General features: G+C 36.0%; 5 protein-coding genes, 7 long non-coding RNA genes, 1 other non-coding gene and 1 pseudogene across 18 annotated transcripts; 7 read left to right on the top strand and 7 right to left on the bottom strand.

Moving 5' to 3' along the window:
• Positions 1-9268: 9268 nt before the first annotated feature.
• LOC138122423 (uncharacterized) lies at positions 9269-10605 on the bottom strand. 2 transcript variants are annotated; one of them, XR_011156492.1, is made up of 3 exons: positions 9883-10605; positions 9714-9836; positions 9269-9664 (listed from the first exon to the last, which is right to left on the bottom strand). It is a non-coding gene; the product is annotated as an uncharacterized lncRNA (long non-coding RNA). The 2 variants fall into 2 exon arrangements; XR_011156493.1 differs by having other exon boundaries at positions 9714-9830.
• A 4874-nt stretch (positions 10606-15479) lies between these two features.
• On the bottom strand, positions 15480-16557 carry LOC138122101 (uncharacterized). Its single transcript, XR_011156349.1, has 3 exons — positions 16023-16557; positions 15854-15970; positions 15480-15804 (listed from the first exon to the last, which is right to left on the bottom strand). It is a non-coding gene; the product is annotated as an uncharacterized lncRNA (long non-coding RNA).
• Positions 16558-17856: 1299 nt separating this feature from the next.
• LOC138141628 (uncharacterized) lies at positions 17857-19939 on the bottom strand. The gene is made up of 3 exons (XM_069062353.1): positions 19594-19939; positions 19431-19541; positions 17857-19378 (listed from the first exon to the last, which is right to left on the bottom strand). Exons 1-3 carry the CDS (start codon positions 19637-19639, stop codon positions 19215-19217), a joined length of 321 nt encoding a protein of 106 aa, XP_068918454.1. The 5' UTR covers positions 19640-19939; the 3' UTR covers positions 17857-19214.
• Positions 19940-20753: 814 nt separating this feature from the next.
• Positions 20754-22715, bottom strand: LOC138141626 (uncharacterized). The gene is made up of 2 exons (XR_011163220.1): positions 22115-22715; positions 20754-22064 (listed from the first exon to the last, which is right to left on the bottom strand). It is a non-coding gene; the product is annotated as an uncharacterized lncRNA (long non-coding RNA).
• A 5643-nt stretch (positions 22716-28358) lies between these two features.
• On the bottom strand, positions 28359-33597 carry LOC138131374 (uncharacterized). Its single transcript, XR_011159796.1, has 2 exons — positions 29056-33597; positions 28359-28552 (listed from the first exon to the last, which is right to left on the bottom strand). It is a non-coding gene; the product is annotated as an uncharacterized lncRNA (long non-coding RNA).
• A 5879-nt stretch (positions 33598-39476) lies between these two features.
• On the top strand, positions 39477-40172 carry LOC138141395 (uncharacterized). The gene is made up of 3 exons (XR_011163134.1): positions 39477-39630; positions 39691-39810; positions 39863-40172. It is a non-coding gene; the product is annotated as an uncharacterized lncRNA (long non-coding RNA).
• Positions 40173-40853: 681 nt separating this feature from the next.
• Positions 40854-41536, top strand: LOC138130217 (uncharacterized). Its single transcript, XR_011159526.1, has 3 exons — positions 40854-41038; positions 41094-41219; positions 41271-41536. It is a non-coding gene; the product is annotated as an uncharacterized lncRNA (long non-coding RNA).
• Positions 41537-49554: 8018 nt separating this feature from the next.
• Positions 49555-50368, top strand: LOC138130488 (uncharacterized). Its single transcript, XM_069046993.1, has 3 exons — positions 49555-49743; positions 49793-49915; positions 49966-50368. The coding sequence occupies exons 1-3, from the start codon at positions 49668-49670 to the stop codon at positions 50145-50147; spliced, it is 381 nt and encodes a 126-aa protein (XP_068903094.1). The 5' UTR covers positions 49555-49667; the 3' UTR covers positions 50148-50368.
• LOC138130480 (AP-1 complex subunit mu-1 pseudogene) lies at positions 50162-52031 on the bottom strand (annotated as a pseudogene).
• A 1820-nt stretch (positions 52032-53851) lies between these two features.
• On the top strand, positions 53852-74043 carry LOC138130464 (phosphatidylinositol 4,5-bisphosphate 5-phosphatase A-like). Of its 2 annotated transcripts, none has more exons than XM_069046969.1 (6): positions 53852-54030; positions 54080-54428; positions 54480-54886; positions 71945-72098; positions 72320-72457; positions 72505-74043. In XM_069046969.1, the coding sequence occupies exons 1-6, from the start codon at positions 54017-54019 to the stop codon at positions 72760-72762; spliced, it is 1320 nt and encodes a 439-aa protein (XP_068903070.1). In that variant the 5' UTR covers positions 53852-54016; the 3' UTR covers positions 72763-74043. The 2 variants fall into 2 exon arrangements, with proteins under 2 accessions (XP_068903070.1, XP_068903064.1); XM_069046963.1 differs by having other exon boundaries at positions 53854-54030; positions 72272-72457.
• A 612-nt stretch (positions 74044-74655) lies between these two features.
• Positions 74656-103355, bottom strand: LOC138130451 (G-protein coupled receptor Mth-like). Of its 3 annotated transcripts, XR_011159592.1 has the most exons (12): positions 102927-103355; positions 79140-79184; positions 78737-79087; positions 78093-78688; positions 77847-78046; positions 77617-77796; positions 77492-77570; positions 76509-76678; positions 76302-76461; positions 75902-76167; positions 75674-75842; positions 75257-75481 (listed from the first exon to the last, which is right to left on the bottom strand). XR_011159592.1 is itself a non-coding variant. In XM_069046928.1 (11 exons), exons 1-11 carry the CDS (start codon positions 103026-103028, stop codon positions 75462-75464), a joined length of 2169 nt encoding a protein of 722 aa, XP_068903029.1. In that variant the 5' UTR covers positions 103029-103247; the 3' UTR covers positions 75257-75461. The 3 variants fall into 3 exon arrangements, 2 of the variants coding, with proteins under 2 accessions (XP_068903037.1, XP_068903029.1); XM_069046928.1 differs by lacking the exon at positions 75674-75842 and having other exon boundaries at positions 102927-103247; XM_069046936.1 differs by lacking the exons at positions 75674-75842; positions 75902-76167 and having other exon boundaries at positions 74656-75481; positions 102927-103248.
• An 8831-nt stretch (positions 103356-112186) lies between these two features.
• TRNAT-AGU (transfer RNA threonine (anticodon AGU)) lies at positions 112187-112260 on the top strand. Its single transcript has one exon. It is a non-coding gene; the product is annotated as a tRNA-Thr (tRNA).
• A 5626-nt stretch (positions 112261-117886) lies between these two features.
• On the top strand, positions 117887-118909 carry LOC138131190 (uncharacterized). Of its 2 annotated transcripts, XR_011159730.1 has the most exons (3): positions 117961-118108; positions 118179-118715; positions 118773-118909. It is a non-coding gene; the product is annotated as an uncharacterized lncRNA (long non-coding RNA). The 2 variants fall into 2 exon arrangements; XR_011159726.1 differs by having other exon boundaries at positions 117887-118715.
• A 3954-nt stretch (positions 118910-122863) lies between these two features.
• Positions 122864-125395, top strand: LOC138141407 (uncharacterized). Its single transcript, XM_069062116.1, has 5 exons — positions 122864-123754; positions 123825-124109; positions 124162-124369; positions 124424-124782; positions 124843-125395. The coding sequence occupies exons 1-5, from the start codon at positions 123641-123643 to the stop codon at positions 125329-125331; spliced, it is 1455 nt and encodes a 484-aa protein (XP_068918217.1). The 5' UTR covers positions 122864-123640; the 3' UTR covers positions 125332-125395.
• Positions 125396-144179: the final 18784 nt, after the last annotated feature.

The raw sequence follows: 144179 nt of genomic DNA, 5'->3' as shown, positions 1-144179 counted from the left end.
GTTTTCACAACAGTTACCCAAACACGATGGAAACAATAATTCAATTTCGTATGGGAACGTGTCGCATTATGTTTAAAATGGGCGAGGCCGTTTCTACTTCCAGTAATCCCTTGCTATTAGCGTTTTGCAATTTAACACAATGGCTCAGTGGGCACAGTCAAGGCTTTACATAACAAACTAACCCATATTCGCCGGTCGAGCTTTTCTCTCGTGAAGCAGAAAAATGGAAGAGATTTCTTCGGAACGTCACGCCATAAATATATAAAATGGTTATTTTATTCGAGCGGTTTCACAAGCGGCGGGAATTAATCTGTTAAGTAGTTTACGAGCAGAAATGTGCATTAGGTGCAAATGGGCGGCAATTAAAAGCATTGTTTCAGTCTTACGTGTACAAACCGGGTTCTTGGAGTGGCCCAGGGCGAGCGACCGCTTTCACTTGAACGGCCCACGCACGTCCAGACTGTACCAACGACCCTGCTGGGTCACATTGTATACCTGGTAATTATGCACATGATGGGCGAAAAGAAAGAAAAAGCGCCGCCGAAAACGAATGGGCCGGACGGGCAGGGCTGGACTCGCCGAATGGGATTCCTGGGAGGATCACATTTTTCCTGGAATGAAAAGCCTCGTGGCGTTCTTGAAAACTGTTCTAATGTGACACTGTCAACTAGATTTTTTAAAATTCTGTAAAGATGTAAAAGGTACTTGCTAATGGTGGACCTTTTTCTCTGTCAGAGAAATCTGTGAATTTACAATGTTGTCATGTCTTTATCGTTTTTGTAGCTGCAGCTTTAAACACAATGAAAATTTGGAAGCTATTCCGCTAAACTCGGCTCCCTCGAACTTACTCGAATGAGCCTTTCACCTCGGAGCGTGTGACGTGACGCGTGACAGTGAGACTAATTCACTGCTCGGGAATAATGTCGCGATGCGCCTAAAGAAGTTTTCACTTCAATAAACCCGGCATCCAATCAAAAAGACCCAAGCTACATCCTGGGTAATATTGTGAAGAATATGTGGTCTCATAAATTTTGCACAAAGGAATGTTATAGGCAATAAATTGAAAATATTCGATTTTATAATGATAATATTGGAAGCAATTAGTAGTTCACTAATCTCTCTAATGAAATTTCATGTGTTTACAGATTTTTATAGTAATTCTGTCGTAGCGAAACACAAAACAAGATTGTAAAATTTAGACACAGTATTTATCCTTTCTGTTTTCTTCCAATAAATTAAATAAAATGTCAAGAAGATAATAAAATAATCAATAAAACAATAAACGACACTTAAATACTTTGGAAATGATTTAACACTACATGGAACAGTGTTGACAGGTTTGTAAAAATAATTTTTTCCTGTTGTTTGAGGGGATTTTTACCAGTGCGTCCCTGCGGCGTGGGCAAAACCGTCTCCGAATTTTATTTTTGTTTGTGCAGAATTTATGGTGTTAAAACATAATAGACTTTAAACGCGCTTTTGTATTCGTTTCCTTCGCTGATTACAATAATTTAAAATGATCCTCGTCGCATGCAAATTTCGATCTTTTTCCAGCGAGTGAATTCCGACATGCACCAAAAAGCTGCACTTGATCATCGACGAAACGAACTTGGCCTTGTAATTGGGAAAACTTTCTCCTCCAGCTGCGTCCAACCGAAAAATCCTGTGGGTGTCATTAATTAAAATATTATCCATTGACAAGAGGTTCACATGCGAAGAGCGATTCTCTCACGTTCATTTATTTTATCGAGCTCTGTCCAGTTTTCCGTTTGTTGGAGGCGAAGACACGGCCGGACCGCCGCACAACTAGAAATTTAATTTATCGGCGGCAATTAAAACATATTATTTAAATGGCGGTGCGTACGTCACAGGTAAATTACGACGGAATATCTATCATAGCGGGTGTCGCTTCTCAAGGATTTAATTAACAAATTAAAACTAATTAAAGGTGGAAGAGAAGCTGAGTCAAAACAGGCGCAAGTCTGTCAATGATCTTGTTTACGGCATTCGAAATGACAGCTCTGTATGAATTCTACACGATAATTTACAACTAACGACCGTACTTCCTTATGAAAGTCCATAAAGTGACATTTATTAAGATTACGCTATTATATTATTAAAATTATTTTGTGATTGATGACGGTTTTTATTTATCTTTAATTGCCAATCCAAGGCTCCCACTTGCTGGCGATTAATTAAGCAATAAAAAATTTCTGCGGAAACCCGAAGAGACTTTCAATATTCGTACCTCTTTTGCTTTATTCTGCAAAAACAGATTCAATTTAAATTTCAGGTTCAATTTATGATTACCGCATTATGATAGGCTGCATATTGCATCAATTATGTTAAACAGTAATCATATACAGGGTGTTTGGGGTATAAGGTAACAAACTTCTCCAGTGTAAAGAAATAGACAAACTAAAACTCTTATTCCAGTAACATTTTTTCGTATGTGTTATACTTTTCTAGTAATCATTTTTTCAATTTGAAGAACCACTGTTTAGGATTCACCGGATTTCTAAATTATAAAGGCGACAGCTAAGGCATTTTCCTTTACAAACCTGTATTAGCAGTGGTTCTCAAACAGTGGAAACAGAGTTTAGTTCAGCGTAATAAAAAAAGCAAATTGAAAAAAATTTCGCTAAGAAAAGTTGTTCATTTAACCTAGCTGTGCATCTCAGAAAAGTGTGTTACCTTAAACACCAAACACCCTGTATAGTAACTGAAGACAGTAGAGGTTGGCACAACTGAAACCACCAAATTGACACAACATGTTCTTTAGAAAAATCTAAATTTAATATCGGGTGTTCATTTAAATTTCGCCTCAAAGTGGGTGTTGAAGAGTCGATTGTGAACGCACCACAGATTACGGACTACGGATCAGGTGTTTAAATCTAACTTCACTTTTTGCGTGTCCTTGGGAACTATACAGGCTGATTCACGTAGCCCCATTTTGACTTCACATTTCGATTCTACGTTAACTTTTGAGTCTAGTACGTCTTTTTGTCAATACTTATCTGTCATTGTTTTTGACCTATGTCATCTTTTTTGCAAAAAAGTGAGGTTGCAGGGCTTCATTAAAAAATTTATAATTCCTGAACCATCAGAAATAAATAATTAATTTTTACTTTACTGACTTGCCAAAACTTCATTTTTTTAAATGGCAACTACCGTTTCTGATACTTGATATAAATGTAAAATAAAATTTTAAGGCCACTTTTATTAAGATTATGTACCTATGCCTATTTGCCCGTCTAGGCGTAATTTCAATTTTTTGAATAAAATATTCTTTTTTATAAGCAATTGTTTTATTTGAATTTTTATTCAAAAATAGCATTGCATAAATATTAGATAACAACAAAACAATTAGAAATAAGCAAATTAACAAAAAAATATTTTAATGTAAATGATTTCCTTGAAAATACAGGGTGTTTATAAATGTCTGTGATCGCGGTTTGCCATGAAATTAGATTCATACAAATGGTAACCAGTACTATAATAAATTTGAGGTTAAGTGTAATCTGACAACAAATGTCAGTGCAAAATGTCAATGCCATCAATGTTTTACCCTTTTACCAATAAAGTGATAGCAGTAGTATAAGTGGTAGGTAAACGTGAAATAGACTTATCCATTTCAGGCAGATTTGATTTCAGTCAAGTCTGTCTTAAGCCAGGTTGAAAAAGAATGAAGGTTAGAGGAGGAACCATCTCAAAAAAAAAAGAAAAGAAGCAACTGGTGGCCTACGTGAAGACTTGCTTTTTACGACGCTCCCAGTTTCCTGAATGCGTTCTAAAGTTCGTCTGATTTTCTGACGTAGACAATGATCGTCACAATGGTAATCTGGAAATCTGATGCGGAATTGATCGAGACAAGGCTCGACAGAGTATGCCCAGACACCATCGTTATTGTTGTAATATTAAATTTATATTTGATATTAATTAGTGGGCAGTTATATAAAAACAAATGAATGCTATAAATAGTTTGAATAAAATAATATAAACAAAAAGTCTGTCAATAGTTTATTGTATTAAAAGGATTCTTCTAATAATACTACAAAGGGTTATGGGCCCAGGAGAATATTAAAAGAAAGAATATTTAATAGAAGAAGATGAGTGGAAATGTAATAAGAATTGAACCACTGGGAAAAGAAAATTATGATACATGGAAACTTCAGATGGAGGCAGTTCTCGTAAAGAACGAAATGTGGGGATATGTAAATGGATCTATTGAAAAACCAAATAATGAAGAAAATACGATTTGGGAAGAAAACGACAAAAAGGCAAGAGCAGATTTAATCTTAGCGATAAATCCCAATGAATTAAGGCAAATAAAACATTGTGTAACTTCAAATGGAATATGGAAAAAATTAAAGGAGCTTTATGAATCAAAAGGTCCTGCAAGAAAAGCTACGTTGTTAAAACAACTGATAATGTCCAAAATGAATGAAGGAGAAACGATGAAAAATCACTTAAATAATTTCTTTAATATCATCGATAAATTAGAAGAAATGGAACTAAAAATTGTAGATGATCTCGTAACAATATTGTTACTGTATAGCATTCCAGATTCATATGAAAATTTCCGGATCGCAATAGAATCTCGTGATGAGTTACCGAAGCCAGAAACACTGAAAATAAAGCTTACGGAAGAATATGAAGCAAGAAAAAGTAGAGAAAATCAAAATTCTCCGGGTGCTCTATTAATTAAAAAATGTTATAAGAAAGAAGATGGACCAAAATCATCAAAGGAAAATTTAAGAAAAAATAATTTCAAAGAAGCATTCAGATTTAAATGTCATTATTGCAAGAAAATAGGACACAAAGCTGAAAATTGTTGGTCAAAAGCCAAAGCAAGAAATGAAATTTCGAAAAAGGCAGAAGTTACCGAAACAGTTCTTCAAATCAATAGAACCAAATCAGAAAGCCAATGGTGGTGTGTGGACTCAGGAGCGTCTTCGCACATGTGTTCATCAAAAGATCAATTTCAAAACATCGCTCAAAATGATCAAGTTCTAAATTTGGCAAATCACAGTTTCACAAAAATAAGAGGAACGGGAAATGTGAAAATAAAAGTGTCAAATGAAAATAATTTACGATCTGTCAATTTGAATAATGTCATGTATGTTCCTGATTTACGTTCAAATTTGTTATCTGTCGGAAAAATCACAGATAAAGGTTCAACAGTGATATTTGAAAACAACAAAGTCTACATCCTTGATAAAGATGGAAAAGAAATTATGATTGGTCAAAAAAGAAATCATCTTTACTATGTTCGCGAAATTCTAGATAAAAAGGGAGAGACAGCAGCTGCAAGTATGAACATTTCAAGAACAAAAATACAAGAGTGGCATGAAAAATTTGGACATATTAATGAACAACAATTAAAAGAACTTGCAAGAAGTAACGAAGTTTATGGTTTGAATATTGGATGCAATGAACATTCAATAAATTGTTCAATTTGTTTGAAAGCAAAACAAACTAGAAAATCTTTTTCAAGAAATGAATCACATAAAAAGGAAACATTATTGGAATTAATTCACACCGATATATGTGAACCAATGAGAGTAAACTCGATTGGTGGATCAAGATATTTTATTACGTTTATTGATGATAAGTCAGGTTGGTGCGAAATTTACTTTATCAAGAAGAAAAATGAAGCTGCCAGTGCATTTTTTAAATACAAGGCAATGGTTGAAAATCAGCTAGGAAAAAGAATAAAATGTCTTCGATCGGATAATGGAACTGAGTATTTATGTAATGAACTTGAAAGTTATTTGGATAAACATGGAATAAAACATGAAATGACGGTGGCATATACACCAGAACAAAATGGCGTTGCAGAACGAAGAAATCGCACTTTAGTAGAAATGGCAAGATGTATGATGATACAATCGCAATTATCGCCCTCATTTTGGGCAGAAGCAATTTCTACAGCAAATTATTTAAGAAATAGATGTCCATCTAGAAGTATAAATGGACAAACACTGCACAAATTATGGACGGGAAAGGATTTTAGCGTGAAACACTTTCAAATTTTTGGAACGAAAGGTTACAGGTTAGATAAAACTCCCAATAAAGGAAAATTTGATCCAAGAAGTAAGAAATGTATTTTCGTGGGTTATTCAACAGAAAGAAGAGCGTATCGAGTGTGGTGCCCCGATTCTAAAAGAATTTATGCAACAAGAGATGTAAAATTTGTAAATAATTTAGAAGTAAAAGAACAACCGATGCAGGAAGAATTTACTTCTGAAGATATTATGAAGAAAGAAAAAGAAGTTGAAATATATTTGAACAATTATAGAAAACTTGAAAATGAAAATGAATCAATAGAAAATCAACCAGAAAATGAAGAAACAGAACGTGAAGCTAGTAATAATGAGAATCAATTAGAAGATCAAACAGAAATAAACAACTTACGAGAAAATTACAACGAAAGAAGAGAAGTAGAAACAAGAGAAAAGCGAAAACCTGGAAGACCAAGATTTCTTTATACAGGAAAGAAAGGAAGACTTAAGAAATTGTACGTACAAGCATGTGAAGAAGAAATAACAGAGAAAAAAGGTTCAAGAACAAATGAAATTACTGAAGAAGATCCAAAAACAATTAAAGAAGCATTTTTACGACAAGAATCCGAAGAATGGAGAGAAGCGATGAAAAATGAATTTAATTCTCTAAAGAAAAATAAAACATGGGAAATAGTTGATCGCCCAAGTGATCGAAAAGTAATAGGCTGTAAATGGGTTCTGAAAACAAAATTTAATTCCGATGGTACGATCGCTCGTCGAAAAGCAAGATTAGTTGCAAAAGGTTATGCCCAATTGCCAGGAATAGATTTCCAAGAAACTTTTGCACCTGTTTCAAGATTATGTTCTGTAAGACTAATAATGGCCATCGCAGCACAATACAATTTAATAGTTCATCAGTTGGATTTTGTAACAGCATACCTGAATGGGGATATCGATGAGGAAATTTACATGGAATTACCTGAAAGAATAAATGAAATTGGAGCAGAAGTCGTGTTCAAAAACAAAGTTTGTTTATTGAAAAAAGCATTATATGGATTGAAACAGTCAGGTCGTCAATGGTACAAAAAATTAGATGAGAACCTACAGAAGTTGAACTTAAGACCGCTCAGCACAGACAAATGCATCTATATGAGAAAAACAAGAAGAGGAAACGAAGAAAACATGGTTTTAATAGCAGTGTATGTAGATGATATAATAATAGCGTCTAACAGCATGGAAGAAATTAATAATCTGAAAGAAAATCTTGTGAAAATTTTCCAGATGAAAGATATGGGACAGATAAAATATTGTTTGGGAATTGAATTTAACGTAAAGAAAAACAAAGTTACTATGAGTCAGAAGAAATATGTTGATGATTTATTAAAGCGTTTTGGAATGGAAAATTCAAAAGAAGTTTCAACTCCCATGGACCCAAATGTTAAACTGTCAAAAGAAATGTGTCCAAAAACGGAAAAAGAAAAAGAAGAGATGACAAGGTGTCCATATCAGAATTTAATTGGTTCCCTCATGTATTTATCAGTTTCAACAAGGCCAGATATTTCATATGCCGTAAGCTGTTTAAGTCAATATAATACGTGTTTTGGAAAGGAACACTGGATTGCTGCGAAAAGAGTACTACGATATTTAAAAGGAACTAGGGACTACGGATTAGTTTACGAAAAAAATGTTGAAGATATAATTGGTTTTGCAGATGCTAACTGGGGAGCGAATCCTGACGACAGAAAATCTTACACAGGATATATTTTTATTTTTGCAAATTGTTCTGTCAGCTGGGAAGCAAGAAAGCAACAAACAGTAGCACTCTCAAGTACAGAAGCAGAATATATGGCTTTATCCGATGCAACAAAAGAAGCCATCTATTTACGACGATTTTTAAAGGAGGTGTTGGACATAGATAAACAAATTCAAATAATGAACGATAATCAAGGTGCAAGGAGCCTCGCACAAAACCCAATTCAACATTCCAGAACCAAGCACATAGATATCAGGCATCATTTTATACGAGAAATATTGCAAAGAAAAGAAATAGAAATTAAATACATACAAACGAGTGAAATGGTCGCCGATTTTTTAACGAAGCCCCTATCAAAATTCAAACATAACTATTGCTTAGAAAATTCCGGCATTAAGAATATAGAATAAAGAAAAAATAAATTTAAGGGGGGCTGTTGTAAAATTAAATTTATATTTGATATTAATTAGTGGGCAGTTATATAAAAACAAATGAATGCTATAAATAGTTTGAATAAAATAATATAAACAAAAAGTCTGTCAATAGTTTATTGTATTAAAAGGATTCTTCTAATAATACTACAGTTATCTATACCGTTCCTAAAATAAGCCTCTTAAATGAATTTATTTTGTTCAAATTCCATCTTTCACAATCTGTTTACTTGACGTATAATTATTTTGACGTGCATTGCTAGTCAAGTTCACGATTTTGTAGAGAATTAGCTTTTTTCAAAGGCAACGTGATAACAGACATTTATAAACACGCTGTATTTTTTTGTTAATTTGCTTATTTTTTTTTACTTCGTTGTTATCTACTGTTTATTGCATGTGATTTTTTAATAAAAGTTCAAATAAAACAATTGTGTGATAAAAAAAAAGAATATTTTACTCAAAAAAATTTTGAACAATTTCAGTAGACGTATGAAACATAAAAAAAATTCACTTGGTGGAAAAGATCGGCCAGGTCTTTAGGAATTCAACTAAAAAAAATCAATTATTTATTTCCGATGATTCAAGAGTTATAAGTTTGTCAATGAAGCCCTTTAACCTCGCTTATTTGCAAAAAAAATGACATAGGTCAAAAACGATGACAGATAAGTGTTGACAAAAAGACGTTCTAAACTCAAAATTTAACGTAGAATCGAAATGTGAAGTTAAAATGAGGCCCTTCCATTAAAAAAAATAAAGATGGCGGCGATTTCCGGTATTTCCGGAAGTGCCACCATTTTGAAAATATTTCATTTGAGCTTGGAGTAGTCGATTATAGTCAACTACCAATTTTCATATTAATTACTGCTTCTTAGTTTCGTTTTTAGTATAATTATAGTCATAAAGGGGTCTACGAATCGTTATTATACAGTGTTTCAAAACTGCCGCTAAAACTTTACAGAACATCTTAAGAGTGCACTAAAAACACTTAAAGTTACCTCTCTTCTTGGCTTTGGCAACATTAAATGTTAAATTTGTGTTTTGATGTTGATAATTTTTCTGTCGTGGATGAATATTATATGGAAGTCGCGGGATTGTCATGTCAAATTTTCCATTCGTGAAAAAAAAACTACTTTAACCCTCGTTGCATAAATTACTGTGGTGGCTATATCCCTTTATTAAATCACCCAAAATACAAAATCATAAACCTTAACCGATAGCAAAGATAACAACCAAACTAAAAATGTAAAATACATTAATGTAAACTAGACGATAAATTATTGGGAAAGATGACGGAAAAAATTATTCGTCGTCGTCATCGTCATATTCGTCGTCGTCACTTTCTTTCTCGTCATTTTTATTACAAAAATCGTCGTTACAAACGTAACATTTGGCGCCATTTTTCTTCGGGTACCCGCAGTGTTCATCTTCTGAATCTCTTAAGCCGACGCACATTTTCATGCTTACTATGTCTGAATCTTTAACAAGATTTTAGTAAAAAGTGAAATTAAAAAAATACATACAAACCAGGATCAGTTGAAATAATACTAAGGCACTGGGCGTCCCTCTGGCACGTCGCCTCTACGACATGATCCTCATCGCAATTTCTCCCACAAAAATAACATTTTGTTGTTCCGCGGACAACTACAACTTTCTTCAGAATTTACAATTCGTGCATCTCTAAAAGCTAACTTACCGGAAACAACAACGATCAGCAGCAGAAGGACGAAAAGAGATTTCATGTTGATGGGCTTTGGAGCACTACTGAGAATTAACAATTTTGTCCTCTCTTTTATACCCTTCGTTATCAATAGTAGTGCCGTTTTGTTCTATAATGTAAGCATGTATTCGTAAATAAAATCTCAAACTTGACTATACTATGGTAACTAACGTTTATTGATAATGTTTATTCATAGCAACCCGCTAGTTTTTGACTAAGCATTTTGCATACACTTATTTCTCTAACAACGCACGTGTAATTTTTTATGGAGCTGTTTTGCTGATGAATACATTTATTTTCTAGAAGCAGCGCCATATTTGTTTTTTATTGATCCTCCATGTGATTACAATAATTTCGATCATTAAAATATATGACGTGAGGATCCGACTAAAATGTAAAATTGTAAATTATTTAGCGACTTTACTTCACGATCTTTTTGGGATCGAGTTAGCTACGACCATCTAGTGATTTTGTTCGTAGTATCTTTGTGGTAACTAAATTCCCTAAAGGAAATTGATACTTTTTGTGTTAGGTTAGGTTGTTTTCAGCTATATTTTCTGAATAGGTACATTGTTGCCGGATCTCTTAAATCTGGTCTATATTTTTAAATTGGAAGTAGCATCGTTTGATGGAAATTTTTTGTTGAAACAAAATTATTTTGTCAATTTTGACTTTTCCTTTGACGGAAATTAATAGTTATTTATGCATCAAGGGAATTACGACGGTCATTACTACCGAGGGCAACGGGTACTATCCCGAGGCTCCCTTTAGAGCCCGAGGGAAAGTAAGTTGTCGAGGTCGTTACTAACCTTGTAATTCCCGTGATTCATAGATTATTTTACCCCATATTAATAAAAACCATTTTTCTCCAGGTTAATCAAAGCCATTTGTGAGGTTAAGATTGAAGTTCCTGTCAAAGTGACTTAATTTTGAAATAAATGACACCAAAAAGTCTACTATGGTTTTTTTTTTGTCCAATTTTTTCATAAAATTCAGTGGCTCACAAACTTTTTTTTTTAAACTTTTAGCTCATCTTTTTCGAGTTTTTTTTTTCATTTGTAGGTATAAGGCATTATTGGCTCAATCGTTACCTATTAAGGAATTGTGCCACTCGTTAAAATAACTTTCAAAGTCCCCCTGTATAGTAACTGAAGACAGTAGAGGTTGGCACAACTGAAACCACCAAATTGACACAACATGTTCTTTAGAAAAATCTAAATTTAATATCGGGTGTTCATTTAAATTTCCCCTCAAAGTGGGTGTTGAAGAGTCGATTGTGAACCCACCACAGATTACGGACTACGGATCAGGTGTTTAAATATAACCTCACTTTTTGCGTGTCCTTGGGAACTATACAGGCTGATTCACGTAGCCCGTTCATTAGAAACTTTTTGATTTCCCAAAATCATATTAATATCTATGAAAATTGGTAGTTGACTATAATCAACTACTCTAATTTCAAATGAAATATTTTCAAAATGGCGGCACTTCCGGAAATACCGGAAATCGATGCCATCTTTGTTTTTTTAAATAGAAAGGCCCCATTTTGACTTCACATTTCGATTCTACGTTAACTTTTGAGTCTAGTACGTCTTTTTGTCAATACTTATCTGTCATCGTTTTTGACCTATGTCATCTTTTTTGCAAAAAAGTGAGGTTGCAGGGCTTCATTAAAAAATTTATAATTTCTGAACCATCAGAAATAAATAATTTATTTTTACGTTACTGACTTGCCTAAACTTATTTTTTTTAAATGGGAACCACCGTTTCTGATACTTGATATAAATGTAAAATAAAATTTTAAGGCCACTTTTATTAACATTATGTATTTGCAGCCGTTTAGGCGTAATTTCAATTTTTTGAATAAAATATTCTTTTTTATACAACTGACATTAAAAGTGACGTTTTTAGTGGAAGCTAATTTGATTAAAAATTGCTCTTTATAACTTACCGTGTTAAAAGTATTTTTAACACTAGTAAAAAAAAAACACTTTTAACACTAGTTCTTTTTTATTTATTTATAAATGTTAAAGTGGCTCTATTTGCTGCTTTTTTAATATCTCCGGGAAATCTGTCGTCGATATCGGCATCGTTAACGTCGTTTTTGCATTCCATGTTTACGAATGCAATAATGTGGAATTGAAAGTGTTTTACAAAACGTAATGAAAACTTTTTTGACGTTTCTAATAAACAAATGTCAATACAAAACTAGCTACCGGATTTTTGCCGCAGAAATTAAAATAAACATCAAAAATACGTTTTTTAATGCAATGCAAACCAGTTGTATAAAAAATAGATGTACTGTGTTTTCAATTTGGTTGTAGGTCGTAAAATTTTATGGTACTTTAAGTTAAAGATCTTGCGGGGCTTATAAATCCTAGTTTACCACTAGCAGGTAATATTTTAAGCAGGGTTGTATTGTACATTTTGTATTTTTGCATTGTACGGCAAACGGCACGCGCCGCTTCCCAACCTTTTCAAACCCAACCATTGTGCCCGTTAATCGCTCATAATATGCAATAAAATTTTACGACCTACAACCAAATTGAGAATACAATATGATGGACGTGTTAAAAGTGATTTTATTTTGTTCGTGGGGTTGGTCAACTCGCTGCGCTCGTTTCCTGATCTACCCCACTTACAAAATAAAATCTCACTTTTAACACTTACATCCAAGGTTGGTAGAACTGACTAATTTGTATAATAGGTTGCCTCGTTGCCATTTAAAGCAATAGTTTGAATTTTTTCCCCCCGCAAAAGCCCAAAAGCCCAAAAAACCACCCAATAAACTCCACGGAGCTTATAAACCTTGGGTTCTATTCGAACACCTAAAATTTCTGGGTTGATTTTACGTCACGAGTTACTTTCCCCCCCGCCCCCCAATTTTCAGCGAGGCAACCTATTATACAAATTAGTCAGTTCTACCAACCTTGCTTACATCATAAATAAACTCCATCCATTTTCAATATACACAACTAAATCTAGTGATTTTAGTAACTTTTGTGGTGTAATAGGATACAACTTTTTTCTACTGTAAATGCAATGTCACAGATAATAATTCAGGTTATGTGTATTTTGAAGAGGTTATAATGTACGATTATTGTCATTTTTGACAAATCTCTAATCGAGTCCCACAATCAAGCAAAGTAAGCTAGTTTTGAATATTTTACTTAAAACATGGTATCTACAGGTTAATATTAAATATCGGAATTGAAACCAGCAAGTAGGTGTACCTTAATAAACATAAACAGATTTTAACGAAAATATTTCAGAGCAGGACATAAAGTGGAAGCATGATACATTCAAAATGAATAGTGCTCAGGAGCAAACCCTCTCAAGTAAAACCTGAAGGCCGGCGGTCTTGTAATTAAAAAAAGCGCACAACGGCGCAAATATTTCTTCACTATTCCATCGTGCGTCGTTTCCATTCTGTGCCTGTGCCCCGGATCCAGAAATTACTCCGTATTTTTCCTTCAGATATCTGTAGGAGATTGAAGGTAGCATTTTAAATAGATCATTATAGATAATAGAACTATTTTATAAGCAATTGTTTTATTTGAATTTTTATTCAAAAATAGCATTGCATAAATATGTATTAGATAACAAAATAATAAAAAATAAGCAAATTAACAAAATAGTAGTTTATTTGACGAGTTTGTGTGTAAATTGGGCCTTCTTTGGCACGGGTGCCAAAAAAGGCCCAATTTACACACGAACGATTTGAATACAACGTTTTTTTGTTCGATGAGCCCCTTAAAGGCTCCAAATCGCTTAAAACCTTTAAAATTAGCTGCTTGACGTTTCGTTTTGACAAGTTGTGACATTTATCAAAATTCGTTCACATAGGTGAAAATTCTCAAATTCTGACAGTGTCGAACAAAAAAAAATATTTTTTGATACACGCTCTCCAAAATTGCCATTTTACGGATTCATTTGAATCCGTAAAATGAGTCTTTTGCGGATTCATTCCCGAAAAATTGCCATGACAATAAAATAGTATGTATACAGGGGTATTCACGAGTAATAATGGGCCCGACAGAATAAAAAATGCAACCCACAATACATGTTCAAAAAAAGCCGGACATTTTAATTTCAGTAGCCAGCTTTTTCGGAAATGTAGTGTGGGTTGGATTTTTTATTCTGTCGGGCCCATTATTACTCGTAAATAACCCTGTATTATTACATGAGCAAGTAAAGAAGGTTTTAGTCTCAAAGTATTTAAAAATTACTTACTTTTTCATGAAGATAATATAGTGACGCATCTTCGTTTACAAGCACTACCCCGTTATTTTCTTTCCAGCGGTTAAATGTATCATATTCTTTATAATACATGGAACGCGATTTTGCTGGAAGTAAACCCAGTTCAATGTCTTGCCTTTTTAGAAATATCTTCAGGATTTTGAAGCATTTTAAAACTTTTCTGGTATTTTTTAAATGACAGAATTAATAAATCAACAAAACAAACTTATTGCTATGGCTATAAGTTTTTATTTACGGTTGCTCTTTTTTGAACAACTTTACCGTGATCGCAATAGAAATTTCGTAATGAAAAGTCTTGTGAAAGGTTTGGAGAGCTATTACCAAAAAATGTTGTTTGTCACACGTACTTAAAACGTTTTTGCGGACTCATCTGCTATTCCAGACTCGGCTGTCGCCTCGTCCGGAAACAGCAACGATTCGTCCGCAAAAACAATGTTTTAGGTACTTGTAACAAAAATAACTATTAATGTAAATGATTTTTTTGAAAATACTTTTTTTGTTAATTTGCTTATTTTTTATTACTTCGTTGTTATCTACTGTGTATTGCATGTGATTTTTGAATAAAAATTCAAATAAAACAATTGTTTGATAAAAAAAAGAATATTTTACTCAAAAAATCGAAATTTCACTAATGGTGGAAAAGATCGGCCAGGTCCTTAGGAATTCAACTAAAAAAAATCAATTATTTATTTCCCATGATTCAAGAGTTATAAATTTGTCAATGAAGCCCTTCAACCTCGCTTTTTGCAAAAAAAATGACAGGTCAAAAACGATGACAGATAAGTGTTGACAAAAAGACGTTCTAAACTCAAAATTTAAAGTAGAATCGAAATGTGAAGTTAAAATGAGGCACTTTCATTTAGAAAAATAAAGATGGCGTCGATTTCCGGTATTTCCGGAAGTGCCACCATTTTGAAAATATTTCATTTGAACTTGGAGTAGTCGATTATAGTCAACTACAAATTTTCATATTAATAAGATTTTGGGAAATCAGAAAGTTTCTAGTGAATCTTTACTGCTTCTTAGTTTCGTTTTTAGTATAATTATAGTCATAAAGGGGTCTATAAATCGCTATTATACAGGATGTTTCAAAACTGCCGCTAAAACTTTACAGAACATCTTAAGAGTGCACTAAAAACACTTAAAGTTACCTCTCTTCTTGGCTTTGGCAACATTAAATGTTAAATTTGTGTTTTGATGTTGATAATTTTTCTGTCGTGGAGGAATATTATATGTAAGTCACGGGATTGTCATGTCAAATTTTCCATTCGTGAAAAAAAACTACTTTAACCCTCGTTGCATAAATTACTGTGGTGGCTATATCCTTTTATTACATCACCCAAAATACAAAATCATAAACCTTAACCGATAGCAAACTGAAAAAGAAAACAACCAAACTAAAAATGTAAAATACATTAATGTAAACTAGACGATAAATTATTTGGAAAGATGACGGAAAAAATTATTCGTCGTCGTCATCGTCATATTCGTCGTCGTCACTTTCTTTCTTGTCATTTTTATTACAAAAATCGTCGTAACAAATGTAACATTTGTCGCCATTTCGATTCGCCTCCCCGCAGTGTCTATCTTCTGAATATGCTTTGCTGACGCACGATTTCAAGTTCATTGTGTCTGAATCTTTAACAAGATTTTAGTAAAAAGTGAAATAAAAAAAATACATACAAACCAGGATCAGTTGCAATAATACTACGGCAGTAGGAGTCCTCCTGGCACGTCGCCTCTACGAGATGATCCTCATCGCAATTTTCCCAACAAAAATAACATTTTGTTGTTCCGCGGACAACTGCAAGTTTCGTCAGAATTTACAATTCGTGCATCTCTAAAAGCTAACTTACCGGAAACAACAACGATCAGCAGCAGAAGGACGAAAAGAGATTTCATGTTGATGGGCTTTGGAGCACTACTGAGAATTTACAATTTTGTCCTCGTTTTTATACACTTCGTTATCAATAGTAATGCCGTTTTGTTCCATAATGTAATCATGTATTCGTAAATAAAATCTCAAACTTGACCATACTATGGTAACTAACGGTTATTGATAATGTTTATTCATAGCAACCCGCTAGTTTTTGACTATTTTGCATACACTCATTTCTCTAACAACGCACGTGTAGTTTTTTATGGAGCTGTTTTGCTGATGAATACATTTATTTTTTAGAAGCAGTGCCATATTTGTTTTTTATTGATCCTCCATGTGATTACAATAATTTTGATCATTAAAATAAATGACGTGAGGATTCGACTAAAATGTAAAATTGTAAATTATTTAGCGACTTTACTTCACGATCTTTTTGGGATGGAGTTAGCTACGACCATCTAGTGATTTTGTTCGTAATATCTTTGTGGTAACTAAATTCCCTAAAGGAAATTGACACTTTTTGTGTTAGGTTAGGTTGTTTCCAGCTATATTTTCTGAATAGGTACATTGTTGCCGGATCTCTTAATTCTGGTCTATATTGTTAAATTGAAAGTAGCATCGTTTGATGGAAATTATTTGTTAAAACAAAATTATTTTGTCAATTTTGACTTTTCCTTTGACGGAAATTAATAGTTATTTATGCATCAAGGGAATTACGACGGTCATTGCTACCGAGGGCAACGGGTACTATCCCGAGGCTCCCTTTAGGGCCCGAGGGAAGTAAGTTGTCGAGGTTGTTACTAACCTTGTAATTCCCATCCAACATGATGATATGTTATGTATGATATTTACGGCTGTTTTACAATGGAGCATTTTAGATTGCGTCACAGAATGACCTTGACGACCAAAATTTATTGCTCGCGACTGTACAGTTTATAATAAATAGCTAATGGAAATCATGGGATTGTTATGTCAAATTTCCATTCGTGAAAAAAAAACTCGTTGCATAAATTACTGTGATGCCTATGCCATATCCCTTTATTAAGGGTGGTAATAAAGTGCTCAGTATTTAAAGTGATTTTGCATATTAAAAAATTGTAAACGTTTAGTAAAAAATAAACAATGTCTGGTTAAAATGTATTAAGAGCTCAGTATTTTAGGAAAGTATGAATAAGAAAATTGAGTAATTGCTCAGTAAGATACTTTCGGTATTATTTTGGATTTTGCTCAGTACAAATAATAAACGTTCAGTTGGCGAGTTTCAGTTTTTACGATTTTACATTCTGAAACCGAAGCATAGCGCACGCCCGACGTAAATATAACCTCAAAGCATTGTATAGGTTTTACTTCATAGTTACTATATTAATAATTAGGAGTACCTACAATAATTTATATATGGCGGATGAAGATGTACCTGAATATCAAAGTAGTTCTGATAGTGAAAGGTGAAAGTGAAGTGAAGTGAAGTGAAGTGGTCAAACCTAAAAGACGAAAAAAAAATAGATAAATTGTGGATGAAAGAGCAGGTTTTTAAAGACAAAGTGACAGCATTAGGAGCAGTGAAAATTGAAAATGTCTGGAGTTTTCATTATAAAAATGTGGACTGAAGATTTCATATTTTTATTCAATGCTCTAAGAATTGGCGCTGAAAAAATATTTGGTGTGACAATTAGCCCATCTGTTCTTATATGCGATGCGTCTAAAAGTATTCAAAATGCTTTTAAGCATGCATTTGGTTCAGAGACGACATCAATAATGTGCTGGGCACACATGAAAAAAAAACGTCCAAAAAAGCAGAACAGCTTGTGCGACCAAAAATTTTCGAAAAAGCGTCTCGTATGTTTGTTGCAAAATGGAAAGAAGAGCAAGATGAGTTTATTAAATATTTTCAAAATGAATGGCTTGTGCTTAATAGAAACTGATTCGAAAGTATTCAAAAGATGATTCCTAGTACAAATAATGCTTTGGAGGCCTTCAATCGAGTGATAAAAGACGAGAACACTCTGAGAGAAAGACTCCCAATATTTCGCTTCTCAATTATATTAAAGGAATATATCAGATCTTGGTCACTTAAGTACACAGCCAGAACAAAAGAGGTCCATTTGCACCCTGTTATAGATTTAGAATTGTGGACCAAGTCGTATCAATGGGTAAAACTAGGAAGAAGATTATTCCAAATGGTCCTACTTACACCGTTCCTTCGGAAGATGCCTCTGAGATCGAACTCCGTGATTTAGAAAAAAATAAGAATATGGATTTTCATAATTTTGAAGAATACAAGAGTGTAATGTTCAATGTGTGGACCACAACCATTCCAGAAGACCAAAACAAATGGATGCAAGAAGAATGTAAGTGTCCAGCGTTTTTTAAAAAACAAATTTGTAAACACATTGTGGGCATTGCTATAAGGCTCAGGTATGCTATTCCCCCTCCTGAAGCCAAGACAATCCCGATTGGGGCTAAACGACATCGAGGCCGACCTTCTAAATCGAAGCGAGCAGCACTTTTGCTCCAATAGTTAACTAATACTCATACAACCACCTAGTTATGTAAGTCTTATTTTTTTATTTTCTAGGAGGCCGATTTCAAATTGACTTGCGACGGTCGGACTTGTTGTTATGGTAACGGCGCAAGAGAGAAAGATGACGCATATTGGTAATTGATGTGTAGGACAAAGATAGCTACACATTTGCGCTGCACCACCTATTTGCCACCATGACTTGAAATCAGGCCCTATGTTCTGTTTATCATGTGCAGATAGGTACGTTCCAGAAAGAATGTCTTTAAGTTTTTTTTTGTAAGTGTTTTTCTTATGTTTGCAATATGAATGTTTTGTTTTTTGTTTTTAATGTTATTCCTAATAGTTTATTATTTTACTGAAGCTTTGTTATTTTTTATATTGTATATAGTATTTTTACAGAATGTTTATTATTTTTACTGAACGTTTATTATTTTTACTGAACGTTTATTATTTTACTGAACACTTCAATAAAATAATGAGAAAACGTAATCTGCGTTTAAATATAATACTTAGCGTTTAATTTGATTAAATTACACGAAACACAAAATTATAAACCTTAACCGATAGCAAACTCAAAAAGATAACACCAAACTAAAAATCCTAAATGTAAACTGGAGGATAAATCATTTGGAAAGATCACGGAAAAAATTATTCGTCGTCGTCATCGTTATCTTCGTCGTCGTCGTCGTCGTCGTCGTCGTCTTTTTTGTTACAAAAATCCTCGTCACAAGTGTAACATTTGCCCTCGTTTTCGAGGCCCCCGCAGAAATTTTGGTTCTCGGTGCACCCTTTAACGCTCGCTGCGGTTGAATCTTGAACGACAAGATTTTATTCAAAAGTGAAATTAAAAAAATACATACATACCAGTACCACCAATAAAACTAACGCAGTAGTTCATTTCGCACTCCATCTCCACGAAATTATCCTCACTGCAATCCTTGATACAACTATAACATTTTCTTTTTCCGTGAACAACTGCAAGTTCCCTCAGAATTTACAATTCGTGCATCTCTAAAAGCTAACTTACCGGAAACAACAACGATCAGCAGCAGAAGGACGAAAAGAGATTTCATGTTGATGGGCTTTGGAGCACTACTGAGAATTTACAATTTTGTCCTCTCTTTTATACCCTTCGTTATCAGTAGTAATGCCGTTTTGTTCCATAATGTAATCATGTATTCGTAAATAAAATCTCAAACTTGACCATACTATGGTAACTAACGTTTATTGATAATGTTTATTCATAGCAACCCGCTAGTTTTTGACCATTTTGCATACACTTATTTCTCTAACAACGCACGTGTAATTTTTTATGGAGCTATTTTGCTGATGAATACATTTATTTTCTAGAAACAGCGCCATATTTGTTTTTTATTGACCTCCATGTGACATGTGACTACAATCATTTCGATTTTTAAAATATATGACGTGAGGATTCGACTAAAATGTAAAATTGTAAATAATTTAGCGACTTTACTTCACGATCTTTTTGGGATCGAGTTAGCTACGACCATCTAGTGATTTTGTTCGTAGTATCTTTGTGGTAACTAAATTCCCTAAAGGAAATTGACACTTTTTGTATTAGGTTAGGTTGTTTTCAGTTATATTTTCTGAATAGGTACATTGTTGCCGGATCTCTTAAATCTGGTTTATATTTTTAAATTGGAAGTAGCATCGTTTGATGGAAATTTTTTGTTGAAACAAAATTATTTTGTCAATTTTGACTTTTCCTTTGACGGAAATTAATATTTATTTATGCATCAAGGGAATTACGACGGTCATTACTACCGAGGGTAACGGGTACTATCCCGAGGGTCCCTTTAGAGCCCGAGGGAAAGTAAGTTGTCGAGGTCGTTACTAACCTTGTAATTCCCGTGATTCATAGATTATTTTACTCCATATTAATAAAAAACATTTTCTGCAGGTTAATGAAAGTCATTTGTGAGGTTAAGATTGAAGTTCTTGTCAAAGTGACTTAATTTTGAAATAAATGACACCAAAAAGTCTACTATAATTTTTTGGACCAATTTTCTCATAAAATTCAGTGGCGCCCAAACTTTTTTGAAAAACTTTTAGCTCATCTTTTTTGAATTTTTTTCTCATTTGTAGGTATAAGGCATTATTGGCTCAATCGTTACCTATTATGGAATTGTGCCACTCGTTAAAATAACTTTCAAAATCACCCTGTATATGTCGAATGATTTATTTATTTTACAATTAGACACCAAGTTAAAAATTAAATTAAAATTACAATGAAATTTATTGACTTGAAATTAAGCCGAGAAGATCCGAGCTTTGTGAATCGGTGTTGATAATTGGTGGGTGTTAATTTGGCAAGAAAGCCCCATTTATGGTATTTTTTAGTTTGCATCCGCGAGGCGATCGCTCTATCGGACCGAGGACCCCAAGGTGAGCTCCTTTGTTTGGTATGCGGCGATTATTGAAGATGCCTGATTGACTGTGTGCAGGCTTGTCATCAAGATCGGAAGATCTCAAATTACTCTTACCATCATTACGAGCAAATTTATCTCGCGTCGAGATCTCAAACATCCACGGAGATGCCAGATAGGAACAGTTTGGCGATCTTTTTATTTTACGAGCTGGCCGTAAAAGGCCCCAACAATAAGATTACCTAGAGTTACGCGTTTTTTCCGACAGCCTTCGATTTTACAAGCCACAAAAAAGCCAATGTAAATGCGATTACGGTACATTTTCATCAATATTTTTCTCTCCTAACATTTTACAAAAAGGTCGTGATCCCATCAAGTCAGCTTTGATGTAGCGGACGCGTCCGATCCACCGGCCGTAAGTCTGGCCATTTTTCTCTCCTGGTGTGTTATTGTAATAGTCTTCGGCGGTGATATCGAAACCGGTACTAGCCAACTGCAGTACTTAGTTACATCAGGCGATAATAATTTGTCACCAGATGCTGGCTGCTCCGCGATCGAAGACTTTCTCTGGTTTCCTATCGCAGGACGGGTGACGGATGGGCTCTCCTGAGCCCATCGGGGACCACTAAACCTCCACCGGATTTATTCACCTCGCCAATAACGACCAATTAAACCGCAACTGCGACTCGCCATTCCGACCATTTGTCCACGATCAGGACAAATCGCTCTTTAACCCGGCGGCCAGCTCATACCATGACGAAGAATAACTGAATTTCCTGGCCCTCGGTGACTCGTCGAGTCATCGACTCCGAGATCCTAGCCCCGATTGTCCTAGCTTCGTCTCAATTAATTTCAGCAGGAAAAAATGGACCGCACCGGTGAAAAAACTCCATCAACAGTTTCCTGCATTGTTATGCAGATTAACTCTTGATGATTCGATGGTGGCTGATTGACAGATGACGTCGCCTCGAAATTTCGCAAATTGCTTCTTGCTGTTCTTTATTCAAATTGCAGGAAGGCGGCGACTCCGCTGTGTTTTCGCCAATTGATACTGACGTCTGTAAGTACAGCTGTCCGAAGAAGTATGCACAGACACACCCACGAAGACCTGAAGTATATATGGGGTTATGCCCATGCATCTATCGAACTTTATCCTACCATCAATTACGTTGGTACTGGTCTGACAGTAAAATATCTGCGCCGATTCGGTATCCTTGCATTGTGCTCGACATGGGACTGTTCCATGCTGGATCTTTCACGACCATGTTTTCCCTTAAAACGACCGAGAACTCGACCTTGTGCCCCACATCCTCTTTTTGTTATTATTAGCGTCCTTTGTCCTGTCAGCTGGGCCTGCTCGGCCTTATCTCCGAAGAAAGGACCATAAATTTCAGACGACATCGCCAACGGAATTAATTATTGCATAATGCACCACCCAACAACATTTCTACCATCAGAATTCCTACAAATGAAATGACGACCTCTTAATGAATGAATGTTGACCAACAGAAGTCATCAAATGCAAATTCAAACACCGTTAAACGAATAACAAAAGCAATTTGTCTTCCGAAGATGAATTCACAATTATAGGTAATTTCTGGATTTTTTTAAAAATACCACTTGCCCATCTGCTTGTAGTTATTTTTATGGGGCTGAATAATTTTCTATTTGCAAGCAAATTTATGCATCTGTTGTTTAAAAAATGTGGACGGAGTGTAAAACCAACATAAATGGACGACGTAAAAAAACGACAAGTACAGCTTGTCATTTAATAAATAATAATTGACAGTTTGATGTAAGTAGTTTCTCTAGCCAACATTCAAGTTTTTTTGGGAATGATACATAATGCATAATGCAACACAATACATGTAGAGTTCACTTGTTCTAGATTAAACTACAACTAAAAGGAACCTGGTTATCTAAGCGTTTGAGTCCACTAGATGAATTGTGGACTTTCTTTGACAGCAGTTTGCGTTAATTAATAGATATTGTAAAACAAAATTGTTTCGTAAACTAGTGATAAGCTTGAACGTGACGTTTTAGTTTAAGAAGTATGCAAAAAAACTATTAATTTTGATTAGAAATTTTATGCAAATTATGTATTTATAAGGTGACAGCACTATAAAGAAAGTGTTCTTGCTTGCATCATTAATTTGTCTAATCAAAATAATACTAAAAAGCAATCTGTGGGCGTGACACGACACTGCAGAAAAGTTAAAGAAGATTAAATCTCCAAGATGTATTGGCACATACCTTTCGTATTATTAATTTTTTAATGTCTTGGAGCAACTTGAAAAAACTAAAAAATTGCCACTAGCAGAGTTGGAAGAATGAGGTTTGAGTCTTCGAAGATGTTTTTGCAAATTGTTTTTTTTTATTCCTCTTTACTAAGCTTCAAGCTAGCAGAAAGTTTGAAGGAGTTAGATGACGTTTCCAAGATGTTTTCATGTCATATTCTCATTATTAGAAATAAAAGAAATCTTTGAAACTTTGATAAAAAAATATATACCTAGACCTAAAAAATGATCTTTGAAACAATTCTGTAAATCTAACGCCACTATTGGAAACTGTAGAGAACTAAAGTCCATTCAAAAATTAAAAAACCACCACCTGTTGCTTTAGGTTGGTAGAATTTAAAAAACCCTAGGTAGATATTTTTTCATACTATGTTGGTGACTCTGACTATAAATTATGACATTTATTTGATTCAAAATATTTCGTTCATATTGTTTTATTAGCAGCAAGTTTCATTTATTTATTGATTCTTATTATTTTTACTTAAACATGCCCAGAAAACAAGACTCTTAATAAACATTTAACCTCAAAATTACAATTCTCACCAAATTTTACCTAGACAGGGTTGCCGATAGTAATTATCGAGCAAAATGCGACATTGGTGGTTTTTTGATTTTTGAATTGACTTTAGTGTGTTTGTTTCGGTCTTCCAAAACATGTTTGCTGTAATGATAATTTTGGAAGATTGAAAGAATGGTTTGAAGGATATACACTCTGATTTTGAAAGTTGTGCACATATTTTAACCAGAGGTAGTACGTGTTAAAAGAAGGCAAAATAACCCAACTTGTCTCATACAAATCTTAATGGTTTACAAGAGAAACAAAAGGAATCACTTTGTTTGGGAAACGCTGAGATATTTCAAATTTGGCGGGCAATTGTGAAGTACGACCAACCTAAAATGTCAAGTCATTCGAGGTTATGTTCGTTTTTATCGTTAATTTTTTTTAATTTCAATCATGAATCTCTGTTTTGACGAATTTCCTGAGCGGCGTTTTGAACTTGCAGCGAGACACCGAGTCAATTTCGTGAAGAATTTCCTCTTCTGCAACTAAAATGCGATCTTCCCGTTGGCGGCCAAGGTCGCGTTTATTCATTTCGAAACGCCCGAAATCGCGAAGATGCTGCACAACGTTTACAAAAGTTCCTGCACTGGGAAGTATCCTTTGAGGAAACTTTTCACTGTAGATTTGTCGTCTGAATGTCGACGGGCTTCGCCATAGATCAAAACCACATCGGTTTTCTTCACGTTGGTATGATTTAAATTGAGGTTAAAATTGAGGTTTTTGTCAAAGTGACTTAATTTTGAATTAAATGACAACAAAAAAAAGTCTACTCTGATTTTTTTGACAAATTTTTTTCATAAAATTCAGCGGCTCCCAAACTTTTTTTGAAAAATGTTTAGTCCCTTTTTCTTGAAAAACATCAACATTTGTATCAGGCATTATTGGCTCAATCGTTACCTATTGTGGTGTTCTACCACTGGTTAAAATATCTGCACAACTTTCAAAGTCACCCTGTATTTGCAGATCCTCGCACCGTTAAATATTTCTCTTTGAAAGTTTCACGCTCTATATTCAGACAGATATGTCAAAGATTATATTTCCCAAAATATTCTGGGAGGGAAGAGTACAGGATACTGACGGTATGCTGGAGAGAAAAGAAAAAGAACACGGAGAAGAAAGAGAGATAGAATTACCACCAGAGAAACGGGTATGCCAGTGGAGATGGATGAATGTAGAACTGAATGAAAGGGACAAAGACACAGACAAGCAAGAAAGAAGGGAGGAAATCAAAGAATCCAGATACAACAGGGAGTATGAGAGGTGTATGACAGAGGAAATTCCGGAGTACCTGGGGAGAGAGAGTGCAAGAGAGAGAAAAATGACATTTATATGTGGGAACGGGAAGATAGAAAACAGGTATTGGTCAGAAGGAGAGGAAAGAAGGTACAGAATGTGCTATGAGGAGAGAGAGAGACAATCGAGCACATGTGGAATGGATGTAGCGAAATGAGAGAGGGAGAGAAAGGAACAGGGAGAACTACTGAAAGAAGACGGAAAGGAGATGGATGAAAGAGATATGGAACAGGAGGGACAGAATGGATAAAGAAAGGGGTGGGGGATAGAAAGAAAAATGTTTTTTTGAAGTGGTGAAAACTTCTTTAGGCGCACCTCATACATTATTATTCCCGGGAAGTAAACTGGTTTTTAACCGTCACGCGACACACAGTACCGTCGTCACGCTCCGAGATGAAAGGCTCATTCGAGTAAGTTCGGGGGAGCCGAGTTTAGCCGAGCGAGCGAGAAACAATCAGCTGTGCTGTGTGTCACTTCCAAATTTTCATTGTGTTGCTAAGTTTAAGGAACGTCGATGCAGAGCTGCAGAAGTAGCCACGTAAAGATACGACAAACATTGTAAACTCACAGATGGATGAACTGAAAATACCTAACTGTACAAATTCAACACAATTCTATCCATTTCTCGCACCTTCACACCACTTGGATCGATTAAAGCTCATTTGGACGTCGAAAAACTCCATGCATATTCATTTCTCTCGTTAAAATCACTTAGCAAGCTCACCTCCGCCAGACTAATAACACCATCAGTGCACACAAAACCCACAAACTCCTCCTTCCCCCGATACGATCAGTGTGCTTTTTTGACGAAACCAAATTTGATTTACGACCACATCAACATATTAACTCGCAGGTCAACGAGCTTTCACATAAACCGCCGCCGCCGTGTAATTACAGTGGCAAAATCGTGAGTGACACACGTGCTGCCTTCCTGACGTGCATCACATACCACGTAAATACTTTCCTTCTGCCGTATTCTTGTCGAGTGTGATCCGGCAAAAAGGCCAACACGAACTAAACTTAAAACCAAATATGGCAAATTAAATTGATACACTGATTGTGCCACTCAATTAATAGAGAAAGAGGGATTTTTTCCGACACACCTCACACATCCTTGACTTTTTTCTCAGGACGATTTACTATTTCGAGCAGGTCCTTCTCTGTCTGCTCCACCTGAGTTCACCAGCCGAGACTTTTTAACAAGTCATAATCGATTTGCTTCACTTTTGTTATAAATAATTCATTACCTGGCTGAAATTAATGCATGTCGAGTTTGACATAATAATGATGCGGACCTTGTTTGGGCAATTTTGTGCAATGATTTGGATTTTTTCAACTGCGCTTTTCTAGAGGTCAGGCGTGCTAACCGGTCTGTCGAATTGAAGAAAACTGTTTCTAATCATTTTTATTAAGAAGAAATATTTTATGGTAGCAAGAGTTGCGGTCGTAAAATCAAACGTAATGCTTGTGTTTGTTCCGGTATTGCACTTCTCAAAAGCGTTCTATTGTAACAATTATCATAAATAATGGACATCAGGTAGTGATCGTAAAGGAGATATTTTTAGAAGCAATTAGTTTCAACATGTGTAAGTATGTGGATTAATACTTTTATAAACTTTTCCTCGGGTTGCGTGTGTGGCGCAAATTGTACTCGTATTTCAATTTCTAGGATTATTTACGGTGATGATTTTTCTAAATTGAACCACTCATCAAGATAGTTATCAACTGGGATATCAGGTGATATATGATACACAACTTAATAACTGAATTAAACGCTAACAATAAATTGAGAAAGAAAGAAGACACTTATGTAGCGATGTGCACAAATTTGTTAAAAAGAAAGAACTATACAGTGTGGAAACTACTTATGGAATAAATTCCGTAATTTCAAAACTAATGACACTTGTTGAAAACGCTGAAACAGGTCAATTTTTATTTCTTATAGTGCTTATTTTAAGTTGCTTCATTTGTTCATGACGTCATTAATTTTTGAGCTATGACGTGTCATCATCAATTTTTTGAAATGACAACCCCCACTTTTTTCTTCTCTTTCCGATAGCCCTTCTTACTAGCTAAACAACGAATGAAAATAACTTTTTTGAGAAAATGACAAATTTTATTTAATTTTTAACGTAAAAATTCTTTTGTACGGGTTTATTTAAAATAGAAGATTTATTTTAATAGACCAAACAATTTAGAAGATTTAAGGCAGAGAATTCGCGCTGAGATGGAGCAAATAGGCCCCGACATTATTGAGCGCTGTGTACAAAGTGTCGGTGAGTGGCAAATGGTTGGCGGGGGACAATTTCAACATTCACATTAAATTTTATTGTTAATCTTAGATGTCTGTTTGTTATTGTTTGAGCTCAAGAGCTCAATTAAAATTTTTACATTAAAAATTAAATTAAATTTTTGAAGTAAAATTTTGTCATTTTCTCAAAAAAATTGTTATGTAAAGTACCAATTTTTTTTATTCAACGTTTAGGTAGTGGGAAGATCTATCAGAGAGAGAAGAAAAAAAGTTGGGGTTGTCATTTAAAAAAATTGGTGATGACGTCATAGCTCAAAAATGAATAACGTCATGAACAAATGAAGCAACTTAAAATAAGCATTATGAGAAACAAAAATTGACCTTTTTCAGCGTTTTTGACAAATGTCATTACTTTTGAAATTACTGAATTTATTCCATAAGTAGTTTCCACACTGTATACTGCATTATATGATTAGGACTCTGATTAGGTTCGGGTAATTTTACAAATCCCTGCATTTTTTTCCTTATTTTGGAAGACCGTGGATGCGTTTAATATGACTTAAAAAAAGCAAAAACAAGAAGAAACGTGCTCCTGGTGAGCTGAGAAGAGAACACTAACAACAGCCGGAAAGGAAGAAATAAACACAGGAATTAAGAATATAAGATAATGAACGGTTGGGAAGGTACTGCAGTATTCGGCAAAAAGAGGGAAAAAGAAAATGACGAATTTAAATTGGCCAGTTATGTAATTTGTAAAAGCGAATGTGAAAAATTAAATGGAAAAACATTAGAGATTTAAAACTCTGAAAATAATTTCTCGACTGTTAAAAAGAAAATCCATTATTGTTAATATATTACTGAATAAATATTTCGGAGATAATTTTTTAAATGTTTAAGAATGAAAAATGAAAAATTTATCGGTTACGTAATTACAAAAAAATGGGCAAAATAATTCCGTTTATGTTAACTTAATGTCTAAAAATGGACAGAAACACCCGATTTTCTAATTTCACTTTATTTGCGGCCTCAGTACATCACTCTCCTTTTCCAACTATCCCCACTTTTCGCTTCTTTTCGCTATCTTTGTCTCGTCCTCTCGTTCGCACTCCGTCCGGTGGATCCCCGTGCTGACACGGCCTTTCCTGACATTTGGAGTGTCCTCACTCATGCTCCGGACCAGTACGACTTTTTTTCTGAAAGCGATCAGTTCAATTAGTACCTGATAGCTCTACGGAGGGCATAAATAAAAATTCTGGAGAGTGACTGCCGCTGCTCTGCTGGCTAAAATAACGGCTGCGGAACTACCGTACATAACAATTCACGAGGCAAATAAAAAAAACAAATTAAGCGATCGCATTATTTAAAGCTAACTTATGAACTAGGGTTAGGGGCCCCTGGCGCAACCTTGGCTAAAAGTACCAGACAATCTGCAATTGGTCAGCCTCTGCCTCGGCTTCAACTAAACCAAAAGTACCAGCTATCTGCAGTTAGCCAAGCCAGAGACTAAAAGTACCAGGACAGTCAACCATCTGCAGTTAGTTTCCTTCCCGAAACTAAAAGTACCAGATTCCGCCTGCAATTAGTCTCTCCCTCGAAACTAAAGTACCTGACAAACGTTTGCCAGCAGTAGTTCCGATCTTACCAGCAAAGTACCAGACTAACGTCTGCATTGCTCCGTATCCTATTACATAAATACCTTACTTATCCTAAAACTATGGGTTGACAGCCACAATAAGCCACCTTCCTCTAGGATCCGTCATGTCCTAAATGGATCCAAGGTCGCATATTCTCGATCCCGGCAATTCCCCTATACGCTTTCTGGGCTCGCGTTGCTCCCGGAATATCGTGAATTTCATACCTGTCGTTATCTAGAATTCCTACCACCCTGAATGGCCCTCGCCATTTTGGCAGCAACTTCCTGCTCGTGCCGGTCGCAGCCGTACTTGTTACTTTGATTAGGACCAAATCTCCTACTGCATATGTTTTTCCGGCCTTGCGTTTGCTGTCAAAATATTGCTGCTGTTGGTGCTGCGTTTTTTGTGCTAACTGAATCATTCGATTGCGGACTTCCTCGACGTTGACCGTCGCCCCGTCCTCGCCGTCCAACATGCCATTTGATACCACTCGGAAGCCCATCAACGCCTGGCTTGGTGTTACGCCTATGGCCCTATTGATGGTCCCGTTGATCCCCACTTGGATGTTGCTTACATTTTCATCCCAGCGATCATCAGTATCATTCGCTCCCATAGTGGCCAGAGATTCCAACAACACACCATTATAACGCTCGACCTGGCCGTTACCACGTGGGAGAGCCACAGCGTTCAGGTGATGCGAAGACCCAATCTCTTTTACAAAGTTTTCAAACTTTCTGGACGTAAACGCCGTCCCTTGGTCGCTAATCATTCGTTTGGGGACACCGAAAATCTGAAACATATTTTTGAGTGACCTGATCACCCATCGGGCGCTCGTATTTTTCACCGGGTAGATTAAAAGAAATTTTGTGAACGCATCGATAATAACTAGTAAATGGGTTTTACCCGATTTGGTTTTAATGAACGGCCCTAAATGGTCTAAATGAATTGTGTGGAACGGCTTCGGTATTTTCTTTATGGGGTGTAAAAAGCCTGGTTTCTTGCCATGCGGTATTTTGAAATAAATGCAATTCAAGCAATTGCTGACATACTTATTTATAAACCTTCGCATGTGCGGGAACCAGAACTTACTAGCTATTATTTCGTATGTTTTCGGGAAGGCGAAGTGTCCCGAGTCATCATGGGCCATTTTCAGAATTTGAAACCTTGCTACTTCCGGCACTACCCACCGTAACCCGTATGCCGTTACTTTATGTACCTTACCCCCTTTTAATGCGTAGTCATTGAAAATATTTTTGTTATTATCCCTATCTCCCGTTTCTAATATGGTTTTAATAGTAGCAATCTTTTTGTCACCTAACTGGGCCGCCAACATCCAATCCTCCTCACTGATTGTCGTCAAATGAACGCCATATTCAAGGTGGGGTGGATTTCGGCTTAACGCGTCAACATGGCGCATTTGTTGATTATTTCGGTGGATGATTTCATAATTGTACTGTCCCAACTCCAAAATCCACCGCCCTACGCGCGCATTCATTTCACTTTTGGCGAACGTATGTCGCACTGCCGCGCAGTCAGTAACAATTTCGAACGATCGACCCCATAGGTATTGCCGGAACCTTTTCACGGCTTCCACAATTGCTAGCGTTTCCAACTCGAATGAGTGGTATTTTTGCTCGCAATTGGTAGTACATCTGCTAAAATATGCCACCACTTTCTCTTGGTTTTGATCAACCTGTGCCAAAATACCGCCCAGCCCTATACGACTAGCATCGCTATATACCCTGATTTTTAATTCCGGGTCGAATAACGTGAGTACCGGTTTCGTGGTCAAGCTTTGTTTTAGTTTGGTAAAAGCGTAGTCTTGGTCTTTACCCCATGTCCAAGCAGCATTTTTTTGTAACAATATGCTCAATGGCTTCGCCTTTTTCGCGTAATCTTTAATGAATTTTCGGAAATAACCAGTGAGTCCTAAATACTGGCGTACCTGATGGACGTTTTTAGGCGTCGGAAAATTGCTCACTGCCTTTATTTTGTTAGTCGACGGTTGGATGTTGGATTGGCTAATTTCATAACCCAAATATTCTAATTTTGTTTTTAAGAAAAAGCATTTGGACAATTTAAGCGTCAATCCAGTTTTTTGAAAGAGAGTAAGTACTTCACGTAAGATTTCCAATGATTGTGTTGGCGAAATAGCGGGTATCAAAATATCATCCAGGTAACACAATACTTTCGTGAATCGTAATTGACCCAATACGTTGTTGATCATTCGTTGGAAAACAGCTGCCCCATTGCAGAGGCCAAAAGGCATTCGCAGAAATTCATACTGTCCGTCCTGAGTGACGAAAGCGGTGAACGAAATAGATTCTGCGGACATTGGAATTTGATGGTAACCCGCGAAGAGATCTAGACTTGTGAAATAACAGAAACCTGATAGACGACGTAATTGATCCTCTATTAGGGGAAGAGGGTACCTGTCTTTGATTGTGATTTTATTTAAGGCCCTATAGTCCACGCATAGGCGTTTCTCTCCCGTTTTCTTACCTACCAGGAGTACCGGGCTCGAATAAGCCGAGTTGGATTCCCGAATTACTCCATTACGTAACAATTGCTCAACAATGTCACGCACCTCTTGCCTTTCGGCATCAGCAAATCGGCGTGGCCTACAGGTAACCGGGCGCGTGGTTGTTAGTTCGATTTTCATTTCAGTCGTTTGTGCTTTACCCACTTCTGTAAGATTTGTGGCAATGCACGTTTTGTATTCATCTAATAATTGTAAAAGATTCGCCACGCACTCCGAATCGTCCACACCCACATTGACAGCGCATTCATTAATAAAGCCCACATGTAACTCATGATCCTGGAAGAATTGTAACTCGCTCCCAGTCTTAACCACCTTAATATCAGCTGATTCAGTAAAGTTTTGCCCAATTAAAATATCTACGTCAAGGACGCATTTCTCAACCACAAACAAATCGATATTTTTCGCAATCCCATCAATTTCAATATCGGCGTTTACGGAGGCTAGAGGTCTTACTTGACCGTCACTCAGGGTGGATAATACAATTGGAGTGCAAAGGGCTGTAAACTTTAGTTTTAATTTTTGAGCACTTGACCTTGCGATGAGTGAACATTCTGACCCAAAATCGATAAAACATTTAAGCGGAACCTGCTTAATGGTTATTGTTTTAAAATACTTATCGTTCGGACGACAATTGGCGATGAAATTAACATTTTTATATTCTAAAGCCAACGGTGACTTGGATTTCATTTGGTTAGCCGAAGTGGACCTTTCCGGACAATTCCGGCGAATATGTCCGGATTTGTGGCATATGTAACAAATTAGCGGGAATCGGCGTGAATCAGTGTGTCTATTTATAGTTGGCGCGTTTACATTACTAACTGTGGCCGTGGTAGTTATAGCCGTCTTGGGTGTCGCCGGCCGAATGTTATCAGTTAGTTTAGATATTGTTTTATTAATTTTATATCTGCTAGGGGTTTCGGTACGTTTTTCATCTAGGTTTCTGAAATGACGCGCTAAATCATGAGGATCGGTGACACCTGCCGTTTCCACTGAGAATATGATTTGTTCGTTTTGAATGCCGCCCAATATTAGATTTACTTGATCTGCGCCCGTTAGAGGGAGTTTTAATTTATATATAAGCGCCAGTTTCTTATAAACATACTCGCATAACGATGCACCCTCGTCAGCGACACAAGCCATCATTGTTTTTAACGCATGATGCAAGTTGCGCTTCGGTTTGAAATTACTACGCAGCATTTGACACCAATCCGTCCACGTAAATAATCGGGTTGGCAACCCTCTGTACCAGACGGCGGCCGGACCGCGTAATTTGGATAATGCTAAATGGGAAATAGTTTTGTCGTCCCATCCGTAAATGGTCGCAAATTCGTCTACGGCGTTGATCCACTCGTCCACGTTCTTATTCATGGGATTAAATTCCTCGATGATATTCGCGACTGTGGATACATTACTCACCCCAGGCCTTATTTGACCTACTAATGACTCAATTCCTGAAACAATTGCGGCGCTCATTTCAGCCACGGAACCACGGGTACTCGCCACCGGGGACTCGAGCAGTTGTTCTGGGGCCCTTTCTCGATGAGAAGGACGCCTTTGCCGTTCCAAACGACGCCATCGTCGTCGCGACCTGCTCCTGCTCCTGTTCGTCTGCGAAGAACCGTGACTAGGGGACCGTCCCTTTGAGTGGTGGTGACTCCTCGTTCGCTCAGATCGTCTACGCCGACGAGCTCGATCAGGAGATGACTCCGGGTGGCTACTGCGACGTCTATAGCGTTCCCGCGAACGGGACCGCTCCGGGGATGAACCGGCAGCACCCTTGGGCATTGTTTATCTGTTGCACAATATTGCACCATACGCACCCGCCCAAGTTTTGTTTTTTTTTTTTTTTTTGCTCACTACACGGCTCAAAGCAGCGTGTGCAAATCCCACTTCTGATGTTAACTTAATGTCTAAAAATGGACAGAAACACCCGATTTTCTAATTTCACTTTATTTGCGGCCTCAGTACATCACTCTCCTTTTCCAACTATCCCCACTTTTCGCTTCTTTTCGCTATCTTTGTCTCGTCCTCTCGTTCGCACTCCGTCCGGTGGATCCCCGTGCTGACATTTAAGGTGACAAGAAAGAACTATAGTTGGCGCGGCGAACCAGTGGAGTAGTCACGAGGTATTCACGTGACAGTTCGTACCGACGTCATGAAAAGCCAAATTTGAGTTTTGTGCGCCGCGCCGACTATAGCAGAACAAAATACAATGTTTTGAAGAAAAATGTGATTTTGCTAATGTAGATCAAGAAGACAACAAAGAAAAAGTAGCGCTTTTGCAACAGAAAGAAAAAATAATTTATTATAAATAAGCTGATGGAATAAATGAGAAGCACTAATAGATGTGTAGCAAAAAAGAAAACGAACAGAAATAATCCGAATCTGAAGGTAAAGATAAAGAAGAGAATTGGGGATTTCTTTTTTTAAGAGAGTAGAAGATTTTTAAAACGAAAATAATCCGGAAATAGAGAAATACCTATTACCCAGTGAAGGTTTTTTTTTGCGAACATTTTTCACTCTTCTTTTTGCTTCATTACTTTCTCTTTATTCGATCAGAAAATTTGAGTGAAATTCGTTGAATCGTTGACAAGATATTTTTGAGTATGGTTGAGTAAATTTTGAAATTTTTAAATCAAAAATAGAAAAATTCTTTTTACAAAAACTCTTCCCATGAAAAACAAAACATCAAAGAATATGAAAGGGTTACTGGAAAAAATATGGTGGAGAAAGATTTATGTCCTAAAAAACAGGGGGCTAAGGACCAAGAAATAAACAACAAGAATTCAAGGACATTATATCGCGCGTTCAAATGAAATCCTGGGCTGAGTAGGCGTTGGAAAAATTAAACCGTTTAGAACAGTGTAAAGTTTGAATTTCCCGCTGTTCGACACGAATGATATTTGTTTATGTTTAATCGAGACTTAATTGAACATGTTTGTTTTCAGCAAAGGGTGCCCTTAGATATTTGCTTCGAGAATGAGAATCGTTAAGTTATTCTAATTTTAATGTAAAAAATTACAAAGAAAGATTTTTTGGCTCTAAATTTTAGGTTAGCTGTCAACATGCTCCCATTAATCTACGCTTTACAAAAGCACAACAACTGACGGTTTCCAACGCCTCCCCAGCCCAGGATTTCATTTGAACGCGCAATATTGTAAAATATATATTTTTTTTAAATACATACATAAGTCCGTAGTACCTGCAGCAGTACCTACATTAAAAAAAAAAACAATATGAAATAATATTAAATATGTATACTGTTAGAGCATTGAAAAATGTGAAGAACAAAAAAATAAATTTAAGGTAAAACTATATAAAAAAAGTTGTAGAACATGAAGAAATAAAAACAAATGCTGAATAGTGTGGCAACTAAGTAGAATGGAGAGCAGGACTGGAATATTGAATATGTATAAGGATCTCACACTGAGTGTTATTAATAAATATGGAATAATTAAATAGAAATCTGGATATGAAAATAGAGAAAAAAGACTGCTAAAAAACGACAAAATAAAAAAATCTCGAGAGTGTACTGGTTTAATATTAAAATAAATATGTTGTTATTTTATTTTTCCAACAGTATCCGATATGAATATTTATATTATTTTAATTAATTTTATGAATTAGCAATCTGTTATCGATTAACCTTTTTATAATTTAAAACTAATTTTTTGTAAACGTTTTGAACGTGTGTCTGTACAAACCGAAACGACATTTTGTACATTCTTGTAGCTGCTACTTAAAACCACTGTACAAATATTAGAAATAGTTTCCTGTTAATTAGACCAAAGGAATCCGAAAAATATAGTTTGTTTTGCCTTGATCTATCGCCACCAACAATCTCCTGATCATCAGAATAGAGGAAAAACAAAACAAGCTTTGACCCAGTCTCGTTTAATTATTCTCTACTTGAATTCCAGTTAAATCAGTCTAAAGAGAAAACAAAATTCAATCAATAAAGCTGCCAAGTTCAAGTCTCAGACATTTTTAAAGCGCCTCAAAAATCAATGTGCTATCACCTTTTCGCCAGTTTTATAGATCGTAAAAATAATGTTTGCTGATAGAGCCCAACATCCGGAATTACAGGTGGCATTTTTGACATATCTCCAGCACTTATGTAATTTTTGGTCCAAAACAGAAAAAATCGCTTTTCCCGTGGTGTTTGGCCGCAGTAAATTATTCCAACTCCGCTTGAATTAATTGCTAAAAGAGATGAATCGCAAAACGAAGGATTTTTTGCTTCTGCCGACTTACTCTTCCCATTATTTACAAGCTAGACGGATAGAATTTATAAATCAAAAGTGTTGTCAATTTTTTGCACGCGCAAAAACAACTCCACCTGCAATATTTCAACCGAATGGTATTTTAAATCCTCATATTAGCGTCCAAGAAAAATGCACAATTCCCAGCCGCCACATGATTTTCCCTTTAACGTTTCGACCTTCGTCGGTCAACTTCTTCAGCTTTTGGTGTTTTTACAAAGCGCTCGCCGCGTTACCTTTTTCGGAGCATCTTCGCTTTGTCTCCCGCTGGAAAATTTTTCACACGACTATCCATTTAAGCAAACGGAGGAAAATTTCTCAAAGCGGCGTAAAATATATTCGGATATTACGTCCGCGTCGTAAATAAAATATTACCACAGGTTAGATACATTTCTCTCGGTTTTGGAAGGTTTCTGTCAAAACGCGCCCCAGCGGTGCTGTCCAAGCCTCGACATTTCTCGCAACAATTTTGCTCTAGAAAAATTTCGCATTCCAAGAAAACAACAAGGAAAGTACATTTTATACTGTATGTTACAATTACAATTGGGAATTACTGGATTTATTGCTTGGCGTTCTGTGTGAGCAGTTTGATTTACCGTAATTTATTAACAACCGGTCATTATTGTTGGACACGTTCGGAGATATTTACTTCTCAGGAAAATATTATAAATGTTTAAACAATGCGTTCGTGACATTGCGGTACATTATACTTCAGCAAACTCGCTCTCAATTTTCCCCGTGATCAATTCTTGTCCAATTTATCTGGTCCAATTATAAAAAAAAATGATAACAAATATCAAGGTTCTGGTGTCGGGTTTCCAAAGTGACATTAAAAATCTATCCGACAGGCTTAATGGTCAGTTTGTCACCATTAGGCAGTTTACTTGGCGGAGAAAGTGGATTATCTTGCCTTAGATAAGTGACGTAATTTAAATAAGTTGTGGCACATTCTTGGGCGCATTCTGCGGCGGATCTAAAAATATCCTTTTGGGTAAAAAACATTTCCTATTGACTTGTCTTCAAAATAGAAATGTTGAGGAAGCTGGTGAAGAAAGTTGGACATGTTGCTGGGACAAGCTCGAGTGGAACTGGTAGGAATGGTTTTCCTTTAGTTGTCTTGGATTTATGGGTGTAATTAAGAAAGTACAAAAATCGACGACAGTTTTGAAGGAGACGCGTTTCCTACATTCCTGAGCGAGTTGCTTGGAAAATGAATCTTTATCTGAAATCGTGTGGAGAGGTAAATTATGATGCAACTTAAATCATGGACAAAATTATTTTTGATAATCAAACATCACTGTTTAAAAAATTTGGTAGGGCGTTAAAAATCTCAAATTTAAAAATAGATACTGGAAAAAATAAAAAAACTAACTACTTTAATACCAAGATATCCTATGCACTGATAGTAGCGCTAGTAAACTACATATTTTCATAGTTTTTTTTAGCTAGGTGGAAATATCTAATCAACAAAACCGTGTTAAAAATAAATTTCAGCTGTTTGTGGCCTTCATTGATAAAAAAATAATTGATAAAAACGACAATAAAACAAAACGGTGACGCACACTTGTTATGTTTTTTACATTATGTGCCTGGTTTTGTTTAATAGTCTGTATGTCAATAATGTATAAAAAAATATGTATAAAATATTGAGACAAATTATGTACACGTTACAGATAAAAAGTGAATAATTTTTACAAACACTTTTTACAGCGGAAATACAAATCAATTCATTTCGAGAAAAATATTTTCCCAAAAAATACTTACTGAAGATACAAAAGAGTCATCTTAAGACACTAATTCACTTTGTTGAGGGACCCGAATCAATATCCTGATGGAAGAAAACATCTCGTTTCAATTTTGTTGAAAACTAGCCAATCAAAAGTACTCCATTACTCCATTAGAATCCCAAAAAGTTGTTGTTACAGCTTTTCGTCCTCCATCTCCACTCCCTCTTTGGAGATTCTGGCTGATAATAGTTGAAGAAAACGTCTTCCTTTTCAAATATTTTTTGTGGAAATAATTTACTAAATCCGGTAAACACGGAGGACTGGTCATCAGGGGCATTGTCTAGCAGAAGAAGACACTTTTGGGAACTGTAAAAATATTCCCATGAAGCTTAGTTACAAATGTAGTGATTCCTGTCACTTTAACTTTCTTCCATGACAGACTTCTGAACACAAAATTTCTTTAAGCGAAAGAACCAGACTGTTTCCATTTCTTTGACCATTGTTTTCTTTCTGGATCGCCATGATGGGTCCAAGTTTTGTCCACAGTTGCCACTGGATCCAAAATGACTTACTTAGATGTTGTTGATCAGCGTTCGGACATTTCAGCTTCATTCAACAGATAATTTTCTCATACCCAAAATTACGTGAAAGACACCATCGTATCAAATGATGAAAAGTAGTACTACTACTACTTTGTACTTGGCCCAATTTATCAATCCTGCAACATCCTAGCAAAGCAGGTCTTAGACACTTACGGGTCTGACGCACTTTGCTTTGCAGGATATCCGCCCGTAATGGAATCTTGCGAATCCTGTTTGGGGGTATTCCTGCTCCAGTACTCGCTGTGAAATAGTTAAAGATTGAAGAAATAGAAAAAACTCCAACCAAGAGCATCCTGCACCCCTGGGATTCGAACCCGTGCCTTCCGAACGGTAAGCAGGAACGCTTGACACCTGGCTATAGCTCTCGGTACGTAGGATATTATCTAGGATATTTTCCTTCCAACACAATATTCACTTCTTTCCTTCTTAAAATACATAACGTTTTTTTATGGTGCCGTAAGGATGTTGATCCTTCACTACATTCAACATACCTGCATTTTTATTTGTTTTCTAAATTAAAAAATTTTTTACGTCACCGCTCATTTTTATTAATCACAGTTTGCAAACATACTGTTGAATTATACAACACACAAAAAGAATGAAAATAAATAGCCTTTCAAGGTACCGAAAGAGAAAGACAGAACAGTCCGATTTAATTATAATGCAAATTTCTTGCATTTGTTGTTTACTACGCTAAAATTCTTAGAAGCGCTAAGTTATTGACTTCTTTTTTTTTAACAAATCTTAATTAAGTTATGTCAAATAACATATTTTAAAATTCAATACTGTCCAAAAAAAAACACCAATTCTTGGAATAGATCAGTTAGCAACAATAATAAACAAATATTAAAAACCAGTCAGAAGCTAACAACAAACTACCGAAGTCGTTGATTTGATAATAATATTGTTGATTTTGCTCTGCTGCAAGAGTGGTTTGCGCACCAGACAAAAATGAAAATGCTTTCTGCGAAGCAACTCTAAACCCCAAGAGTAAACAAAAACAAACAACAATTTATGCACGGTTTTTTGCTTTACGCAAATGGCAGCCAACTGTACTACTTTCGTGTAAGAAACTAACGCAACAGGTCGCCTGTGGGAGGGACAAATGCAGAAAAGTGTGATTAATCAGAGCGCATCAAGTAATTATCTGAAGAGTATGAATAAAATGGGTGGAACACTATTTCTGGTTAGTTAATAAATTAAAGTACTAGCGCGGCTTCATCACAACAAATAGACTTACTAGACTATGAAATTCATGTGTTTACGACAGTACTGTATCGAATTTAAAGTAATAAATGTAAAATATGGCGTTAATAGATATGACAACATTTCTTATCAGCAAGCAGTGACTCATCACCAATTTAAATAGTCCAGCTTACCTATAACTAGCTTGACTTTTTTTACGACGCCAAAAAGCAGTAAGCAATGAAGAACTTCGTGTTGGTCGCTGTAATTCTTGTGGCGAGTGCAGTTCTGTGTGCTCAAGCGATGCAAGCAATGCAAGGTCGGTACAGTTAAAACCTAATTGACATGTGACAATTCAAAATTTCTACTGGATTTTCAGATCGAAGATTTTGCTACGGGAAACCTTGCCCGCATGAGACTGTAGAATGTGAGAGAATCCAGAGGACTATCGATAACAGGAAGCGCATCAGGACCGAAGTTCTTTGTTTGGGTGTTAACAGTGAGTCGTGGTGTTTATTTTTTGAAAAGAATCTGAAGGAATTTGATTGTAGGGACAATTTTGAATTCGTCCGAGCAAGAAAATCGTAATCCTTTGGGACCAATGTGGAACTTTGAGGGTATTTCAATCTCTGAGGTAACTATAGTTCCAAGTGGAAACTCCACTGATAGTACCAGTGAGGACTCGTCTGATAGTAGTGGTCAGGCATAGTCTGATGGAATGTAATTTGGGTAATATAAAGACCAAGATACGAGATTATCCCTAATCCGTCTCTACTATGGTGCAGTTGCTTTTGAAATGTAACTACGTATTCGAAATCTAATGTAGTCTAGCGGTTAATAAATTTTGGAAAATGTAATAGAGCTAGTGTCTTTTATTTTTGATTTGTATTCTTCTAGTTGCATAATATTTTGGACGAAATCAATTATTTCATATTATTGCTCAGAACAGTTCTTTAAATTCTTCTCACAAGCAAAAAATTTACCCTTTTCGTAAATTGATGTTAAAAAAACAAACAATTATGGGATTTTGTTGGTATTTAATACAGTGAGAGTTTTTAAGTTCTTTGTAACGCTGGAATACTGGTCGAATCCGATCCTTTGTCGTGAACGGAGATGATATGGTCGAGTCTCGCTGAATCTGACTTATTATGCCGAGCACTCCGAAAGGTATTTCTTAAGCAGCACACAATAGAGCTAATATTAAAAAAAAATTAAATGAATCTCTGTCCTCTCTGTTAGCACTAAGAAAAAGAAAAGTACTTTTGCTTCTCTGACGCAGATATGCATCTACTCATGTTATCTAATAATTTTTGCAAATACAGCCATTAATCAAGATTTGTTTTTTTCAATGAAAACAAATTAAATATGAATGTATATGTTTGATTTGGATAATCAGTCAAATCAATCATGTAACGAATATCAACAACTTTTATATCTTATTTTATTGGGAACTATCATCGTGCAATATCATGGACCTTTGCTCATTTTTCTTATTTTAGTCCACAGTACAAACGATAAGTTTCAAAATAACTGCATCGAATACGTATTGATTTATTGAGAATAAATAAAAACATGTTTATACGTTTTTAAATTTTCCGCATAACATATTTGTCTTTGAAGTGTTCGCAAATGATGATTTAGATCATCCAAAATGTCAAGAAAAGTTCTTGTGTTGTTATTTGTTGCTGTAGTTGCTCAAGTGCTCGGTGAATTTGTACCTTCAATAAGTGAGTACATGTGACAGGTTCTATCCTGTAAGTAAACTTTTATTTACCACCCTAGGTCTCACAAAAGTGAAATGTTTTGATCGTGAATGTCCTGGGAATACTTTTATCTGCAAGAGATATGTCAGTACAAGTCGGAACAGGGAGTTTTTATTGACTAACATAACCTGTCTAGATGAACAAGGTAAATGTATATTACAAAATAATTATGCATTTTTAAAGGATAAAATTGTAGGGATGGTGTTGGAAAACTACAAACAAAACACTACGAATCCATATGCACTTTATATAAAATTTCAAAGTGTATCCTACAGTGGAAGTTATGTCCCACATGGAGGGACAGTCGACGTAAATAAGAATCAACAGAATAAATACACTTTGACAGAAACTTAGGACGGCTAAAAAGAAACTGTTTTTAATTAAGTGTAGACAAGTGAAACTTTTAAATTCGTTCTGTCAAGAGTTTTGTTAGAACCTAATACAATAAAATGTCGAAAGGTGTATTTTTTATTTTTAGTGGCAATTAAATTGATGGTCAGATTTTCAATTTCTGATCGGTTTTATTTGTGAATAAAATTATCTTCAAAGTGATAGCAGAAAAGTCGGATTAACAAGTCCTGATACGCACAATAGATAATACACATTTAAATTTCTCCTCAAAGTTGGCGTTGAAGAGTCGATTGTGAACGCACGGATCACGGATCAGGTGTTTAAATCTAACCTCACTTTTTGCGTTGTTTGTGTTTTTACTCTGTAGACTGACGAATTGATGACATTTTTATTTAAATTTCTTACAAGAAGATAACAGCGTTTTTACAAATATGACAGACCACAGAATTTTATTTTTAATACAGTCCAACTACTTTAATTTTATTTTAATTTACTCCTGTTAAAAATACAAGAGAAACTTTCTTTTACAAATAATGCCTTCGGAATTATTTGACAAAAATTATAACTAACAATTTCAAATTCAACATTCGTTGTATTTTTACAAGAGACAGCATTTTTGCGTCTATTATTTGAATTGAAGTTTTCTGGTTGGTACTAAGTGAATATGTATATCAAAGCTGCGAACACTTAAAAACACATTGTCGAAAATTCCTTCACAATTTCTTCTTATAATAAAAACGAAAAAAAAAATTACTTCCTACAATTAGGTAGGTACATGCATATTCTCAAGGTGTGACTATAATTACGCGACCCTTTATGTCTGCAGAGTCTCTGTGACTATAATTAGCCCGTACTTACGAGATAAAATTTTGTAAATTGCTATCAAATAATAGTGAATATTTCTCGCCTCGAGAATCGTGTGATAGATTCCCGAAGATACGAGTACGAAATTTATTTACTTATCTTTGGTCTTTGAAACTTTCTACGTTGCGTTACGTGGCGGCGGGTAATTTGTGGCATGTTTCAAATGACGAGTACATTTCGTACATTTCATTTACGGTAAATGGAACATGTTCCTGCGTTATTTGTCTCGAAGGAAAGAAATACTGTGGAAAATTGTGAGGAGACGAGACAACCATGCGAACTTCAACGGAATGTGGAAGACAGTGAACATTTTATGTTTATCGTAAATCAATCATTTACAGACACTTGTACTGTAATCAACACCGTTTTGCAGGAATCTTATCGATTCTACCACAAACGTGAAGAGAATTCCAAAGCAAATTACTTCTAATTTTGGCTAAAATAATTTTATAAAAAGCGTTGTGCCCTGAACAGGTATACGCTTAGTTTTGTGGCACTGAAAACCTTTACGATAAGAAAATTGTTGCCAAAACACGTAATAAAAAGCAATGATGATGCAAAATTATTCTATTTGATTCTTGAAATAAATATTTTTTTACAATAACCACAATTACCTTAATATTCTCTTTTCAATTTCTCGATGTCATGAGTGAGTGCACATGAATATAAGAATTTTGGTCGTCTCGCCGATCTGTTGCTAAATGTAACAATTTCAAAAAATACTATTTTAACTTATGCGGAATTGTAGTTTTAACACTGGTTGAGACACCGATTTTATTTTTCTCTGTGCTAAATTGAAACTGCAAGAAAAATTCCTTAAGCTCTTTGTCTTAAAATGTATCACTGTATAATTAGGTATTATAAACAGATAATTAAACACGATGTTTTAATAAAATCACTTGTTAGTAGCGCTGCAACTAAGCCATGCATACAGAATGCAGCACATAATATGTATACACATTGGGTGATTCAAAATGATTGTGGCCAAGTATGGCAACTCTGTACGAAAATTTATGTGGCAACTGTGTGGGTAGGGTAGAGTTGATATTTCTTTGACAGTTCATAGTCGCGCAATTTTGAAAACTGTCAAATCAATGTGTAATGATATCAAAAAAATCAAATCAAATCGATTTAAGTACATACATAGTTAAAAAAGGAAAGAATAAGTTGGAAATTATCAATTATGACAGCAAAATTTATAATGTTGAAAATTTATGTAATTTTTGTTTTTTAAAATTGAATTTCAATTCCTTCTGGATGCGTCGCTTTTTTGACGAGCTCGAGCAGAACATATTAAATGACGTAAATATCTTTGATTTTTAGTTGTTTATTAAACAATTTATATATTAGTATATTACTTTGTAATTATTATAAATAAACTATTAAATAATTAATTAAATTTTGAAAAAACTACATAGTTAGTAACGCACGAGTTTCATTAATTTCAATTGAAATTTAAAATATTACATTTTTTATTTAACGAGTTCGTGTGTAAATTGGGCTCTTTATGGCATGAATGGGCCAGTTTAAAGGCCCACGAGTGCCATAAAGAGCCCAATTTACACACGAACGAGTTGAATACGACGTTTTTTTGTTCGACGAGTCTCTTAAAGGCTCCAAATCGTTTAAAATCTTTAAAATTAGCTTGACGTTTCGTTTTGACAAGTTGTAACATTTATCAAAATCTGTTCACACAGGAAAAAATCTCAAATTCTGGCAGTGTCAAACAAAAAAATATTATAATATCTGTCTGATTTGGCGATAGTCTCCTTGCTAACGCTGCTACAAATATTACTTACTACTAATAATGTTCCTGCAGAGTATGCAATTAAAGTAACTACAAACATTTTTAAATTTCTTGCTAGAACATCATGAAGTGAAATAAATTATAATCATAAAATGTGAATTTTATTTCACATTTTATTGATTGCAAAGTACAAAGTACAAAGTGTTTGTATTCAGGAAATAAAGAAAAGTCCCCGAATATGTAAAATTAATTGCGCAATGGTTTACAACTCCCGAATCACGCTGTAACTAAAATTAGCCCATACGATAAGATTTTAAAAAAATGTAAACTAACATCGACTAACAGTTTAGATTTGTGTAGCTTAGGAAGCGTCTAATAAATTCGTCAAGATATGATTGGAAAATAATTAAAATGTGTTTTATATTTGTGTCTTTTGAAAGCTAAGTTGCTCAATGTCGATACATAATTTGTATTTTATTCTGTAAGTATATTTAGATGTTTTTCTTCCGAAGGGATGAAGTAGTGTAGACAAAGTGTAATACCAGTAAACAGGACAATGTAGAAAAGATTGTAGTAAGTATTCCGGTTCAGTGTCAATCGATCATAAAGACAGCAGGATTTTGTATAATAATTTTATAGCGTCCACCCAAACTCACCGAGACTAAAAGCAACAATGTTTCAAACAAATAATTATTGTCGAACTTGGTCCAGATCATTTAGTTTCGTCACCGACTCACAATAGTACTCGTAGATAGTGTTATTACTTATTTATTAGGATTAAAAGTGGCACTTTTTTGACGGGCCATTTGTTTGCATAGCGAGGCGAAGCGTAGCCTAGCCATAATAATTGCAGGTCAAAGAAAGTCACTTTTATTCAGAATGACACATACTATTTTTTCTCCAACCACGTAAAGGACCCATATCATGAAAAGCACGAAACTCAGCTACTATCGCGGGCCTAGAGAATACTGGTACACTATGTTACTACGAGTATACCTAGACACTTCCAAAACTCAAATTTTGATTGAGTTTTGGAAGTGTCTGTACATACTGCACCAGTATTCTTTGCCCGCGATTGTACATTTAAAAATTTAAAGCGTACTTTTAATCCTAGGAGGTAAAAGTGTTGCTTTAAACACGTAACTTTTTTGTACAGTTACAAAAACATCAACTTTAGTGACAGAAAACGGTATTAAAAGTAGGTAAGCACTTTTAAAACGGTTGGAGAAAAAATATTTTATCTTCCATTCAAATGTTTTTTGTGACACGAAAAGTTTTTTATGCACGATTATGTATATCATAATTTGACAAATGCACACATTTTCTTGACATAAACGTCTCTTTATGGTCCACGGACCATGTTATGCCCGTGGGCCATAAAGATATGTCAAATAAAAGTAAAAAATCTTTTTCGTGAAATTCCGAAAAAAAATGCTACTTACCTTAAACTACCTAATCCCGAATGGGAATTACTAGATAATGGACACTCATTTCTGCCGCTTTCTCAACCTCGTTCATCATTTCGTTAATGAATTTATAACCGCAAATTGCAACTGGCAAGCGTGTTTTTAGCCCTTGTTATCACTCAGGCTCAAAATCACACCTCAGGTCATAAAAGCCCTCTTACGCCCTTAATACATAAAAATATCTATTAGTGGCACATAGTTTAATTGTAAACAAATTATACACCCGAGATAACTGGTTGGCTATGGATCATTCTTTGTTTTCCGTTGCGCCTTAGACACTGACAAGTTTCACATTTCAATGTTTTTTCTCTTAATTTGGTTATGTTTCAAATGTATTGACTGACATTTGTCGTTCGTTCTTGCGCGTGTCTAAAGTAACAGAAAAAATAAGAACTCGTTCAAAGCCAACTCCAAGTGAAAATTTTAATAGTCACCCGTTATAAATTTATTGACCACACACAAGTTGTCTAAAAAGCTGATGACTTCCTAGTGTATTTTGCTTGGGAACGTCATTCTTGAGTATTAGTTGTCCAGTCAGCATATTGGAACTCCACTTGCCTTGATACCCCTTTTCCCTACTCGAAATGTCCTCGCTTTGTAGGATTTCAGTAGTTCAAGGACTAAATCTCGATCCCAAAATTCCCAAAAATACGCTTTTCAAGTGGGTTCAACTTCTACTCGAATGTTTCGTCTTTCATCAATTTTCGTATCTGATGTCCTACAAAAATCCCTGTCTTTATTTTAGCGCCATTAAATCTAGAAAAATTTTGTTTCAAATATAAAATCCATCGCTGTTTCGATGCATTGCCTTGACAAGCCCTTTTCGAGAGGATTTCCCTTGCTATTCAACATGGAAACGCTGCAAGCATTCGGGGCACTTTTCCAGATTCCGCATTATTATCGGAAATTTTTGTATTATAAACCAAAAATGTTATGTACTTAAGCGCTAGTTTAATATCTAAGAAGGCAAATAGACATATTCAGGTCTGAAGTGTTTCACACCTTTTTCTATACTAGAGTATGTGTCTTACGTTTCGGCCACTCCTTCTTTACATAAAGACTTTTTCTCTGTGTGTTATCCCACCCATACGTACACGAATCAACAAAGTTTCCTATACCCAAGCTCCAATCCAGCTAAAAGAGCAATGATTTTCAAGGCCCCATAAACTTTCCACAAATATTTCTTATTTTGAATCTTTTCCAGAAGTAGTTTCATATTTTCACAATACTCTTTCATGGACTACTGGCACGGAAGGAATTTTATTTCCGTTGCGAAAAAGAACACAACAAACTAATTTTACAAGAGTCTGGGAACAAATGCCACTCTTTTGTAACATGTCCATGATCCAGTACCATCATTACAGAGTAGACATAATTAGAATATATTCGTACTAAACTTCTTTCTTGCGAAAAAAATCGTCCTGGCGATTTTAAAAGTACCCCTCTTGTGTCACGATGGAGAAGATTCGAGTCTGGATCCTAGAAGGTCCTCTTGCTTTTTGGGCAAATTTATATCACGCATTAATGGGGTCATTCACGAAACCAGGTAATGCTCGATAAGGCACTGCAAATTCAAAACCATGACAACTGATATTGTTGAAGCATTGCATTTGCCGTTTTGTTAACGATTTGCAAATTATCTGAGTTTCGTGAATGACCCCCTGAGTCATTAAGGTATTTTTGTGCCAATAAATGAAGCTCACGCGAAGAAGTGCTCGCTTCAAATTGCGATCAGCGTTGATGCTATCCTCTTCTTCTTCTTGACTGATGGCATTAGTGTTTGAGTCATCATCGCTTGTTATAATTTTTCTTGGAGATTCTGGAACAGGCGAAGGACTGATCTCATTGCAGAAGGCAACTAAGATATTTTGCACAATATGTTTGGATTTAGATGTGCTTCTTGTTGTGTTTGTTACACTGAAACAACAAGCTGTTGAGAGATCTTTTGGTTTTCTCCAAACCATTGGATCTGCAAAAAACACACGACCGGAACCATCGTCCGTCCCATAAGAAATCTACCACCACATGTTGTATGTACGGGTTATTCTAAATGACTGTAGTCGAAGTAGGCGTGAAAACTGAATGTAAAATTTATGGTTGCCGCTCCACATAAAAAAAATCATCAAAATGATGTGTTAAATTGGGTGCAAAACAACTCAATATTTTTAAAATTGATTGTAGAACAACTCAATATTTCTGGATTCAATCGTTAATTTAACAAAAATAAATAAAATTCTCATCACCGCACTTTTCACCTAAAAAATGACAGTGATAGCGACACAACTGACAGTTCACATGAAAGCGGCAAAAACGTAATAACATGGGCATGGCCTACTTCGACTACAATCATTTAGAATAACCCTGTACAACAGATATCAGTGGCCAAACTCTTGTCCTAGTCGACCACTTTCTAACCAAAATAAAAATGATAACGCTCTTTAATGAATGGTGTAAAGTTGCACCTTTGATCTTTAATAGTTACTCCTGCCACACGCATAACAGAAAGTGAAGGAGTGGTTGAAACATTTCTTTAGCAAGTACATGACTTAGTTAAGTTACTCTAGGTACTATTGTACTATAGTCGGCACGTTATAGATGTGGATTGGGGACTTGTCGTTAGGTTGGCACTACCAGGAAAAGTAACTAGGCGCGCTCATAAGATATTTGGAATTTATGACAGATTTCTCATTAAAGTACAGTTCAATCATAAGATTTAAGCGACCTTGAGATTGGCAATCCACATCTAAAACCTAAAACTTATAGATATTATTCACGTCAAAACGACAGTATAACGCGTGTCAGATCTAAACAGTCAAAGCATGACAAGTCAAAATAATCGTTATATGCATGATGAAAAAATTTCCACTGCACTTTTATCTACATTGAGGGTAACAAAATATGTAAGAATCATAAGGCACTTTTCACGTGACAAAAACTTTGTCAACCAGTGTTGTTGGTAGCTCTGAAGACATGAACAGAAGTGGCAAAGTTGTTGCAAACACGCATAATAAAAAGCAATGATGATGCAAGATTATTCTATTTGACTCCTGAAATATATATTTTTTTACAATAACCACAATTATTTTAATATTTTTCTTTCTCGTATTTCTCGCTGTCATGAATCAGTGCACATAGATATAAGGATTTCGATCGTTTCGTCCACCTGCTCGTTCAATTCAATAAGACCGAATGAAAAACGAAATTACATCCGTCGTAATGGACTCGATGATGAACACTCAATGCAAACAGCTCCAAAAAATTAATATGAAACAAAATGCCAATTTGGAAGCGGCTCTCGACGAATTGAATCGACCACGTTTTTCGTCTCTCAAAAAATGAGATATAAATTGCAATCCCAAGGACTTGTTACATGTTCAACCAGCGCAATTCACCGAGAGAAGATTTTGAAACTTTGTCTCTGTAGAATTATGGAAATGTGAAAATAGTTTTCCGCATTAGTCGGTCGTAACAATTTGAAACTTGGTGTTTTAGTCGGTTTAGCTCTCGCGATGAATATTTTATCGGTTTTTTGGTGTTGCAATGGAACGCTTTAAAAGGCAGTTATGTTTTATTCAAAAACAGACACAAATTGCGTAGGTGAATGTAATAAATAAATATTTGATTACATTTTATGATTTAATGATAATTTACATAAAACACAGCACAATTCTTGTAAATGATGTTGCCGTCACGAAAGGTCGTCTATCGGGATTGTTTTGGTCGCTTTGCTGACCTTTAACCTCCCAAGTAAGTTTTTGTGGAAAAGAAACATCTGAACAGCGTGCAAGAAAAATTCGATTTCAAGGGAAATGAAATCTACACCAACAGTCAATCCATTAGCCTCAAAATCCACCAACAATCACTCTCTTATCGCTTATTGTCGCTCTAAATTCTTCGTCATTGAGGAGTCTCGAAACAAAAATGCTGATAACCCAATCAACAAATACGAAATTTTTGTAAACAAATTCTAGATGTTTCGATGAATTTATTTTGAAAACCTCAATGTCACGTAATATCGTGAACTCTTGTCTTTTTGTTTTGAACCGGGGTGCTAATGATAAGTGTCAGAGCACGAAGGATTTCGTCGAATAAATAAATACGTGCGAGGCGTTGGAGTAGTCAGTTGGCCACAGCTAGTCATCAAAATCGGTTTCACTTTAAGAAAATGTCAGGAAAAATTGTTTTAGTGTTATTAGTGGCTGTCATCGCTCAAGTGCTGACGCAATCTGAACTGTCTGGAGGTGAGTACGCAAGAGAGTCAAAACAGAGACGACAGTTCGCTTGTCGCAGATAAAGGAGTGAAATGCTTCGACCGGGAATGTCCTAGCTTGACTACCGCCTGCAAGAAGGTTGTCCGAACTAGTGAAGACAAGAAGAGTTTGTCTACTGTCATCTACTGTATGGACGCGCAAGGTACGAGTAGAGTACTGTCAGAAGTGACACTTGATGAAATTGCGTTTTAGACATGGTTTTGAAGGACTTCAGACAAAGCGTCGAGAATCCTTTTGGTCCTCACTCGACGTTCGAGAGCACGTCGTTTTCGGGGACTTACACGTCCAACCACGGAGGCCACGGAGGCTCCATCAACGTAAACATCAACAACAACAACATCGACGACCCAAACAGTCTGGAGGACCTGTCGTAAAAATGTGACAAATATTTCTGTAATATTAATTTATTAAACCGCTTGTAACATAAATACTCTAATACTAAAGACAGGATGTGGCTAATTGAAGGAAACGAGATACTCTCCATTTTGAGTAGTGTATCGTACCCAAGTCAGAGCCTTGTAATTACTCTTCTCTATCACTTTCATAAATTTAATCTGTAAACCAGAAACAGTAAAATATGGAATCATAAATTTAACTTGTATTGGTGTCTTGTCCGGCTTCTCTTCGCCCTTAATGGACGACAGTTTGAACTGTGCGTTCATAAAGTTCTCGGTACCACCGGGGAAGTACTTGATCCTCCACACCACCGCGGACTTCTCTGGAGCGTAAGTGGCTAACCCCAGAGACGTTTTGAAAACCGGCGAGTCCACATCTTGGCACACCGGCAAGGTCACCTCCACGCTGTTCGCGGTCGAGGTGGTCTTGAAGTGCGCCGCCACTTTGACCAAGTACTCGATCCTGCTGGAGGAGTTTTGGACCACTCTGCTTTTCACCGAGATTAACGGCTTAATGTCGGTACTCGTGCGGTACGACATCAGTTCGAAGTCGCCGTCAGGTGGGATGAAGTAAATGTTTTTGTCGGAGATCCTCGACAACTGGACGCACTGGTGGAACTTGACGTCTTCGAAGCTGGTCGGATCTTGGCCCAGCTCGTGGGAATTTATCGCCAAGAGAACCTTCTCGCTCAGGCCTAATCTTAATTGGGGCATTCCGGACAGATGTACCTTCATTTTTACGCAACCGCAGACCTCGTTCAGCAGGATGGCGCCCTTGGAGTTGATCGATAGGTTCACAGATTCGACGACGTCGAGGAACAGCTCGTTCCGGCGATACTTTATTCCTTCGGGCCGCCACGAGACCACGTTTGTCACCACGGCCGGCACAGAACTCGCTCTCTTCAGCTTGTAGCTCTCTTGGAAGATGTAGGTCTGAAGGATTTTCGAATCTGTGGTCTGCGGGTACCCGAAGTCCACGATTTCGTCCAACAGTTCGTACAGTATCACGAAATTGTCTCGGATGCTCTCTTCCTCGAGCTTGTCGAAGTATTGCGTAGCTATCTTGATAAATTTGTACATGAAGGTGAAAGTCAGAGCAATGTTGGCGTTTCTTTTGATTACACTTATTACGTACAAGCCATTACACGTGATGTATGCAAATGAAATGCCGTTTTGATGGATTACGGGAGCTGCAATCCCAGCATCTTCGTGTTTGTTCAAAAGTGGAAGAAACTCTTCGATCACTTCCATTTTCACGTCTCCGCGATAATCGCGTGATATCAGGACAGTGCCATTGCTGTCCAAGATGAAAATTGCTGAAAGTGACATTCTTACTGAAGTCAACTCTGTTGACAACAATATGACACTCGAAACAATTTTATCTGTCAGTATCTAATAGTTTCTTCAAATAAACCTTTAGTTTGCAGAATTAGACTCTAAATGGTACTAAATGAATATAATATATGCGAATTAATTACCTATGGGTGACATTTTGAAATTCTACAAACAGTTGACAGATAGGTAAAATACATTTTAAAAAATTACAATAAAATTGCAGAAATTAAAAATTATTGATGGTTTCGGTGGTTTGTAGTGAATGTAAATATTAGTTTAATGGGTTATTATTGTTGTGTTAATAACAACTTTGTCGATTGAATAGAAATTGAACATGAATGTAGAGATGTAGGCAACCAACAGTACGCGACAATTTGACATTTCGTCGATGCACAAGAAAAGTGACACATCTCAAAAATCCTCATTTTTTAGGAGAACGATTTTAAAAGATTGTTATTGTTGTACATTTTGATGCTATAAAACATACCTTTTCTGATCAAATCAGTCAAGTAAAATTGTAACATTCTAGAAAATGTACCTACGTTTTATAAGATCAAAATGCACAATATTTTAAAATCGTTCTCCTGAAAAATGAGGATTTTTGAGATGTGTCACTTTTCTTGTGCACCGACAATTTGTGAAAATGTCTTTCTGTCATTTTCCTCTATCCTAGACCGTAAATTAAAAGAAAACTTAAATACTTCATCACCTTATTATTGTAATAAAATGATTAAATACAACGTTTAAAAAAAAGATTTATTAGTAACGCTTCAGCTAAACCGTGGATGCAAAATGCAGCAAATATGTCGGAATGGTATTCAATAATTTGAATTTAAAATTGAAAATATTATTTGACAACAATTTGTTTGTACCATCGATTTTAATAAACGTGATATAAATAATGTAAAAAAATTGAGAATATTAATGAAGGTGTATGGAAGACAACAAGATACTCTAATTTAAATTTTCAATTATTTCAGTTTTTAAATGGATGCAGCAATGCGTAAACTAAAAATAGTTACTGTCGTAAAATGTGAATTACTACGAAAAAATCTTGTTGCAGTTTTGTGGGATAGGTATGTAAAGTTTTTTGAAAACTAGATGAAAGTCAATCCTGGTACAAGAGTGAGGAAATTTGGAGTTAAATTGAACTCAGATATTACAACAATGTTTCATCCTTTCATCGCTTAAAGATAAAGAACAAATAATGAATAAATGAGTTTCACGTGCATTGTTGAATGTTAATCAGAAAAATGGTTACAAAATGTGTTTTTTGTTGCTCTTGGGCATCAAAATAAATCTGAAAAAATCTGAAAAACATGGGACAAAAAGTGTGGATTTTTTTATTGCAGTCATAAATGATCGGCGCAATGGTTTGCCATTTTAAATCTACTAAATGTTTTTCAAAACTAAGAGATCATCACAAAAAAATATGGTGAAACATGATGGAATTCAACAAAAGTCATGGATCATTGTTTTAATCTTTGGAAATTATTATAGCTGACAGTTATTGTGTACAAATTAATGAAATGCATTGGAAAACTGAGTAAGTTGAAATTTGTGATGGTTAATCAGAAACAAATCTTTTACCACTTGAGCCTTGCAGTTCCATAACACGGAGTGGATGTGTCGAAGATACAGGCAACGCTGTGATTTGATACCAAAAGATCTTAACAATTCCTAATTTGTTGCTGAAAACCGATTCTTGACAACAGAGACGAAGACATTCACGGTCTGTGGAACTTCTAGAACGTTGTTATCCAAGTCCACGTTTCTCATAGTTGTTGTTACAATTTTATCCGTCAGTGTTTCAAAAATATATATACGGTGTGATCAAGAATGACTGAGTCTGTTGGTAACAATGAAATTTCGCAAATTAGAAATTTACCATCAAAGATTCATTTTTGTAATAGCATAAACATAACCGGGATAACCAAAAATGTTTTTAATGTCGTCTCAAGTTAAAAAATTCAGTCACCGCAAATTACGAGACAAAAAACACCAGCACTTTTCAACTGTTTCATTGCCAACAGACTCAGTCATTGTTGATCACCCCGTATAATTTTCCAAGTGAAATAAACATCTAATCTATTCAATTAAAGCCAAAGTACTAACTAAGTAGGCGTGACCTTTACAATTTTTATTTAAATTTAATCAAAATGTCATAAATGAGTTCTAAATAACAGAAACATCAATTTAATAAGTGATTATTGGTAAAACATGTATAATAGGATAGGTTGCTAATTAGGAGAAAACGATTTATTTGATTAAATAAAATTAATAAGTATGGATACAGGCAACCAACAATACGTGACCATATGACATTTATGAATATTGTATAGTAGGGAATTTGCGCAGCCATAAAACATGTCAGAATCGATTTAAATAATGATGTCAGTCAATCAGCTTCCATTGTTGTGTTTGCGTTCAAATTTGGAAAAATAAGTGGTTTGCGTTAGTGCCATCGTGTAAAACTACAACTTTACTCATCCCGAGAACAATTTCTAACCAAAATGGAAAATTTAAGGTTGGTTTTCATTTATTTTCCTGACAGATTGTCCCACTACCCCACATAGGTTGTACCTGGGGACTTACAACGTGGGGACGAGCACCCCCGACGACAAACTCAACAATTTCCTCGGCTTACCCTCCGACCACAAAACCGACAAACTCCAGCTACCTGACATTTACGTCCTGAGCTTTCAAGAAGTGAAAGCCCAACCTCAAAACATGCTCCTCGATGCCCTGTTCGACGACCCTTGGACCTACGCGTGCAGAGAAATTCTCCAAGAGTTCAACTACGTGAAAATCAAATCGGTGCGTTTGCAAGGTTTGTTACTCAACATTTACTGCCTGCGGAAGCACCTACTCAACATACGAGAAATCGAAAGTGAATACACCAGAACAGGCCTATCGGGGATGTGGGTGAGTGTCAGCATCCCCTCGCGAGCGCACATTTTCACTCGACTGTTGCAGGGAAACAAGGGGGCGGTCAGCGCAAGACTCAGTATTTACGGGTGTTCATTGTGCTTCGTGAACTCTCACCTCAGCGCCCACGATCATCAGCTCAAGGATCGCATCGAGGACTACAACAGTATTATTAAAGACCAGGAGTTTCACGTGGGGGAGACTACCGAGATTTTTTTCCACGATTATGTGTTTTGGATGGGCGATCTCAATTTCAGGTTGCACGAAGAGCTGGACGAAACCCCGGAGGAGATCGAGAAGGTCATCGGGAAGAATGACCTGAAGAAACTCTTCTTGTATGACCAATTGCGATATGTGATGAAGAAAGGGGAGGCTTTTAGCGAATTGACAGAGCAGGATCCGGACTTTCCCCCAACTTTCAAGTTCGAAGTGGGGACTAGCAAATATGACCACAAGTAAGTGTCTCACTTAATTATTTTCTACTTTATGTAATTAATTAGACTGCAAGGCCATGCTCGTTAGCGAGGAAAAACGCATGTTAATCGTTTTCATCAACTGTTACTCAGTAAAAATTTTTAATTACGTTTATTTAACTCTTGCAATAGCAATGTAAAAGAAAGATTTATTACGTTTTTATTTAAATTACGTAAATGCAAAACACATTTGATGTGTTTTTTATCAACATATAACGTAACACAAATTTATTTCATTTCTAATGTAGAAAATGTGATTAAGATAAGATACTGCGTAAGTGACGATTACTTAGTTGCTTTAAGCAAAGACAAGATATCAAAATTCACGGCATACTGAGTTTCCAATATTTAAACATTTTATTTATTTATTTTATCATTTATCAATAAAAGATACCAATAAAATTGGTGCTTGCGACATTTTTTAATTTTCAGCGAAAAAATGGTTCATCAAAATCTTGTTCGTGTACGTTTTGTGCTTGTTTTTTGGCCTTATCAAACTTTTTTGACTTTGCAGCATTGTTGTTTGGTGTCGCGAATGCAATAGTAAAATGGACCGATACGCAACGGTTGTACAAATTGTAACGTGTGTACTTCAGATATATTATTAGTTAAATTTGTTCATCTGTACAAGATGCCCACATTTACGTCAATTTACATTGGTGAATTTATTTTATCACATACTTTAGCGGATTACGATTACAAAAAAATATTTGCGCATGTCTGCCTGTGAGTTTTCGGTAGCAATGATTTATCGCAATTCGAACAGAGTAACTAATCTTTTTCCGACCAATAGTTGTCACGAACTGCTCAAGGATATGGACTTATCGTATCTTGAGTTTGCTTAATCTTTACGAGGAAAGTTGCTTCATATTTTCGCATTTTGGAAGGCAATGATTGCTTGGTATTACCTATTATTTACTGGGTAGTAACAAGAATCTTATCCATTACAAATTTAAGTCAATAGTGGCACCTAGTTCTAGCTCATCACACTTGTAAGTGTCGGAAGTGACTTTTTTGAGTATAAATACTGTTTGTTAGTTGAACGACTTTGTGTAATTTTTTCTTACTTTAGATAATTTATCTAGTCACAAAATACGGAAATGGATGTTACTGTAATTCCAGTAAACAATAATTAAATAAAATGGAATAATAATGAGTGATCCGATGCACGTCCGTTGTTCAAATTTGAATAGTTCGCACGCATTGGAAGAATAACGATCTCTGATAGTAATACCATATTTTTATTTGTATTAATTTGTAGCGTTACGAAACGCCACAATGGCGATTGGCCGGAGTAGGAGGCCACGAGGTCCTACTTATGCTCGCGGGGCTAATAGATCGCAGTTCGAAGACCCGGAACTAGCAGTTAACGCACGGCATTTGGCAACGCGACGCGCCCACCCTGCCTTCAAGTTTTTTTACGTCGCTCATTCCGGAAGCGGAAAGTTTCAATTTAGAGTCATTTGTGCCAGCCACCACGGGGGGGCTGGAAGAACACATGTTACCCCCGCAAATGTCAGGCTGAGGTGGCCTCACGCCTCTAGGTTGGCGAGCTGCAACCTATCTTTCAGAACCCCACTTTCACTTTCTCTTTCTCTTCACTTTCTCTTCTTCTCTTCTCAGCGATAGGTGACCGTACGGCAATGTTGGGTCCCTTTTCCTCTTTAGTAACTTGCCGGAAAGTCATCTCCTTCTTTTCAACCCCATCTTTCTTCCTGTCCTTTTTTTGACCTGCGAGTTACGGCAATTAACATCAGGATAGACGTGCACGACTTACCGACACAATACCGTCCAAAATCTGAATTCTCCCGCTCGGTATAATTTCGAGGTAAACAAACCGACGCCATGACGGTCCACCTGTCATGACACGCGCACGTGTAGTACCACCGGAAATGCACATTTTTGATTGCGCAGTACCACGCAAGCGCAGCCCGCCTTATAGCACAACTGAATAAGGTCGAGAATCGCGCGCGTGACGATTTTCGCGATTTATGGGACTGCGGTACCGAGATTAAAAATGCGGAAGTCGGACACTTCGTCGAGAGCCGTCGAAGCGACGCCAGCGAAGCGCCTTTTAGAGTTCGTGGTCGAGTGACCCCTCGCACTATAGAGGTAATTATCGTTCAATTTTGAATTCATTTCACTAAGACCATGTATTAGGGGTGGTTCGATCCAGTTTAGAGTCAATCCCGTTTGGATGAATTGATCCAGTACCGTATCGCAACTTTAGAGTACCGAAAATTTTTGAGTAAAGGAGTGCCGGAAGGACTTCGATTTAGCGCCAAGAACCCCCTTTTTCGCTGAAAGGGGTCGTTCGCAGGGCGATTCGTAGCCAGATCGTTCGCAGGGCGATTCGTAGCCAGATCGTTCGCAGAGGCGACCATTTTGGAGAACATCGTTCGCAGAGGCGATCGTTTATTTTGAGCACCGTATCGCCAAGGTCACACCGCAAGTCAAAAGGACGCTATTCGAGGAGACAACAGACCCGTCATAAAGCTAAGTCGCCATATTTTTTTACCGCGGCATTGCAAAATTTAGGAACGCCTCGAATTTCTCGCTTCTCGCTTTCATAATTTTTGTATGTTCACTAAATTTTTTTTGAAACTTTGCAAATGTTTAGAATTTTTTTGTAAGAACCTTTTCATTCAATCTCCAGTGTCAACTTAAAGAAATTTCAGTCAAATTTAACGTTTCGGAACTTCACCGATTTAAACTTTCCTATCAGGATCAATTTTAATTTTTTTGTCAAGGTGACACCCCAATCTTGACCTTGGGTTTCATTAAGTTTACATTTAATAATTAGCTCGATCAGAAGGAAGTCTAAGTTCGGGAGGTTCCTCATCAGGAATCAAAACATCTTTTATTTCGTCGAAGAATATCATGTTTAGTTTAAGATTCGGTCACATGTGAAAGAAAGGCTTTTCTGGTTACGACCAAAGTAGATATTAAGGCCACCAAAAAGTACTGGTTCCGCATCTTTCAATTTTCATCTAGTAGTTACAAGCGAACCATTATCGCATTCGTGTGAACCAGTACCGAACCACCAAATACTGTTCTGTGGATAATTTTGCAGTAACCGAATAAACCAAAATTTGTTTAACGATCAGAAAGCGTTTGCTTTTACTTACCTTCGACGAGTAAGATCTGAGCACTTGTCCCGGCAGCTGGACAAGCAACAACCAGCTCAAGGCAATAGCTGCCTGGCGCCCATTTTTTAAAAATCCGAACCCACGCCCTCTGCCCCGAAAAACCCCCTGGGAGCCCGGAGCTGTCACTGGCCAACTTTTGGTCACACAAATTTTGACGCCCAGAACGTGGGGCTCGATTTTTTGGAGTAACCACAAATTTTCGTTTATCGTTCATCTTCATTGAGGCTCAGTCACTTTTTTCAATCGGAGCAAAGGGAGTTGGTAAAGGTTTATTGAAAGTTGAATTTTTTGATTGTGTGTTAATGAGAAGCGGAAATTTAGCGGCGAATTCATTGTTTGAGTAGCGGTCTTATCTTGTACCCTCGACGACAAAAACCTTTTCTCGGAATCGACTATCGTGTTGCGCGCTGTTTTTTGGTAGTGTTTTGACCGGCGTTTTTATTGCGTTACCGACCCGTGGAATCGCGGTGAGTCTTCGTCAAAATGGACGAACAATTCAAGGTCAAGCATTTACTAGCTGACGAGCTGACGTATGAATTGCGTATACGCGGCATCACGACTAGCCGAAACCAGGACGATAAGAGGAAACTGTTAGCGAGAGCTCTGTCCAAAGAACTAGGTCGACCGGACGAATACTTTCTGTCACTTCATGACGCAGAGTATGATCACGACACCGAGGTCCAGGCCATTGAGGACACCCTTGAGAGCATACGCACGATTTTGACAGAATTTGAAGGAACGGCGGAAGACATGATCTTCAAACGGTTGAAGACCCGTCTAACGCACCTTTCATTTCGCATTCGGCGAATGAGACGCGAGCGAGATGCGGAGTATAGAAATGAGGCGTACGCGACATGTTTGTTGCTCGAAGCTGATCTTCACGACAAGGCAGCAGAAGCGAGCCCGGTTACGGTGGAAGCGCCACCAGTCGTCGCGACTACTCCCATTTACGTGCACCCTCACGCGAGATCTCCGGAACCGAAACTAGTGCCAATTCACACCTGGGGCGTATCTTTCAACGGGGAGGAAAATGGAATGACGGTGAACCAGTTCTTGGAACGGGTGGAGGAACTGTCGGTAGCGCGAAACGCAACCAACAGGGACCTTTTTAACGCGGCCATTGATCTCTTTAGCGGCAAAGCGCTGATTTGGTATCGTTCTGTTCGGAGCAGATTGAGCGATTGGGACGAAGTGGTTCAGTTGTTGAAACAGGAATTTCTTCCACCGGATTTCGATGAATTGTTGTGGGACGAAATCAAGGGCAGGCTTCAGGGCAAAAGCGAGTCGATAACCATTTACGTTGCGGTTATGGAGACGCTTTTTGCTAGACTTAGTCGACCACCGGCGGAGATAACCAAGGTAAAGACGATTCGGAGGAATTTGCTTCCATGTTACCTTAACCAGCTTAGCATCACCGAAGTTGTCACCGTACCGGAGTTGATTAAGTTGTGCAAAAAAGTGGAGGAGTTATCGGCTTTGCGGCAGAAACATCGCGCTGCACCCAAGTCATCTTGCGTGTTGGAGCCAGAGTTGGCATATGTTCGGGCGAGCGAACCCGCGAAAGCGAGTCCACGCGCCATCGTCGTGAAGGAACCCTCAGGCAATTCAGCCAGACGGAGTGAACCCGCGAGTTCGTCCTCCAGGTCGTTCAAGTGCTGGAATTGTCAACAGCCGAATCATTCGTTCATGAACTGTCGACTGAAAAGAAAGCAGTTTTGCTACCGTTGTGGGGAGCCAGACGTCACCTTGGCGACCTGCAAAAAGTGTAATCCGTCGGGAAACGCGCAGTAGGGACGCGGCAGACTTGCGGCCGTGCTACGTTCCTAAAACATCCCAAGGCCGATGTAAACGCATCGATCATCGCGAAACGTACGGACACCCAGTGGAACGCTTGGTTAGACGAAGTCAAAGAGTTTTGCAAGCCTTCTCGGGCAAATTCCGCTTCCATTTTCGTCAGCAAAACCAATGACAATAGGCCATTTATCAGACTGCGTCTAAACAATAAGGAAACTGAAGGACTCGTGGATTCCGGTTCGAATTGCACTATAGTTGGTGGAAAAGGAGCCGATTTAATTCATTTTCGCGCAGGTGGAAAAACTTTCCCATCTCGGCTAAAAACCATCAGAACTGCCGACGGAAAACAACATCCGGTAACCAAAGCTATCGAACTAGAAGCAGTGTTAGACTCGTCGAGACGGCGAATTCGTGTCTACTACGTGCCAGATCTTCAGCATAGCGTCATATTAGGGTGCGACTTTTGTAGATTATTCGGACTCAAGATAGATTTCGCGGGTCACAAAATTGAAGTAGCGTCGGATATCGTAAGAGTACCAGAATGTGACGCGGTGACGGAGTGTGGCGCGGATCGGCATGAGATCACCGAGATCATCCGGAAAAATTTAGATTTGTTGAGCAACGACGGAAAGTTAGGGAGGACACACAAAATGACAGTCACAATCGACACGGGAGAAGCATTGCCGATCAAACAACGTCCGTATTGGTGGTCTCCGTACATGCTTGCGGAAGTCAACAAAGAAATTGACCGCATGCTCGAGAACAATGTCATATCGCCTTCTGACAGTCCGTGGTCTTCTCCAATTTTGTTAGTAAAGAAATCTTCCGGTGAATACCGACTTTGCTTTGACGGTCGCAGGCTCAATGCCGTGACAAAACGTGACAGTTACCCATTACCGCGTGTCGACAGGATTCTCAGTATGTTGCGAGGAGCAAAGTACATCAGTTCGATCGATCTCAAGAACGCTTTTTGGCAAATCCCGTTAGATTCAGAGTCTAGACCGAAGACAGCTTTTGCGATTCCCGGCAGAGGTCTTTTTCATTTTAACGTATTACCGTTCGGACTGACAAACGCAGCCCAGAGGCAGCAGTGTCTCATGGACAGAATTTTCGGACCTGAACTAGAACCTCACGTCTTTGTTTACCTGGACGATCTAATCATTATCGCCCCGACATTCGAGAAACACGTACAAGTTTTGAGGGAGGTGATACGACGTCTTCGAGACGCGAAACTCACCGTGAATGCGAAAAAGTGTCAACTTTTCCGCTCAAGTTTGAAATATTTGGGTTTCATTGTCGATGAACATGGTCTAGGTACCGATCCAGACAAAGTAGCGGCCATGGTGAGCTATCCAGTCCCGAAGACTAGTACCGAAATCAAACGTTTCGTAGGCATGTGTTCTTGGTATAGGCGTTTCATCCCTCATTTTTCGACCCTCATGTCCCCGATAAACGCGTTACTTACCGGAAAGCGAAAGCGACAGAAAACGGAGTGGACTCCTGAAGCTCAGGAAGCTTTTCAGAAAATCAAGGATGCACTTGTTTCAGCACCCGTATTGTCAAGTCCTGATTTCTCGAAACCTTTCGTGATCCAAACTGACGCTTCAAACACCGGTCTAGGAGCAGTTTTAACGCAAGATTTAGACGGAGATGAGAGAGTGATCGCGTACGCCAGCCGTTCGCTAACAAAAGCCGAGCGAAATTATAGCGTTACGGAACGAGAATGTTTAGCCGTTTTGTTCGCGTTGGAAAAGTTCAGACCTTACGTTGAGGGCACCCATTTCACGATCGTGACGGACCATTATTCATTGCTCTGGTTAAACCGAATGAAGGACCCAGCAGGCAAGTTAGCGCGATGGAGTGTCAAGCTCAATCAATTTTCATTCGATTTGGTCCATCGTAAGGGCAAGCTCAATGTAGTACCGGACGCACTATCGAGACTACCTGCAGAAATTGCTGCGGTAGACATTGACAGCTTTCTCGGCGTGAACTTGAATGATTTGGACGAGTCGTACACGCGACTTCGCGACAACATAATCGCCAATCCTCAAAGAAATCCATCATGGAAAGTCGAGAACGGTTTCGTGTATCGATTCGTACCGAACAAAATTGTACTACCCGGCAACGTCCCGGAGTGGAAGCTTTTAGTACCGCGAAATCAAAGAACAAAAATTTTAGAATCATGTCATGATGCACCGACATCAGCTCATTTCGGGTACTACAAGACACTTTCAAGGTTATCCATCAATCACTTTTGGCCGAAAATGCGTCGTTCCGTCATTCGTTACGTTCGAAACTGCAAGGTTTGCAATGAGCAAAAAGCACCGAACACCGCTCGCGCAGGGCTTATGGGAAAAGAAAAAAAGGTTCAGTTTCCGTGGCAAATGATTTCCGTTGATTTGATTGGTCCATTACCGACGTCCACGAAAGGATATTCGTATCTCTTAGTGATCGTAGATTGGTTCACGAAGTACGTTGTACTATTTCCGTTACGAAAAGCTACGAGCTCAAAAGTTACAGAATGTATCGAGAACGGAATTTTTCTTGTGTATGGTGTACCGCAATTCATTTTGGTCGACAACGGCAAGCAGTTTGTCGGAAACGAATTTGTAAAGACTTGCGAGAACTACAAAGTTCAAAAGATCTGGTTCACAGCCAAGTATCACCCTCAGAGCAACCCTGTGGAGCGATACAACCGCACAGTTGGCACTGCCATACGAAGTTACGTCAAAGGCGCTCACAAAAAGTGGGATGCCGAGGTGGCAAAGATCGGGTACGCGATTCGCACAGCGGTCAACGAAGTAACCGGATTCAGTCCAGCATTTCTCAATTTTGGTAGGGTAGTACCCTGTACCGGTGAATTTTACGGCAAGGTAGCGGAAAATCCGGAAACCTTGACGACAGCTGATCGCGAAGATCACGCGAAAAATTTAGAACACCTCAAGACCATCTTGCAGGATGTAACCCAGCACCTTCACAAAGCGCACGAACGCAACGAACGCTCGTACAATCTTCGGAAGCGCGACGCTGAATTTTTTGTAGGCGACAAAGTTTGGAAACGCAACAAAGTACTTTCCAGCGCTGCGAAAGACTTTGCGCAAAAATTAGCGCCACGCTACGTGCTGTGCACGATAACGAGAAAACTATCGAAACTCGCGTACGCTCTCGAAGATGAGAACCGCGCAGATCTAGGTGTTTGGCACATGAAAGATTTGAAAGAATTCAGAGGATCTCTGGCAGAAGCCGAAGAACCGTAGCGAGCTTTGCATTTCACTTTTTCGTACCGTTCAATTTTTCGATTAATTCTTTTGTCCTCCTTTGGAATGTTGACGACAGTAAAATTTTACCGTGGAGTTTGTTCAGGAAAAGTTTATTTAAGAACCCCAAATTATGACATTTAACCGGACTTGACTTACATCATACCGCAGTACTCAAGTACTAATTGACATTGAGATTCAGTTTTCAATCGTTTGATACGCGCAGATATCGACAAGCCATTTTCGTGGCGAAACCAAAACTTTTCCAGTGATCAAATTTTGACGTTTTTTTTTGTGAAGACTTCATCTTCGTTTTTTTGTAAAAAGTAAAAGGCAACTGAGTTACCTTTTCCTTTTTCTTTTTGAGGAGGGGGGTAGTGTAGCGTTACGAAACGCCACAATGGCGATTGGCCGGAGTAGGAGGCCACGAGGTCCTACTTATGCTCGCGGGGCTAATAGATCGCAGTTCGAAGACCCGGAACTAGCAGTTAACGCACGGCATTTGGCAACGCGACGCGCCCACCCTGCCTTCAAGTTTTTTTACGTCGCTCATTCCGGAAGCGGAAAGTTTCAATTTAGAGTCATTTGTGCCAGCCACCACGGGGGGGCTGGAAGAACACATGTTACCCCCGCAAATGTCAGGCTGAGGTGGCCTCACGCCTCTAGGTTGGCGAGCTGCAACCTATCTTTCAGAACCCCACTTTCACTTTCTCTTTCTCTTCACTTTCTCTTCTTCTCTTCTCAGCGATAGGTGACCGTACGGCAATGTTGGGTCCCTTTTCCTCTTTAGTAACTTGCCGGAAAGTCATCTCCTTCTTTTCAACCCCATCTTTCTTCCTGTCCTTTTTTTGACCTGCGAGTTACGGCAATTAACATCAGGATAGACGTGCACGACTTACCGACACAATACCGTCCAAAATCTGAATTCTCCCGCTCGGTATAATTTCGAGGTAAACAAACCGACGCCATGACGGTCCACCTGTCATGACACGCGCACGTGTAGTACCACCGGAAATGCACATTTTTGATTGCGCAGTACCACGCAAGCGCAGCCCGCCTTATAGCACAACTGAATAAGGTCGAGAATCGCGCGCGTGACGATTTTCGCGATTTATGGGACTGCGGTACCGAGATTAAAAATGCGGAAGTCGGACACTTCGTCGAGAGCCGTCGAAGCGACGCCAGCGAAGCGCCTTTTAGAGTTCGTGGTCGAGTGACCCCTCGCACTATAGAGGTAATTATCGTTCAATTTTGAATTCATTTCACTAAGACCATGTATTAGGGGTGGTTCGATCCAGTTTAGAGTCAATCCCGTTTGGATGAATTGATCCAGTACCGTATCGCAACTTTAGAGTACCGAAAATTTTTGAGTAAAGGAGTGCCGGAAGGACTTCGATTTAGCGCCAAGAACCCCCTTTTTCGCTGAAAGGGGTCGTTCGCAGGGCGATTCGTAGCCAGATCGTTCGCAGGGCGATTCGTAGCCAGATCGTTCGCAGAGGCGACCATTTTGGAGAACATCGTTCGCAGAGGCGATCGTTTATTTTGAGCACCGTATCGCCAAGGTCACACCGCAAGTCAAAAGGACGCTATTCGAGGAGACAACAGACCCGTCATAAAGCTAAGTCGCCATATTTTTTTACCGCGGCATTGCAAAATTTAGGAACGCCTCGAATTTCTCGCTTCTCGCTTTCATAATTTTTGTATGTTCACTAAATTTTTTTGAAACTTTGCAAATGTTTAGAATTTTTTTGTAAGAACCTTTTCATTCAATCTCCAGTGTCAACTTAAAGAAATTTCAGTCAAATTTAACGTTTCGGAACTTCACCGATTTAAACTTTCCTATCAGGATCAATTTTAATTTTTTTGTCAAGGTGACACCCCAATCTTGACCTTGGGTTTCATTAAGTTTACATTTAATAATTAGCTCGATCAGAAGGAAGTCTAAGTTCGGGAGGTTCCTCATCAGGAATCAAAACATCTTTTATTTCGTCGAAGAATATCATGTTTAGTTTAAGATTCGGTCACATGTGAAAGAAAGGCTTTTCTGGTTACGACCAAAGTAGATATTAAGGCCACCAAAAAGTACTGGTTCCGCATCTTTCAATTTTCATCTAGTAGTTACAAGCGAACCATTATCGCATTCGTGTGAACCAGTACCGAACCACCAAATACTGTTCTGTGGATAATTTTGCAGTAACCGAATAAACCAAAATTTGTTTAACGATCAGAAAGCGTTTGCTTTTACTTACCTTCGACGAGTAAGATCTGAGCACTTGTCCCGGCAGCTGGACAAGCAACAACCAGCTCAAGGCAATAGCTGCCTGGCGCCCATTTTTTAAAAATCCGAACCCACGCCCTCTGCCCCGAAAAACCCCCTGGGAGCCCGGAGCTGTCACTGGCCAACTTTTGGTCACAAATTCCAGTAATGAATTTGTCTAAATAAACTTGTTAATGGTGTTGTTTTAGTGAGTAATTAACAGTGCATGAATTGTTTGTTCCGTATTGTTCCAAATCGTAACAATCTGTTGAGAAATAAACGCTTTATGTTTACAGAATGTTTAAAATAATTTGTTTGTTTTAAAGAGTGTTAATTTTTTTTCTTGGAAAGCGTCAACTGGCAGCTTGGGGTTACACTAATTTTTTTATTTTTTTTATACAAGTTTTTATAAAGTAATCGTGTAGAAAACTGAACTTGTTCTGTATTTATCGACAGTATTCACCCAAAACTGATAATTATGTACCGGGTATCGGCGTCAAGAGTGATTGATTACGATGGGACATTTTAAAGATATTTGACTTCGTGGGGGTGGCTGGGGGCGGTGTAGTGACGTGACAACTATACTAATTGTGTCCCCGTGAGAGCTGACTCACTTCCTCAAGATTCAAATTTGTAACGTTAAAAACACCAAAATTCGAACTTTTAGCGCGGACATTCTGTATATTATTTGTTTACTGAATTATTTTGAGTAAAAAATTGTTTGCAATGGCGAGTGTCGTTGGTCACTTTGTTATCTTCACTTATCGTAAACAAATTAACTCATTAAAAAAAATTAAACAAAAGAAAAATAATCGCCAACGAGCAAACAGCTAAAAATGTACCAAGTGCAAGAAACTAAAAACATTGTTCTTATGTTAAAAATTTTTGCATTTTTTATATTTCTTGTGCTTAGATTAATTTTTTTAACGATAAAGAACATTTCGATCACAGCCATTTACGTCATTCTTTATTTGTCAAATGTTTAGCACGGTTTGGATTGATAAACATGACTAAAACAAGTGAAAATGTAAATTTACCCAGGGAGACGTACGTACGTAATTTGCCTGGTGTAAATATCTATAATTTTTCTGGATTTCAAGGCTGTTACATGCCAACAAAAAGAATTTATTACGAAAACTGTGCGTCAATTGATAAAACCTGTACCTTGCCTTTAACTTGACCGTTGCAGCTTAGTAATTAATTTTAAAATTTGACCGGTTAGACCAGGGAAACAAAAACTGGATCAGTGAAGAGCTTTTCCAAACATTTCACTTGATGAGTTGTGTGACGAGGCTAATTATCATGGACGTGAAAGTGTCACAGCCCAATTAAATGAAGTGTCATACTTACCATAAATACTTGCTGTAGAAGAGAAGGAGATTATTTGAAATGAACAACATTAATCAATGTCTTTTGGAGTGACGTAATTTGTGGGGAGAAATAGGGATTAGATCGCAAAAAAAAAATGGATCTGATTAATTATTAAATTGCCAAGTTTTTCGTAGAAAATATAAAATCATCAAACTTATTATGTATTTACTCTCTGTGGTCGGTAAACAGAGAATCTGAAAAGTTGTTACCTCCATCATTTATGGATAAATAAATTTTGGTGGTCATTGTCATTTTAAAATGTTGTGATGTTTAGTTTAGGTCACAAACAAAAAATTTTCGCTGATCAATAATGTATAGCGTCAACATAATGTTAATATTGACTGAATTGTCAAGGGTTTTTGTGAAAACTGTTCAAAAGCATAGCTAAACAAGAATCATTTCATTAATTAAGTAATTTTGTTCCATTACACTTGAAGTTTTATTTCATCAATAATATTTGACAAAAGAGAACATGATGACAATTCATGTCACGTAACATATTATAGGTCATGTTCGTTTCACAATAGAGCGTTGTTTCAAAGAATGACACTGACGACGAAAATTTATTGTTGGCCATTGTAGATATAGTCATGTTCAAATAAATCTGGGACAACTGTTGTAACGTAACTCTCAATTTCACTTGTTCATATAAATCTGGGACAACTTTTTTAATTTTATTTTAAATATGACTTCAAGCAATTAATTAAAAAAAAATATTTTGGCTAAACTTAACAATTCAATAGTTGTTATTATATTATCATTAGGCACATTCAACTACGTCACCAACGCCTACTACGATGGGACAATCATTTATAATAACCCTGTACAGTGGATTCTGATTATTTGATACAAAAATAAAAAAACAGTCTGTGCGGCAATTTTTTTCAACTATTATGTCACAAAGATACATGTGTACTTCTATATGACATTGAGTAAAGAATTAAAAGATTTAGAGAAATGGCATTTGTGTATTGTGTATCATCCTAAACTGTGCATCAGGAAAGAGCACGTTTCTACATATTGAATCTATTGAAAAGAAATAGATTCCAAGAAATTGTTTGCCGTCTGAGAAATAATCTCGATTATCGGTTGTAATTCCACGAGAGCTCTGAAATGATCGATTTTTAACACGAAAGCTGTCCTAGATAACAACGAGTGTCACTTTGACAGTACATATTAATTTCCCGACACCGAAGGTGGAGGGAAATTATGTCAAAGTGACACGAGTGAGGAGACTTTTGAGAGCTCGAGTGTTAAAACAGATCATTTCAAGAGCTAGAGTGTAATTCGGTTGATTATTTCATGAATTAAACAGTACCATTTGACAACAGTATTTATTTTATTACTTTAGTAATAGAGTGAAAACATCTGAGAAACCTACTTGACGAATTATCGAATTATCACTATAATCCAAAAAATAAAGCCTTACGATTGATCGAAAACGATGATGAATGAAATAATCAATTATTATTTATATTATTTTTCAAACTGGTCACGAATTATCAATTGTGCTTGGGAATAAATCCACGAGTGCGTCAGCACGAGTGAGATTCCCAAGCACAATTGAATGAGTGAAACCAGTTTGAAAAATAGTCTACATAATTTGGACTACGAGTTGTATTCGGAGGACTATTCCATGAACCAACTTTAGCAATTTGGCAGCAAGTCGGAAGAAGAAATTAACGCAGAAATCGAAGAAAATGTTTCCAACAACACAAAAAAGACACGCGAGTCCATTTGGAAGCAATTCTCAAGGCTGCATTCACTTTTTAAAAATTATCGCTGGGATCACTAGTGGTATTACCGATACAATTTCCACGAGTGGGAATATTCGATCCAATTTTTTGAAATCATGGTAACAAATGTGTAAAATTGTGTTTTTATGGGTCCATTTTTAACAAATGACAGGTGAATGGAATAGTCTAGAAAGTCCAATTTTTATAAATAAATATTTTTCATCGCAAAAGGCAAATGAGAGACATGAAGTTGATTAATTATTTATTGTCTGAAGGTTCGAAAAAATTCACACAAACTTATTTTTAAACACTGTTATACGAGAATGCGTCTGGTGTGTCGATGCTGAAGTGGCCAGATATCTTCAGAAAAAAATATTTTGTTTGCTCCTCGAACCATCGTTCAAAAAATGAAAACCACAGAAGATTAGACCTGGCAGCAAGGGGAGTTTCCCTAATTTTGATGCCGTGAAAATCGGCTTTCTATAATCCGAAACGTTGTCCCAACGTTTCTGGTGATTATTCTCGTACTTTGGAAACTAGTTCGTCATAATATTATCGTATCACACTTTGACCACGAGACAAATAATCATTCAAGAACACTCCATCAGAATCCAAAAAAAAAAAAATTGTTATCAACATTTTTTCAGCTGAGATGGTCCACGTAATTTTTTAAAAGAGTTCAACCTTTGTGTCTCCACTTTATACTTTGGCGTTGTAGTTACGATTAAAGTCGTTAATCCAAATTTCATCCATCTTAACAGTTCTCACAAGAAATCCAATAAGATTCTAATTAAAATCGTCAACCGATGATGGCTAATTTGCCTAAAGGTCAATTGTGGAATGCACTTTTGGTATTAACATTTTGGAAACCCATCAGAGAAGAACGTAAAAAGTACAAAATAAAAAATTATTTGTTGCCATTTTAAGACTACCGAATCTGTGTAGGTGGATTAGTAAAAATTTCACGTCAATAGATTACGGAACGCAGATTAAATAATTCATTGCAATGCAGGATGTTACAGAAGTCCACGTAATCAATTTAATCACCAGTAGGACTCTTTAAAATAAACATTTTTTACATATTTAAAGGTTTAGCCTTTGAAACCTTACAGCCCTTTCACAATGGCGTTAACGTTATGTCGATGTTAAAACGTTAATGTTAACGTTAGATCTAATTACATGTGTTTCAGTACTTTTTATAAATTATTTCCGTTGGCTAATGTTAAAATGTAACGTTAAGAATCCATAACATTTCTAGAACTAACGTTAACGGTAACAATATCATGCAACATTAATTTTCATAATAACGTCATTGTGAACGGTCCACAATGAAATACATGTAATTTTGAATTTCTAGATCTAACGTTAACATTAACGTTTTAACATCGACGTAACGTTAACGCCATTGTGTATGGGCCTTTAGGCCCTTGGTGCAAAGAAGCCATCGATTTCATTAATGTCATTGGAAACCGACTTATTGCGGAATTAGGCGATTCAAAATCAAAGAAATTCTTTTTCGAGAGGATTTCCCTTGCCATTCAACGTGGAAACGCTGCAAGCATTCGGGGCACAACTCACAAAAATATTATGTACGGTCGGTGGACAAATAAAACTGGGACACTTAAAATTTAATCTATGTAAATCAGACCATTGAATTGTCAAAATATTTGTCAGTGTCTATATAATATGTCATACAAAAGTTAACCTATTTGTGATAAAGCCGTAATTAAACGATGCAAATTTGTAAATTTTGACTTATGTGATTGTCATTTTTGTCCCAGTTTTATTTGTCCATCGACTGTACATACGAGTATGTACTTCAATCCATTCTTAAATTAAATTGAAATTTAAAAAAAAATATTCGACACTGTCAGAATTTGAGAATTTTCTCCTGTGTGAACGGATTTTGATAAATGTCACAACTTGTCAAAACGAAATGTCAAACAAATTTTAAAGATTTTAAACGATATGGAGCTCATCGAAGAAAAAAACGTTGTATCAACTCGGCTCAACTGGGCTCTTTATAGTACGAGTGCCAGCCCAATTTGCACACGAACTTCTTAAATAAACTACTATTTACATATTGATCTTTTTTTTAATGGAATTTGTTTTTTACATTTTTCTAAGCTCTAATTTGACACTTCGCTCAAGGGATAATCATCAACTGAAACGAAAGAGTGAGTGAAAATGTTTTTGTGCGGTAAAAACTTTACAATTTTTTAAGAAAGAACGATCGCTGTTAGTTCTTAATACTAACAGTTTTTACTGTTTTTCATTCGAGTATTTTAATCGAGTAATCCTTTTTTCGTGCTTCGTTATCAATGGATGTGTAAACAACATGAGCGGTTATGAATTTTAGGGTTCAAATTATGTATATTTAATTTTAACTCTGTTTGGAAGAATTTGCGGAAATCATGATAAAAAGAAGATCATTCTAACGAGTCCTATTGGTGGTTAAATTTATTACGTGGACTTCCATAACACCTGGTATTTTACTTATCCGCCCATGGATTTTTCATTTCGTAGCCGTCGTGATTTCCGAATTTAATTATTAAAGGCATCACGATGAAATACGTACGTATAACCCCTTTCCATTCAAAATTACGAAAGTGCCTCTTGCATACCATTTTGAGGGGTCCTACCTTCGATTGTTTTTGGCAATTTCATAATTTAACTTTTTAATAAAACCTGAAATTACTATTTGATGGCTCCATTTACGCGTTTTTAACACTTTTTTTTTCGAAGAAAATCGTATACAACACTTCACTACAGTAATGGCGTTGTTTATTTGTTGAGTTGCATCTGTTTTAGTTTTGTTTCCTTAGTTACGAGCAAAGTACATTCTTGATTTTTTAAACGTCAAATATAAAATGCGATTTTCTATCTGAATTTATTTTTTGCCGGTTTTGATTTCCTCGGGACTTGATAGATCATACATGATGTTACGTTTTTTAGTGATTTTGTCAAAAACTAACCATTAATTTGTCGTATGTGACTCGTTGTCAGTAGTAGAACTATACAACTTTGAATTTCTCTTTTTAAAGTAACAGAGAAATGCGTTTTATTCTATTGTAAACGAATGAAGCGGAATCCAATTTGTTTACATAAAACGTTCAAATATGTTCAGGTTCTAAAGATAAAATTTTTGTTTTGTTAATATTAATCTATAACTGTTTGATGATTGAATCATTATAACATCTTCACGTGTTTCTTTACCATTTTTGCAAATAATGTCCCAAACATTAAATAAAAGGAGGCCGTGATTTAAAACCAACTGAATTAACCAGTATTCAGGCATACCGAGATGAGATCACTTTTAATGGTTCTGACCGTTGCCCTTGGCTATAAATAAGATAACACAGATTGTACTGCAGTTGAATATACATGCTTTCGATGCAGATTGCTCTAAATATTTTTTTGCGCACATAGTTTGTACTCAAAAGGGAAAATATATCGAAGGAAGAATTTTTTATTAGGAGACGACCAGCCTGGTGCGACCGAATCCTGTACAGGGTAAACCCAGACAACTACGAAAACGTCACGCTCAAAGTTGACCAATTGTCGTACAGACACCATCCCTCCTACCTGCTCAGCGACCACAAACCAGTCACCGCAGAATTCAACATTAAGGTGTGTACCACAATAGTCACTAACAAACGACAACATTGTCATTCTAACCATTGCTTTTGCGCAAAATCGGTGGTGGCATTCAGAGCTTAGCCTAAATCCGTCATCTCATTCCAAAAAAAAAAACAATACCATACGATACGACGAGTACTAGTGGCCATGTTGTTACTTATCAGATCCCAGCTAAACATTTGAAGCTTTCAACCGGTCTGTCCGCTGACCAGGTCTTTTCAGATTATTCTGAACGGATCGTTGAGTTCGACAAAGTTGTCAGTTGGACTCAGGACGAAGAGAACACGGCCAAGTACAAGATCACCCAGGACATCCCCTCGACCAAAGAGGACTGGATCGGACTGTTCAAAGTAATGGTCGACAGGTGTCAGACAAATGTTTCAAACCGAATTTTCAGGAGAACTTCAGCAGTCTGGATGATTACGTCACTTACGAGTACGTGAGCAAGTGCTCGACCCCCACTTCCGAAGCGAAGAGTCCCATGAAGGGGGCCTCGTCGAAGAACGAGCTCAAATACGACATTACGTTTTCGGAGCTGCCCAACAGGTGCAGGGGCAACTACTGTCTCGTCTACTTCAGCCAGTCAGACGACAAGGTCATTAGCGTGCTAGGGATCAGCAATAGCTTTCCCGTTGTCAAGAACGACAGCGACTAGAAAGTCGTCCTAGTAAAATTCCGCCCGTTTTAATTGTTTTCTACTTGTATGTTGAAGTTTTATTTTCTTACGGCTTTTTAATTCTAGTTTTTATTAAGTGACTGTGCCTTGTTGTACAACAATTTTAACCCTAGAGTCTTTGCAGCAAGCAATTTAGTCTGCAGACAGGTATCCACTAGTGTTTTTTTTTGTAGAAATCAAGTTGTCACTACTGTCGACATTTAGTTTTTTAATTGTCAAAATTTGACAGCTCGTGTCAAGTCGTAGCTAAGAAGTTGGCACCAGTGTCGCATTCTTGTAGAGCGAACACGCTGCACAATTCAAACTTTTGTTGCCGAAATACTAGTCAAAAGTACAGAGCGCTACTCAGAATTCAGTCAACTATTTACACAGTACCCTATAGTATTTATAGTGTATACCAAGCCTTTCTATTATGTGATACGTAATTAATATTTCTAAATGAAATTTTTGTTGTGGAAGTTTTTTCAATTGCATTTTGTATACTAGCGATTTTTATGAAAAGGTATGTTCCGACCGTTACTTTGTAATTTGGAAATGAGTTTGTGTTCAATTCCGCCTACCTCTAAGAAAATTATTATATTGGTAAAGATTTATATAAAATGTGATTTATTGTCTGTGGTGTTTAAGACAGTTTACAAAAATATATATTCTATATTGTAACCATTTAGGGTAGTTGAAATTCGATCTAGTTTCATAGTTTAGTAGAAACGAACGAACGTGAAATAGTGGCAACACCAACTCAGAACAAACACGAGACGGCTTAAAACGACTTAAGTAGTTGATGTCAACTTGTGTCGTTTTCTCTAAGCTAGTTCACTTAACTATAGAATAAGTACTACACTGTAAACTTGTAATCTACTTATGCTACATTCGGACTTTACTCTTTTGTAAGAACTACACTAGGATTATTTCAGTATTTCTGTTACAAATATAGTCGCTCTCTCTGATTGGCAGTACAAATGTGAGTGTTACGACGTATTCGAATTTCTCGAGTAAAGCGGATAATTCGACACGTCGTGACCGTGACGGTCAGGCTGCGACAGCTTTTCGATAGTTTTCTTCATTTGAAATCATAGTTGGCACAGTTTTTCTGTGATAAGTTTCTTCTACACTGGACCATTTGCTGGCGCACCTGATATTAAAACCTAAAGTCTGAATTAGATGCTTATTGTATGTTTGTAGATAATTGTTGCAGATTGTTGTTTACTTCAAATGTTTACAAATAAGGCTTTGAGGGAAAAATAAACTATATTCTCCTAATTTTGAAAGTGGTTTAAATGACAGCCCGTTTAAGTGTATTAGTGGTTGCCTACCTGATCTGTCAATTTCTATAATCAAAATTTTCTATTTGCGGTCCTTGCACCTTTTTCGAAGGTGAGGTCTGCAAATAAGAAGCTGTTTAATACCGAGTGACTATAAATGATTGAAGGAAAGTAGTGGATTGGCAACACTGATGCAGTTGGTAGTGCAAGTCTTCTCGTGCATCATCTGTCAATCATTTCTATTTAGGTTAGGTTAAGTCACGAAGTACATTGTCGATTTAGATTTTTTTGACGTTTGTTTCAATTTTAAAAATTACGTGTGTCATGGCAACGATGTTGCCAACTAAAGATTTCAAATGTGTTACCAACATAACAAAATAATCTTCAATCATTTATAGTCACTCGGTATATTCTCCTAATTTTGAAGGTGGTTTAAATGTCAGGCTGTTCAGGTGTATTGGTGGTTGCCCACCGGAGCTGCAATTTGCATAATCAAAATTTTGTATTTGCGGTCCTTGCACCTTTTCCGCAGATGAGATCTGGAGATAGGAAGCTGTTTAATACTTTTAAAGAAATAGTTAAGGGACATTCGTTGAATAAAAGAACCAAATAACTTATTTATGAATCGTATTAGTAGGTATAAAAAAATAATACTTAGTGTAGACATTGGAAATAGTAAAAACAGCTTAAGTAAAAAACACGAACTTAAAACTAACAGTCAACAAAACAACAGAGTCCACACAAAATACCAATCAAAGACAAAAACTGGCATAAAATATTTGAATTTCTGTTAAGTTACTTTGCATAATACTTAATGATTATCATAAATCTAGTATTCATACTACCGAGTGACTATAATTGATTGAAAATTATTTTGTTATGTTGGTAACACATTTGAAATCTCTAGTTGGCAACATCGTTGGCATGACACACGTAATTTTTAAAATTGAAACAAACGTCAAAAAAATTTAAATCGACAATGTACTTCGTGACTCAACCTAACCTAAATAGAAATGATTGACAGATGATGCACGAGAAGACTTGCATTACCAACTGCATCAGTGTTGCCAATCCACTATTTTCTTTCAGTCATTTATAGTCACTCGGTAGAATAAATAAGAAGAAATCACAGTGAACAGTAGCTATGTACAAAAGACGTTCAAGGAGAATCAACAGGGGTCATCATCAACTCGTCCTCTCGAAAAAAAATGTTTTGATTCTTTTTTTCCCTCGCCCTCCTCAACATTTTCATTCTTTTCACTATTCTCTTCCTCGTCTGCTTATTCACTACAAATAACATTAATATAAAAACTCCCAGGCTTGCCTCCACGACGTCCATCGCTATTAGCATGCTAGAACTGGCGTAGTTTAAACTAATCAGTGCTTCAGCAAGCCACATCAATGACGTCAGAAAAATTATGAAATGTTTTCTCCACCTGTAAAATTGAAAGGTACTTTAATTTCAACATAAACCAATCAGGGACGGTGATGGGCGTTAGTGTCATGCGATCTGATCTATATCGTGCAGCCATAAATTAATTTCAGTGTGGAGCTTCATCGAATTCGTTAGTTATCAGAAATCAATAGGTATAGGTAGTTTAGTAAATAAGCCGGTGCGTTTCACTCACCGCCAGTCGATTCTTACCAACCAAATGAAACTACTTTTGAAGGGAGTCAAGGAGCGACCTTGTGGAACAATGCGATTGTTTAACTAATTGGTTAAATAACGACAACGCTAAACGGTAATGGCTTTTAGTCCGAGGGGTGTATCTTGTCAATATTGACTTTGGCGGTTATCTTGCGTAAACGTCTGATTAATAACGTGTACAGTTAAGTTTCACAAAAAGTATAATTACCCCTTTCGTGTTTATTTTGGTTTAAAGGTTGTATTTCGAGTTCGAGGCTTGTAGGTAATGCAGTTTGTTCACGATTTCGTCGTCTTTCCACATAGTTAGTACCGTAATGGTTCACAGTGAAAACTGCTACAATGAAAACGCCTTGTAAAGCTTCTAAAATGATAGCAGCGTTAAGAAAACCACTAGTCTCGTCTAAGAAACTCATTAAGACATTCGAAATCCAACAAATGGTCATGATCACCCCAGTGAGAAAACACTGCCTAAACCTGCAACAGATAGGACGTGCAGGAGGCACTCTTTTCAAAGCCAAAAGCTCCGAAGCTCGGATGCGGATGTACAGCGCGTGATGTTGCCCAAGCAATATTATCAGTGCCCACATTCAGTCAAATCAGTCACTTACATGAACTTGAAGAGTTGACCTTTCTCCAGCCAGTAGTAGTTGTTCTCGCACTCGCGGTCGTTCTTCACGATCCGCAGCTTCGTCAAGATGAGACAGACCGCGCTGACGACCATCGGTATACCAATTGGGACATTAAAAAGCACCGTTCTCTGTTCTTCAGCTAAAATTCAGACGTCAGAGAGTAAAGTACCGCATTTTGGGTGGTACCGTCAAAGTAGCAGGTGTTCCTGCCGTACTGCGGCTTGAAGAAGGAGTTGGGAACGTCGGGTGTAAGATTTCGGGCTAGCGAGATGATGAGAGACAGGACAGGAACCGCGATTGCTATCCCCAAATACCAATACTTTCGCCTCCTCGTTTGCGTGTTCTCGTCGATGTACCTAAAGCGAGGATTAATGATTTTGAAGTAAAGTCCATTCAAAAAACATCTGGACTGTCAAAATCAAAGTTGCAGTTGTTAGGTTGGTTAAATCACTAGTTATTTTCATATTGCCTAGTTGTCATCTATGATTTTTTTTATTTTTCAAACTATTCATTTGTTTAAATTGACATTGTCAAATAAATTGCTAAATTATTTAAGTGTATTTTGTAAAAAGGTTAAAATATAAAGTTCAAAACGAACTAAAGTGGTTCTATTGGCGCGAGAGAAGAGGGCCATAAGAAATTATTATGAGGAACAAACAAAAAAGTGATAATAACGGAAAGAAATTACAAATTTGTTCCAAAGCCGCTCCAGTATTGTTAATTAATAATAATTGGTGTTCGTTCTTGTGATTCACAAATCAAAATTTTGCAGATAAGTGTTAATCAAATGTTAAATAATTTTCTTCCGATTCTGAATAAATGAAACAGATTAGTTTATTTTGGATGATTTTGGTTGTTGTTTAATTTGTTACCTGTTTTCAGTTTGTCGTGTGTTTTTTATTAACTTTATTAAATTGCTCTAATTCATTTAGTTGCTGCATTTCACTTCAAGTGTTCGAAGCAATAAATGATTCAAAACATTTTTAGTTCAATAATTAAAAATGAAAACATAACCTAAATATATTCTGTAACTAGATTTTGATGTTGGTACACTCTAGCGAAAAATTTGTATACCCAAGTACAGTCAAAACAACCATTTTATTTAAAATTTAATTTTGACAGTCCAGGAGTTTTTTGAATTTTACTTTACTACACTGGAATCCACTCACGTTATGATTATCAATATGTCAAAGCACAATATTCCCAACAAGGTGAACGAGGCGATCATCGAGATCTGGAAGAGAAAACCTGGGAAACAATCGATAGGAGAAGTTTTTGTTTCGAGAGAACCCACCTAAAACTTCACAGCCCTTGTCCTCCACGTTGGCCGTTTGCACGATAGTAAGCGAGAGGAAGGTCATGAACATGGCTAACACGTATCCCGTGAAGCACTTCCTGTGGACATCTTCTATCTTGAGCCAGAAGAAGTAGACGAAGAAGGTGGCAGCGAAGCACAAAGTGGAGATGATGGTGACTACAAAAAGGGAGTGAGTGCCGGACTGGGCGAAACGGTGGAGCTCTTACAAATCACGTACGTAACAAACATGGCAGTCTGGATCTGATACTCAGGGGCGCAAATCAAAATGCTCGTGGACTCTTCCGCGTCGATATACTCCAGACAGTACTGATCCTGGGACAGCAGTGCCGCGATCCCCGACCCTTTGACCAGCAACGAGCCGTTCGCCAAGATGGCGAATTCCTCGTTTGATTCGTTTAGAGGGTACCTGCAAGACAAGTTTGTATCCTGGACGATCCAGATGGTCCACTTACTTTCCAGACTGGCACACGGGACTGGACACGTACGGCTCAAACTTGATCAGTGCCAAATCCAGACTCTCGTTATTAAAGTGAGTCTCGTTGTGTTCAAAAACCTTAATGTTCGGTCTGAAGTAGGGTGAAGAGGTTTTTGTGCAACCGTCCCCCTTGAGGATTGAGTCGATGGGACAGCACTTCGGCAGTCTCAGAGTGTCGTTGACACCAGAAAGCAAAGTCCTCGCTTTGAATTTTGCATGTTCCGGTACCCCTTTTATCCCCTTGATGGGCACGGACCCCATGCTGACTTGCTCGTCAGCAGACCACACTGCAAAGTAGTCGATACTGTCCGTGCTTACGTCGTTCGGTAGCTCCAGGTAAATGCTCTCGCCTTGGTAAGCGTGGAGACTCTGCAAGGAACCAGTTTCGTCTGGTATCGCCACTCCCTCAGGTGTCGGGTCGCTCCCGTTCCCGACCCAAAAGTGGACTTCTCCCCTGTCCCCGCTGTACCGGAAGTTGGGCACGAAGAGCGTCTTCTTGTCCACTAGCACAACCGGACCGGAAGTGACTTCGTTGTTGAGACCGAAGGTTTGGGGAGGGTAGAGATCAGTTTTCTGCAAAGGGTGCTTCACAACTGGATGACCCAAATGTAGTTGACTTACCGTTCGCACGTAGCCTAGATTTTGGTGGTTGGTGATGCACCACACCGCCAACCAGTCTATATCGCTGACTGTTAGACCACCAGGAAGGACAACAGTGACGTCTTCACCGCTGTACGCTTTGAGAGGGGTGTCTGACGAGTCCAAAGGAACGAAAGTTCCATTTTGTGACACTTTGTCTCCTCTGCCCACCAGAAAATGAACATTGGGGGCTTGACCGTCGAAGTAGAAGTTCGAGATGTGAAACGTATTGTTTCCGATTACCATAATCTTTCCAGAACTAACGTTGTGAGCTAAACCTGTCAGTTCGTCGAGGACCTGGACTGGAGGGTCTTCAGATCTAGCTGGTTTCACCTAAATAACTCGCTTTAGTCAATAGATCTACAAATCATCTGTGGAATCTTACAGTGGTCGTGACAACTGCGACAGGTGTAGTACTCTGGGTACCCTCCTAGAACAAGAATTTACTTCAGGCATATTTTTTAACCTTCTTTGTAGATAGATAATACGACGACATTTGATAACCGTCTGAGTCAGCTTTGTGATTACAAACGTAGACATTCTTCACATTTTCGATAAAAATAGATCTGACTGACAAAAATTGCGTAAAGACGGACATTATTAGTAAAAAATGTAAACAGTGAGGTCTGTCTTGGACGCACATCATCGCCACAATGTAACTTGTGGATTTACGCAAGTTTTCTCAATAAATCGGAATCGCTGAATGACGAAATTCAGATCGTGCCAGCGGAAAGAATTTTATTGACGAAGATTACAATCGAAAAGATTTGATCTGATAAAGATTTCATTATTCTTTGCCATCAGGTCCATGAAGTGATCGCCGAAACCAACGTCGAGAGGTGCCTCTTTCTAATCAGTGTAGCAGCGGCAGATAACATCGACTGCTTTTAGCTTTACGATTCGCAAATAATTGCGTTACTTAAGTAAATGATGTCTCAGTTCGAGGTTACAAGAGTCCCTAAATAATGGGAGTCGCCTGTTACGCAGCCGTGTCGCTTTCAAGGACTTCGTTCTGCATTGTATTCTTGGAACAATGATGACGTAACATAATTAAATGTGTCTCCCGGGATAAAAATAACTAATTGAATTTGGGTGGGTATCGGAGTACTTAGAGCGTATTGGGCGAATTAATCGGTTTGTGCGCTTCGCAGGAGACAAAACTTCAACCGGAATTTAAATTGGAATGATCTTGACAGTCAATACAGATTGTTAAAATTTACATAAGCGTGTTTGATTGCCTTGACGCGGATTATTCCTAATTCCAAAGCGACAATTTTAGAAACAGAAGCGACGATTTCTCGGAACTTTGTTTACTAAGTTTCGTAGAAAAACCAATTCGATGCATTGCTGATTTGTACTCGTTCACATATATTTATGGAGAGCTGTCAGACAATAAGGTTTAGTTGGAAGACCCAAGTTGGCCCATCAGTCAATTGTTTTCAGGTTTGTATTTAGATCGAGTAAATTCCGATGATGTGGGGTTGTTATCATAAATAACACAATTATCTAGTGGATAATAAAAATATCTATTTTTAGAGCACTTGTATGGAAATTGGAAATTGTTGGCCCCCACACATTATGTGATAATTTATCGATTTAAATTTGTTAATCCAATTTACTTACTACAACCAATAAAAATCAAATGTACGAGTAAGTTCTTGGGTTAAAAAATTAATAACAAAGGGATTTATACTCATATCGTTTGGTTTTTTTCGGGTAATGAACTGAAACTTATACCATGTGAGCAACAATTACTGATTGAGTCAGCAATAAATTCTGGTGACTTTTGGTAACTTTTATGTCATGTTCCAACGAGAAAACCGTTTTATTAATAAAAGGTTACACAAACCAAGACGTTTAAATTTGAAATGTATGCCAGCTGTCAATAATGTCAATAAAACAAACCGAAATAGATACAATTCATAGTCTTGAAAATTTCATGTAAAATTTGTTATTGCCAATTGAAACAGTTATTTTTGCTCACCCTGTATTATTTATGTTGTTTTGATTAATCCTCAATAAATAATTTTTCAGTTGGTTTGGAATGTAATAAATTGGAATTTTAAGTAATCTAGGAACGTGGCATGTGGCAGCTTAATTATTACTTCTGCATCTAATAATTCTAGAAACAATTATTTTACAACATACTTGGTAGGTATAATGTATTCATTTTCTAAACGCCTGAGAGTTGGCCATGATTTTTTGATACAGTATAGTAAATATGACAATACAAATTGTCATATTTACTATACTGTGTCAAATTGTCAGGTATCAAGTAAAATTTTTTTTCACCACGATGCCGAAAGTTGCAGCATCTTAAAATGCTATGAAGCAATGCTATGGAGCAAGATAGGCCTGATTTGAGTTATGATGATTTGGTAACAAGGCAAAAAAATAATTAGTCCTTAACAGGCTTGAGAAATAAATTAGTAATTTCGATCTGTAGGTTGGACGTCGTCTAATTAACGATGTTATAACAGAAAAACCAGGAAGGCCACAAGAAAGGATAATGCCGAATTTTATATAATTAAGTACATGATTCTTCAAAAAATGAAAACATTTTATTTTATAATGTTCGAATCTATTTTATTGTTTGTGCTTTCACACTGACATTTGTCCCAAATGACATTTTATTGTCATAGTTTATACAGAGTGAATACTCTAACAAAGTCATGGCCAACCCTCATGCATTTAGAAAATTAATATACAGACTGGCCCAAAAGATGGAACTACAAAAAAATGAAATGGAATTGCTGACATGTTTTTTTTACGTAACTATGCTTTCAAAAAAATGGAGCTAAGAGCGACCTACCCTAGCAGGATAATACCATTTTATGATACTTATTCGCCGCTCAATATTGAAATTCTAAATTTTAAATTGACAGTGACATTAACAATTGTTAAAAATTGTGACAATTGTACGAAATATTGAATTCGATGTTGCCATTTAATTAAATATACTTTTTCGATCCTCAAATTTTTTGTAAAAACAGCGACATCTCTTGGCAATATGAAGAAAAGTAACTCCAATTTTCGTAGCCAGTCTGTATTATACGGGGTGATCAAATAGGACTGTTTAAGTTGGTAACACTGAATTGTATTTTAAATCGTATAACAGGAGTAACTTTCGGTTGTTGATGGCTTGTCGTTGTTAATGCTATACCTACATCAGATATTTGTCAAATAAACCAACAAAACATATCCGGTTGCAGTGTTATAAATAACCGAATTAAAAAATTTTCTTAATTGTACTGCCAACTTAAACAGTCCTTCTTGATCACCCGGTAGTACCGCCACTGCGTGAGCAACAATTACTAAAATTAGTATATTAAGTAGAGTTGGCTCCATCCTGGTTCCTAGGGGCGTTTGTCGATTGATAATTGGCTGCACTGTTGTCATTATCTGCGTTTAAATAAAATTGCTTATTATCAAAATGTTTCTCGGGTGAAAAATAAAATACAGCGTGTTTTCGAAGTTGAGGGGTTCCTTGTAACACGAGATACTATACATTATTCTTAAGAATTTTAGCCTAAATCTTCTTAGTAAAATGTTGGTATTGAGGGAGATCATTGATTGTATATTTTTATTGTTTTCTAAAATTTTGAGTCCGGTCCTGTCTATTTCTCCGCTGTCCTAGATTAATAACTGACGTGGCCCAGGATGGTGTCTTTCTGAAAATCGCTCTGCGTACTCTGTGGACGCCGCAGCTGCATTCTGATAACGTGATAACATTGCCCATGCATTAGCAACATATCTGTGAGCTCATTATTTTCGTAATGATAAAGCCATTCCGACTAATTAGATGACAACTCTGACAGTATTTTTTTTTTATCAATTCTAATTTCTAACAAATCAGCGCAAATTTGAGCAGGACCGGTTTCAAAAATTTCAAAAAAATCTACTTATTGTATCTTCATTGCCGTACACATTTTACTAAGGTGACTTTGGCTAAAACTCTTTAGAACAACGCATACTATCACAGGTTAAAAGGAACACCTCAACTTCGAAAACACCCTGTATAAATATTATGTTAATTATTTACATTTGCTTGCATTTACTTCACAAAGTCTGTGGCAATCAGGCTGCCAATGCAAATTTAACTCCCAAAAACTCCCCCCTAGGAACCAGAATCGAGCCTACTTTCTCTTATATACAAGGTGTCCCAAAAATGGCGTACAAACTACTTACTACCTTATCGAGGATGCTTAAATGTACTTGAAAAAAATATGGAAAAAATGTTTCCGACAAAAAAATTAATTATTTTTATTATTATTATTAACGATAATACAATATAAACAATGATATATTCATACATCATTACCTTGCAATGTTACCGTAGAGGATTTAAAATAATTTTTTCGATTTCCAAAACTTCAAAATTCTCTATTATGCAAGATTAGATATTGATAGTGAGTGACCTTGTACTTTGTGATAATATGTACGATTAGACGTAGCTGTCATGACAATTTCATACATATATTTCAAAATAATTGATCTGTTAAGTGCCACATTCAAAGCCCGCCAAATCAGAAAATAAGTCCAATAGAATTTTTTTAACATTTTTCTGGCGATTACGGTAATCTCTTCTACACCGTAGTGCACCGTTAGTACGCCATTTTTGGGACACCCTGTATACCACTCTAACAATTATTACGGTTTGAGTTAGCAATAAAATTTTTATTTGAAATTGGCAAGACTGAATTGTACGTATTTACGTTTATTTTATTGTCATTATTGACAGCTGACATAAATTTCAAATTTAAACGTCTTGGCTTTTGTAATCTTTTTTTGATAATTGGAGTCATTTGGAGCAGCACTTTTAAATTAAATGCCTCTTCCTCGCTCTAACTAGTTTCTTTTTTAAAACCTAACCTAATATTCGGCGATCTATCAAATTCACGTCACTTCCGGTTATGGGACAAATTTAGCCAATAGGGATGCAAAAAAGTCACCATAGTTTTATTGCCAACTGAAACAGTACCTAATTGTTGTTCACGCGGTATTTGATTGAAATTTTTCGAAATCAACATAAGTTAATAGGTGGTGCATCTTTGATATGTGAACAGGTGTTCGAGAATTGAAAATCAGCTTTTTGATAAATAACAGCGATGAATTTACAGTATTTTATCAGATGTTTGTGTAAATACATATTAGGTTTATTTTTACATAAATAAAAAGATTATGTGTCTGTGTGTGTTTATTAATATTTTGTTGCGTGACAATATTGTTCCCAACAAATGAATTCGATTGCCTTTAAAATCCAGATGGATCAGAAACTGTTGCATCGGTTGAGCGACGATGACTCAACTCACTCTTCCGATAAGACCTGACGAGGTCTGCTCATGCCATGCCGGTGTGAATCCTATTGCCCTTAAGGCGAATCGGGATGAGGTTTTAGTGAGATTCTCGGTCAACAGATGGCGCGGGATTTACTTAACTGTTTTTAGCTAAACCAAGCGAAAAATTTGTAATCTGAAAAGGGCAATGTCTTTAAAACATTATTGAAAATTGCGGCAACTTTTTAATTTTTTTATTTTTTCTTCCTTTAAAAAATTTTTCATTGTAATTTTTTTAAAAACAAAAAAAATCAAAAAGTGGTCAACAGCGACGATTAAGCAATATTTACTGATGCTTAATCAATTTTTATTTAATTTTTTCGTTAGAAAATAGTGTCCGAAACAGTAATATACGTTTTCTCTTTGATCGAACCGCCCGCACATGTCTGGCACTGATCAAGAGTTACAAACATGGAACTTGAGCAGCTACAAAAGTATATGTGAGACTTCTATTCACACTATTTTGGTAATGATAACTTAGATGTTGAGGTTGCCTCCGACGATCCCAGTCGAGATCCTGTTATTAACACCATAACAGACCGATTTTTAATTGATGGTCAGCATTTTCTTAGAGAGATTAGATCTCTAGAAAACCATAACAACAAATATCTTAAAAGTTCGAAGGGGTACTACAAAACTGCATGGAATTTAAAATTTGAGTGTCCATACTGCAAAACAAAAAAAAAGTGTATTCAGTGAGGCTGAACCAGAGCCAATCATAAATCTAGAGAAATTATCTCAAAGCAACTCAATTCCTAAATTAAATCAACTAGCAGTGGTCGATAGTGCTGTATGGGGAATTATCTCTATTGGTGGTGGACATTCCAACATGGAAGAACTGTTTTATTCGTGGTAACACTCCAATTTCCCGCTTATAACGCTCCGATGGAAGGTGTAAAATTACGTAAATTAAAACCAGGAAAGAAACAATACGTACCATTATCAAATGGATTTTGCGAAAATAAATTTCTAGGAATTTTCTCTCCCCAACAAAATGTTTTCATGAATATTCCACTTGTGTATAAAATGTCGTGAAAATCATTTTCAATAAAAGAAAAAAATTAATTAACAAAAGAGTTTGATCGATTTACAGTGAATCAAAAAGATTTTTTTGTTCGACACTGTCAGAATTTGAGAATTTTCTCCTGTGTGAACGGATTTCGATAAATATCACAACTTGTCAAAACGAAACGTCAAGTTAATTTTAATGATTTTAGGCGATTTGGAGCCTTTAAGAGGCTCGTCGAACAAAAAAACCTTGTATTCAACTCGTTCTTGTGTAAATTTGGCTTTTTTTGGCACTCCTGGGCCTTTTACACATGAACTCGTTAAATAATAATATACAAATTAAAAGACAAGTTTCATAAGACCGGTCTTGAAGCACGAATTCAAAATTAAAAAACGAGTGGCGTAGCCACGAGTTATTTTAAAGAAAGAGTGCTTCAAGGTCTTATGAAACGAGTTTTTTTATACTATTTTTTGGAATTTGTCCGCCATAGTACCTATGTCGCCCGCCGAAATACGTGAAATTGCCAAAAATACGGTGGCGAATTTGCTGCCTGATAAATCCTGATAAATAATTTTTGACACATTTTGTAATTTAAACTGACATGCATGACAAGATAATTCCACATCAAGCTTTACCAACTTAAAAATTTTCGTAAAATGTTCCGTGAATTAATGGCTATAAGGACATCGCAGATGATGACGTTGCTACATCCAAGAATATAAATGCATCAATTTTACGTACGATATTAAAAAAAAAGAAGTGAATTTGTTTCGGTCCATGAAGGAACCAGCCGGAAAAAAATACAATACGCGTAATATGAAGAGGTGGAAACTAAAAAATTGGTTCACCCAGGCCAGGAGCTCTAACATTCCGATAAGTGCTCCGATTTTGTAAAAAAGGGCCCGGCAAGGTTTTCCCGGTAATAGCGCTTTCCCGGCTATAGCGCTTTTTTCTTCGGTCTTTTTTTTTTAATCTAGTTACTTTGTGCAACCTGTCAGCTGGAGCAGTTGTTACGCAAGTAATTTGACAAGTTATTAGACTGTCAAAAATTGCATTTGTCATAACCTTGAGTAAAAATGAAATGACCAACATGCTACAAGCGTATTTTGAGTGTGGCAAGAATACACAGCCAGCTATTCGCCTTTATCACCAGCATTTTCTTAATAGAACAGTGCCCCACTACAAAAAATGAATTAATTTCCTTAACACTCCACCACCCGGCGGCACGGCAATTTTGCCGGAGTACATACATTATTCGGATATTACTATCAAGTAATAGTGCAGTGCTTATCAACATTACCGGCGTCTCGCCTCCGCATTTTGACTTTGTTGTGTATTTATTATGTTCTGTGTCAATGTTAAGAAATTTCCTCACGATATGACATGAGTATAATAATATACCTTTTTGAACTTCAACTACCAATGTGTTCCCTAAATCCAGAATTTTTTTTTTTTTTCTAACACTAATCTCTTATACTGTTTCTATGGTGCATATGAGCTCACACCTTATGTTTCCCATAAAATACGTTTTTCTCTATAAGACACGTCGTCAATAGCAACGTATCTTATAGAGTCATAAAATACGCTCACACATATTATTCAAGTAACATTTTATTCATCATTTTTACAGTAATTATCACATAAATTATCATATAAAAAATGATCAAAATGGTTTGAATAAGTGAAAACACACTGTTTACACACAAGAGTAAAATTTGTTGCAAAACAACCCAATCGTTAATTTAAAAAAAAATAAATAAATAAAATTCTCTTCACCACTTTTCACCTAAAAAATAACACTGAGAGTGACAAAAATTGACAGTTCACAGTGAAGCGGCAAAAATTTCATAACATATAATAGGAATGGCTTGCTTCGGCTACAATCATTTATAATGACCCTGTATTTCCACTTTTTTTTTTCCTATGCAAGAGTGCAATCTTATCTTTATTGTACACTTAATATTGTCGGTATGTGATTGTCAAAGAAAAACGTATATTTCTGTTTCGGGCGTTATTTTTTGTCAAAATTTAAAAATAAAAAAAGATTTGCCATTAAGAAGTTGGCCCCCACATGCGCCGTTGAGCAGATTTTTAATTTTTTTTTTAATAACGAAGAAAAAAAAATTTTTTTTTGAATGGAATTAAAAATAAAAAAAGTAAAACGTTGCAGCATTTTGAAGTAATATTTTTGGACACTTGCAGTTTAAAAATTGAAAATCGGTCATACCGTTTCTTTAAAAAACGCTAAATACTTTTCCGATATCTTTATCTCTCTCGCACACTTGGTCATCCCGATTAGCCTTAAGGTCATGTCAATACTGATCGTACTTCTCACACCTCTGTCTGTTTGTTTATTTCACCATATTTTCAAACGCTAGATAGTTCAAGTGATAACTCGTACGTTTACCTTACGTGTATTTTTTTACTAAATAGATTAAAATAAACTTGTCGCTATTGAGTATAAAACTGATAATTTTTGATTGTCGTCAGGGCCATGTTGGCAAACATTTTTGGTTCAGACACTAGACGTCAAAAAATTAAACGTTTTTTATGTATTTTGAAATCATACTTTATTTATCTTTATTATACTCAAGGTTATTTTTAGCAATTTCATAAAAATTAAAAAATCATTATTGGGATCACGCTTCTTAGTAAAATGTTTCAGGGTAAATTCCAGGTGGCATTTAATTTTGTTTAAACTCGGTGTTTCATTTGTGGAATACATATTATGGATTGTAGTTGTAGATTAATTGTTATCAGGCAACGATTCACGTCCTGGCGACTAATCCACCTCAAGTCAATGGAAAAAGTTAGATAGAGTAAACAGTAATGAACGTAATATTAAACAACGATAATGAACAAGATTGACTCGTTGTCCCTGGCATAGATAAAAAAGATTAGAAAAATTTTAATTGTAGAGCAACATTTATTTATCTTCAAGCGGTCGAAAATCGTGCCTTTGTGTATCTCCATAGAGACGGTTAAAGTTTCATTTTTTTCTGAGCCGAGTAGAAGTAGGTACTTCAAGTTCTAGGAGTAGAAGTGTCCCACAGGCGGCTCGACCTGGTCAAATGTAAGGTCATTTGAAGATTTGGTAATTGTTCACTTTAACTACTTCTGGAATTTTCGCGTTTTTTCTGGCTAGACAGCCTCAAGGCGTCCTCCTAGATCGTGTCCCACCATTGAAACCTTGTGCAAATGCCTTTTTTTCTCTCTTGTTGTGTTTCAAGGTCGCGCCAAGTCTTAGTATAACTAAAGGGTAAGGAAAATTTTCATTTGCACAAGGTTTGACTGGTGGGAAACGATGTAGGAGGACGTCCTGAGGCTGTCTAGCCAGAAAAAACGCGAAAATTCCAGAAGTAGTTAAAGTGAACAATTACCGAAGATTTTTGTCACGATGTATTTATCAATTACAACCATCAATTACACGAAATATTTAATTAATAAATTATTCCCATTAAGATAAAGCCTCTAAAAAAGCGAAATAACGAAATTATTATCCAATATTTAACCGATTTGACTGTGCTTTAAAAACGAGCCGCCCCAGATCCGCCCGCTGTGGGACTTGTGGGCGTGTCCGTAGATGTCATATCAGGTGTCAAACAAATGTCAAAAATAACGCAAGATTAATAGGTAAACAGTTGTAAGTTGTAATCGTTTGCTATTTACGTTTTGATAACGTTTATTGTATTTAGCCAACATCTGAAGTAAGTGTGTACTGTTAGAAAACGAAATGCATGGCGAGCGACGGCTCAAAAATTGATGCAGATCGCGGCAAACTCCATGTACGAGTAGATCTAATCCGACCACAGTCTCGGGCGAAAAGTGTATGATTTCTATATAATTGCCCCTGATGCAAAGTTTCTGGCTACATATAGTTTGTCTCAATTCTAAATTTCCACCACTTGTTGAATTACGTTGGCAAAATAAAAATATTTCTAAATTGGGAATTCTTGTAACCAAAGTTGGCATTATAATTATTTTATAAACATGATTCGAAAACATTAAAATTTGTTCATTAGTTTATTTTGCTTTTAGAATTTGATTTTCTACTTACTTACTTACTTACTGCATTTTAAAAAAGGTTTTCGTTCTTTTCCTTTATTCTAAAATTTTGAGTTCTAAAAACGGAAATTGACAGATAACCTAACAAATATAATCTGACGCATTTTTCACCAAACAGTGTTGTCGGTTGTATTTTCAACGTAGAATGCAGTATTGGTGGACTATAGGTAAATTTTTTGAGTTCGCTAGACGAAGAATTATAAATTATTATTGTAGGTTACTTGTCACTAAATGTGACCCTTTTCGATGCAATGAAATCACCAATTTGACAATGAGAGATGTCGAAGATTTGGACTCTGCTATCGTAGTAAAAGTTCAGGATACTAAAAATTACAAATAACGATCATTCTCAACTGCGTTTCGGCCTTCAATCTCTGGGCTAGGCACAAAAATACTCACTTCTACTCTTAAAGAAGAAAACCAAAAAAATTTGTTATTAGGCAGATTTACCAAATTTTAGTCGATTAAAATTCGCAATATCAATTAAAACAGAACACATGAAATGCGACGAGTATTCTGGGATAGAGGGAGTAAGATTTATGACAAATAAAACTGGGACACTTAAAATTTACTCTATGTAAATCAGACCATTGAATTGTCAATATATTTGTCAGTGCCTATATAATATGTCTTACTAAAGTTAACCTATTTGTGATAAAGCCGTAATTAAACGATGCAAATTTGTAAATTTTGACTTATGTGATTGTCATTTTTGTCCCAGTTTTATTTGTCCATCGACTGTACATATTAATCGTGCAACATTATTAAAATTGATTGTTGAGTTTATCTTAACCTGGCATATGAGTTTAACGTTTCGACTTCGAAAAATACTAGAACCAAAACCAAAATTACTTCTTCAGTAATTTTTTTGCATTTCTTTACGCTATCTATTTTTTGAATACATCATATTCCACTTCATACTCTTTCCAATCCAATTATACTGCTTTAGCCTCTTCGAGCATATCTGCGGAATAACTTACTCAGAATCGCTACCGAAAATTTTCAAAAAACAAGACACCACAGCCAAGGATAAAATAAACTGTTTATAAAACCCAACGTTGGTAACGGAAAATCTGCTTATTTTGTTCTGATTTTGAGAAAATTTCATTTGTATTTTGAGTTTTTTTTTTCTAGAAATAAAAAGAAGGTGGTGATTACATAAACTTTACTCTCGGGATGAAATACTACATTTTCTTCCCTTGTCACATAAATAACTATACCATGCTATGGCACTTTTAGAAAGAATTTCCTGTTGTGCTTCAAGCTTTACTCTCAGCATTACCATTATTAATGAAAGTATGTATGTATAAACTAAAATCATTAGGAACTAGTTGTGGCAAATAGAGAGGTTGTACCAATATTTTAAAATATGGATAGTAGACATGGAAATGCTCTCCTGAACCAAGCGTTGTCCTTATGGAACAGTTGATCTCATTTCAATTTTCCCTTTTTTTGAAACATTGAAACATAATTTAGCAATATACTCCCAGATTATATTCAATTCGTCCGTACAAATACTTTATTTGAAGCACTTCACTAGAGAATAAAACAAGCATATTGTAACTTTTCTCTGGATCTGGGTCAAGGACACGAATCCATGTTTCATTCATAATCCTTCAAGAAATCTGTCTGAAATGTAGTTACTGATTCAATTTGCTTCAAGCGTCAGTCAGATCTGGATTTAATACCGTGAAATCATTTAAATTTATAATTAGAGGCTGTGACTTTAAAATTATATTGGCAACACCGCTCACACCTTGATTTGAATTGTCAAAATGACGCTTTAAAATTCAATACAAAATGTGAAACGGCGAGTTAACAGTTGTATCCAAACCAGGTGTTTGATACAACTGTTAAATATTCTGTATTGAATTTTGAAGCGCCACTTTGACAAACCAAATCAAGATGTCAATGGTGTTGCCAATCTAATTTTAAAGTCATAGCCAACTTTAATTATAAATTTAAGTTATCTCACGGTATTTCTCGTAACCATCAAGCCTACTTTGTTGTGTGAAATTTTTATACTCCACTTATTGAAGAGATTTCTTGGAATAATTTTACGTGCGATTCGTCAATGGTGAAGAACCATATTGTAAACCAAAATCAACATTTTCTTGTTGTTTGTCGCAACAGTTCTGGAGTATCCATCGCCTGATGTTCATGACTGTAAGGATTATAGTAAGAAAAAAAATGGGGCACAGTATCGAGGCCGGATTTATTTATCATATCATAACGTTTATTATTTGTTACTATGAAATAGTGAAGTTACAACGGAACGCGGTTTACTGTGACGGTCATCCATCCAAACACTGACCGCCCTTGACATTGCTTAACTTCAATAATATTATAATCGTACTTATCTTTATTGAATTCTTTATTATTGCTGTGTTTTATTTTGTGACGTTCTGCAATAACAGTAAAAAATTTGTATTTTTGTTAAAACGAACAATCTATAAACTTATTCATTTATATTTTTGCTGACCGGCCTGACCAGGTAAAAATGCAACCCAAAATACGATTTATAAAGCTATCTCGATCCCTATTACATTATCATAATGCACGTAAAACATAGATAGCTTTTAAGGTCAGCCTAATGAATGCCAAGTTCTGATAGAAAATACCTCTCTCGACAAAGTATTATTTAATAACAATAGGTAATAATCAAAATCACAAAAGTGAGGGGTAACTAGAATTATATCAGTTCTATCATCGTTCGAAAACATTGTCAAGTACAAAATATGCAATGACAGATATACCTTTCACACTAATAGAATACCTTCTTGGATTCTTGATTTAATTTTTAAATACCAAAGCATAATGTATGCTTTGTAAAATGTAGTTTGGGTTGCATTTTTACGTGGTCAGGCTCATCATCTTACGTGAATAACCCTGCATAATTCTTCCACATATCACCCATCATTAAGAATACACTTATACCTACTAAGATGTAACTAAGGATAATTATCCTATCTGCACGCAAGTTATTTTCCATTTAAAAAAAAAAAAAAAACAGTAATTTGTCTTCATTACGTTATTTATTTGCGAATACGCCGTATTTATACACCGACAAAAACCATTATGTATATTGCCTGTGGCACCACTTGGCAATGAGAGAAAATATTACAAAGTAAAAGGTGTCAGGGGAAGTTTTAACAATTTACTCGGTATACAAGTATGAAGAAGACTCTATTAGCAACTTTACACTTCGAGGCTTAATTATTGAATGGCTTGTTGGCTAATTATTCCACTATTCTAGCAAATTCAGCAATTCTTCATATTGGGGAATCGAATACGGGATGATGTCATCCGGTGCCCGTGATTTGTGCAATCTCGGCTCCTTGACGCCTGGCGAGAGTGCGAGGCCACCGATCACGGGAACATCGCCTTACATTCGGCCATCCTGGTCTTCCGGAGTGTCCTCAGTCCGGTCACCACCCTAAACCAAAACATTACTGTCTTACTACCATGTTTGTACTGGTTGCGGCTTCGTCATAGACGTTCAGCCGTCTTCATTTGCTGTGTTTCGAATGCATTTTCAGGGTCCGAACACTGTTATCGTGCCTTCGACCGCAGCATTTTCTGATGCACAGGCATATTTCTTTTTTTTCTACGTGTGCCTCGAACCCCGTGACGTTTTGAACACTTTTGTCCTTGACCGTGTGCTTCGAACACCATGGGTTTTACACATTTGTCTTGCCTTGTGTTGTGTGTTTCGAACACCGTAGTGTTTTACACAGTCTTAAGCTCGATTTATAGATTGACGTCCGTACGTATGACGCAAACGTTGACGGTACCGCTGACGTTGACGTGTCATAGTCGACGACAGACCATTTTATAAATTGGCCTGTCGCATTCGGTACGCAAGCGCAAAAGTAAAAGTCAAGAAATCAGTGATGGCCGACCAAGACACAAATTTGTTATTTATTGTTTATTAATTATTATTACTCCTAGCAGCTACAAGTTTGCTCATACGGTGCAATCAACAATTACTTAGATAACGGGCGGTTATGACTTTGACAGTGTCAGATTTTTCGTATCTTTGCTAACTCTGCTAATAAACGTCAAATAACTGTCACTACTTCAGGACTTAAAAGATTAATTTTACTTTCGTAATGGTGTTTTCAATAACGAAGAACAGACATGCAGCGCTATTGCCTGTTTGGCCGAGATTCGGAAAAAAATTCGAAATTTAAATTGTAACGGGTATACGCAACCAGAAATACTTCCATCCCTGTTGACACACGGTCAAGATTTCAACCCCTTCTTTGATCTAATTGTCGATTGCACTGTATTAGGTGCAGCTCATTTTGCTGGAACAAACATAAGAAGGACAAGACGGTGGAAAACGCCTAGAACACGACCAACTACCAAAAAAAAACACTTCTGTCATCTGTCAACTTCTGTTTATGAGTACGCAGGTCCGGTTGTGTGCATTTTCTGGCTTGTGATTGGTCGAATTGAACTGCTGACGCAAGACGTTGACGCCAAAGTTGAAACATGACCAACTTTCTCGCGTACGCTTACGGGACGACGTTTACGGAAAACGTATACGTCGATTTATAAACGGTCCAATTCGTTTCCGCTGGTTCATGTCTCGGCGGTAGCGTAAGCGGTTGCGTCGTACGTACGGACGTCAGTCTATAAATCGAGCTTTAGCCTTTTACCGTGTGCTTCGAACCCCGTGGGTTTTACACATTAGGCTGGCCTTGCCATGTGTTGTGTGTTTCGAACACCACAGTGTTTTACACAGTCAGCCTTTTATCGTGTGCTTCGAACCCCGTGGGTTTTACACATTAGGCTTGCCTTACCACGTGCTTCGGATACCACTGTATCTTGCACGGCCTTCTTGACAAACGATGCTCCGACGTTTTTGCCATTGTGCACATGACACGAACGTTTCCATTTTATTGTCAAAATATAATGTATCATGTGCTTCGAATACCACAGTATTTTGCACAACCTCACTGCGCTACGGCAATGCTTACCAGATCTTTCATAGTGATCCAGGGTTTCAGTTTGTCGACGGAGACGACAGTGGGACATCGGCGATACTTTTCAGAAACACGCGACACCGCGTACCTGTCATTTGGCAATTTCGCTGTGATCCGGTACGGCCCCTTGAATTTCGGCAGAAGCTTCCTGCTTTCGCCCGTAGCCGGAAAATCAGTTTTTAGCACCGTGACCAGGTCGCCGGTTTGGTAGTCCCTCGCCTTTCCTCGTCTCGCGTCGAAACGTGTCTTCTGTACTGCTTGGTCTGTGGCGACCCTGGCCTCCACCTGTTTCCGCAAGGTAGTTAGATCGGTGCGGTCCAGCTCTTCCTGCAGTTCACTCAGAAGAATCGATTCGGCAACGCTTCGCGGTTTACAGCCAAACAAAACCTCCGCCGGCGTTGTTCCGAGCGTCTTGTGTATAGTACCGTTCAACCCCCTCTGTACTGCCTTAACATGGGTGTCCCATTTAGTGTCCTCGCACCCTCCATTCATGGCAGCTAAAGAGCTTAGAATCGTGCGGTTGAACCGCTCGCATTGCCCGTTTGCTCTGGGCGTCGCGACTGCATTCAATATATGTTTTACACCGTATTCCGCGCAGAACGTCGCGAAGGATCGTGAAGTGAATGCACTCCCCCGATCAGTAATTACCCGCACGGGGACTCCAAAAATGTTTATTACGTCTTCCAGGGCCCGGATTACGTATTTTACTTTTGTGCTTCGTACAGGTTCGATAATCGTGAATTTAGTGAATCCGTCGACGATCACGAGCAATTGAGTGTTCTTTTTCCTCGACCTGATAAAAGGGCCTAAATGATCCATATGGATCGTGTGGAAGGGTATGGCTACCTTTTGGATAGGATGCAGGAGGCCCGGTTTCCTTCCCGTTGGCGCCTTGTAATACAGACAGTTTAAGCACGCTTCGACATATTTTTTTACGAATTGTCGCATCCCGGCGAACCAGTAATTTTCTTTGATTTTAGCCAATGTCTTTTCGAGCCCGAAATGACCGATATCGTCGTGGCACAGCTTGCAAATTTGCCACCGGTTGGCCCTTGGGACAACCCATTTGCAACCGTTGTCTACCTTACGGTGTAGCTTCCCGTCTCGGAGGGTATAATGCTCGAAATATGGTTTTGTACTCGGATCACATTTTTTTGACTCTAACATCCCCCTGATACGGAGAAGCTCCTCGTCTTGTAGCTGCGCCGCTTGTAGCCAATCCGCCTCTGTTATATTGATGACGTTATTAATGGATTTGACCACCGGCGGATTCCGGCTAAGACAATCTACGTGTGACATCCTTGAACCTGGTCTATATTCAATGTCAAAGTTATAATCCTGTAATTCCATCCACCACCTCCCGACACGAGGAATAATATCCTTTTTGACGGCGGTACTCCGGATGGCGCTGCAGTCAGTGACGAGCTTAAACTTAATACCTACCAGGTATACTCTGAAATGTCGTAAGGACTCTAAGACCGCCAGCGTCTCTAACTCGTACGAGTGGTACCTCTGTTCGAGCGCCGAATTCTGCCTACTATAATATGCGACCGCTCGTTTCTTGTGCTCGGTATCGACTTGCAATAAGACCCCTCCTAACCCAACCTTACTAGCATCTGTGTGCACTTCGGTCGGTAACGTGGGGTCAAATATCATTAGGACGGGGCGCGTGACCAAAGCCCTTTTGATCTGATCGACAGCGTTCTGTTGCTCGTCGTCCCATTGCCAGGGACAGTTTTATTTCAACAACTTAGTCAGCGGCTGAGTTATGCTGGCAAAATTTTGTACAAATTTACGAAAATACCCGGCCAACCCTAAAAATTGTCGAACTTGTTTTATCGAGCGTGGAGGTGGCATATCCAAGATGGCTTTGGTTTTGTTCGAGCCAGGCCGGACGCCAGAACTAGATATTTCGCGCCCCAAGTACTCGATCGAGGATTGCAAAAAGGAGCACTTTGACAGTTTTAGAGTGAGGTCGTGCTCTCTCAACCTTTCTAGAATTACCTTTAACTTTTCTAATCCCTCTCTCACGGTTTTGGACGGTATTATAATGTCGTCGACATAGACGAGCGCTACTTCGTACCGCAAATCACCGAGGACCGCGTTCATAAGGCGCTGGAAAACGGCCGGGGCGTTAGCAAGACCGAAGGGCATCCTTGTGAATTCAAAATGCCCGTCCGGGGTCACAAAAGCCGTTTTCTCGATCGACTCGTCGCTCATTGGTACTTGGTAAAAACCCGACGAGAGATCCAAAGTAGTGAAAAAACTGTAGCCACCCAGGCGATCTAGGTGGTCTTCAATAAGAGGAAGAGGATACCTTTCTTTCTTTGTTATCTGGTTCAGCGCCCGGAAGTCCACACAGAGCCTTGGCGTACCGTCCTTTTTCTTTACTAACAATATGGGGCTAGCGTAGGGGGATCGAGACTCCCGTATAATCCCGTTTTGTAATAATTCAGTCGTTATTTGTTTGACGACCTTGCGCTCAGCCAATGACAAACGATAAGGGGTATAGACGACAGGTTTTTCCGTCAAGCACTTGATTACCATCGACGTAGTGGCCGTCCTGCCGAGATCACTCAGGGCAAAATTAAACCGATCGTGATAACTCCTCAATAAGTTACACAATTTCGTCTTTTGTTTGGGGGTTATTTCCCCACATTTTACGTTTTCATCTGTGATCAACCGCTTTTGAGAATTGCTCTCCGAACGGTCTACTTCAATACGATTAATGTCAAAACGAGGGCCAAGACGAGCACCAGCATCGGAAGGCAATCGTGTGATCTGTAGGTGTTTTTGCGTCTTAACTATCAGGACAGTTGGATGTTCTGTAAAACTGTGTCCAATTAGTAAATCGTACCTAACATCAGCGTCTTCGACAATATAAATTAAAGTTTCGACACTCACGCTATCGATTGTCACTGTTATTTGACATTGAGATTTCGGACGCATAAGGATGCCATCATTAAAGCCACGTAATTCGACCGCAAATTACGTTTATGAGATTTTTGAAGAAGAAAAAATTATTTATTTTTACAGCGTTACAGTGACTTGAGTACAAGAATGATTGTATTAGTTAACAATTGTTCGTTATATATATGTGGGTTTAGTATTGACTGAAGGTCTATTAAGATTATTTGTATACATATAATGATGCGATTATGCACATATTTATAATTGTATGGTATGATAATTTCTTTTGACGGATGGTCTGCACTTTGATACTATGATACTAAGATTACTTATATACATATTATTATAGTGATACGATTATACATGTTTATCCTAATTATATGATAGTGTATATGTTTTCTTAATATAACTCGCATGGTCTAATTTTTGTTGCTGAACACCGAGTTTGTCGGCAACAGACTTGCGAAGTAGGGAGGTCTCACTTCCCAAATCGACGAAACACGTGACAACGTGATTATTTATTCTCGCCAATTTATGGTATATTGTGGGTCTCGCGCCTGTCCCCACAAAGTTTACGGTTTTGCTTTCGGCAAATCGCCGATTTTTCTTCCGACAGGCGTCCTCGATGTGTCCGGACTTATGACAATAACCGCAGCTTACATGTCGTGCGAAATCTTCCCGTCCTCGAGTCGGACAATCCGACCGTTTGTGGCCCGGTTCACCACACGTGAAACATTTAATTTGCAAGCTGTCCCTAACCCGTTTTCCATCTGTGTCGCCTTTTGCGCCATAGAAATTTCGTTTTTCACCTCTGCGCTGCGAGGCAGCTCTGCTTGTATTGGTCAAGGTGTTTGAAGTTTGCGGAACCGAAGTCGGACTCGGAAAATTGGCGGCGTATTTTGTCAGTTCGACGAAAGTCGGGCAGTGAGCTGCTCTTAAGGCTAACTGAATCTGTTTATCGGGTATTCCGGCAATGATGCAATCAACAATTTGTTCTTCTGACAGATTAAGCTGCAACTTATTTAATTTGGCTAATTTACGGAAACAATATTCGTTCAACTTCTGACCGAACTCGGCCTCGTAAGTGGCCGCATCGCGAAACAATTCCGCAAAGTTCATCTTAGTGGTGACCTCATCCCAACCATAAAGGTGCGCACAATCATTAATTTTTCGCAACCACTCGTCCACGGTTTGTGTACTTTTGGACGGGTCAAAGTCGGACAACACTCGATCGTCTTTGAATAATGCCCAATTTACATTAGATTTACGTTCTACTTCCGGACCAAATGAACCGGCACGCCGTAACACCTGGATTTCGTGGGCCATGTTTTCAACCGTGCGACTCGTTAACGGAGGCGTCCCAGGTCTCCGTTCCTCAGGTGGCAGTGGCGGTGGCTCCATGGTATCGCCAAGCGTGCTGGGACAAATGGCACTTTTATCTTTTTCACAACTGCACCACTTTAGTCTTTATTAACTTAGGGGTATATCCCACTTCTGAACTAAAAGGTGTCAGGGGAAGTTTTAACAATTTACTCGGTATACAAGTATGAAGAAGACCCCATTAGCAACTTTACACTTCGAGGCTTAATTATTGAATGGCTTGTTGGCTAATTATTCCACTATTCTAGCAAATTCAGCAATTCTTCATATTGGGGAATCGAATACGGGATGATGTCATCCGGTACCCGTGATTTGTGCAATCTCGGCTCCTTGACGCCTGGCGAGAGTGCGAGGCCGATCACGGGGAGATCGCCTTACAAAAGAAAGATTACATATGTATTTCTATAGTTCTCCCAGAGCTGCAGCGGTTTTATGGCAGGGCAATAGTAATCATTACGTCTGTTGAGATGCCGATACGCGACATAAACAGACCCCTGTCAATCATCATTTTCGTTCTATACCTGTCAGTTTACAGGGTAGTACTTGGACGAATTTACGATTAGGGGTTGTACTTGCGGTTTAAACCTATTGTCGGTGTTGTTAACGTTTATACAATGGTACCCTGCCATAAAACCGCTGCAGCTCTGGGAGAACTTTAAATGGACACAACATGCATAACGTAAACTAATAACTGGTCAAAATTATTCTTGTTAACAATTATTATTCATTATTCTAGCTACTATTTAAAATTCTTAAAACATTTTTACTCCTGATTGTGACCTTCATTGTGCAATATTATGTAACTGATAATATAACATAAACTGCACGTACAAATTTATGCGAACTATTCGATAAATGTTGTTGTTTTTAGGCAAAATTAGTACAGAATTTCAAAAATTTCAGACAAAAAAACTATTTAATTGTTAATTAACTTGTTTCACTAATAGGTAAATATTGATCTGTAACTCAAGAAAAGTAATAAAGGCTAATAAAGAATGTGACCTTGAATTCTGAGAAAACAAACAAAATATACCGGTCTGAGATATTCTGAACATATTGTTATCTTTATAATTTCGTAAAGGTTTAAATGTTAGTTATAGCGTAACAAAATCAGTAATTATTTCTGGACTAGCTCTCAGTGTTGTTGTTACATTATTGTATACCTATTGTGGATGTTCTTGTATGTTCACATGACGGAAATTATATTTTATTGGGACGAAACAACATTTATCATTTACTTGAACAACCAAAGACAGTAATTAATACAAAACAAGATTGTTTACTTGCGTAAATTAGTTAACTGACGTTTGATTCCAAAAAAATATACAACAACAATATCAAATACCGAGTGACTATAAATGATTGAAGGAAAATAGTGGATTGGCAACACTGATGCAGTTGGTAGTGCAAGTCTTCTCGTGGATCATCTGTCAATCATTTCTATTTAGGTTAGGTTAAGTCACGAAGTACATTGTCGATTTAGATTTTTTTGACGTTTGTTTCAATTTTAAAAATTGCGTGTGTCATGCCAACGATGTTGCCAACTAAAGATTTCAAATGTGTGACCAATATAACAAAATAATTTTCAATCATTTATAGTCACTCGGTACATACTGCAAAAGAAACAGTTTCAACGTAACCAATTTGAAGAGAATATTTCCAGAAAATGCAGAAAACCAGGAAATAGTTATTTATGGAACCGGTGTGTAGAGTACTCCTTTTTTTGACACGCACGAGTGCAGCGACTCAGCGAGTATTCTAATTTCACGCGTAAAAAACGCTTTGACGTCAGTGAACAGCGCTTTAATTATGGATATAACATGTAAAATTTGATTGGTTCTTCTTTTTCTGTTTGAAAGTTGTTAGGTCAACAATTTAGTGAAGTCGGGGCTTATTATTGAAAGAAATTTTCGAAAATATGGGCGAAGGTAAATTGTAAAATGGTTCGGAATTAGGTCAGGAATTTTAAACTTGGCACAGATCTTGTGAACATGGACCAGACGCCAGACATCTCACAACTGTGACATGAGAAAACATTGACATGATTCATTCGTGAAATAATTTTCCTAGATAAATGAGTCGCAGTCAAATTTACAGCAGAGTTAGGACTAGAAAAAAAATTGCAAAATGTATGGGATTTAAAAAATATGGCTGCAGCATGGATACAAAATTTACACTTGACAGCTCTGATCCAAATTTATCCGGTAATAACTTGAATCTGGATTTTCTGAAAGACTTGTTACAACAGATGAAACTTCAATTCATGACATTGGTCCAAAATCAAATTGCCAAAGATGAAATTGTGAGATAAAGGATTCATCACCTCAGCAAGATAACAGTTTTTGATACTTTTGATAGACTATGAACCCCGTAGGCAAACAGCAACAGATAGTATAATGAATGACAAATTAATTTCCCGTGTGATACATTCAAGGGAGTTAGTTCTAGCTCATGGGTCTATATCAGTTTCAAAATTTTTGAACAACTCCCCAACTACTCCCCTGTATGCAATATCTATCCCCAGTGACTACTGTTTAGTGTGGAAATTAAAAGAGATACTCTGGTACTTACACAGTAGAAAATGAATTGCTTTGAAAAAAATATTTTCAAAGAGTACCGGCTTTTGCTTGGTAAATACAAATGTTGAAAAATAAATTTGTTTGAATGTTCCTAGTCTTGGTCCTAACCGTAGTAGCGTTTCTAATAAACTGGAGGTTATCAGAAAATATCATTGCAAGGAAAATTTTGATTTAGAACTGGTTTCACTATTTTCGTTTTACTGGTTTACTGCTAAGAACATATTATTCAAATGTCATAAATATGTATTTGCTTTTATTGTATGTTTTGAATATATCACCAAAAACGAGATAAGGGCGGCTATGGAGAAAAAAAATGTGCGGCGTAACTTAACAAACTGTCATTTGTCACTTTTGACGTTCATGTGAATCTCATTAAAAACATGATTTTCACTCGAGAACACAAAAAACTCGTATTTATTTTCGAAATTGTAGAAAATGGTGAGGTTTACCATAAACGACCTTATTTGTTGGAGTTTGGGCAAAACCATTCTTCATCATAGCCATCAGTAGGGTTGAAGCTACGCCCCACGTTTTCAGTTTCCTTTTCTTTTTTTTGGTGATCATATTATCGAATGAAACATGTCTTACAGTCTCGCTTCTCTTTGTTGATTTAGTTTATCTCGAATAAATTCAAAGGTTCCAGATCGTCCCGATTACTTAGTTTGCCAAAAAAAATGATGCACTTGATATTATGCCGTCGTGATAACATTTTTGTGTACTCTGATAGCATGTCAGTAGATAATTACTCTTTTCTTACATAATTTTCTATTTTTACCCCATCATAAATCAAAAACTTATTTCATTTAGAATTTTCAATATGGCCCTCAAAAAATGTCCCAACACAACTGGCACCCTGCAAAATTAATTTCTTTCTGCTAACAACCACCGTATTCAATAGGTACAACGTCCAGCATTTTTTACCAAGACCAACTATATTTATTTATTCAACGAGTTCGTGTGTAAATTGGGCTTTTTTTGGTATGAGTGGGCCAGATTAAAACGCGAGTGAAACGGGCGTTTTAAAGGCCTACAACGTTTTTTTGTTCGACGAGCCCCCTAAAGGCTCCAAATCGCTTAAAATCTTGACGTTTCGTTTTGACAAGTTGTCACATTTATCAAAATCCGTTCACATAGGAGAAAATTCTCAAATTCTGACAGTGTTGAACAAAAAGCACAATTTCCCCAATTTCGTGATAACGCTGCTATCATTGTACTGTTTATTTTGTGATACTTTTGGTATCTGCGAATACAATTTATTGGATTTTCCTCTCAGTCACAGGTGCAGGCACACTCTACAACGGATGTTACACAACGCGAATTGACACTCGTCTCCTGATAAATTAAAAAGGTTTATTAACTATATATTTTCACGCCCCGATCAACAAAGGTCATGGCCAAAATTCTTGATAGGAAAGCCCCACAAATAAAATGTCTATTGCATAAATTTGGCACGTTGAAACGTGTTGCGCCACAAACAATCATTGATCGAAAATGAGGTGCTAAGAGAGTGATTCAGCGGCGGTGGATTCCCATCAGATGACCTCCTCGTCTTGAACTCTTTTGTCGCGCGTACGAATGGTTTATGTCTGTCTAAATGATGAATCATGTGGGTTCTCCCTAAATCAAAAGCGACAAATTCACGATGAATCAACGCGTTCTGTGGTTACGTAAGTAAAATTGTTAGTGTCATCATCTTGGTTTGATACGAGAAGTAGTAAACGCAGGTACCGCTCAAACAGGTTCCCGTGCACCAACCTGAGAAAGCGACACGTCTCACGCCAGAACTAACACCAATTCTGGCGATATCTTGCTAGAAATACCATTTAGAAGAGCGGAATCGAACGTAAATGGTTTCATTCATACCTTGGTCCCACCTTGACCGCAACTGTCGCAACAACTTACCGGTGTGGTAGCCGCAGCAGTAGATGTCGTAACCTCAGCAATCTCGGTACCACCTTGAACGGCGGCCACCCACACAAACAGAACACACCAAAACATCATCATTGTCAGTCAATGTTGCACTCTTATCAAATACAATGAAATATTTATCTTGACGACGCCTCCACGATGAAATAACTACATAATTTAATCCCGGGTTGTACAAGTTGACTTGTTTACCGTACTACTCGACTAGCCGCGCGTATTTAATAGGCGCCGCCGAAAACTGATCTACGATGGCAACGTTACGGGCTTCGGGCTATATAGGTGGCGGTACGATAAGTTGATTATACTGATACGGAGTATTACTGAAAAATGGGTTGGCTTTTAAAAATCATTGGGGATATGTTGTGACTAGTGGGGAGTTTATTCCGGTTAGGCGGTACGCGAAGTACCACCAGTGATGGATTAAGATTAGGCGGGAGATCCAGAGCACTAGGATGGGATGTGGCAGATGTTGTCTTGCTGATTCAGATTTGTGTTTGGTTTTTGGTACTATTTATCTAGGTCTAGGGAGTTGGGGTTTGAAAGTGTAACTAGGAGGTTCCGAAGCTCAAGGAGAAAAGAAAAAAATTGAACACTATTATATTGAACTGGTTTCAATAAACTCCAATGATAATTTTCTGCGTTGAAAAACATTAATTTTTATTATACAGTGCGTTCGTAAAGTTCGGAATAAATTCTATAAAATTGTAAATATTAATTTCTGAGTAAAATCCTCGAAGAGGTCAACTTTGTTTTTAAAAAGTGCATGTTGTACAGTAGTTATTTAAGTTGACAGCTTGTCGTCAACTAATAATGACGTCATCAATAATTTTTTTAAATGGCAACCCTCACTTTTTTCATCTTTTTCTGGTAGACCTTCTTAGTACTTAAACGACTAATGAAAAAAATTGATACCTTACATGACAATTTTTTTGAGAAAATGACAAATTTTACTTAATTTTTAATGTAAAAATTTTAATTGACCTCAAACAAAATCAAACAAACATCTCAGGTTAACAATAAAATTTAACGCAAATGTTGAAATTGCCTCCCGCCAACTATTTGGCACTCACCGACACTTTGTACACTGCGCTCAATAATGTTAGGGCTTATTTGTTCCGTTTCAGTGCGAATTCTCTACCCCAAATCGTTCTAAATTGTTTGGTCTATTAAAATAAACCTTCCATTGTAACTAAAACTATTGAAAAAAAAATTAAGTTAAAAATTAAATTAAATTTTTTGAAGTAAAATTTGTCATTTTCTCAAAAAAATTGTTATGTAAGGTGTCAATTTTTTTCATTGATCGTTTATCTAGTACGAAGGCGTACCAGAAAAATAAGAAAAAATGGGGGTTGTCATTTAAAAAAATTATTGATGACGTCATTATTAGGAGATGACAAGCTGTCAATGTAAGCAAAGTACTGAATAATATGCACTTTTTAAAAAGAAAGTTGACCTGTTCAAGGATTTTTCTCAGAAATTAATACTTACAGTTTTATCGAATTTATTCCGAACTTTACGAACGCACTGTATGTACTTGTCATCTGTGGACCACCGCTGTTGGGTACCACTGAGAAGTAGAGTTTTGCAGCGCCAGATTACATTGTATCTTTTTTATTAAGCAAAACTGATAAAGATTTCCTTTTAGCGATAGGACATTAAACTTTAATTGGTAAAAGATTAAATAAATACTATTTCTTGATAATTTACATTAGATATCAGTTAGCACCACATCAGTATAAACACAATACTGGTTGGTTGGTTAAGTGTTATGAATCAACACATAAAAATTATTTGACTTTGTTTTGTTGACATATTGATAAACAAGTTGCAATGGACAATCGTGCAATCAACTGAAACAAATTTTATTTTTCAAAAAGTATTTTTATGTATGTCAATGCATTTGAACATTGTAGCAACAGGCATCAAAATAAAAAGTCAGGAGTGTCAGAACTGTATGACAAGTCTTCTTGTCATTTGACTGCTGAGGCCTCGCCCATGGAAAATGCTTATCTGGAGGAGCAATCATCACACTATTTGTAAAGGGCGTACAAAAAATGTGTGGTCAAAGGGCCTGGTGCTTGCTTTTAAAGCGTATCAACCTGATGTGCTTTTGTACAAGAGAGAGAAAACCACGGCTTTCTTGACCCCAATTATTATTTTCATAGCTAAATTTTTGTCGTTAGATTGACATTCAGGAACATCTGTTTACATTTCTTGACCTGTTGTAAAATTGCAGACTGTTTTAAAGGTCTCTCCCTTGAACTTTTTTAGACTCTCCTTAAATCATGGAGAAGCCAGAGACCACATAATTCTTCAGTAATAACAGAAATTAGCTTTCTTCCATTTAGTTCGTTGCGAGACCAGTTATAAACATTTTTTCAAAAGATGCTGCAGTGGCAAAGCAGACTGGTGCTTTTCGATACACTGTGTATATTTTTCATATCACGACACTTTTAAAATCATAATAAATTATAACTCACATATTTTGTGAAAAAGTGTTTGTTGTTAATTGCAGTTTATCTACATATCTCTGTGAAGCGAATTAAATTCGCAATAATTTTTTTGCTTAATTACAAAGCAAACATTACACATTGTACAAGTATGATTGCACAGAAAATTGACATGCTTTTGTGTGTGAGCGTCAATTAACTATGAGACAACTTCTGAGAAGATTGTGATGGCGGATTTTTTAAGACTATAAAATGTATAACATAAAAAGTTACATTTTTCGCGAAAATTAATTATGATTCTTATAATTACGCCAAGTAATCTTAATTTTAGATCTACTGATTATATCGGGCGTTCAAATGAAATCCTGACAGCTAACCTAAAATTTATAAACAAAAAATCTTCCTGTTTTTTTTTCTTTGCAATGTCTTACATTAAAAATAGAATGACTAGCGATTTCTATTCTCAACGCAAATATCTAAGGACACCCTTTGCTGGAAACAAACATGCTCAATTATGTGCTGAAATATCGTTAATGTCAAACGGCCTGAAATTCAAACTTTTACACTGTTCCAAATGGTTTACTTTTTTCAACGCCTACTCAGCCCAGGTTTTCATTTGAACGCATGATACTAATTGACTCTGACGGGTAAAACTATAAAAGTCAATTTATAAAGGAAAGGTTAAGGATTGCATTTTAAATGCAAAGTGAATGATAAATTCAGATAATGAAAAATATCTTAATCAATTCATTATCCGCAACGACCGCCACTAGCTGTAATACAGTAGCCCACAAAGATACAACATGCCGCTTTGTTGATTTGATTTTTATTATAGTTTCATAAATGGAACCGTCAGTCCTATGAAATCAATATATGATTTTATCTGTTCTTGCGGTAACAAAATGTAATTTATGTGAAATATTTAGGTGTATTGTGCATCTACGTGGTAATGATATCAGGTGTCTAAATCAGATTAAGAGTGGTTTGAAAACTTCTACGAACGCATGTATAAAATACGTTCCTGTCGATTTGTTCGGTAGAATAAACCATTTTGTATTGTTGGATAACAGTTAGCTTAAAAAATTGTTTTTAATGAAACAGAATTAAAAATTAGGATACTTTCACAAATTGGAGGTTAAATTTGACAACAGTGATAGCTACAAGGTTTCATAAACTACAATATACAAAATGTAACACACCACTCTTGATCAGATTTTTATTTGGACACTCCATATCGCAACATCGACTTTATTTAGTAAACATTTTCGGGAACAAGATAAGTTTTAGGAACAACTAGGAAATTTTCGTTTTCGTTAGATTGCTAATCATTTACTACTAATAGTTATTTGTATATCAAGGCCGCGAAATCATTCTTTAACGTACCGAGCGAAAAATTGTCCCCGAGGCCGCTTGCGGATGTTGAAGGATTTCGCGGCCAAGGTGTACACAACACTTTTTGTGCAACCAAAAATTTGTAATTGTTGTAAAACGAACAAGTAAAATTTACTTCACTGTCAATAAATACATATAAATTCGGCTATGGAAATGACATAAATAAAACAATTCATTCTGTAAATAAGTCGTAAAAATATCGGAAGAGATGTGTGTGTTTCAGTTTCGTGTGGGTGCACCTTCAGACTTAAAATGTACGTATTATAAATACTGCGGTTTCTAATTTTATACCCGAATAATCTAAGCGCCAGTCTTACATGGAAACTGATGTCTATCAAATATTAAAATGACGTTTACTTTAACGGCCGTCGTTAAAAACAACGGCCGCGAAATTGGATTGGCTGTTAAAAAAAATACGTATTTTGTACTTTCCTTTGCACAGTTTAAAAAATAACTTACAGTCACAAATGACCCGTTTCCCCCTTTTTTTGTAATTTCCCAGAAACTTCTCGATATCGATCGATAAACTTCTTTTATCTTGTGCTTTATTCAACTTTTCTTCTTGTTTTAAATTTTAGAACCTCCTCTCAATCTAAAATTTGTTTTTTTGTTTTTCCACAAATTTAGTTTGATCGAGAGCTAAGGTCTTGTTTTTGTATAATGCTCGACACTGAGTGCTACACTCGAGTTCCCGAAAATGAATTATGTCTCGTCGTTCAAAATCAAAACTATCTTAGACACTTGGAGAACTTGTTTCATTTTTCTGGATCTTACAAGAATTGTTTTCAGCTGGCTTGACTGATTTTTTCTTACTTCACTGTCTTGTAACATTTTGAAGCTTGTCATTTCAACGTCATTCTTCGTTGAAGTGCTCCGAGACATATCTATCACTTGCTGGACATTCGATTTTGTATTTCACCTAAAAGTAATACACACTTGAAAGGAACAATCTCGATCAAAAATAATCTCTAAACGTTATTCCCCCTACGCGTTCATTGCCTAAGGTCGTCTGGTGCGTCATGCTTTCCATAAATTAATGCAACGCCACACCAGTTCATTCCCTTCAAAAAATACCCAATCAGTATCAGAGCAATTAATGTCATTTACACATTATCTATATCTGATCGAAGTAATTCCATAAAATTTTGTAATGGCTCTATTATTCACTAGATAAGAAAATCTACATAATGCATGATGCATGGTTAATCTAATTAAAATTGCTTTCAAAAATGTGATCTTGTATTTTTTACTTGTATTATCATTAGCCAAAGTTTTATATGAAGCTTCTGATGACTTCAAATTATTTTTTAGAATTTGCGTCTCTAATAGGTCTATTATTGTATTCAATTTGGAGTCGTTTATGGCTCTCTGTTAAAGCACTCGTGGTTTAATCGATCGCTAAGAAAATTTTTATCAATATTTCAGTATATTATTGTCATTTACACCAAAAAACTTCCAATATTAATGTTCAAACTCTACTTTTTAACATCTGTTGCAGATGTAGTTGCATCCGTTACCTTGAATTACCAATTATGTAATACAAAATTCCCTAGAATTTGAAAATTAAAACAAGGGTGCAAATTCGAAAAAATTACATAAAAAACTCGTTTTATAAGGGCATTAGCGCACTCGTCCCATAGAAAACTCCCCTGCGGCTCGTTTTCTACACTTGGGACTAAAATTGACCTGTGCAAAGATTTTTTTGAAAAAAATTATGTTTAATTTTTAAGGAATTTATTCCATACTTTTGCCGCTCACTGTACTATAATATAAAAATAGAAACTTTGGTATGTTGGTTTTTGGGTTTAATCGAAGGTAAAATAACAAAACCTAATTTTTTTATCTGATAAATTTCAATTTTACGAAAACCTCTTGTTTTGACAATTTTACGAGTTGAATTTGGGCATTTTTATTCTAGTTAGAGCCGAGAGCTTTAGCCCGAGCAAAAATGTTTAAATGAAAATTGGGAAATTTATCAGATATAAAAAATTAGGTCGTGTTATTTTTGGCAAGATTAATTCCAAAATACAAAGTTTAACGTTAATTATTTATTTATAATACTTAGGGTCAGTTTACAGAAAGAGAATTAAATATTTAATTTGAATTAAATTTTAATGCGCGATTAACTCATCAATCCGAAACTTCGATTGGTTCAATCTGATCAATTTGATTAATTTCGCTTCCGTAAACTGGCCCCTACAGTTATTAAAAACACAATTATTACCAACAATTTAAAAATCTGACAGGAGTAGCATCCAATTTTAATCACTTTTAACAGATGACAGAGTAGCAAGACGATTTAACGGCGATAAACATTTTTGATTGGATGAAAGGAAGCCCTCTGATTGAACACGCACGTTTGATGTACGCGGGAATTAATCGCGGTAAAATTTTAATAGCTGAGCTTTTGGTGGTCATGCTGTCACCTTCTTCAGAGCAAATCTGAAACTGAAAACAGTTTCCACAAAAACCAACAGGCCAATTGACAAGGGCCGCAAAAGCCTTCACCAGCTCAAACATACATTTTTTCAGAAGTTGACAAATTCCAAATTATTTTTATTTCATGTTTAGCAGATTTGAAAATGTTATATCAATAAAATTCACTCGATTAAGTCAAAATTGCAAAATTTGTACTTAGGTGTCTCCATCCATATGAGTGACGCATAGTTCCAAGAATCTAGGTTAAACATCGCTTTAGATAAATAATTATCTCTATTATTTAATAATATATCTACCTATTTATTTAACAGATATATTTTATTGAGTTTGTGTATTTTTGTGTATTTTTTTTATTATCTCTGATCAAAAAAAAAAGGAAATTAGAAGACATTGAAAATTCGAAATTACTTCATGGGTCTTGATGTTTACAAAATATCTGTGGTTCAATGGTCATAAAAAAATTGGGAGAAAAAATTCAATCTGATAAGTTAACTAGGGGTAGGGGTGCTGTTTCATTCCTCTTGTAATTGTTGCCCTCGCTGCGCTTAGTAACCTTACACCCGACATGAAAAAATCCACTTCTTGAACACAAAAACTATACTTTCGATTTTTTTACGAATCCTGTGATCTTCTTATACAGCGTGTTCCAAAACTATCGCCAAAAAATGTTACACAGTAATTGTCCATATCAATGTTTTAACGCGAAATCGTAATCAAACGTTCTTTTTTATTCGTGTGTATGGTTTTACAGAGGTTTAAATTACTATCAAAGTGGCAACATTGTACAGAAGATGTTCTGAATTTGATAATAATAAGCAGCAGTAATCACAGCAACCATTTTATTATACTGTACAGTGATATGCTGTCGCGAGCAAAAAATTCTGGTCGTCAATGTCATTTCAAAATTTGGTTAGATTGTCACAAATTAAACATTTTTCTCTGCCTGATTATGCCCATATCAACAATCTGTCAAAAAATGAGAACAAAATGACAATTAATGTCATACAACATGATGTTAGGTTATGATTTTACGGTCGTTTTACAATGGAGCATTTTCCATTGCGTCAAAACATGATTTTGACGACCAGTTTTTTGTTGCTCGCGACAGTACATTGCAAATTGTAAGGTAAATAGATGTTGCCAGATGTGAATTAAAAAAAAAAAAATAAAACGAGCGTTTAGAAAGCCTGATAAAAGAAGGAAAACATTTTTTTTTCAAAGGAACATGTCAGTTATGGCCATGTGCCTATCTTAAAATAACATAAAGACATATAAAAACTATTTTTTTTAGGAATGATTTATTATTCACTAGGTGTAGCATATTTTATCGTGTTATGTCAAGTTTTGGCGACAATTTTGAAACACCCTATATAACACCAAATATTCAAATATGTATACAGTAAGGGTGATTTATTTAGCATTTTTGAAAAGTTGTAAAAACTTCATCTATTACTCGTACAAAAATATCCCGTGACACCAGTGAATCATTCAATTTGAATTCCATTCATGACGCGATTTGATGTTCAGCGATATAGGTTCAAAGTGGGGAATCACTCCTTTTTTGGTATTATATTATCACATTTTATTGTTTATAAAAGTGTAATAGATAAACAAATAGATAGCTTGGGAAACAGACAAAATGCAAGCTATGTGAAATTATATAAAAAGTTTGAATTATACACAATTTTAGTTCTAGACTTGTAGAAGAACAAGAAGAAGAAGAAGTGTTCTGTTGTTCCTTTTTTCATACTGAAACTAAGATTTGTACTTGAAAAATTTGAGTTTATCTATCGGGTTTCCGTCGGAAATAAACAATTACATACGTCCATTAATCCCATCGTTGCAACACAACAATCAAATCAAATTCTTTAAATACTTTTGAAGTTAACTGAAAACAATGCTGCAATTGATAATAATTCACCTTCAAATTTACCCGTGATTGTGAAATTTTTGTCTTGCCTTCAGTTTTCAACGAGTCACTCTTTAGCCCCTAGGATTTAGGGATATCCGTTACTAGGTTGCTATAAATTTGGTTAGGTTGGAGGCTATGTGGTTTCTCGTGACAAACAAAAGATAGGATAGGTATATTAAAAATGGCAGCAAATTTCTTGTAACAGTTGCAAATGGTTAATTTCTCGCTAACTGCTGTTTTTTCGTTTCACAATCAGTTTTGGTTTCTGGCAGCATATTATGTGGATTTTCGCAAAGAATCTCTCAACTGACAGTTGACAGAATAGTTAACCGTCAACATCAATGAGTAACCAACCTTAGGCATTCAAAACTACTTTTGAAAATTCTGCTTACATACAACATTTCCCTAAACGTTCGAAATCCTAGGGAGTAATTTCTTGTTGACATTAATTTACACTTTTAAATGTGTCATTCTTGAATGTAAATTATTGAAAATATAAAAAGCAGAAGAAAGAAGAAATGTAAAAAGAAAAACCAAAGTTTAGTAAATTCTGAACGTGGTATCAGTTCAAATCGAGTCATTTCCGTTCAAATAAAGGGACTCCACAATCGATCTGTCTAGTCATTCTATATGTCTATGATACTCAAGTAGTTATATTTTTTCGCAAAAACGATGAGCTGCGGCACGTTTCTGAGTCATCCAGTATATAAGTTTTAATATCGGGTGCATGTTTTGACCGAAGATTACGCTTATCAGTCAAACTCTCTAGTTGTTTCTAAGAAAACTTTTACAAAAGTCACAATTATTCTATACTGAAGGTTAAATTCAAAGCTAGAGTCTATTATAGGCAACCAACAATACATCGCTTTTCCTCTGCTTTTTCCGGAAAAGAAAGAAATGTATCTAAATATATTCTAATTCGTTTAAAATAAATATATAGTTGGTATTAAATTTATTTTTCTAAAAATTGTTTAAAAAAATATGTTAATATTTAATATTACAAACTGTTGCGTAACAAATTCTAATGAAATCTATACGGCACCGGCGCCGTGGCTTAGTTGGTTAAAGCGCCTGTCTAGTAAACAGGAGATCGAGGGTTCGAATCCCTCCGGGGCCTCAGGTTAACACTTTTTTTTCTGCAAAGTATTATTTTGTTTAAACAATTAAACAACACAGCTAAATACTTGTCAATAAAATAATTTTAATTTTTTTTTTATATTTTATACGTAAGCTATTGAAATACTCTTTAGTGCTTCAGTCACATACTTTAACAATTATGTACAATATAAGATTTATGACTACATATTATAAAATAACAAGAAATCAGCTAAGATGTCTTTTAATTTAACTAAACAGTTATAAGACGTTTAAATGACATTTAAGAAACGGTACAAACGTAACTGCACCGCCTACTTGTTATTTTTTACAATAAAGGTTCACTGGATGAATACAACGCGCTCCAACAAGAAAACAAGTAGGCGTTACATTTATTAAACGTCACGCTGACGTAACTGTAATTACAAATGTCACAACTTACGTTTACAAATTGTTCAAACACATTGTTTCGATTAATTTACGTGTGAAACGGAACAGGTAAGTACCTGAAGCGTTAATTTCTGAAAACCAGCGAATTTAGAGCAATTTAGTTTATGCTTTTGTAAAAGTAGCGTAAGTTGACGTTTAATTTGGATGGCTTGTGTCAAATGCAATGCCTACTCTGCACGTGAAAACAATGAAAACATGATCATTCTCGGTTATAACCTCAATCATTATTGAATCAGAAATTTCCTTCGAGGCATGAAACATTAACGAATCCATCGATCAATGTAATTGATGACTTCTAATAATAGAACTAGGTAAGCTAGGTCCGGTTATAGATGACAATTTCGAAATTGCATTTGCAGCACTCGCAGCGCTTCCATAAATCTGAAAACGCAATTGCTTTCGTCGTGCGTAACACCCTCGGAAAAACAGCAATGCAATAAGATAAAAGAGAAAGGGCTTAATCATGCGTATTTCTCCGCATGTTCCCTAATATGAAAAAAATCCATGGGGATGGAGCGCAGCATGGGAATGCAGGACGCCCCATCAAGGCCGCACCAGGTTGGGGTGGCTATCGCAAGTGCATTGCGGGCATCGCGACGCTCACATACGCTACATTCTCATGATGAATAGTAGCTCCCCCTAAAACTGGGGTGCCTACTTTAATAAGCAAATACACCAACGGCATTTAATGAACGCACTTAGCCCTACACATACGTGTGTACGTCTGTAGCGCCACTGCATATTTAGGGGTGACGAAGCCCTCTGGGCTTGTTGCCGAGATACGCTATTCAATTATTCTGTAATCGGGACTAGGAACAGGAAGAAAAATAACTACGCCATCGGTTATTGGCTCGTTTATTGCGACGATTATCGTCTCTCGTATTCCATCGACGATTAAACTAAGGGTTTCATTAATAACAGAGCTCGTAAAGTAGACGGGGTGGGGGCGGCGGCGGCGGCGAAGTGTTTGGACGGCGGCGGGTTATAGCGAATTCTTGGTCGGGATAACTGTTTTGGGATGTCTGTACGAAAGTCAACACAGTTTTTACGCCAGTTATTACGAAAATATAGATTTTCTCAACAGATATACAGAGTGATTCGTATTAAATTAAACAGTAGATTTGCAAACGAAAGTTTAGATAGGTATTCGAATATAAATTGTTTTAAAGAAAGTTTCCAATTAAAACGCTTGGCTATAAACAATTAACAATAATAATAATACGTCTTCCTTGAATATTTTTTCATTTATTTCTATGAACAACTTATAGAGAATAGGTTAAAGGTATTCTATATTTTTTTAAAAGAGTAGACATTGTTTTTTGAAAATTCAAAAAAGAATTACTAGAATGGGACCGAATTGATTTTGGTTGATTGGAAAAGGTGTCAGAACAAGATGTTGAGAAAGTCATCAAAAATCAAATAAGATTTCCCTTTCAAAACCTTCTCTGTCACATTTCTCACCGAAATCGTTCCCCCACTCAGATGTTCACTCACTATTTCTATTCGGCCTTTGTCTTTCCTTAAGAAGGGGTGAGTGTGGTTTCGCTGCCAATGTCTACTGCTGCAACCTGCTCCCCTTGCAGGAAGACTCAGCTGTTTCTGTCTACAATTTATTGACTCTTTCTTCGATGCTACGTCTACATTTTTCCATCATTTTTCTGCCTCCCCTTTATTCATTTTTTCAAGTAATTTAGTAAATTGGATTGGAAGATGTCAAGATTTTGATGTTAATTTTGCTCGTTGGAATTTGTAATTTTTCTTTATCTTTTTATTCCTCCCAATGTTGTTTAGTGTTTGGTATAACTGCTTTCTTTTCTTTCAAAATGTTCTTGGTTGTTTCTTTGTTATAACACTTTACTTTGACAACAGCTAAAAATTGCACATCGTTTAGTTATGTGTGTTATTGTTTTCTAATTTTTGTTATATAACACATTTCTCATAATTTTAGTTTCTCTTCACTCTATAAAATAAATAATAATTTGCTATCATTATTGCAGTAATTTTAGAGAGGCAGAATCAGAATTTCTAAGTTCACGTAAGTGAAGACGTTCTTCTATTCTTTTATTGTAATTATACATATTTGGTCACCCAGCCCAGCCAAATAAAAATATCAAAAATTATCCTTTTTGTTCGACACTGTCAGAATTTGAGAATTTTCTCCTGTGTGAACGGATTTTGATAAATGTGGAGCCTTTAAGGGGATCTTCTAACAAAAAAATGTTGTATACAACCCGTTCGTGTGTAAATTGGGGTGTTTATGGAATACATACATATTTAAAAGAACGATTTCAAACTTTTCTGAACACCCGTTATCATGTCATAAATTATAGTTAGTGCCAAATTTTAAATAAAGACACCACGTGTTGAATTAGAGTGTCAAAAAAACATCATTACATTATTAATGTTATTAATATATGTACTTATAAATCTCGATCAAAATCAACGATGAAATTAACGAAACTACATCGGCAAAACTTTACAACACTTTAATTTATGACTCTCATTACGGGTTCTTGTATGTGTATATCCATATATGTTGCGGAAGTAATGAGTTAATGACTAAAATAAGCAATTAATAATTCTTTCCACTTAACTCAGTGTTTTTCTTTTATCGATTTAATTTATAATTTATTATTTATCACTTACGATTTCATTAACACTTGATTGTAAAATCTTTTCGTTTCAAAAACAATCAAGTATAAAACCGAAAAGGTTGGTTCTACTTTTGGCAATGAACCACTTTCTGAAAGAATATTTTGAAATCGTACAATGAATTTAAGATCGAGAAAGTTTCATTTGAGATCCATTTGCGCAAATGAAGACCAATTTCCGTTATTACTGAAGAAAATACGGTACCTGACCTGACCTGACCCAAAAAATGTATCCAGTAAGCCATGACTATCATAATTCAGTTGGCAGCACTAGTTTAAATATTACTGTATTTGCCAAACTTCAATTTTCTCTTTTAGAGAATGTTATTTTGACAACAGCAATATTTAAACCACGGCTACCAACTGAACCACGATAGACATGTGGTCTAAGCACCTTTCACGTTGTTTTGGCATATGGGAGGCCATGTTTAATTTTTTTAACGTTGGACACACTGTTTGATTTCCGTCACTAAAGTGTCTGACATGCGGAACTGTCAAAATGAACATAACCTATTGCTGAATTGCCCGCGATGTCTGAGTATTCTTCTATTGCAAACTGGTAAAACTGACAACAATGGATTAGCCATTGACGCTATTTATAAGTTATAACCTCCATTATTTCCATGGCCTCCATTATGCCGAAACAACGTGAAGCATTTTAGGTGAAAATGAAAAGATAGGTTAACTTCTGAATACCTTTTAATTTTAAGACAATTTTTATTTTTTTATTAAATTTAAATTTCTCAAAAGGAGGTGCTTTAGTTTGGCAAAATTAAATTCTTCTTTCCAGTTGTGCCAACTGATAAAGTCTACAGTTGCTGTCTGTACAAGATAATAGGGATATTTATTGTTGAACCAACATAAGTCAACAGATGGTAGATCTTAAATACCGTGCAATCGAGAAATAAATAAATCGAGTAAGCCACGACTATCACGGTTCGGTTGGTAACCTTGGTATTGCTGTTGTCAAAGAATCATATTTCAGCTCTCTCTAACCTCCTATAGAGAAACATGACAGTTGTCAAATACAGCTATACTAGTGCTGTCAACTGAACCGTGCTAGTCATGGCTTACTCGATTTTTTTTGACGAACGAACTTTTACAACTAAATTTTTGATCTATGGGTCGAATCTTTTTAAGCGTTTGTAGAATTGGGCGTAAATGTGCAAATCTGCATTTTTTTTCTCCGTTATCTATCTCTATAGGAATCACAACTCGGCTATAAATTTTGCTGGGGTGACTCGTGGACCAAATCAATATTTTCTTGTGCCACAACTCTAAGATATCCATCCATATCCAACATCTAATATCTACATGTTCATAACTAATTTAAATATATTTTTTAAACACTGTGTACGTATTCTCGAAGCCAACAACTTCTCTTAGAAATGAATCTGGAATTAGTTTCAAGAATGGGATAATATTCTGAAAAATACCTACTCGTATTATACAAAGTCGCCTTGTAATTTGTTGCAGTGTGGCTGCATCACAATGAGGGTACATATTAGAAAATGAACTCGTACATAAAATGTCTTATTATAAGATCATAAGAGCAATAAATACAAGTATGGAATATTTTTGCTAATTAAACGGCATCATTTGGCGTTTTTATTAGGTACGAAGCATTACATTGTGTGTGCCCCAGGGGTGTAATTGACGTATCCATAACACGACAAAACCTGCAATTGACGCAACTCCAAGAGCAACCTCGAGGGGCTCCGGTCGTGTTATTATCGCAAATAAGAAAGCTAAGCGACCACAAATCTCACTACATTGTAATTTTCTTCTCTAAGAGGCTGAAATGGCGGTTAAAGCGTGACTGGCAAAGTGACAAAGGAATAAATGAAGGAAGATGCGGCATCAATCGAGAAGTGACGTCTGAGGTCTAGCATTTGCCGTGCAAATGTTAACAATAATATTCAAATGATTGACCGCAATCATAAAAACGAATTATAGCCGTGTACAGAAATCATAATGCGAGGCCATCATCGAAGATGTCTAGACGAGAAACAACGTGCAAGATGTGAAGGAAAAGAAACGAATAAAAGGGAGCCGTGAAAAAGGTTCAATGTTACGGACTCTGTTATGAAATGTACTGTTCTTTTTACTGGAGTTGTTTCCAAAAGAACTGCATATGGGGGATTTTTGTCAAAAGGAATTGCTTCTTAAACGTGATGAAAATAAAGAAACAGAACAACTGTGTATTGTTAATTAAATTTAAAAGAGAACAGGTAACAACAAATTCTTAAAATTGAAATTTATTTTTACACACCGCTTCAATTAAGTAGATAACAAAATCTTCATATTTCTTTACATTCCGGCCTGCCTTCAATAACTATCATTAAGTAGGTACAGAGTGATCAACAAGAATCCAAATCAGAGCAAGCGTTGCAAATTATCGGTCACGTCGTAGCAAAATCATATGCACATAAGCGGTCAAAACATGGGCGTAGACAATTTATGGTCTCAAACGCTACTTAATAAAAATGATACTTTATGAATTTTAGACGTTGGAATTATAATTGTGCATTTTATTATTCTTATAAGATAAGGGAAACAATTTATAAGATTAACAAGAGCAACATTTTACATTTGTAAGAGTAAGTAAATTATCATCTTTATTACCAAACGCGACGCTACTGGTACGGAGATGCTTCGTTGAAATGTCACATTTCAAAATTCAAGGTTGTTGTTGTTGACAATTTAAGTGATTTAACCTAGAAAACAAATCTTCGATTTCGGCAAAGTTTACAGACGTTTATTGAAGTTGTAAGCAATAATTATCCCAGAATAAGTTGTAAAATGGGTTTTATCATTAAAGAGAAGGCATTTTTATTAGATTATTTTCGAAAGAGGGTGAAACAAGAAAATGAAGACTGGCCTTACTTTGTACCCCCTTACACCGAAGAATTTTAAGCCAGATGTCCGAACCTGATGGTATTGGTTATCAACAAGTTTATCAATGTCTTAAAATTATAGTGCCTAATTTTAGCAAATCATAACCCATCATTAAGAAGAAGTCAGGTCAGTCCTTAGTTCAAATTTTAGAAATGGTGCAAAATGTTCAACAAATTATCAAGGAACATCCCTCAACTTCCATAAGGCGTTTAAGACAACAAGTTAAATTGTGTTATGGCACTTATCAGAAATTTTTTAAGAAGGATATTAATTTGTTTCCCTTTGTGTGTTGCAAGAAATAAAACCCACACATTACCCTAAACAAATTGACAGCTTCATAAGGGTTTTTGAAATTATGAGAGGCGAGTTTGATTCTGTCTGGACCACAATGGAGAACATTTTGAGCAGTTTTTGTGAAAACTTATTTTTTGACCTTGGAGTAATTTAAATGTTTTAAACACTGCTAGAAAAGATACGAGTAAGTTCTCAATTACCCAAAAATTAGAGAATAATAACTTTTACACTTTTCTTACAGAAAACAACAAAACAAAGAATTGTGAAAAATAATTATGTATTTTTAAAATTTTGTAACTCAAGATTGTGCCTTATGAAGGAATTTTGTGTAACTGTGTGTTTTTTCCTTAATCAATAATAAATAATAATTAATTATAACTTGCTTTTAAATCTATTATTCATGAATTACAAAAAATTTATAAAGACAATTCTGTGGCGGTCGTGAAAAAGTAGGTAAGTCAAATAATTTCAAAAATGAGTTAACGATGTTTACACCTTAATAATAAATCATGGAATTAAATAATTCAGATTTTCACAGTTTAAAATTGACTTATATTGAAAGCAAGTACAGGTAGAAAGAAGTTTCTATTTAATTACAGGATTTTAGGAATGATATGGAATTTTGAATCGTTGCCCTGAAAAATTAACATTTTCGACTTACCTACTTTTTCACGACCGCCACAGAATTAATGATAGATTTTTGAGAGGTAGACAACCAACAAAACGAGTGTCCACAGCAAGTAAATAAAAGCGGCTGATCCATGATAGAAATACGTTTCGATAAAACAAAAGATGAGGTAGCACTCTTGATTTGGTTTCTTGTTGATCACTCTGTATGTTCCTACACAATAATTTTCTCGATTGTTCGATTTTGATAAGAATTATTTTTTGGTATACAGGGTGAGGATATTTCACGAGTAATAATGAGCCCGGCGGAATTGAAAATGCAACCCACAAACATTTGCGAAATTAACGTGGATATTTGTTTTTTGATTTAAAAAGTATAAAACATAGTTGGCTTTGCAGTTTCGTAAATTTTGACATAAACGTCATTCGCTTGGTTAATTGAAATTGTGAAAAAACGTTTTTGGGAAAATGTTTATTGTCTGCATAAACGCGCAACAGCAGAAGCATTTTAATTACATTCGTCATAAATCAGGATCATGTCTGTTTTTTCACATTTTAATTTGGAAACGTATTGTGGGTTGCATTTTCAATTCGGCCGGGGTCATTATCACTCGTGAAATACCCTGTATATACGCCATACAGAAACAAAACCAAGCAAGCAGACCCACATTTCTTTTGATCCCTCTGTATATTAAAGAATAGTTTACTGTCGTCTTTTTTATTTACAAAACTCCTACTAGTACCTTTAATGGAGCATCTTTATTGCTGTATTTTCGGTCATCCACTTCTACTAACGGAAATAATGTTCTAATCTTAATTTTAATCGTGAAATCTGACACATTCTGAACAGCGCTTATTAGCGGCATGATTGTATTGTTTCATCTGACTCCTCCCTGTTATTAATTATTACGTCTCACCCGTCACACACTTATGTTACAGCATTCAGGCCAGATTAATTTACAGTCTAAATGTGATATTCGATGCCCACAATTCCATGCCAGATGCTTTCACGTTGACATAAACACGACAAATTATTAACACTGTAGCTCAAAAAAAATATAGCTATATATTTATGCAATCTTTTGAGAGACTGATTTTTAATACTACAGCGTAATATTATATTGTAATTTATTATAACGTCACAAAAAATCAAGCAAATAGGCAATAAAACATTCTGTTCATACCTTGCTTCATTTTTAATCTTTCTCTCCGTTGTACACCGCTGTTGTAAAAGTTATAAATTGACAAGCTTTGATAATAATTTATGGCACCATTCGTCGATAAGTATGTCGTAAAATTTGGTGTTTCGCTCGGATACAGATTCTAAATCCGACTGATATCTCGCCAATAAAATCTATATAAATATTAAAAACAAGTTTCTGGAATGAACGGCAACGTTTTGATATTTTTTCATGTCTCTCATAAATACTCATCGATTACAAGCTTGATTTTTACAACTGAAATTTTACACATTAAATAGCTTTATAGCTTTGCCAGCAATTTTACTTCCATATATTAAGAAATCTGGCAACGTCGATATCTTACTGAATGTTTAATTCAAAATTTCTCAAAGGTTACAAATTAAAATCTATATATATAAAACTGAATGTCTGTTTGTATATTTTGTATGCAAATCTACAGTTTTACTCCGATCTTGATGAAATTTTGTACACTTGATCTTCAAAACAAGAAGAAAATTACTGTCTACTTTAATTTTACAAAAACCAACCCCTACTATCATTTTCAACCCTGTTAAGAAAAAAAGACAGTTTTTTCGAGTTGGAAATACCCTCACCTTCGCCGCTTCACCCCTATTTCATCCTCTGTGTATATCGTCACCTTCGCCGCTTGATACCCACAAAAAGCAACCCCTATTATCATTTTTAAGCCTGTTAAGCACAAAAAAAGTTTTTTCGAGTTGGAAATCGCGTTTGCATGATATGTTCAGGTATCATAGTTACAGTTGGTTGTTTATAAAAGTAGCAATTTCGCAAAATGTGTTTGAATGATTGTGTTTTACCGGAAAATGTCTTAAATAAAGCAGAACAAGCTTCAAATATGTAGCTTAATACCGAAAAAATCATAAGGCAGATATCTGAAATCAAACGAGACAATCAAACAATAGGAGGATTTAAATAAGGTTACAACTGAAAATAAAAGTGTTATGTTGGCGTATTTTTATGTGTAAGTGATCATAGTGTTAGTTTCTTATCGTATTGATCTTTTTGTTTATATAGTCGAAGAAAAAGTAGTCTACAGTAAAGTTTTAATTATTCTTCGTAAAAAGACAAACTTCATATTGAAATTACTGCGTTTATAGTAATACATGAAAGTAGAAACATAATTTTAAAACATTCCGAAATTTGCGGGCAAAGCCGCGGGTAAAAGCTAGTTATTAAATACATTTAAAAGTAACTTCTTACGTTTGGAACTGCAATGTAAAAAAAAAACATAAGACTTAAACATAGATTAACAACAGCGAAACATCATAAAAGTGCAGACCAGACATTCTTTACAAATTATTTTCAAACATAGAATCGTTTAAAAAAATTTCTAGCGCACCTTTATTAATCGATGATTCCACCCTACCCTCTCGCTCTTACAACAGAAAATACACATAAATAATTTTGATATTTCTCATTATTAACTAAAGAGGTATCATTTTAATTTTATTAGCGCCCGCGGCAGAGTTTTTATTTATGTGCCAGTAACAAAGTGAGACATAAGAAAACCATCTATACAAGATGTTCTCGGTGTACAATTAATTTGATTTATAAGGATGAGAAGCCCCCTAAAAGGTCTTAACTCAAGTCGAACCTCGTTTTTGCAAACTTCCATAACACGGATAAAATACCTGCAAGTTACTAACCCCAACTTCTATGGTGCAAGTCCAAGCCGTTCCAACTCGTAACAGAGTTGTAGGTATAATGTGTGCGGTTTCGTAGTTGTTCATAACTTCCTTTATTAAAAATGAAACGTGTTTCGAATTTATTAACACTTAAACGTACAATGTATGCGCAGATGTTCTGCATTACAACACTGCAAAAATGACAACGATTCCGGTAAAATATGCGACAATTTGAGAGATTACAGCCGGCATTAGTGTCCAAAATGAATGCAAGGAAGGTGTGCCCTTTCAAATTATTTCGACTTTCGTCGGAAGTGGCCTCTACTTTATGTGTTGAATATCCGCTCCTGGCGTATAATTTAACATTTTTTAAGTCCATGAATTCACATTGTCTCGTTTTTCCTTCTCATTGTTCGACTCTGTATTGTGCTCCGAGATCCAATTTACTTTCATATTTATTTAAATGTTTGACACCGTCTACAGAAAGACAAAATAAGAAAACCAATCTCATTAGACCGAGTTTCATTTTAAATTGTTGTGTGTATATTGTGTTGCCTATATCTAGGCGCACAATTAATACAAGGAAAAAATTAATTTTTGTTTTGATCTCTTCTGTGTGTTATCTGGAAATTTTCGTGCTAATTGAGTTGCCCACACGGGCGGAATAATCGGAGCAAATAGATTTTTACGTAAAATATTCGAATGGTCAATAAAAATTCAAATTGGAAAATTTCCATGCCATCAAATATAAATTACAATTTCACAGTGCATGTTTACAAAACAACACAATCATTAATCACCTCTTTTGAACGTGCGTATGTGGCTCCGGCGCCAAAATGGCTTTTCACCATCGTCATCATTAGGGCCCGGATTTTAGGCAAAATGGACTATTTTTATTTTTTAAGGCACATGTATGAAACTTGTCTATAAATGATTTCTGGCTTAATTAGAGTAATTAGAGCCATATTTGATTCTGCCTATTCGGCCTAAAATGCCCTTTAAATACCTATTTTACCTTTTAACTGCCTGAACATGCCTAAAATGACCAAAAATCAATTTCATTTTTGCGGTTTTTTCCCAATTTTCGAATTCTGGGAAGTTTACGGTATTGAAAATGTAAAAGTGGTACCTCAATAAAATTTACAATGCTTTATGATTTTAAAATTTAAGGAGATGTAATTACTGAAATGTACAAAGTGCAGTACAATACAGGAATTACTTTTTCGCTTTTACGGTTGGGACCATGATGTCAGCGGTAAATACTCCGACAATACCTAAGTACCACAAACCATTAGACTGGACTGGCATAAATTACAGAGTTTATCTGTTTGCCTCTGTTCGAAGGGGTGCAGGTATACGCGGTCTAATGTTTTCTGATACTTAGGTATTGTTAGAAGCTTTAACGTTTATAAAATGGTCCTTGCCATAAAAACGAAAATTAAAATCCCGAAGTGAAACAATAAGAGAAACCTTAAGGGTGTCATTTTCTAAAAATTTAAGAAATATAAAATTAACCATCTCCTCTGAAATTTGGTGGGAGACGTAAATATAAGCATTACAAATTTGTCATTTCTCGTTTACTTTATCTCCGTGCAGTGGTCGTGTTTCTTGTGAACCTGTTTAAAGTGAACATAATGCCGAAACAAAAAATTAGTTTACGCGAAAAAATATTACAGTGGACAAGCAAGAAAGATTTATATGAAATAAAATCAACCCGAGAAATGTTTTGTAAAGCTTGTGGTAAACTGGTAAGTTAAGCATAATTAAAAATATGTCATTTTATATTTTTTACTTATTTGAAAATTTTATTTTTTGTAGTTTATATGCGAAAAAAAATGTCACTTGCAACAGCATGAGCAAACGGCCATCCATAAAGAGAACATTATGACACCGCTTCGGCAAACGTTGCTGACACAGAACTTGGAGGAATCGGCAAATAGTACATTCAATATGGAACTTTGTAACGTCTTTTTAGCTGCCAATATACCATGGCACAAACTACAAAATCCTGCGTTTCAGAATTTTCTGACAAAATATTGTGGTAGAAAAATTCCGGATGAGTCTACTTTACGGAAAAATTATTTACCAAAATGCTACAAAGATGTATGAACATACTATCTTTTAATATTTAATTTAAAATTATTTTCACTTTTAGACTATTGACCGCATTCGGAATGAGCTGGATCCTTTTAACATATGGGTTTCAGTTGACGAAACAACAGATGCACTTGGGCGATATGTGGCGAATTGTCTGGTTGGGAAACTTTCAGAAGATGAACCTGGAAAATCTTATCTTTTGGCGTCTAAACAATTAGAAAGAACAAATCATGAGACAATAGCTAGATTCGTAAATCAATCTTTAGGTAAGGGTTTTTCACTTTTTTAAATTTATTTTGATTTAAAATTTCTATGCGTAGAAATCTTGTGGAGTACCAGAGTTGTTGCTGAAAAGTTTCTTTTGTTTGTAACGGATGGAGCACCATATATGATAAAATCTGGTAGACACCTTAAGGTGTTTTATCCAAAAATTGTGCATGTCACATGCTTAGCGCATGCTTTAAATCTAGTGGCTGAAAAAATTCGCTATCAATATGAAGATGTGGATAATTTAATTTCGAACGTGAAAAAAATTTTCGTTAAGGCACCTTTGAGAGTTGAAATGTACAAAGAAAAACTAAAAGAAATGCCACTGCCTCCACAGCCAATTTTAACACGATGGGGAACATGGCTTCAGGCTGCTATGTTTTACAGCGAACACTTTGATTCCATTAAAGAAGTAAGTATATAAAAGATAAGCAAATTAATTGATTGTTAAACTGTTTTTAACTACTCACAGGTTGTCATGTCCTTTGATGGAAGTTCTGCTGTTGCTATTCAAAAAGCACAGTCTATAATGAAGAAACCCGGAATAAAAAACCAATTAATTTATGTTCGCAGTAATTTTAAAATAATCTGCGAAAGTATTACTCAATTGGAAAAAAATGGGTTACCTTTAACCGATTCAATCAAAATTGTTGAAAACGTATTTACCTCCCTAAAAAAATCTCCAGGCCCTGTAGCAGCAGTAGCATTAAAAAAACTTGAAGATGTTACTGAAAAAAATCCTGGATACAAATTTCTTCTAGAATTGGCAAGAATTTTTAGAGGTGAAGATGTGCCGGAACATGACACCAAAATGGAAGAAATTTATTACAAATTTGCGCCCATTACCTCTTGCGAGGTAGAAAGAAGTTTTTCAAAATATAAGTCCATTTTGGTGGATAACCGACAATGTTTTAAAGTAGAAAATTTAGAGCAATATCTTGTATGCAATGTAAATACGTAACAATGTAAATAACTAACAAACTTGTAGTATTGTATATTAATTAATAAAAAATAATTAGTAAATATCTTGTTGTGTGTACCTACTTAAAACTTTAAAAACACATTTTTTAATTTAATTAACCACAACTTTAAGGACCTAGTATGGCTTATTTTCAGTTTTTAAGGGACTATTTGCAGTAGTTTAAGGGACTATTTTAGGCACCTATTTCCGACTTTTTAATTGCCTAAAATCCGGGCCCTAGTCATCATCAATGGAGGTGCCGCTAGTGGGGTTAAGGACCTCCATTTTTCCACAAACGCTTCCACGCCAGATTTTTGACGCGCCTGAGTCTTTGTCAAAGACTGAAATGTTAAAACCTGTCGTTCTTTGTGGAATTCGAGGCACTGGCGCGTACCCAAAGCCCGCTCGAATCGAATGCATCCCCGCTCGAATGGGGTCCGGATAATTAGGGCTAAGCGTTAAAACCCGAGGGATGTTCTGAACGGGTGATGTACCGAGTCGAATGCATCGTTGCTGGCTGTCCAATTATAAAGCGATCGCGTTCACAGGATCATTTCTGCATCAATAATCAACCAGTTTATCGTCGCTAAGTAGCAGAGTGGAACGTGCAATTATTTACACTGGGGATAGTTTACATTCTTGTATTAGTGTCCGGCAAAAGGACGACTTTTTACGTGACCTAACTGTGTAATGCTCTCAAGCTAATTCTGTCACATCCCATATGTTCCCGGCAGAAGTTTCATCTAATTTGTAGCTTTGTCCGTGCCTGCCGGCTCGCTGGAACGAGATTGTCGGAAAAAACGGGAAAAATGACGGCTTTATAAATTGTTTATGGTGGCCATTAGCGAGACTAGCAACTAATGAAATGAGCTAGTGCGGGACATAATTTGTTTCGCTAATTGTGTTGTTATGCATTCAAGGTAATGCGGAAAAATGCAAGGAAACGAATTCCCGCATTCTTACATAAAATTATCTGCGGCAGATTGGATTGTGTTCAAGAACGATGAAAAAGTGTAATTAAAAATGAAATCGAAAAGAGACGGAGACAAAAGTTGTTGCTAATTAAGGCTATATCTACTATTTTCCACAACGTCTACATTATCCTTAGAGTGATTTGCACATTCCTGTGAAACTGTACAATTATTTAATAGTTATTTACATTACATATGCGGTAGGCTACATTTTACAGCGCGAGGTTTTTAGATTGAAACGCTACCGCGCAGCGGGAGTGTTTTAACAAAAACCGAGCGATGTAAAATGCGTACCGCATTAGCAATGTATTAATCTTTTTGGCCGACGACTCATTAAGTACTTGTTTTCTCAAATTTGAAATTTGTTGTAACCAATAATTTTGCAAAACCTGTCAAAGACTGACATTTAATTAATGAAATGGCAGAAAGTTATCTATTATACCGATAACTGACACGCTTACGATTTACATCACAAGATAGCGCCATCAGACCTTAGAAGAAAACAATTAATTTCTGTTCGTTTTTGAAAACTGAGCGGATTAATGGTAGCGGTATCTTGTCTTAGTATAAATGGACTTTACTTGTGATACATTAAACTTTTTTTTGGAGGTTCCAGAAAGCTTAAAATTGTCTTATTATTTTACACACTCCGTGCGGTAAAATGACAGATAGTTTGATTAGTGCGTAAAAATCAAGATACTCTAGCTGTTCAAAATGTGGAAACATGTCATTTAGACTTGAGGAGGCCAAAAAAATCATTTTGTATCATCAAAATGTAAAGACACATTTCTTTTAACCCCTTTTCTTTTCCAACAATCCAGTGTGCTGTGAATGTGCATATGAATCATGAACGAATTTATGCAAACAAGAATAATTCAATAAATTGCAATTTATCAGGGAGCTGTCTTGTTGAAAGCTGCCCACACTCTTTGCTATAAGGAATTATTAGAAGAGCTTTCGTCTCTTTTGTCTGGTTCTGTTACAAAGTCGGCTGATAATAGATTTTTTTTAACTTATCTAATGGAGACTTCCAAATGTTTCCTATTTTTCTAGCTCAAAGGGTGTTTGCTTTATCAGCCAAGCAAATAAAAATTTCAGTTGCAAGTTATTTACCTTCACTTCTGGGATTGAATTGAGTGTAATGGGTTTCAAGTGGCAAAAATGTATTGCTCGTATTGGGAAAAGTATAGCTTGAAGCACTAGTCCTGGCAATCTTTTAACTGTCCTTTGTGCCATAAATAACAGTGAGCGTAGAGATTAATCACATTTAATCGAACTTTGGACAGTCTATGGACCAGAACAGAAATGGTCATTTTTAAATATTAATGGAATTTTATCACTAGCATCATGTAATGTTGTGCAGAGACTTTTATAACTCGTCGATTCAGTAATAAACTTTTGGAAGATATTGTTATTAATATCTCGTAATAATTTTACTAAATGTAATCAGTTGCAAATGGATTTGTTTTATTGTTGTATTGAGAATTGCTTTCATTGCTTTCATTACTTTGTTATAACTTATAATTGTAATTTATGCAACGAGTGCATAAAGTAGTACTTTTTTCTACTTGTGTAGTACGAGCTGCAGGCGAGTGCTGTAATCGCACGAGTGAAAAAAAACACTTTGTGCATTGGTTCCATACAAAAAAAAATCCGGCTGTCTATAATACATATTACCATCAACAGGTGTGTTACGCACTAAGAATAGTAAAATATGGTACATTTTTTTCAATAGTCGCGGAACTATTTTTTAATTAAATTTTAAATGACCAGTAAATGTATTCAAGATCGGTAGAATTTATAATAATTTATTGTTATTTCTTTTTAATGTAAACTGAGTCGATATATCATTTTCTTGTTTCACTTCGTGTTCGACACATTTTAGGGACAGCTGTAGTGTAAAAGCATTACACATTAGTCACATTACACCTAGTGGAGTTGTAGATTACACTGAAAACATAAAGAACATGTCACATGGTGTTAATTCTGCTTGACTTCACTGTAAATCGTATCTCCGTCTTTCTAGAACCTTCTCGCTTTCAATGAACTTACTCAACCTTCACGGTTATTTTCAGATACATTTTTGGTTTCATAATGTCTTTAATTAGACAGATATGTAGAATAAAATTTTCTTTTTATTTAGAATGTCTCATTCGTACTAATTTCATGCAGATTTTTCTAAAGCCTCCAATTGAAAAACTAGAAGACAGAGAACCAAAAGCAGATTGGATAAATACCATTTTGTGCCAGTACATCTTGACAGTACTGATGTAATAAAAGACTACATTTTACGAATAAATGCATACAAAGAAAAATTTTAATGAAAACATTTTTGTAATGAGTAATGACCAAGTATTTTGTATCATGTCAAATGTCTTAAATTATTTTAATGTTTAATTGTTTAAGAGTAATGACAGTACCACCTACAATTAAAAGATAAAAAAATATTTTGTTTCATTTTATGTTGCGATCTTATCAGCCTTGTCTAAGCTAAATTACATCCTGTTTTATTATATTTTTAACGAGGAAACTACTAGTTTCGTAAATTATGAACCAAACCTTGCGTCCATCATTTGGTAGATATTCGTCGCCTCTTCTACATTTTACAATCTCCATTTACATTTTTCTCATTTTCCTTCTCCACTGACACTTTACAAGTCATTTTGTCTTTCGCCTTAGTTCTTATTTGTTCATTTCTGACACAATCCACTTTGGACTGATTACAACTTCTGCACCAAAAAAGTCCAACAGCTTTGAAAACAGTTTAATAATGGATCGTATTTTTAAACTGTTTTTGGTAACCTTCAATTTGTAATACATATTGGCAACATCAGCCGTTTCACATTAGGCGTCAATGTAAAGTGTGACATTTTAAACATTTAGCATACGACAGTTATTATTGACTTTGTTTCACGCCTACTTGATTATTTTCAAATTTAAATACAAATCGTCAATGTCTGTTATCAACCCACGCAAAAGTCCCTAGTCTAATATGAAAAGTGGAGCAGCCGAAATTTCAAGAATTAGTTAAGCAAAGTAGATAATAGTCTATCATTTGACGAGCTAATAATGCTAATAAATCATAATCCACGAGGGTGAAAGTTAAAAAACGAGCCGCAGGCGAGTTTTTTAATCACCAGAGTGGATTATAGGCATTATTCGCGAGTTTTATCTATGACCTACGACTTAGTTTACAAAATTTTTAAGATCTGTGACTTGTAATATTATCATATAATATATAATCATATACCTAATATAGTAGGTATTATCACACTCATTCCATTAAAGCACTCTTCGCTACGCTCGTCGTGCACATTCAATCAGGAATCACATTTGTGATTCCTGTGATTATAAAGCGTCTTATTAAACTAGTATAATAATTTACTATTATAATGCTCCGCTATAGATACCTAAAGTTACATTTCTTTTCTGTCTCAGCGAATTTAGAATTTTAAAAAAATGCTTCAAAGAATTATTTTTTATTTCGGAATGAATGTTATGTATTTTCATAAAACTTTACGACCGACACATATACCTATTTAAATATTTTTTAAGCTAAATGAGTAAATGTTCTTTTTTGACGATGTTATACCAACACTGATTGGTTGTAAAGTCTCTCTGTTTGAAGAGTTCACAGGCACAAAAATTTGCGAATGGAGGTATGATGAATACACTTTAGATCAATATCCTGCGCCATCGCGAAAAATTGGATGGCTGTCTGAAAGAAATATGTAAAACGGAGAGAAGTTATCTTGTAATTAGAAAAGAACTCAATCAAACAAAGTTCGCTAAAGGAAAGATTCAATATTCCACATCAATTGCTTTCGTTTTGAGAATTTATTTAAAAATATTCTCGATGCTTCATTGAGAGTTTCTTGACGATTTAAAAGGATTTTCCTGGCACATTCTGTTACTATTCTCTCTATTTGTTCCTCAAACGAACTTAAACTGTTAGCACCTTTGTTGGAACGTCCTGAGGTATTAGCTACAAGAATAATTCCTATGATAACGCAACGCAGCTTCTCGAAGTCACACAAGAAGAAGCATCTACAAGAAGAATGAAATGAGTATTCATGGAACCTGAACCTGAATATGAAACCGAGGAGTGTCGTCAGACGCGTATTCACGTTTGTTATTCGATCGAAGAGTAGATAAACAACGCAGCGTGAGCGAAGTGTGTTTGTTCTTCAGGACCGGACTCGTCGTAAATCGCATCTTTTATTTTTTCCACAAACTGGTTCCGATAATCGCACGTTCTCGTGCCGACCTCCGCCGCCAAAAATCCTCCGGTGTGGTGCGCTCCTCGGATCGAGAGGGTGGAAGCGAGTCTGCCCTCGTGTCAATGCAAAAACTCAACTATCCCCTGTGGGATTAAGGTTTACTAATAGGTTTGAGAAATTGATGAAGTGCATTAGTCCGTCCCTGTGGGCCACTCCCCTTTCAAAGTACCCTCTCAGCAGTGCACCGATTGTGTGGAACGCACCGATAACGTCCAGAAGCGAAGCAGACCTAAACAGCGCCATAATTGGATACAAATACTTGTTATTTTCGATCAGATAGCGACCTTGCCAACTTAACCCATCATGCGTTCAATGCGAAACCCTTGGATCAATAAATGGTGCTGGATGGAATTATTTACACGCACAGGTCATCCATGCGTTCCACTACGTGTGGAGTATCGCATTGGTACCAATTGTAAGAAGATAAAGAATCAATTTCAGTTCCTGTGTACGATTTGTAAAATAATTAATGATAACAAAATCTTTTTTTTTAATTGTAAAAGCTCTAGTTAAGCTCTAAAAATTTTCACTGTGCCAGTAAGTCTTTAAATACTAAAAATGTTGAAAAATAAGTACAGTGAAGCCTTTCATTAAGGACACTTTTCCTTCTGAGGTTTGTTCTTGGTGTACACTCTCCAAGGTCAAGGAAAAGGAGTTATCACAAAGATCGTACATAACATCAATAAAACAATTGTTATTTATGCAACATGTGCATAAAAAAACACTACAAGTGGGAAGTAAAAATAATAGCAAAAATTTGTGCATTCTAAAAATTACAAATACAATTTTACAATCGTCAAAAGTGAATAGAAAAATGTAAATTTCTTGTACTCATCCAGTGAATAATTAATACCTAGAGTTTTATTTTCGTCCTAAAATTCGTGTATGTTAGGTCCCTTAAATGACCTGGAAGAGCTTTGAAATTCGGGATTGTACAAGTTATTATTCATGATCCAAAGTGTTAAATTCGGATGTGTGTTCTTTTATATGAACTAAACCATTAAAAATTTAAATCCAAGGTACATACCACGTACCGTACTTTTGATATATTATTTATAACTACCAAATGAAAATATACCTACATCAAGATTTGGATAGCTGAGAGAAAATCTGTAGTCCTTTTTTGAATATAAGGGGATACAATAATCCAAGAGAAATTTTAATAAACTACAACTACTAGGTTGAAGACAACCTTGTTTCAGAAGAGTCTTCGTGTGACACAAAAATAAATTTAAAAATCTTAAAAAGAAAAATTATATACCTACATATTCTTATGTGTAGGTATTAAAAAAAAAACAGGTATGGCTATATTGACTTTTTTCTTTAATTAAATCATTAACTTTTGTTTCCTAACTTTTTAATTTAATTTCTTTGATTTTGAATCGCCTGATTCCGCGATAAGTCGGTTTCCGATGACATTAATGAAATCGATAATAATTGTATTTTTACAATTTTATTTATTTTTTATTTTCATAAATCAATTTATTTATAAACATGGGCAGTTTTTTAAATGAATCTTAAACATTTGTCCTTTTTCTATTTACATTGAGATTGAGTGTTATTATCGGGTGTTCATTTAAATTTCTCCTCAAAGTTGGCGTTGAAGAGTCGATTGTGAACGGACCACCCATCAGTCTGGAGAATAAAGATACAAACAACGCAAAAGTGAGGTTAGATTTAAACAGCACAAATTATGAAAAATAAATTGAAAGAAATAGTTCCAGATACATACAGATTATTTATAACAACCTTTAACACCTATTTTACAATAATATCTGTATATATTTAACTGTGATTTCTAAGAGTAATTTTAATAAATTAAAACCGATAAAATCGCATCCTCGCTGGTGGAAGAACCGTTAAATGATTCTGAAATCAATAAAATCAATCACAAATAAGATCACTAAAGGATGTACAGTGTGGAATAAAATGATTTACATCTAGTTACCTTTGCATTACCCTTGTAAAAATACGAAATGCCGCTCTACAAAAAAAGAAAGCCTAACCTCAAAATATTCCAAAATTCCAAATGTGATTTATTGCGAAAGGATGATATGAATGCAAAGTAGAGATTGAAATTAAAAAGGAGCTAACAAAAGCAAGTCACAGCTAGTGTTGAAAGTGGCCACCAACGTTTATTAATTCAATTTAGTAAATTGTAACAATTACCATTTCGATTGATGACATTTATTGACAGAACTAATAGTTCGGCACTTCAAAAAAAAAAGTAGAGCGGTACAGGAAAATTTACATGTGCAAAAATTCCAAAGGTAACTAGATGTAAATCATTTTATTCCACACTGTAGTTTTAATTCATTTAATTACCATGGATAACCAACTTTAAATTTAATTATCCTAAAATAAAATTTTCTGCATTTGTAACTCTTGTCTTCTGGGGTCTTCATTTGTAAACATAAATAAGTAAGGGGAAATGAAAAAAGGTAGGAAAGTAATCCTGTTTAATCCTCCATTCTCCTGTAATTACATCGGTCTTTATCAGATTATCGGACTAATAATACTTCCCTTGTTCGGAGCTGTTATTACTGAAGAAAATAAACATTTTTCTGTTGAATTTGATCGGGAAGATTTACGATTTTTAAATCAACTAAACTCAAAATAAACTATAACCTGTTTCACAGTCAAAAATCCACCACCTGTTGAATCATGTTGGCGAGAAACAAAGGAATCCCTAGAATAAGTTTCATTTTTTTGGGTTGGCCCAACGTTCCGCCAAAATTTGACATCGAACTGTTGAGTTTATTTACGTAACACAAAATAATTATTATGTACAAAAAGGTGGTAGCTACCATATCACACGTTTCGAGTGAAAAATAAAATGAGAATAAATAAAACACGATGAACTACGACCAAAACGACTGTCAACAGTTTTCTTTCATAACCCCACTTTTTCCGACACTTGCAAACACACTAAAAACAAAAGTTGGCGACGTTGTCACGATATTTTTTTGTTAGATTGGCGTCAGGTCCTGTCATATGACGTTTCGTTTTTGAAATAATCGTGAACGGATAATATGTATACATTTTAAACACTTTCGGTTTTCCTGCATTCACGGCAACATTGTTTGATAAGTAACGTGCGTTCAAAGAAACTTGTGCTCAAGTGGTCTGCTACTGTCATTGTTTTCGTATGGCGTAGCTTCATCAGCTTTTGTGAAACAGAAAATGTAGGACGAAGAAGAGGAAGTGAAAAAGCATCAATATCTATTTCAGAAATTGATGGAAGAGTTAGGGGAATAATATGAAATGAACCGAAAACTTTAATTTGTCATTTATTACAATAAATGAAAGTGTGATTAAAATGAGGTTATGTGTCTGAATGATTTGTCAACTAAAACGATGACCTACTTTTGGAAAAATAAAACCGCGGCCTGCTTGACCACAAATTTATTTGAACGCTCGTTGGAGTATAACAGAATGGAAGAAAGGTTTGCTGTCACTGTTTAAACTCTAATTTCTACAAAATAAGATTATATTTTTTCAGAAATTTTGTAATATTTTTATTATTTTGTATTCTTATACCTGTTTTATTAACCTATTTATTTCTTCAATTTTATTTTTGAAGTTTGAATGGGAGGCCATGATTTATTTTTTGTCGTTGGACATACTGTTTTATTTCCGTCACTAAAGTGTCTGACATGCGGACCTTTCAAAATGAACATAACATGTCTTCTATTGCAAACTCGTAAAACTGATAGCAATGCACTAGACACTTGACGCTATTTATAACCTCAAACTTAGAAAAACATAACCTAATTCAACAGACAGCTTTACTACCAAAATTTGTAAAATTTCCATGGCAAAATAACGTGAATGCATTTTACGTAATTATGGGGTAATTTCTGCGTCTGAAACAATAGTGACAGTCTCTCTGTGCGTAGGTCATTACAATCGTGTCACCTTTTGTTACACGCTTAAAAGCTTTTTTAATCACACTGAAGCTCAAATTTTCAATAGATGACTCGACGTAAAACAAATGTAAAGGCATAAATTTTCTGCTAGAAATGCTGAAGACAAACGCAACGAGAGGAGTAAAAATCGTTTATCTATAAATACGGATGGATTAATAATCCATTAAGGTCACACAACGTAAACGCTGCACTATAGCGTGACATATCTAAAACATGATAGAACGTAAAGTATAAAAATGTCCGGTTGCGGTGTGTATACGATATGTCATTTGACACAATGAGCGATAATTTCATTATTATTCAGACCGTCACAGGTATTTTAGTTTTATGTTTTATTATCGTGTACATTTAATCAGCTATTGAAGAATTGAATGAACGTTTTTGCATGAATGGAACATTTGTACTTGGGAGATCAATTAAACGGGAACGCTCTGTATTATACTGTGATTGTGGTCGTGTCGGGAAACAGTACTGCGTACAAAATAATAAATACCTTTAAATGGCCTTCGTCCCTCTATTGATTCGGTGTCGTTGCGATAAAACCTTACAAATTGCCATCCCACTGAAAAAATGAAGATTGTAATGTATTAACCCAGTTACAGTAAAAGGAATTATTGGATTATATTTCGGAAGGTTGAGCTTGTTTCGGGGTTTATTACGAGAGCAACAAAGAGCCAACATAAAAATTTAGTACGATTGGTATTTGTTGTCACTAAAATATATGATCGGTTATATTGTCGAATGCTATCACGAATGATGACAATTTTATTGATTATTTCTTTCATGATGCATAATCCAGTGAGAAAGTTCTGGAAGTTTTCCACTGACACAGAAAAGGGGAAATTGTCACACTAATTTTACACTAAATACAGTTTTTGAAGTGATACTTTTTAATATTTAATCTTAGGACAACTGTCTTGTCAGTGAAGATTTTTTGGAAATTAGAAGAATCAGAAAAACAACAAGATAATGCCTATTTAAAAACGCATCTAAACTTCTTGAAAATTAAAAAAATACTAAGTATACGTTCCTTGTCATCCTGATTTGAGTCCAATAGAAAATATGTGGGACAATTCTGATAATTACATATACATTAATCTACATCAAGGCTTTAAATTTACAATTAAGATTACACTGAAAGCTTGATTACATATTTTTATTAGTATACCTATCGGGTGTTCATTTAAAATTATCCTCAAAGTTGGCGTTGAAGCGTCGATTGTGAACGCATCACTCGTGTAAAAGCGTAAGGTTAAACAGCTAATCCGTGATCTGTAATCCGTGGTGCGTTCACAATCGACTCTTCAACGCCAACTTTGAGGATAAATTTAAATGCACACCCCATATATGTATTTAAATGAAAAATGTTTGTTCAAATTCTGTTTTCAAAGTTGGCAACATTTTTTTAAATCTCTTATGTTAAGTGCTTAACATTAATGAAATAAATTTGTTTGTTTTTCCTTTAACATCCTCCAAAAATTTAATCCGGAAAAAAGCGTTGAACTGGAATAAAAAGTATTACAAAATGGTTTTGTGCTGAATAATTTTGCAAAGCTTAATTTTTCACTGAAATTCCTGAAAAGGAGAATTTTGAAAGGATCGCGTCACCTGCTGGTCGTAAATCAAAAATCGAGACCAGAACCGTAACGACCTTATCGACACAAATCTATTTTACTTTACCCATTTATTTATTATTTCTAAGGAGGTTTGAATTTTCTATTGAATACGGATCTGTACGTGTTTGTCGTTTATTGAATTAGAGGGGCAATTTCTAGTTGGTGTGTCTGAGTTCTAAGCCAATAAAACTTAATGAAGCTTCAAGGTTTTTGTACAATAAATTGATGGCCACCCATGAAGGGGTAGTAAAAGCGGTTTGAAATCACGCTTAGAATGTAGATGGTTGTTGATACTTTCTAAAATTGTTGCAAAACTAAACGGAGAAAATCTTGAAGGGATAGAAACTGAAATCGTTATTTATTATCTATTCACTTTGATTGTGACCACAACGAAAAACATAGTAGGCGCTGTTTAGCTGTGTGCTGCATACGTTTTACACTAAATATTTGTGTGGTGTGAACATGATGGAAAATGTCAGAATTGTCAAAACTTGACCATGGTAGTAAAGCAATGATTTTTATGTATTTATCAATATTAATAACGGAAATCAATATTTGAAGTAGGAGAAACTAAAAACGTCTGTCTGATTCTGTGATCACGTCTGTTGAAAAGTGGAGTTATATCCAGGTACAGATTATTTAACGTAAAAACCTCATGCAATTCTCGATATTAATGAAGAACGAAGGAAATGGTAATTTGGCAGTAAGACAAACGCGAAAAATGCCTGGTATAAAGGTAATCAGAACTTTCAATTAGCATTGATTAATACAAATATTTTCAGATAAAAACTAATCAGACAGAAAGTTCAAAAAAAAGATTTACAGGGGATGAAAAGGCAGAAGATATCAAACTACAACACTTACTAGCCAAAATGTACAACAAAAAAGCACAAATAGAGTTAACTTTATTGGTGATGTTCGTTTTTGTGAGTTGTTTTCCCGTTGGCTTCAATAAATGTCTCGAAACAAGTCAATATTAACCGTTTGGTCCCAACTTTGAGAAGACGACGTGGCATTTTCTTTTTGAATTGTAAAATGTTGTACCAAAACTCAATTTTATAGATATGCGCACAGTGTACGTTGAAAAACGTTTGCGCAAGTCGTTCTCCGTTCTGTCTTCTGTGAGCGTGACGTTTCTGTCAAAATGGCGCCTCCGAGAGTTGCCAACTGCGACTGGATTTAGTGTTATCTAAAATTCCCTATCAATAACCTAGCAACTGAAAAGTTACTACGGAGTGGTCACAATCAAAATGAATAGATTATACATTAGAGTACGGCAGGGGTATTTTAAAGGTTTCAGGCACGAGCTTAAGTCGAGTGCCTAATTAGTTGGAGCGCTGTAAAATACCTACCGTACGACATTTATGTTAGACCTTTCGGCTGACCAAATGTTTTATGTTGCACCTTTGTAGATTTATGAAATAACAATTTTTGACATACAGAGTTGCCAACCCGACAGATTGTATTTTCCCTATTGTAATTATGATTATTTATTGGTCAATAAAAATTATAAAATTTATAATTATTTATTCTACAACTTATGTTCCTAGTTGCTAGTTATGAACAAAAAAAATATATATAAGAAAGGCTAGAACTGAACTTACGTGGATGGTTCATTATTTGTTGTTCTTGACATAGCAGCAAAAAACTATTTAAATTTAAATTGTTGCAAACAATGTTGTACTGAATAGGACCACTCATCGTTGACCTTACGACCGCTGCAAAAATAACTTTCCGTCATAAATGCTTTTTGCTCAGTTGAGTGACCATTTTAGTTAAAAAAAACTAGTTTAATAACACTGACGCAAACAGTAAATTTGATGTTAAACTGGACGCCCTCTGTAAGTTACGACATACGTGACAAAAACAAAATTAACCGGAAATTAATTTTGACGCACGTTTTTTCGTTTTGAATGTGGTCATAGTGACAACAAATATTTCCAAAGATTTCAACTTTACTTTCACTTTTAATTAAAAAACTATCGAATTTTAAAATTTATGCATTACGTAGGTACTCGTTAGTCTTGCTGAGAGAGAAGTCCACCAGCTCCGCCTATAGAAAGGAATCAAAGACCCTTGCGCAATAATTAATTCTTTGATGTATGATTTATCGAGCCTCGTGAAAGCTTTTTACCAGCAATTGCACCTCAATCAATTTCTCCAAGCTATAGCTTTCGTAGACATACACGTACTCACAACACTAACATGTTCACAATTAAAAGGTAATTACCAAACCCTGAAAATATCAAATCAATCATATTTACATAAAGGAAAAGTTTCTGAACGAGATTTGTTTGATTTCTTGTAAACTACAAAAGAATTAATTGTTTGCTTCAATTCACAAACTAAAATAAGAAGTACTTCTAGAATCTAAACGGAGTAAACTGTTGATAGGTTTGGTGCGCAAGTGTTCCATGCACATACCTATCAATTAATGTACGTCAAAGGAAAAAACTCCAGCGACAAGCTATATTTCAATTTTGATGCCAACTTCAAAGCTCAAAGTTTGAAAAAGATCAAAACTCCACTCATCTATTTTCGGAGACATTTAGAATCAGTCTTAATAGATTTGGCGGTGGCAGCACTATTGATTTATTGCACTTTTGCAGACAACCTGCCGGATTCCATCAAACAAAAACATTTCAACTGGTACCTGAAGTAGTAAATTTTGCTAAACTCGCCTTCAAAAAAGATCAAAGCTTGATTGCAGCAAAACTGGGGACGATGATTAAATGTGCAAAACTGAATATTGTCCAGTTATAAAATTATGAAATGTGTTCCAGTACGTTGTCCTGGTTTTCATTTTGTGACCAGACGCGAAACTATTTGATGTTGCTGTTCACAATCACTCTTTATGAACTATGTTTCAATTCAAAGGAATCATTCTGTCGTCAAATGCATTTGACAAATAGTTAATAAACGCTTGATGTCCGCTCGCTGAAAAATAAAACGAGAGCCAGAATTTCATTCGGTTAACTTTGATGGAGTTTTTATTGGTGTGGATGTAACAACCCCCGCGATAACCTTGCAAACAGGTTAAAACGGAGCCAAGTTTTGAGGAGTCAAGTGTCCATTCCTGCTACCTGCCACCCTGTTGAGAAATATCCGTTTCGGGCACTTTTGCGAGAAGAAAAATGTGTGGGAAAATGGCGCCACCCACTCGACATGCGGATTTTTATGCGACGCAAATAATTTAACACCCATTGAAACGATAAAACTTTCATCGCATCAAAATATCTGCAGAGAACGTGCCTAACCCATCTGCTCTGCATAATGGACCCATAAAATTTTTACGACTTATCGATTTAAATTTAATAATTTTGTTTAGAACTAGCCTTGACGGTATCGACGATCTCCCGCCCATGCTCCATTCTTTATGACTCCCATATAATCCGCTATCTATAATGCAGCGGAGCTTTATTAATTCAACGCGAATGGAACGAAATGTATAATAAATTAAAAAGCTTTAAAGCAGTTCCAAATGTGTGCATTTGCCGGTCAAGTTAGTTGTTTTGGAGAGGAGGGCACTCATTGGTCGCAAGCAGTGGAGTCCCGGCCAACCGGAACCAAGCTCTCGAGGTCCCCAAGCCTCTATTCTTAGCGCCTTTCTATTTACCACAACACATCATCGGCTCTACACGATTACGAACAATACAAATCGGTTCCGATTGTTCATTTTTGTTGCTGGTAGGGACGCACCTAATGGCGAAAAAATTCCAATTAAGCTCTCGCAGGATTATCGATTCGCCGAGCTTACAGGTGAAAATGATACGTCATTATTCCAATTATCTGTCTGTTTGGATAAAAAGGAAATGATGGAAGAGCGAATTAATTTGGCTATCATCGATCAGGACGAGCGGCGAAAACGAGCTTCAGCAGGAATCTCACTTTTGCGTTTTTTCTCGACATCATCGGGAAACTGTTTGTTTGTCTGCGATCCGTGACAGGTGCAACACTGCATACGCAAAAACCAACGTCCATCGCGTAAACTAAGAGTTTAATTAAGGTTTTATGGCAGCAGGAATGGCTCGTTCAATTATGATCGGCATAACGTCCTAGAATAATGATGACGATGTTGAGTAGCGTATCGTTGTAATTATGAATTATTGATAATTGCATATTAGTACGTTTGCCGTATGACGCGGAGCCTGTTCGATAAATTCTCTTTACATGGTCTAAATCGTAATTATCGTAAAATCATATTGTTAAACATTAACAAGTCGACCACTTTGTGCGGGACATAATGGTGCTGCTTGTGCAAGAGCCGGTCGTATTATTGATTTAAAATTAATCACTGAAGGTTTAATAATATATTAAACGGGATTACATTGAGAATTCGTTTTCAGGGCCTTGTAATTAAACCGCGTTTACAGATACGTGTGTGAGGCGTGTTACAAAGTGTTGAACGTATTGTTTAGGTGTTTATTTCCAATTATAGGCTCAGTGAAAAAATGTATTTTATATAGATCCAGACGTGAACAATCCTTGCAACAAATTATAATAAGAAACAATAAAACAGTTGTTTAAAAGAAATTTCTTAAAGATTCCCAGATTGTTTTCATTAATCTGGATTAGCCAACAGCACTTTCAAATAGAAATCGTGGCCGAGATAAGATTAAATTATGATTGTTTAGATTCTCCGAATGGCGGCTGTGCTTAAGTCTGTGTGTATGTCTGTATGTCTGTCTGTGTGTCTGTCTGTGTGTCTGTCTGTCTGTCTATGTGCCTGGATTGTTTAGATTCTCCGAATGGCGGCTGTGCTTACGTCTGTGTGTATGTCTGTATGTCTGTCTGTGTGTCTGTCTGTCTGTCTATGTGCCTGTCTGTGGATTGTTTCTTTCACGATACCTTCCACAAAAATGTACCGATTTGATTTTTTATGCAAAACTCTTGTCTCAGTAGGGACTCTAGACCTCTTGATTTTGGCGCCAATTGGACAAGTGGTTTTCGAAATACATATGCGCAATTTTATACAAATATTTCGTTCACGATAATTTCCATAAAAGTGCACTGATTGGAAAGTTTCTTCATGGAAAATATTTGCTTTAGAAAAGATACAAGGTTTATTAATTTTCTTGCAAGTCAGATTAGTTGTTTTCAAAATATACGCACTTTACGTATCATATCGGGTATCTAAACGAGAATCTGAGCAAGAATGCGGTCTCAAGTTTAATTTCCAATCTGTGATGAAGTGTCTTTTTTGTTCATTTTGTTCTCCATTTTTACTAAACAATAGTTTTTTTCAAAACAAACTGTTTAATGTCACAAAATGGTTTACTTAACTGAACAAAATGCATTTATGACAGAAAGTGGTTTTCAAGAGGCGTAAAATCACGGTGAGTTATCGGTATAATGGTTTGTCACTTTGCAGTAAATACATAGGGCCGTATCACGACAGCACCCTTATTAAATTTAATCCATTACCTTGGTGACGAATTCATCTCTTTCTGGCAGGTTATAATTGCATAAATCTATATCGTTTTATGTTTACTTTAATCACGACTCTAGTTATCGGCAACTTTAATAACGGTGTCGTGATACGACTAGAAATGTAACATTATTGTACTTACTGGACAAATATTCGTAAAAACATTTCACAATACATACTCTTTATCAGATTTATGTGTATGTATATAGACACAATAATCAGTGTCTATAATCTGGCCCATTCTACTAAAACTTTTCCTGTTAAAAATGATTTCGGAACATGGAAGTCATCTACAATATGTTCAAAAAGAAAACAAATCAAAGCCTTAGGCGTTGCAAATTATCGGTCATGTCGTAGCGGAATTCTGTGCAAATAAGCGTTCAATGCATGGGCGTACACAATTTGTGGTCTCAAACGCCACTTTATAATAAATCATAAATCTACCTCATGAATTTTAGACGTTGGAATTATAATTGTGCATTTTATTATTTTTTAGGTATCTGATAATGGAGAAAATTTATAAAATAAACAAGAGCAACATTTTTCATTTTACGTAAGAATGGGTAATTTATCACCATTATTGCCAAACGTGACGCCACTGGTAACAGATTTTTCACTGAAATGCCAAAGAAACGTCAACGAAGTGTGGTTGTTAACCTAGAAAACAACTTTTCGAGTCGACAAAGTTTACAAATGTGTAATTATTGAAAGCAACAATTGTCTCAAAATAAGTGGTAAAATGGGTTTTACCATTGAAGATAAAGCATTACTTATTAATATCTAATTAATTAATTAATAATAGATATTTCGAGAGGTAGGCAACCAACAAAACGACTGTGCGTAGGTAGTTTGGGTACAACCCAAACCAAGACAAGCGTTTCAATAAAACAAAAGATAATGTTGCACTTTCGATTTGTTTTCGTTTTTATCACCTTGTATTGTTCTCCATACCGATATTTCTGTACATATTTTTAGATTTAAATGTTATTTCCAATAAAAATTCCTGTAAGTAATTTAACTGTTATTCCTGCATCATTATTTGTTAGTATAAGTCTTTATTGGGATTATTAAAATAATAATTAGGTAGTTAGTTTGTGCCTGCAAGATGTTTAGCAGTTTTTATATTCCAATGAATTTTATTTTAATTTTTTCTGCCTTTTTACTGCAAATGGAAGTCTTTGTGCCGTTCCTATATTCGATCCATTAAAGTCTCTTTCCACTTTAATTACTTCTGTTATTTTTAGTTTACCGTTCAGGGTCGCTATTTCTTGATTGGATCTTGTTTCATATTTCCTCAAGTCTTTGAAGTATTTTTTATAAACTGCAACGATCTCCTTTATTTGATGTATCTACTTCTTCACTTAAATACCTGCCCCATCGATCCTTTCAATGTTTTATAAATCCCTCTTTTCCTTTGTGGATTAAATATTATATGCCTTGAATTTGATACATAGCTCGAGAAATTGATTTTCATACTAGACGCTAAATTACTAAAACGCGAAGCTCAAGAAAATATTGAAATATGTAAAATAGTTGATTATATCATTAAGAGTAGAAGTGAATCTTTTTATGATGCTAAGAGACAAGAGGCAAAGTCGAGATCGCAACTAGGCGAATTTAATTATTAAATATTTCGTGTAATTATTGATAAAAAACATTTTATAGTTCTTAATAACAAACTCAAATTTACTCTTTTTTGACTAAAAACATTTTCAAAAAATTCGATTATTCATTTTGTTTAAACTCTTTGTAGTATCCTTATCAAATCTCGAAGATGCGTTTTCTGAGACAATAAAGTTAAGATCATTTCTGGTTAAATTAGCTATACAGGTGTCCCAAAGTTGCGAAAAAGCTCCATAACTTGTTTGTTATTAAAGATATCAACTTTTTCTTTTTTTTAGATGATAGCTATGCTTCTACTGCATATTCGTAAAATATTGCGGTATTTATACAGGGTGTCCCAATATTATAAACACACTAAAGTTATGTTTTTTTACCAGAATTCCGAATTGCAGGGGTCCCTTCGAAAATTCGTACCTTCCAAATAGTTGCACATAAATTAAAATGATTGACGCTGTTTGATTCGCCGCATCTGTTAAGTGTTTACTCAATAACGTGCTTAGTCGCATATGCCTACTGCGATTTTTTAAATATAACAAAACAAAAATGTCAAAAACTCATTTTTTTCAAATGGCACCCCGCATTTATTATTACACTGGTCGAAAGCTTTTTTGACAAGCTTTCCAACGGTGTAGGGTTTGTACAGTTGAATGTGAAAATCTAGGACGCTATCTTAAAATCACTAAAAATCACTAAAATAATTAAATGTTTAATTGTTAAACACTGTTTTGTTGGTTGATTTATCTGTATGGAGTGACCATATTGTGTGATTATCTTTTGTTAGGCTTACTAGATTTTTGTATTGTCTTTTTAACGGAAAAATTGCACCAAATTTAGGGATTTTAGGATAGCACCCTAGATTTTCAGATTCGACTATACAAACTTTATATTGTTCAAAAGCTTGTCAAAAAACTTTCGATCAGTGCAATAATAAATGCGGGGTGCCATTTAAAAAAATGAGTTTGTGACATTTTTAGTTCGTTATGTTTAAAAAATCGCAGTAG

This window comes from Tenebrio molitor, chromosome 1, assembly GCF_963966145.1.
Source record: "Tenebrio molitor chromosome 1, icTenMoli1.1, whole genome shotgun sequence".
Classification (NCBI taxonomy): domain Eukaryota; kingdom Metazoa; phylum Arthropoda; class Insecta; order Coleoptera; family Tenebrionidae; genus Tenebrio; species Tenebrio molitor.
Note: the sequence above shows the minus strand (reverse complement) of the source record. Positions and strands in the feature narration are given on the sequence as shown.

Excerpts from the sequence above, each read along its gene's own strand:
- LOC138141628 (XM_069062353.1), bottom strand. The coding sequence starts at position 19,639 with ATGAAATCTCTTTTCGTCCTTCTGCTGCTGATCGTTGTTGTTTCCG. Across the intron at positions 19,542-19,593 it reads GCTGATCGTTGTTGTTTCCG|TTGTTCACGGAAAAAGAAAA; the intron begins GTAAGTTAGCTT and ends GGGAACTTGCAG. Across the intron at positions 19,379-19,430 it reads TAGTTTTATTGGTGGTACTG|ATTCAACCGCAGCGAGCGTT; the intron begins GTATGTATGTAT and ends TTGTCGTTCAAG.
- LOC138130488 (XM_069046993.1), top strand. The coding sequence starts at position 49,668 with ATGTCAGGAAAAATTGTTTTAGTGTTATTAGTGGCTGTCATCGCTCAA. Across the intron at positions 49,744-49,792 it reads GCAATCTGAACTGTCTGGAG|ATAAAGGAGTGAAATGCTTC; the intron begins GTGAGTACGCAA and ends CGCTTGTCGCAG. Across the intron at positions 49,916-49,965 it reads CTACTGTATGGACGCGCAAG|ACATGGTTTTGAAGGACTTC; the intron begins GTACGAGTAGAG and ends ATTGCGTTTTAG.
- LOC138130464 (XM_069046963.1), top strand. Across the intron at positions 54,429-54,479 it reads CAGGCCTATCGGGGATGTGG|GGAAACAAGGGGGCGGTCAG; the intron begins GTGAGTGTCAGC and ends CGACTGTTGCAG. Across the intron at positions 72,458-72,504 it reads ACTGGATCGGACTGTTCAAA|GAGAACTTCAGCAGTCTGGA; the intron begins GTAATGGTCGAC and ends CCGAATTTTCAG.
- LOC138130451 (XM_069046928.1), bottom strand. The coding sequence starts at position 103,028 with ATGATGATGTTTTGGTGTGTTCTGTTTGTGTGGGTGGCCGCCGTTCAA. Across the intron at positions 77,571-77,616 it reads CAAGGGCTGTGAAGTTTTAG|GTTTTCTCTTCCAGATCTCG; the intron begins GTGGGTTCTCTC and ends ATTGTTTCCCAG. Across the intron at positions 76,462-76,508 it reads GAACACCTGCTACTTTGACG|CTGAAGAACAGAGAACGGTG; the intron begins GTACCACCCAAA and ends TCTGAATTTTAG.
- LOC138141407 (XM_069062116.1), top strand. The coding sequence starts at position 123,641 with ATGCCGAAACAAAAAATTAGTTTACGCGAAAAAATATTACAGTGGACA. Across the intron at positions 123,755-123,824 it reads GTAAAGCTTGTGGTAAACTG|TTTATATGCGAAAAAAAATG; the intron begins GTAAGTTAAGCA and ends TATTTTTTGTAG. Across the intron at positions 124,783-124,842 it reads ACTTTGATTCCATTAAAGAA|GTTGTCATGTCCTTTGATGG; the intron begins GTAAGTATATAA and ends AACTACTCACAG.